A 144,179-nucleotide genomic window follows, 5' to 3' on the forward strand; every position below is an offset into this window, starting at 1 on the left:
TTCTCTGAAAACATCTGCTTAATGTTCAGTGACAGAAAAACTAATGGAATGTTAGGAACCATTAGGAAAAGGATGGCTAATAAGACAGTAAATATCATAATGCTGCTATATAAGTTCATGGTATGCCCAAACCTTGAATACTGCGTGCACTTCTGATTGTCCTATCTGAAAATAGAAAAATTAGAAAAGGGAAAAGGTACAGAGAAGGGCAACAAAAATGATTAAGGGTATGGAACAGCTTTCATATGTGGAGAGATTAGAAAAACTGGGACTATTCATTTTATAAAAGAGACAGTGGGGGGATATGTTAGAAGCCTATAAAATCATGAATGAGATGGAGAAAGCGAATAAGGAATTATTCACTCTTTCACATAACTCAAGAACCAGGGGTCCACCCATGATTAATAGGCAGCAGGTTTAAAATAAAAGGAAATACTTCTTCACACAATGCAGTCAACCTGTAGAGCTTGTTAGCCAGTGATGATGTGAAGGCAGAAACATAACTGGATTAAGAAAGAATTAGATAAGTTCCTGGAGGATAGGTCCATCAGTTACTATTAGCCAAGATGGTCATGGGTGCAATCCCATGCTCTGGGTGTCCCTATGTCTCTGACTGCCAGATGTTGGGACTGGATGATGGGATGGATCATTGGATCATTGCCCTGTTCTGTTCATCCCCTGTGAAGCATCTGGGGTTGGCCACTGTCAGAATACAGGATACTGGACTAAAAGGACCATTGGTCTGACCCAGTGTGGCCATTCTTATGTTCTCAACAAGCCAGACAATGGCCCCACTGCTTAACGTGGGGCGAGGTCATTAGATTTTTCTTTACCAATCATTAGGAACAGTGATGGTTCTATTTTTTTTTTCCTTAAGGCCTCACAGAACTGAGCTGTATCATGAAGTTCCACCAACATGCTGGCCTATTGTATATTCTCCAGACTACAACATCACATTTATGGGATTGGAGAAGCTACATCCGTTTGATGCAGGGAAATGGGGGAAAGTAATCAATTTCTTGAAAGGTAACATAATGACAAGGTTACACTTATTATTCAACTTTTGTTTAAGTGGTGTTAAACTGACACTTGTGCAAAGAAAATGGAACAGAAGTAATTGCATGCAAGCTCTATAAACATTAACTATAGTTATTGCTAATATAGAGAATAAGTGCTCTACATTACTGTCTGTCTTGCTTTCTGGGCAAACCATGCTTTTTTTCTTTTTAAATGTATCACCTTTGTAATACTTGAGTGTCTGTGAAACCACAACTTAAATCTCAGCAAGTTTAACTTGCCCTTAACATTTCTTATGTAAATTGAGGTCCATGCACTTTACACTGTTGACGCTCTTGCAAGTGAGAATTTAAAAACTGAGATTCTATCTGAGCTTCTTGGACATTAAACAAACTGCAGCAGTTTTCTTTAAAGCATGGTTTGCTCCACTGTCCTTGGCACTTTCTTCCCCACCAATATTTTGCCAAGAACTTTCCACCCCAGTTGTGGCTGCATTTCTGTGGTGCTGTGTGTATGTAGAGTGACACTCACATAATGATTGTCAATTTCACTCTGCCATTGGGTTTGAAAAACAGCAGGAAAAATAACTAGTTGGTTAATTTCATTCTGACCCACTGCTGGGCAAAACTATGAGCAACAGCAAAAGTATAGGAGCTGCCTATATAAAGACTCATGAAGGAAGCAATGCATTAGTAGGTTATTTTCAAATCATAAAAGCTAGAAACATCTTTAATGGTAGCTTAGCATGCAAAATTCCAATCACTGCAGAAAGTTCCCTACTTTTCAATAACAGAGGATCAAGTGAATTTTTCAGACTGTTCCAGAGTACTTCACAAACTGTATATGGTGGAGAAGATCCCAAATTCATGCCAATAAAACATTTATAACAAACCATATAAACTATTCTGCTTGTGCTACATATTTTAAAGAGAAATTAACATAAAATTGTTTGAGACTCTTAAACGTGTTTGCCTGTTTTCACATTGCATCACCTGTGAAGTTAGTACTATGAATTGAACTGTTGGACTCTAACTAGGGACTCTTGTGCTTGTGCTGATTCAGGTATAGAAGGCAAAGGCCCTGTGTTTTTAGAGTGCAAAGCATCCTGTTGGTACTCAGTAAATTATTTATCCTCAGAACAGGTGCAATACAGGATGAAAAAGTGCAAGTATACCAGAGCTGCTGCATCCACATCTGTTAGAGTTCAGTCTCAATACTCATTTAATGTTTAGTCTCTCTGAGACTATCATAAAGAAGGCCAAATTAATGCCAGTTGACATAGGTATACTGAGAGACTGCCTTTTGACATATACTATCAAATGCTTGTCAGACACAGATGACCCCATCCACAAAATTCCACTTTATCAACTGACTCTGTTCGGTTTTTCAAACCACAATGATGTAATGAACATTTTGACATTTAATGTACTTAGTGTTCATTGTGGTTACAAACTGAATACTAAATGTTTTCTATCAGTACTAGATTACAAGGTGATGAGAGGGAAGATAAATTAATAAAAGATTGTCTTTATAGACTGGAAGCAGATGCGGTTTAGCGGTTCCAGTCACTATTTATTTTAAAGCTAATCCTGAAACTAAAACTGCACAATGGCTCCAGTTCTACTGAAATGAATGAAAAAAATCTTTCTTTTGCATTGTGATCCTTGTAAACATGTGAAATACTTGACTTCCAAGGGGAAGCACCGAGTATGACTGAATGTAACTGGAGCATTTTGGTTGCTTCAGTCTCTCTTTGTAACCGTATCGCAGAAGAGAGAACATTCCACCCTGACTCTTACCACTAAAAAGTTTTAATGACTAGCTTGCTGCATTAAATTATATATGGTGCGAATCTGACTTACTCTTGAGATTGCTGATGAAACCTAATATATTTCAAATTAAGTAGCAAATCACGTTTCAGGAAGAAGGAGACTAACTGTGGCTTGCATATATCCATCCCTTACTATTTCATAATGTTGTGATAATTAATGTTTGTAAAGTGCTTTGAGATCATCTGATAGAGGCATAAAGATTAGTGTGCTGAGAGGCACTAATATTGCTGTTTACACAAATTAAAAGTTCTGTGCAGAAATACTGTTGGGAATTTCAAATATAAGAATTAAGGTCAGAGCTTGTAAAACTTGAACACCTTTTCACCTGAGGACTGAGATTACTTGGCCGGGTCAAAAACACCTGTCAGACACCCCATGCCCAAGCCAGTGGCCCACCCACAGCCATGCCTATTGCATTGACATTGCCATATATTCATTCTTCCATCAATAAAGCAACTCTGCCTCTGCACATGAATTAAATTCTTCCCCTCAGGAATGCATTAAATGCATTCTGATATTCTCCCCAGTTAATGAATTCTGGGACCTTTCCCAGTCCCCTTCTTCAATCAATGAATCTTGACTTCCATCCCTTCCATCCCCCAATTAATGAACACTGGGGCCTTCTGCCTTTGTTGAGCTCCTCTGAGGTTGCTGCCCTTCTGGACACACTGGTGTTTCTCCCAATTCCTCTTCTTCATGTGGACACTTCTGCTTTTCACTCTCCAGTTCCTCACGGAAAAACTGATGACACTAGACTCTTCCCCCCCCCCACCCATTCCCATTTTGTAGAGGAGAAGGGGCACTCTGTTCCCTGCATCCCCTGACTGGAAAACTACTAGAGGCATTTTGGCTACTCTGTTCTGATACTTACTTCTCCCTTCAGGGAAGAAGTTATCTCCTTGGCCCTGCTCATCTAGAAAAAATTTCTATGTGAGCTGGGTGAATTGGCAAGGTGGGTTTTTCAAGCCTTGGTCAGTAGGAACACAGAAGTTCTACCAGTGCAGATTTTATTGCAGATATTCTTTTATACCATGCCAGTGGAAACAAAATCCATCAGGTTACATTCTTTATGCAGCTGCATTAAGAAAGCTTTTCACAAAGTGTAGTTGCTCATCAGACACATACTCTCGTACTATATAATATAAACAATTATAGAGACAAGGTAGGTGAGGTAATATCTTTTATTGGGCCAACTTCTGTTGGTGAGAGAGACAAGCTTTCGAGCTTACACAGAACTCTTCTTCAAGTCTGGAAAAAGCTCTGTGTAAGCTGGAAAGCTTGTCTCTCTCACCAACGAAAGTTGGTCCAATAAAAAAAATTACTTTGCCTACCATGTCTCCTTAATATCCTGGGACCAACGTGGCTACAACAACTCTGCATAAACAATCATGTAATGATCACTGGTGTTATACTTTTAACAGCTGATCACCATAGATAAAGCATGCATAACTGTTCTCCACCATGGGCATTGCTTAGCCATCCCTGATGCACTGAAATGAAGTTTGGTGTACCATCCAGCAAATGTATCCACATGTCCCTGCTTGCATTAAAAATATCTCACTCACACACACACACCCATGTACAGACATCTTGGGGTGATATTTAGGAAAGCAGTAGTTTGTACTGGTAAAACTTAATTTTATGGAAGCCTATGGGCCACCAAATATGGAGAGCAAGTAATTGCTTCCTGGCTTCTGCAAATTAAATATCAGTAGGGGTTTGACAATGTTAAATGTAACAATTAAGCCTAGATGTTCATGTCTTATCAGAACTCCCTAAGTAATTATTATTCTTTGAATTTTGGTATTTCCTGCTCTGATGATTCAGTGAATTAAATGTCAGTGCTTGACTGTGGAATTTGCAGTAAAATATACACCTCTACCTCTATATAACGCTGTCCTCGGGAGCCAAAAAATCTTACCGCGTTATAGGTGAAACCATATTATATCGAACTTGATTTGATCTGCTGGAGCGTGCAGCCCTGCTCCCTCTACACCTCCCCCCCCCCCCGAGTGCTGCTTTAGCATGTTGTATCCGAATTCTTGTTATATTGGGTGGCATTATATCTAGGTAGAGGTGTATTAAAGAATCAAGGTGAATAATTGCTGATACCAGGACCAGAGTTTTCAAATTGTATCCATGTTTAAGCTATGAGTGCCCTTTGGATATTTATTCTGGTGTTTAGCCTCATCTGTCTTCTATTCTAAACCTTCACTGCCTACCTTCCTTTCCAGTTTAAACAAAGAAATTAGCACTTTGAAATTATGAAGTGGCCTATGAGCATTATTAAATTCTTATTATTATTTTAGTTTTATCCATAAACAATTTTGTTATATTATTTATGTGATTAATAACTTGTGTAGAGTGTGTGTTTGAAGCATTTATTAGCACTTTGAATCAAAAGTCCATTTAATGGAAAGTACTGTAGGAGCTCCAACACCTACAAGCCAGATTCTAAAATTGTAGGGAGAAAAATTGGAAAGTTCAGCAATGCTGAATAACAGTTTTTTTCTTCCTCCTTTTTTTTCCCCTGCTGTTTCAGAAGAAAAACTAATTGCAGATGACTTGATTGTACAAGCACGAGAAGCTACTGAAGAAGATCTGTTGGTTGTCCACACAAGACGCTATCTGAATAAGTTAAAGGTGCTGTACCCACTGGTTATCTTTGAAATAAACTTTTTGGAATTTATTTCTGCGGTAGATGTCCTGCCACTGGCATAATGTTGCTTCCTTCTTCCTGGTCAGTGCCTGTTAACGAACCAGCAAATTCCAGTTCAGCAGTTTACCAGAGGTATATTCTGGATTTTCCCTCTAACTTTTTAACTCTTATTCAGAATTATTGTTTCAAAGTCAAACCTCTGTTTGTCATAGTGCACAACATTTAAAAGTTTGGTGGTAATTGTTGAAATTGGTACTGGAAGTCGAGTCTCTACATTAGCAGAATTGACAAGCTGTCAGTAATCTTGAGATTACGTTGGATACAGACTAGGGCCTATATCTTGAGGTGAAGGTGCAACTGAGCAATAGTGCCACTAAGACTATTATTAACTGTATCCTAAAATATTTTCCTTCCTTTCCTAGCACTAAGTGGCAGCATAAATGAGATCTAAACATAATCTAGACTAGAATATTTCTGTTCTGTATTTGGGGGAAAAAACAGATGATACCATATAGTGATGATAACGCTATTGCCATTCCACTTTTAACTCTGGAGGCTGTTAAACAGAAGCTGTTAAAGCTAGACATTTTTAAATCAACAGGTCCAGATAATTTGCATCCAAGAGTTTTTTAAAGGGCTGGCCTAGGAGTTCACTGGACCATTACTGTTGACCTTCAATAAGTCTTGGAACAATGAGGAAGTTTCAGAAGACTGAGAAAAAGCCTATTTTGTTCTAATTTTTAAAAAGGGTCATTTTAGGCCTATCAGCCTGACATCACTCGCTGTCAAAATAATGGAGCAGCTGATACAGGACTTGATCAATAAAGGATGAAAGGAGGGCACCATGATTAGTGCAAATCAATATTAATTAGCTCCTGTCAAGCTAAGTTGATGTCTTTTCTGATGAGATTATACATTTGGTTGATAAAGGGAATAGTGTTGATATAATATACTTAGACTTCTCTAAGGTATTTGACTTGGTACTGCACAACATTTTGATTAAAAATCTAGAACAATATAAAATTAACATGGCATACATTAAATGGCTTAAAAAATGGCTAACTGAGAAGTCTCAAAATATAATTGCAAACAGGGAATCATCGTGAAGCAACTCTGTTTCCACTGGGGTCCCACAGAGATTGCATTTTTTATCATTGACCTAAAGAAAACATAAAATTATCACTGATAAAGTTTGCAGATGATACAAAAATTGGGGGACTGGTAAATAATGAAGAGGACAAGTCACTGATTCAGAGTGATCGGGGTCACTTGGTAAACAGGGCGTAAGCAAACACTATGCATTTTGATACGCATAAATGTAAATGTATATATCTGGGAACAAAGAATGTACGCCATATTTACAGCATGGGGGATTCTATCCTGAGAAGCATGGAGTCTCAAAAAAGATTTGGGGGTCATAGTGGATAATCAGCTGAACGGGAGCTCCCCATGTAATGGTATGGACAGAAGAGCTAATGCAATCCTGGAGAGAGAGAAAAAATCAACTGAACCAGGTTATTTGAAATTTTTAAATAATTAAGCAATATAATCATGTTAAGATATATACAAGTATTTATACTAATACTACAAATACAGATCAGCAGAATGAGTGCTATACATTTTTATATCAGGAGGTAGCCATGTTAGTGGCACCTTAAAGACTAACAGTTTATTTGGGCATAAGCTTTTGTGGGTAAAAAAAACACCTCACTTCTTCAAATGCATGGAGAAGAATCTGAAGAAGTGAGGTTTTTTACCCATGAAAGCTTATGCCCAAATAAATCCGTTAGTCTTTAAGGTGCTACGGGCTCCTTATTGTCTTTATACATTTTTATAGTTGTTTCCAGGTTCCTTTCAATATCTTTCTCAGCTGTAGTCAGTCTAAAATTGAAATATACAGAAGACAGCTATATGCTGTAATATATATATGCAGAATGACTACTAACAAAGCAAAACTTAATGAAGTTGTCCTATAATTTCTCTGGTAGGTTTATCTGAAATGTAGATAAAAGTCTTATAAATACCTCTGAGACAGAAGCATAAGCCAACATAAATCTTTCCATTTAGCTTTTCTGTCTAACTTTGATTCTGAAGTTATATTCTCTTCCCTCATCTCCTTTGAAAATCTGCTTTTGCTGCCTCTACAATGTTGCCCATGTATTCCATTGCCTTAGCTTCATGGCTAAAGTCCTCCTCAGTGCCTTCCTCCCCTCTTGCCATGACCATAGCCTTTCCCTTTGGCTTCCCATGAGCTCTTCAGATTCCAGCATGTCCACTAAGTCGCTTCCTCCTTTCTCACTTGAGCTATCATTGTTTATTATACAACCCGGTGATATAATTTACCAGCGACAGGGTCCCTCCCTTCCAAAATGTTTAGAGCAACACAATTGATAACAGACATATAGTCCTGCAACTGTTGGTACAAGATGTTTCTTATTCATAGCTCCTGGCATTTGGGACAGCTTTTCTTTGGCTCTAAACTTAGATTTTCTTTTTCTTAAAAAAAATTCCTGTTGAAAATGCCTTTTAAATCCCCTTATCCCTTTACTAGAATTTTTTGTTTTAACTTTGTAACTATATTTTCTCTGTAAAGCATTTTGGAATAAACTTTTGTGGAAGACAGTGGACAAAATAGAGTTATATTTTAAGTATATCAGAAAAAAATTAAAAGCCTAAAAACAATTGGTAATCAGGCTGCTACCAGCCTCATTATAAAATAATCTTGTGTAGAATGTAGATTACCCCTCAGCATGGTAAACAAATGTACTGTTGTCACAGAAAGTGTGGGAAGAGGATTAAAGGCTCTGGGGGAAGACTGAAAATATAGAAGGGAAGATGAGAGAGACTACGGTGCTACATAGACTATGGGTGCTGGTTTTGCTTTACAGACGTGTCACCCTAAAATGTTCATAATCAAAAGCAATACTTTCATGTTAGGTTTTCCAGTCACTTAAACAAAGTGAGTTTTGCCCATGTAGTTTGATAACATCCAAACCCCCAAAAGAACTACATCTTTATTGCATATCTTTGAACATACCATAATAATAATAAAAAAGAAGACATTACATAATGGCAAGTGAAATGTGCAGGAGTGAAGACGTTCGGTGGGATGCTCTCAAAGGAGAGTGCTCAAATGTAGACTTTACCATGAATACTTCTATCACTTGAAATGGACTTAATGTAACTGGTTGGTTGTGTCTTGTTCTCTTCTGCAACATAGTTAACATGTTGAAGTCATCCTGCTAATTGTACTCATTTTTGTTTTTTCTTGTGCTCCAGGCAAAATGACTTTTTGGCAAATTTAAGTGAGCATAAGGAAATTAGTAACATTTGAAACAATTAATTTCCTCCATAGCTCTAGGGTTCTAGTCTTTACAAGGGTAAGTTCTGTTTTATTTTAGAATGAAGTGCTGTAGTAGTTAGAGTAAATGTTGAATAGAGCATTAAAAACAGAATATACTATACTAGTTGTTCTTCTACAAAAAATAGTTGCTTAATGGGTTCAGGTTTTATGTAATTTTAGGAAGGCATTTGTTTAGGGATTTCTTTGTGCCAGTCTGTTGAAAAAAGAGGCTTCATGCTTGAAGAGATGTATGTAGCACTAGAATACAAAAGAACAGAAAGACAAAAGTGTGCTCAAGGGTGAGAGAGACCTTAATTACAATCTGCGTGCCATCTGTATTGGAAGGCTTAGAATGCCAGTTGATATCTCTACGTATTAACACTGAATAGAGAGTGTTCACTGACTATTCTAATTGTAAAAAGATTATTTTTGTTGAAATATCTTTCTTTGAAAATGTACTAGAAAAGATGCTGTGGATAGAATGAGATAGATGAGTACAGATGACATAGAATCTGAATTTAGAAACTCTCCAACTATATTTATAAGTGGAAAATAATGATCTTATATGCTGTAATTAAGAAGGAGCTGCTCTGAGTTTGCCGTCATTGCTTTTGGACAATGAAAGCAGACTTGAAATCTCAGTTTTTGAGCATTGTATTCATCTGCCTAGTGGCTCCCTTCCTCATGTGATGTTGGTCACTTGTGTTGCTTCCTACTGATCTTTAAACCTCTTGACTCACCTATTATAATCTCACTTGAGGCTTCATGCCTTATTGATTCTGTTCTTACCAGAGCTTCTCTCAATATTGAGCCTTGGTTCCACAGAACCACCCAGCATACATTTATTAAATAATTTCTTGAGGCAAGAAAGGAGGCACTATGTGCATAGCATAGTTCTAAGTGCCATACAGGTGTTTCTAATACTTATGAGGAGGACAGCTCTGCAGTCATTGACCTCAGTGGACTCTGAGCCCTCAGTGGTCATAAGTAAGGCTATGTTTTAGTCACGGGTATTTTTAGTAAAAGTCATGGGTCACGGGCAGTAAAACAAAAACCTGTCCATGACTTTTGCTATATACCCCTAACTAAAACTTGGGCCTGGAAGTTGCAGGTGCTGGGGGTGGTGGTGGCCCAGGACCTTCACTGGTGCTGGGGGGACATGGGTGGCGGCGTGCAGCTTGGGACCCGGGCTGGGGAGGGGAGGTGGGCAGCGACCCAGGACCCTTGCTGGTGCTGGGGCATGGCGCAGGTGGCGGCGCATGACCGAGGACCCCTGCTGGTGCTGGGAGTGTGGAGGATTGGCAGGGCTGGCAATCCCTACCCGGCTCAGACCGGAATGTCCCTGCACTCCTAGATGGAGGGGCGGCCAGGAGGACTCCACGCAATGCTCCTGCCGCAGACACCGGCTCTGCAGCTCCCATTGGCTGGGAACTGCAGCCAATGGGAGCTGTGGGGCAGCGCATGCGGGCGTGGGCAGCGTGCGAATCCCCTGGCCCCTCTGCGTAGTTGCTGCAGGGACATGCAGGTGGGAACTGGGGAGCTCCCCACCCCAGGTAAGTGCCACCCTGCACAACTCCCTGCCCCAGCCCTGAGCCACCTACCACACACCCAAACTGATGCTGCTGGCCACTGCAGAAGTCATAGAGATGACAGAAAGGCTGTGAGAGACATGCAGCCTTAGTCATAAGCTACAGATTATCACTGTATACATGATTGGCAATTGACCTCCTTACTTCTCTGGCATGGTGGCAGTCCAGGAGAAATTGCAATTATGAATGGACTTCCAAACTATAGTGACCAGGGTCACTCCTGTTTTGGGTCTGAAAACCTACTTGGGAGACTACACACTTAGAGTACTTTGTCTAGGAACCATAGCTACATATAAATGTTCTGGGAGGAAGTGCAGTCCTAAATATACTAAGGACATTCAGAAGCCTAGTATTCCAGAGGGTAATCATGATGGATAAACAAGCCACCTTATTTACAAAAAAACAGAGGGTATCAGAACATTCTTTCTGTGCTAAGAAGCCCTACTGGTGTTGGGAGTGAATGCTCCTTGTCCTCTAACTATTAGTTACAGATTGGCTGAACTGTTTGGTAGTGGAGTCAGATGAATTGTCTCTGAGCTAGAAGGCTGTGGCCCGTATCTTTCTCAAGATACTAGATATCTGTACACAATGCCCCTGAACAAAAGGTAGTGGTGTTCCACAAAGCTGTGGAAAGAGGTAACATTGTTACGGAGACACATTCTCTATCTGTTTGTGAGGGAAGGTTGCATATGAATTCCTATTAATACTTCTGATAGCGATGGCCCTGACCAGGCTCAGGAGAAACAAAGATTCACTTATCTTCATAGCCCCCTACTGCCTAAAACAAATATGGTTTTCAAACTTGTCTTGGACAAAGAAGGCTAGTTCCATTAGGCTAATAGTCTTGTCACATCTGAATGCACAGGATAATGGCATCTCTCTACATACCATCTCTTCCTGTCTGTATGGCTCCTGCAACTATAGAAATCAAGAGGCATGACTTGTGAACTGTCCTGTGTACTCTTGGTTGCTTGGAAGGAGTTTTCTAGAAGGACTTACAGTTTGAAAGTGTTCAAGTTTTAAGGTCTGGTGTGAAAAGGCCCACACAAAGTCTGCTTGACTGCCTTTTAACTCAGACAAGTGAAGGACAGATCTACAAACAGCAAATCTAAGCCCATGCTCTGATGAGCAATGAGAGCTGTTCATATTAGCAGGAATGCATAGTGGAGTGTCAGTCATGAGAATGCTGTAGCAAAACTGAAGGTGAGGTAGAGAGCCCCTGGAAAATTCCCAACTTCTGTGGGGAGACAGGTGAACTGAACGTTCACTGTGTTAGTAGCAGCCGAAGAGGCTGACCTAAGATTTTTGATGGGGAGAAGACAGGCTGAAGGGCAGTTGGAGGGGAGGTAAGATAGGACTGAGGGGACAGATCAGGAAGAACTCTTGTAAATTGAATTTTTAAGTGGAATAATTATGCTTTTTAATATCTGTATATCTTTAACTGAAAAGTTGTCCACAGATGGACACTTTTCCTTCACATCCTTTAGTAAAAGTAAAGTTCTAGTTGCAGAATGTGACCCTGGAGATTTTCAGATGCTTCCTGGAAAGCTTTAAGTCCCTAAGGCAATAAATTAATTATGAAGAATTTGGCTTTAATATTTGTATCCATCTTGCTCCAGCATTTGTGTTTTATAAAGAAATACTTTATCCATTTACTTCAAATCAGCACTCTGAAATTTCAAAAGGAAATAAGCACCAATAACCCTAAGAAATATATGGCACCCTATAAATCTTACACTTCTGGGATGCACAAAATAGAAACAATTTACTGTTTTACAATAACGTGTGAGTGAACACTGTAATAGAAATTACTTGTGCAAACTGGATCACTCTTTTGCTTGTGTGTCAGTCGAGTGCAAGGTATTGTTCTTCTGGGAATGTTATGACACATAGTCTGTTCCACACCTTAGGTTGTAAGAGCAATTGATCAATTTATATAATTACGAATTAAGTTAAGTTTATGAAAAAACTTATTAACTTTTTGTATGTGGAAACCCAAATTGGTCATTCTTGGCACACAAAAAACAAGTCCCAGAAGCTCTGATTTTTAGTTTGATGTATAAAAGAAACACGTTATTTACAATAGGAAGTGGAGAGCAATCGATTATACAATTCAGTATAAAAAATTCCATTGTCTGTATTTGTTGTACAAACATACATTATTTTATTGCTATAAAATGATGACAATCTTTCAGAAACTTTACTGTGGATAATTAGCATGCATATATATATATATATATATATATATATATATATATATATATATATATATAAAAATACAAGGTAAAACAATAAACATCTTCAGATATCCTTAGACTTCTTTTAGCCAGTTCCATAGACAGCAGTAGTTATTTCTCCATGGCTCCAAATTCCTACAGATTTTTGTATGAAAATCCCTCAAGTCATGACGCTCACACTGTCTCTGTTTTTAAAAAGCATTGTTGATATATCTTTTTTTTTTCTCACCTTGACTTTTTTTACATTGTTTTTTGATGTAACTGACAAAGTTTTTGTAATGGTCATTGGTTATTTACTTTTCTTAACTTTTATAAAAAGTTCTTGAAATCAGTTAATTGATTTTGACTGTCACTTAGACTCTTGGGCAAATAGTTATTAAATTAAGATCGCTAGGATTTCCTGCAGAAATGTTATTTGTAGGGTAATGTAGTGTGACTATATACATGGAAATTCAATTATAGATAAGTAAAACTTGTACGCTGAAAGGTGGTGGAAGTATTCTCTCACATTTGGTATTGGCTGGGGTTGTCATTAGTTCAGTCTAGCGTGCTTTACTACTCAGGCTTTTGCTTTGTAACTTTGGGCATCCGGCATTAGTCACGTGGATACATGCCTTACTGATCAGTACATAAAATGCCTTTGTCAGGTAGCTTTGGCATCTGGCTCCGTAAGAATCACTGAGAAAAACTGTCCTATATCTTAAGAATATTAATAAAATCACAAGAATTGTGTATACATTTTCTCTTTATTAAGCTTATATTTGAGATGCACAGAATAACCACTTTAAAAGGTTGAAAAAATCATATGTAAATCCCAGGAAATTTACAATATTTACCACCCAAAAAATTGAAGACTAATGGTTGAAAGATTCAAAAATGGTATATTATGATGGAATGAAAATAGTAATGTAATGTGAATACTTAGGCAACCTTAACTAAAACTATTGTTACCATCATACCTATGCAGAACTCTCCTGCAGCCTAACCTGCAAAATGAGAGGTGCAACTGTGAAACGACAAGATTTGGTGGTAGGTCTGCAGCCCTTATGGAGCAAGTAGTTCTGCAGAAGTTTTTAACTGAAGCACTTTTTCCCCCCGGAAAAAGGTATTATATTACTTCAGTGCTTGATTTTCAGAGGAGCTGAATGCTCACAGGTCTTGTTGATTTCAGTGGGAATTAAAGGTTCTCAGCACTGATGAAAATAAATTGGGCCTTAGCTGTGTCTTCACTAGGACAGAAACTTGTGTCTTAAATAACGTGAGTTAGCTAACACAAAGTAAAACCCTAATGAAGACAAGGCAGTTTGTAGTTGTCACACAAGATAGTATGCAAGGTAAAGCCTGTGGAAGCATACGGTTAACTTCAACCTAACTCATGTGAAAATGGCAAACTGCCTTGTCGTCATTAGGATTTTATGTTGTATTAGTTAACTTGAGTTAAGACACAACTTTTTTCCCCTAGTGAAGACAAGGCCTTAGTGTCTGGTTCCTAATAAGATTCTAAATGTGAAAGACTCAATAGTTGATTGGCTTCAGACCTTTTTGTGCTGTTTCCTTGAACTTGATACTTCCTTCAGAAATCCACTCCAGATATGAATACCATTTTATTTGTAACATCTAAGATATTATTTTAATTGTCTTATTTTCATTAATGAGCTGTTAAAAATACTGGTTTACTTGGATGCATAACATGAAAGATGGTATACCAAAGTTTGCTTTTGATCACTCTCATGCTGTCTACTTTAATGTGACATCTCCCCATTGAAGCTGTTTTTCTGTTTCTTTTGTTTAGATTTAACTTTGATCTCCAAAATCGTAGATACTGCTTGCTATAAATAGCAATTTTGGAAATATTTTAACCTTTTCCATTATAATAAATTGGTGTTTTATATAAGTTAAGGAACTGTTCCTGCTAAAGATGGACGCCTCTATGAATGTGCTTAACTTTATCCACATGAACAGTCTCAGTGAATGAGTAAATGAGATTATTTATAATGTTTAAAGTTAAGCACATGAATAAGTCAAGTTTTTGCAGGATCTGGGCCTAAGTGAAGAGCTTTTAAAAGCTAACATCCTGAAATGGTGGTGCATACTATTTTGTGAGTTAAACTTAATAATACTGTCAAGTAGTTTCATTTGGGTGTTCGCAACAAAAGAAAAACTCAGATGGTTAGTGGTTTACTTGGTCTGTCTAATACATGCTTTTATTTTACCTCTCTTAAACAGTGAGGGAGTAAAATATTTAGAAATAAAACATCAATTGGATTATTACCCTCAGAAAAGTACTTACTCCCACTTCTGAGCAGAATACGGTGAAATTTTAAAAAATTCCTATAGCATTATCAGCGCAAATAAAAATGGGTTAGGTACACTTTGTAACCACACAAGAACATATAAGAGAAAAATGAAGACACATCATTGAGTGCAGTGTTTGCTGTGTGTGGGAAACTTGCTGTTTGTTACTCTTATGAACACAGGACCCATTTTGACTGGAGGCAAGTTCCTGAGTTACATGCAACAAGTACAGTGTATAAAGGGATGGAAGTAGGATTAAAAAATTGATGATGACTGAATGAGAACAAATGTCTACTAAAGAAATAGTTATATGTATTGATTTATAATACTGTATGTTATCTAGATAAGCTTAATGCAGAAAGTACAGTGACTTCTAAGATTACTATATAATCTCTGTCCTTTTGTTCCGCATCAGAAGAAACTAATAAAGAGCAATGTCATGAAGACAGATATTTCTGACCGATTGACAGTTTGGAAAATTAAATTACCATCTATTCCAAATGTTTGAATATATTTCTCTTTAATTTTTTTGTACGCATACAGAACCATATCTTGGAGGGCTTTCAAGAGGTATCCAGTAAATCATTTTGCGCTTCTGCTATGCACATAAAATACTATGAATATAAAATATTCATTATTTAGTCATTGAATTGTGATGTCTTGCTAGAGTGACCAGTGATACATTGGCTACATGTTGTATGCAAATCATTATCGTTATCTGTTATTACTCTGTACTTTTCCTTTGTAATTACATTTTGATTTTTTCTGTACACTCAGTGCTTTTGTTTGTAATGTTGATGTGGTACTAAGTTATTTTTATAATAGGAAGTCTCTTCATGATAGAATTGTGGCTTCAAAGTAGCATTAGACAGCTTGCCCCATAAGTACATGGAAACAATTCATCTAAATTAGGCTTAATTTATTGGTATTGAAAGTTTACTGTGCTTACTCCAGTGTTGATTACTGAGTTAGACCTTCAAATTGTGGCATGCTTTTCCACTTGTAAAAAGTAGAAATTATGCTTGCAAGTACATGCGCAGTATGTAATGAGTATGACACTTTTAAGCCATTGTGTGTAAATCTGCCACACTCAGAAATTGGTGCAGAGTGGGTGAAACTACAAATATTGCCATACAAATACAGTAACATTGTGTGATTAGCATTCATTCTGGCTGGGCCACTTTGAAATGGTGTCAAGTATCAGAGGGGTAGCCATGTTAATCTGGATCTGTAACAGCAGCAAAGAATCCTGTGGCACCTTATAGACTAACAGACGTTTTGGAGCATGAGCTTTCGTGGGTGAATACCCACTTTGTCGGATGCACGGACATGCATCCGACGAAGTGGGTATTCACCCATGAAAGCTCATGCTCCAAAACGTCTGTTAGTCTATAAGGTGCCACAGGATTCTTTGCTGCTTTTGAAATGATGAACCTTGAGCTGAAAAACCTTATGAATTGAAAATTGTGGCTAGGTAAAGTTGTATTTCATAAAGGTGTAACTTTCACTAAGAAGTCCTCTAATCTTAATATTATTTTTCAGTTTATATGGGACACATGAACAGTAAATACAAGCATTTTGATAGTGTCAATTAATAAAAATATGCACCCCTCAATAAAAGATTGAGGCCCTGAGTAAAAAGAAGTCTCTGTCAAGTAGAACCGCCAAAACATGGAATTTCCAATTTGCAGGAAATTTTGCATTTTTGAAATATGATTTAGTTCCAAATCAGAATGAATGTAATTTAAAAAAAAAATTCTGTGAACCAGCAGTCCTTCCTCTCTCTGCCTAAAACCCACACATTTTGGAAACAGTGGCACAGTGTTTATAAAATGAAATCTGCTCCCTAACCGGAACAGCTGCTGAGTGAAATTGACATTCTGATCAGTTTCACGGCTGCTAATAGCAGCTGCTGGAGCTCCCATGTGTAGCTGGGTGACATTTTTTTGGATGAAGTAGTTTATTCACTGAAAAATGTAGTTTGTCAACTCAAAACTATTGCACGTTTGACCCAGTAGTTTTGGCTGGGGAAATTTTTTTCAGGATCAGTGAACTGCAAGCATGTCTTTCTGTTCTCTTCATAAACTTTAGCTTGCTGGTTAGGGCATTTGCCTAGGATGTGGGAGAACCAGGTTTGAGTGCCCACTCTGGAGCAGGGACTTGAACGCTTATCTCCCCCTTTTCTAGGTGAGGGCCCTAACCGCCAAGATATTTTCTCTTGTAGGGTGAATGTGTCTCAATCTCTCCTTTTGAAACTGTTCTGCTGTGCACAAATACTTAAAAATTAACTGGGCCATAGAGAATGGGAGAATAAAGCATTGACCTGGAAGGTAGGAGATGTGGATTCAAGTCCATCCTCTGAATCAGGCAGAGGGGACATTTGAATCCACATCTTCATCCTCACATGTGAGTGCTTTAATCACCAGGCTCTAGAGCACTTTCCAATTTGCTGACAAATTCCCAACATTTTTTGGAACCAAACTGAATATTGCCTCTGATTTTTTTGGTTTGCTGGCTGAACGGAAAAATCAGTTCTTTCCCCAGCTCTGCTCCCAAAATTTGTAGTTCCGTGCTGGGGACTCCAGGGCTTTCAGGCTTCTGGGCCAGCTAGCATCATAGTGAGCTGACTGGCCTGGGAATCTCAATGCCCTCACATTCCTCCCCTGGGGCAGCCCCTTGCAGACTGCCCTCGAGCCACAGCCCTGGGAGCCTGTTCCAGGACTTCCAGGCTCCCAGCTCTACAGCAGAGAGCTTGGAAGTTCTGATGGCAGGGCTGGCCTGAAGCTGCAGACAATGATCAACTATCTCAGAATATTCTGTATCTTGTGTCTCAACATCTTTTGTGGTGTTTTAGCCAGCCCCTCCATTGCAGTGTAATCCATAATCAGTTATTTATTTTATGAAATTAATATATTTATAAAAAGATCTATCTATTTTGCCAAATATGACCAGAGCCAGTGCTTACATTCAGGACATTATACATTTGATATTTTCATATTTAAAAAATATAATGTATGTATATATGGAAAATTTCAGATTACCCAGTGATATATATTCAGTCAGCGCTATAACAGCAGCATTTACACTCAAGTTATATTGGCAACCAGAGGTGCTAGAAAAATGAGAATAATTATTTTAAAACACACAAAAATCCTTAGACTATAGAAAAGGTGATCCCCAGACCATGGCTTCATAACCCACTTCGAGATTGCAAATCCAAGCTTGAGCAATATTGTCTTAAAGGTTTGTGAGAAAAGTCTACAAAAATCAGAGGGTAAAAATCTCTCTGTTAAATTGATTCAAAGAATGATCGTTACTGCTCCTTTTCAGACCTTATGGAAGATCAAGGTCCAGTTAAATATTTGACAGAACCATTTGGATAGGATAAATTGAAAAATAAGATTCATAGCTCTGCTTTACCCTTAAAACAAACATACAGATGCTGATGTTAGCCATTTGCTTTTATAAGCAGGCTTATTAAACATAGTTATCTGGAGCTACTGTAACAATGGCTATTTGCCATGAAGCAAATTCTTTTGTTAGATTTGTGCATAGGAGCCACAAACAAGTCTGACAAGGGGTATGCCATTCTACTGCTCAACTCCTATAGAAAGCACATAGGAAAGCAGAATTTAGCTCCTTTTCATTCCTATGTGTAGTTACAGTGGGAAGCCTTGCATGAGGGATAAACATGATAAAATATTGCCCATTCTCCAGTGTGTGGCGTACATTGAATCAATACACAGTGCTTCAAACGCTTCATCAACACCAACTAGAGAACTAAATTTACTTAGTAGGCATGAAAGACTTAGGGAACAGCTACATCAGCAGAGGTACTGGAACTGTGTGCAGACTCAGGAAGCTGACATTGCTTTGGCATGCATCCATAAAATCAGCTTTTTAATTATGTATTGGTCTAGAAACCCTGTTTCCCCCTTTTTTTAATGCAAGCTTCAATTCTGCCAGAGTTGCTGGAACAGGTATCCTCATTCACCAAGGCAAGTGTTTCACATGCCCAAGATTAGTGTGTGTGTGTGGGGGGGGGGGGGGAGTTTAGCTCAGCCCGTACAGATATCTTCGCCTCATAATGATAAATCCTGTCAACATACGTGACAACCATTTAACCCTAAACAAATGAAAATATGTTTTGTAAAAACGCCATTTTTGGCTTTATGAATAGGATTCTGTGGATAAGACATCCAAAACAAACTTATTTAGAAGCTCTTTGTTATCAGACACGTTCCTGTGAACATTTAAAGCATATCGAGTATTATAAACCTTTACATTCCCATTCATCAGCGTATGCACAATGTACCCAGCTATTTGATAACATTGTCATCAGACAGGTGAAGAGTCTGCCGTGAAAGTAAATCAGAGGGTGGTTGTAAGGCTGTGTGACATAGTCTGAAGTTGATTGCATCTACATCACGGGTCATTAGAAAAACCCCATTTCAAAAGATTGACCACACAGTTAACCTATCTTATTTGCAACTGGTTCAGGGATAACTCACAGGTGCCTTGGCAGGTCAAAACCTGGTGGGCAGATGGTTGGGTCAGTGACATTCCCGTTTATAGGTGTTTTATTGTTTCATATTTAGGGTTATTAACCTGATAGTCATTCAGTATGATGAACATGTAGTATAAAATGCAATTATTAAGTGGTATATTATTTTCTTCAGTTTCTAACGCACACAGCTAATTATGAGAAGGAGGGGTGGGGGAAGGGTAGGATAATCAATTTTGGAAGTAACAAGAAAAACATCTGGGCAGAACTGTGTCAGAATATGACCAAGGACGCTAATTTCCTGACTGTTATAATCTTTCAATAAAATGTATATTTTCCACTGTTTTAGCTGTATCTTTCAGGACTGAAGACTTTTCTCATGATTTATGTTTATCTTACACTAAATATCTAGTCAAGTATTCTGTTAATTAGAATAAAAGGAACATATATAATATATACCAACATTGAGAGTTCTTGGGCTTTAATTTTCTGAAAACATTCTTTAACTGCCCTTAACCATGAGTGCAATACTTTGAGTCATCTGTGTAGTCATAAGAATACCAAGATGGAATGATTGCATCATGATTCCAAATGTTTTGTTATATAAAAGATGGATTTGACTCTTTTTAGTGCCCCATTTCTTCTTTTTCTGACCCTATTTTCCCTTTTCTTTTTTAAATGTTCATGTAAATAGATGTTTGCCGTGTTGTAGCTGTGGTCTGTTTCATGCTTTTCTCCTTAGCTGGCACTGTGCAAATGAAAGGGGCGGTATAGTAAGGCTATACTTTACTTTGGCCAAATTACATTGTGGAGGAGATTACAAATTGTATTATTACACATTGGTTACAGTGTGTTTATAGAACTGGCAGAAAACGTCAACATAATTTTTTTGTGAAACGTTCTTACATTTTCCAGCCGTCTGTAGTGCTTGATACCAGATTTTTATATTAGGCCAAATTCAGCACTGGAGTGCAATTTTAAGATGCACTAGGGGTGAAACTGGCTCTTTATAGTACCAACCAAAAGATACAAGAGCTTTTAAATAGATTTTAGAAAGTCTTGCCACATTAAAAGACGATAGTGAAGGTAATTGTATTAAGGATGGACAGCTGGTATTGTGAAACTTTAACAGTTTCCAATATGGTATAAGCCATATGTTGTCTTTGAAATCTCTTTCAATATAAAAATATAACAAACTCTTAAGTGAACTGCTGTCAAAGTAAGCAATGCTGAATGTATATAGTTCTTATGTTTTAAACACCTTAGTGCCTAGCTGCTCCAATAAATGATACTTACAGTCTTCCTTTAAACTGCTTTGGCCATAGGTAGTCATAATGTGAATACCTAAGGAGACTAAATAAGAATATAGGTGTTATTCTTTTGTTAAAATTCACCCACCAGTTGCAATCGCACAACTGGTGAAATAAGAGAATCACAGAGGTGCACAGAATCTCTTTAAATTTCATTATGCTACAGGGACTGGGATCCACTCAAAATCCTTGTGCAAAGGTTTCCAATGTATTGACCTGAATATCTTTATGAAATATTGAGTAATAACTTGAAATGCAGATGTTATATAATCTTAGCTGTGATTTAGGTTTTGAAATATATTTAGACATGTTATAGCTCCTAACACTGTTAGTATGGATCCTTAGAAGTAATATCTGCAAGTTCTTCACTAGAATAGATCACGTATTTTAGAAGTAATTCTTCAAATCATTCTCTTGATTACTTGCTTATTTAATGCAACATTTGCCTCGAAACATTCCAGGAGTGTGTAATATGCAAAATAAATTTTACCTAATCTTGCATTAAAATAATCAAATTATTATTCATTGTTTAAGCTAAGATATACATAAAATGTTCATTAATAAGTGTTAAAATTCTTAGTTCAAATCTATTTGATGTATTCTTTTGATCCTTATGGTTCAGCAATGTAGTAAGCACAGCTAACTATTAATACCATTAAAGAATTTTCACTGTTGTTTTTCTAACATTATTAGCCTATTTAAAATTTGTACATCACTGGAAAATTAATAATTTTGTCAGACTTTGACATCAGAATCGAAAATCTGACTTCTGAAACATAATGTTTCTCATAAATTGCAGTTTGAGACCTGCTGGTCTCTAAAAGAAAGGAAGCTGTTTAGAGGCCAATATTAATGATTGCTGTTATAGACATCGGGTTTTTCTGTAGGGAGAAAATGCTGTATGTTAAAGCCACATGCTTTTGTTTAGTAGATAGTAACTGTGTGACAGAATATTAAAGTAGTAGTTTGGAGATAAGGTAAATTATTCAGAAACTAATTCGTAATTATTCTTTATTTTTTTCTGTAGTGGTCATTTGTAGTGGCTACAATTACCGAAATTCCACCAGTTCTCTTTCTTCCCAATTTCCTTGTTCAGAGAAAGGTTCTGAAGCCTCTAAGAACCCAAACAGGAGGAACAATAATGGTAAGCTATTGATGCTTTTTTCTACTGTCTGTCATCAATTTGAATTAATGAACTACATTTTTTAAATGTAACCACTTCCCTTTTGTCATAGGTTTTATAATGTAGAGCTGTCTGTGCTTGTGTACCAATGGATCTGTGATTAGGTGGGTTTACTAATCCTACACTGGACCAGGGCAGGACAGGGGTTAATGATCTGTCCTAGAGACAGTGGCTAAATTCAGCATGACATTGCAATACCTAGCAGCTGTATCAAGATGAGAGGGCATGAAAAGAGAAACAACCGCTAAGAAGGGGGAGATTTTTGACCCTACTCAGGATGTCATCTATTCTTACAATTCTTTTTTTTCTGGTACCATAGGAAAAAAGGATGTGCTGCTTAAAATGAGTTTCTAGTCTGAAATATAACTAGTGAGGAAACGACAGCTTCTTACTGTTCATTTTGTGTATTCAGAAGTTCAGATCTGCTCATTTTAGTGATTAAAATACGGTTTTACTGCTTTTTGCTGCTGTTCGCACTATAGCGAGAGCACAGCTAAAATGGAGTGAGCTGTATTCTGTTTAATCATAACAGAATTGTTTTCCAAGTCCCAATTATTTACAGCTGTTCTTCCTCACTGCAGGCAGTGGAGTTGCACAGGTGTCACTGAGGGCTTAATTTGTCCTACAGAACCTTTATTAGAGACGGTGATATGCCAGATGGAAAGAACTTGAGACTCTGAGCTAAGGCTGAGTTTGCAGGGCTAGTAGTTGGGAAAAAACATCTTTTTCATTCAAAACTGAACGCATTTTGACTCTGAAATCAGAGAGGCAACAGCCACTGAACCCATCTATGATTTTTGTCAGAATAGAAGCACATTTCAGAAAGCAAACCGCAGTGCTTCAAGACTGTAGTGGTATTCCATATCTCTTTTCACAGGAACAGACCTGTAGCAGCGAGTTTATAAGTTGAAAATAAATGATCTTATCTAAATTCACAGTTGATGTGATGGCAAATAGATTTTCACTGCAACTACTGCATTTTCACTCTTCCCTGCCCTTCCCAAACTAGCAGTTACAATGAAGACCTGTGGAACGGTACAGAATCCCACATTGCTGTTCCTGAATTTTGTTAAGGTTAGCTATTGAAGTGCATTGTCTTGAGGTTCAGCAGTGTACTACTTCTTTTTCTTTCAGCACTAGAAATCAGAATAAAAGATCTATTGCAACTTACTACCTGATATGAAAGGTGGAGGAGGCGGCGAAGCTATAGGGGAACTGTAAAGTAGCAGGAGTATTTTAACAAAACTGAGAGGTTATCTATGTTAATTGTCTATCCGTGGGATAATAGGCACTTTGCAGCAATCAGACTGTTCATTAAAAGCAAGATGCATTTTTTTTTTAATTCTTCCTTTGGTGAATAACATCAAAGATTCATTGAAGATGCAAATAACATATAAATACTTTAGGAGGAGTGGAGTAACAGAGGCCACAAGGCTGGGTGGGGGAACCTCAGTCTGCCTAGATCCCAAGGTCCTCCTTCCCCCTCAACTCCAACACCCCATCCCCCCATGAGCGCATGGTCCGAGTGTGCAATCCTGGGTCTTGTTTACCACTAGAAGCCAGCCCTTTCTGATCCATAAAAACAGTCAATCATCTGACCCGTAGCATCATAAGCAGCACAACTCCTGATTTACAACTAAGGGGACAGAGAGTGGGACAACTAACCATTGAGTAGAAGCTTTTGAAAATCCTAGTGTAGTTTAAATGGGGGGGGGAGGAGGCACCCAGCAGTCAATCAGCCTCCATTCCCTTTTGCCAAGCCAACAGCTAAGCAGAGAACTGCTGTCCGGGGAGTGGCAGAGCTTTTCTTCCTGCTGGGCATACATTTTGGGCTTTTCTCATTCCCTGCTGTCCAGTCAAGGTTCTCCCCTGCTACAGATGGTAAGAGGGTATTATTTAAAGCACCCAAAATAGGACATTAATTTCACACTTTGTTCAAAAAGTAAATAAAATTAAAAACTTAAAATTAATTAAAATATACTGTTAAAAACATCTATTTTAGATGTTGTGTACATCATTGCTAGCTTTGGAAAATGCTGTGTACCCAAAAGAAGGGTTGATAGTACCATAAGAAAGGAGACTGCACTATAAAAATGGTGTGTCCAGTATAATTTAAAATTCATGCAGTAAAATATCTTGTCCCATGTGTTTTCATTTATGTGGCAGTATTATCTGTCTGTGCTTACAACAATCAGTGGGCTTACAGTAAATTATATTAAGTATTTGTTGTTCAGATTTATGCCTATTTTAAGAATAGCAACATATTATTGTATGGCAAGAAGCATTCCTGGTGCGAAGGCACATAACTGCTAGCGCTGTGGAAAGGACTTGCCTGGTTTTCTACAGTGTAGTGTCTTTAGACTGGACTTTTTGAAGTAATATGGCACACAATGCCAAATTCTCCCTTTACGCTGGGGTGAGCAAACTATGGCTCGGGGGCCACATCTGGTCCTCAAGACGTTTTAATCTGGCCTTTGAGCTCCCACCGGGAAGCAGGGTCTGGGGCTTGCCCTGCTCCAGAGTGCCAGTCGGGGAGCGGGGTCAAGGTCTTGCCCCACTCTGCATGGCTCCTGGAAGGAGCATCATGTCCGTCCTCTGGTTTCTACACGAAGAGGCAACCAGGGGGCTCTGCACGCTGTCCCCGCCCCAAGTGCTGCCTCCGCAGCTCCTGTTGAACCACCTGGCCACACCTCTGTGTAGGAGCAGGTGCGGGGACATGCTACTGTTTCTGCTCCCAACCCCCTCCCGCACTCAACCCTCTGCCCCAGCCTACAGCACCCTCCTGCACCCCCAACCCCTCATCCCTAGCCCCACCCCAGAGCTCGCACCCCCAGCCGGAGCCCTCCTGCACCCCAACCCCCACTTTCGTAAGCATTCGTGGCCCACCATACAATTTGTATACCCAGATGTGGCCTTCAGGCCAAAAAGTTTGCCCACCCCTGCCTTCCATCCTTGAAATGCATGTACATAGTGCCAGTGAAAGTGAGAGGGACCTAGGCACGTGTAACCTAGGGCAAAATTTGCCCCATAGCTCTGAAGAAATGTTGTGTGAGTCATTAATAGATACTCAAGAAGAAATTATCACAGCTGTCATGGGGAAAACTCTTTTTGATGTTAATGAACCTGGTTAGGTTCACAGAGGAGTTTGTCATTAATATTTATTTGTGAATGTATTATTAATTAATTACTGTTGAAAAAATACTTCAAATTAGCATTTGCCAGTGGGAAGATATGTAGTGTTCTTAGAATTCGATAACAACTTAGTGTTCAGGCTGCACAGGGCACCATATATTTTTAGTCTGCATTGCAAATGGAGTAACTGTAACTCAAAGAACTTCAGAAAATGATAGAATTACGTATTCTAATGATAAACAGTCTCAAGATAGGTACTTAACTTTTTTTGGTTTCTAACCTGGGCTAGATTTGACCCAGTGGCCTAGAGATGGAGAACCACTATATCTACATTACCTATCTTTTGATCCTCTCAGCCTCATCCAGTGGTTCTCACATTGAAGTCAGAATGCTTTCCCTGTTGAGTCAAGGTAAACTTTAAACTCCCTTACACTGAACCTTCTTTTTCAGTCAATTAAAAAAAAAATGTAAGCAGTATTATCGAGGGCACTGCACTGGGAGTCAGAACTGTGCTTTCTTCAGTGCTCTGCTTCTCACCCCTGTTTGGGCAAGTCGTCTTACCGCTCCGTGTCTCTGTTTCTGCTCACATCCTTTCTTTGTCTTTCCAATTTACTCCCAATCCTGCCAATACGTACACACATGCTTTAACTTTATGCACGTTGAGTTCAACAGGACTGCTGACAGTACTTAAAGTTAGGCATGTGCATAAATTATTGCGGGATTGGGGCCACGGATTTGTAAAGTCTTCAGGGCAGAGACAGTATCTCGTTATGTTTGTAAGAGTGCCATGCACAACGGGCCTCTGGTCTTGGTTGTGGCCCCTAGATGCAACTGCAATACAAAGAATATTATAATCAGTTTAGGGCAGATTGCCAGTATCCTTTTTGTAAAAATTCCATCACAGTAAGGCAGAACTAGTGACATTATAACTACCCTATTATTTAGATGAATTATAGATGGTTGTGGGGAAACAGCTATAATTTTCTACACATGCTTATTTAATAAGATAAATCTAAATAGTGTTTGAATTCTTACTTTCAGTATTGTTTAGCATTTATTCACAAAATTTTCATATGTTTTTTTTCTCAGGTTAACGCTCAAAATTTTATGTCCAGTGTAGGGACTATTTATAATATTATTTGGCATTTATATAATGCTATATTTCCAGGCTCTCTGTAAACATGTACAAAATAAATTGCCTTCCCTTGTTAAAATTTCTGCTCACTGGTGCTGTAAACTGTACAAATTGTTTTCCCTAATTCTACAAATGAAATGTCATCTTTGTTTGTCAAGAATCTCCAGTTTTCTGCAAGTTGGTGGAATCAGTCATCAATAGGTATTCTGGAAAGAAGTAGAATTGATAGCTGGTGGGTGGGCTCAGACAACAATCTAACATGTATGATTGTCTGCTATGAGCATTCAGAAATCACTTTTGACAATATGACTTAATTAATTTTAAGCACATAATGGCATCTTAATTAATTCTCTTTGTGAAAGATTCATTTGCTTACTGGTCATTGGTATTAAACATCTAAAGCATTTTGTAAAGTTTGAATCTGTTCTCTACATAATCATGCTCAAATGGTGTTGCAAAAACTGTTTGATGATTTTCAAGACTTCTAGTTTAACAGCATAATTACTTATCCGTTTTGATGTGACTTACATCTTCAGAATGACACCAAATTCTCTGACCAGTTTAAAATAGGTATCTATATATGTACACATACATTTGGCAGAAGCATTGCTAACGTGTTGGTGAAGATGAGAATTAAATAACATAGCAGATCATGAAATCAAGTAGCAAACTGGGAAATATAGTAAAGGGGAAAGATTTTACATAAATTACTAACAAAGGTGGAAAAGTGGCAGAAGAGGTCATGGCTCTCCTGTGGAGATTACATCCATCTTGAAGATAAAGGTCCCATTTCCCTCTTCTTTCTGCCATGGGTTGTGGAATAGGATGGACAGCTTCTACTACCAAGTCACCTAGGCAGTGCTGGGGCCAGTGGTACTCTCCATATTTGTGTACTGCTACAAGTTGTTGGGTTTTGATTAGGGCTGTCAAGCAATTAAAAAAATTAATTGTGATTAATCATGCAATTAATTGTGCTGCTAAACAATAATAGAATACCATTTATTTAAATATTTTGGATGTTTTCTCATTTTCAAATATATTGATTTCAATTGCAGCACAGAATACACAGTGTACAGTGCTCACTTTATATTTATTTGCACTGTAAAAAACAAAAAAAAGTATTTTTCAATTCACCTAATACAAGTACTGTAGTGCAGTCTCTTTATCATGAAAGTTAAACTTACAAATATAGAATTATGTACAAAAAAAATAAAACCATATAAAATTTTAGAGCCCAACTTCAGCCAGTCGCTCAGGCAAACACGTTTAGTTACAGTTTGCAGGAGATAAAGCTGCCGCTTCTTGTTTATAATGTCACCTGAAAGTGAGAACAAGCGTTCGCATGGCACTGTTTTAGCCAGTATCGCAAGATATTTATGTGCCAGATGCGCTAAAGATTCATATGTCCCTACATGCTTCAGCCACCATTCCAGAGGACGTGTCCATGCTGATGATGGGTTCTGCTCAATAATGATCAGATTTTGGAAGGCACTTCAGATTCTTAAACCTTGGGTCAAGTGCTGTAGCTATTTGTGGAAATCTCACATTGGTACCTTCTTTGTGTTTTTTGTCAAATCCGCTGTGAATGTGTTCTTACAATTAACATGTACTAGATCATCATCCAAGACTGCTATAACATGAAATATATGTCAGAATGTGGGTAAAACAGAAAAGGAGACATACAATTCTCCCTCAAGGAGTTCAATCACAAATTTAATTAATGCATTATTTTTTTAACAAGCATCATAAGCATGGAAGCAGGTCCTCTGGAATGGTGGCTGAAGCATGAATGGGCATACAAATGTTTAGCATATCTGACACGTAAATACCTTGCAACTCCAGCTACAGAAGTGCCATGTGAATGCCTGTTCACACTTTCAGGTGACATTGTAAATAAGAAGCAGGCAGCATTATTTCCAGTGAAAGTAAATAACTTGATTGTCTTAGTGACTGGCTGAACAAGAAGTAGGACTGAGTGCCTTGTAGGCACTAAGGTTTTACAGTTTTGTTTTTGAGTGCAGTTATGTAACAAAAAAAAATCTACATTTGTAAGTTACACTTCCATGATAAAGAGATTGCACAACAGTACTTGTATGAGGTGAATTGAAAAATAGTTTCTTTTGTTTATCATGTTTACAGTGCTAATATCTGTAATAAAAATAATATAAAGTGAGCACTATACAGTTTGTATTCAGTATTGTAATAGAAATAAATATATTTGAAAATGTAGAAAAACATCCAATAATATTTAATAAATTTCAATTGGTATTCTATTGTTTAACAGTGAGATTAATTGTGATTAATTTTTTTGATTTAATCATGTGAATTAACTGCAATTAGTCAACAGCCCTAGTTTTGATATCTTTGGGCATGGAGTCTGCCTTTCTTTTTAACATCAAAAAGTATCTTTCTCTTTTTTGACTGTGTTCCCCCAGTAACTTTCCTTTTCCTCTTTGGTCTTCAAGTTCTATTTCCTTTTTCCCATTACACTTTAATTATATCCTTACTTTCACTGTGTTTTCTTAAAGATCAAAGAAGTTAGGGACAAAGGGATGGTGGAAATGAAGGCGCTTGAATGTATTGGTAACAGTTTCTAATGCTGTTGGATGGCCCAAAGCTGCCTTGAAAAGTGGAAAAAGTAGGCATACTATCTGGAATATTATCCTTACTTACCTTATTCATAAAAGATTGCTTAACAAAGAGTGCAGAGGGAAAGTGATAAAGTCATTGTCCAAATTTTGAGACTCTTATGAGATGTGTCCTTTTATTAATATGGATAAAAGTAGCTGAGATAAAAACAAGTGTAACTTCTTCAGTGTTTATTGCCAGTGCCCAAAGTGGAAAAGGCAAATGTAGACCAATGTGTGAGAGGTGAAGACTTAACTGTATGTGGACTTTAGTTTCCTCCGTATTAGATCCCGTTAAAATCTAAAACAATCAACTTGAATATACTTACTTGCAAATTGGACAGTGACAATTAGGGTGAAATTATGCCTCAGGTACATCCATACAACCTTGTAGATTTCAATGGGAAGGCATAGGGATAGTTGAGGATAGCATTTGGCCTGTAGTTTTTAAGCATTTGTGTTACAAGGAAAGAAAAATAATTCCCTTCGCCTATGAGTGTGAGAGGGCCCTGGCCATGCTGCTTTAAACTCTTTTTATTTTCCTACTAGTGGGTTTCCTCTGAGTGCTATAGTGGCTCTCTGTCATCACCTCTGGCTAGTTCTGCCACACTGCCTGGGAGCCTTGCACTGATCTCTGCTGTATGATGTGAATCGCTATAGACAGTTCTACGTGATGAGACCAGTGCTGATGCCGTTTCAAAAACGGTCTATTCGGTATTCATAAATATGGCTATCTAGAAGAGCTTTGCTCACTTTGTAAGCTCTTGGGGCTGGGACTGTTGTGTTTGTATAATGCCTAGTGCAATGAGGCTCTTATTGGTACTGTAATACAAATAATAAATAACACTAATGGCCATTTTTTGGTCATTATTTCCATTACACTATGTTCTGAGCCTTCTCTGGCTCTCATCATAGAAATATCGTTCCACTTCTAAAAAGCATAGTGTCTGCCTGCATAAGCTTATTTCATCAAGCAATAAATAAAGGCCTAAACTGTCCATGTGCTCTTAAGAATTCAGAAATAGAAAATATGTGCCTTCTGGTTCTGCCAGTGCTGTTGCTAGTGTTATACTGCTTCATTAGTCCCTCTTGCAGTCTGTGATGGTTTTTGACTTTCTAGGGACTTTTTTTTTTCTCATGAGAAATACCTGGGAAGTACACTGAATGAGGAGGTAGTGGAGAAGCACTGTGACCTGTGGGTCCTGCCTTTCAATAATTCCTCCTCAAGATCTAATCTGGATAAATTGGCAGTGTTTGGGTAGTAAAATATCCCCTGTCCCCCTACTGGTTTCTTCAATATTAAGTAATCTTCTGGAGGTATCCAAAGACCAGTCTTACTGATGGAAGAACTCCTTGTCTCTCATTTTGAAGCTTTCCAGTTCCCCTTGCAAATGCAATTTTCATCCCATCATTTTTGGGAAATAATTTTATTTTATTAGAAATTGTAATATGCCCTTTAAAAATATTTGACAGTTGAAGTACCTATAATTTATCACTCATCAGGGTAGTGAAAGAAAATAATGTCTGCCTTCAAAAGCAGAAATGCTCCTTTAAGGCTGTCTGCTCTTTGCCAATAATAATTCTCATTTTTCTTTTCAAAGTTCAAGTTTTCCTAATTCCAGCATAGTGTGCCTTTTCTTTGTTGATTCTTCCCCTTCTTTGAATGTCATTTGGGTACGCAAAAGAGCAATGGTCACCATTTCCAAGTATCTGAGGAAAAGGATTGATGATGCTCATCATTATAAATGTTACTTTGTATAAAAATCCCACGATGCTTTGCATATTGCACTGGAAACCTTAAGTGTATCGATATGTTTGCAGTTATTTAGAGCTTCTAAATGGGTTGTTGGGAGGATTGTTATATAAACTGGAATGATATGTGTGGAAGTTTTACCCATTTGAACATTTTTTTCATTTTTTCTGCACTTTTCGGTTTGGTTACTAGGGGTCTGTGTTCAGTTAATTTTAGATGCACAATCTCAAGAGAATGAAATATAGGCATCATGTTAAAGGGTCTCTTCCAGCATGCCTTGCTCTGGTAAAACTTGGTAAAGCTTCCATTGACTTTAATGAACATCTGTAGTGACTATGTGGGAACCATAGAAATGACTAAGCGGGGATGGGGGAGTACAGAATAAAAAACTTAATGCCATAGTTTATACATTCCTGAAATTCTTAATTTTTTCTTAAAGGCAGGAAAGCTTGCCATTGACAGAGGCTGGGCAATCAATGTGGGTAAGTAAAAATGTAATTAACCAAATGAAGTTTTACCAACTACTTTAAAAATAATTTATTTCCTCTCAACGTGACCTGTAACTTGTTTTATAACAGCCATACTTACCTCAAATGTAAATGTCCAGAGTTTAATTTTAGAGAGGTTATGTTAATTTTAGAATTTTAGAGAAGAGAAAAATAACTTTTAGAGATGAATTTGAGAAGAAAATTAATTTTACAGAAGAGAATTTTAGTTTCCTAGTCTACTATAATCCATGTTGCTGTTTTGTGACAAAACAAAACAATCAGATTCTTCTAAGAAAAGAGAACAGACAACGGAATGCTAATTTGTGGGGATAAATCCTAATTGTTTTGTTATTAACTAAATAAAGGTAGACAATATCAGTATGGTATTTACATGATAAAACCTAATTTTTCAACTCTATGATTCCATGACTAAAACAACAGGAGCTCTTGGAATGAGACATGTTGGAAATTATAGAAGACAAAGTGGGATTTTGAGGAAAAATTACATGATTTATTGCAACAGGTTTTTAAATGTTCATTAAATGATATTTTAAAAAATCAAACACGTAACATCAAATACCGCCTCAATGTCAATATACAATGAAATATACTATGTTTTATTTATATGTGGTTATCAACTGAAATCATAACAAAATTCAAAACCGAAAGAGTATCCACATTTATTACCAGAATAATTTTTCAAATGCCACCTAATAATCAAATCTCTAATTCCGGGGTTGGCAACATTTCAGAAGTGGTGTGCCGAGTTTTCATTTATTCACTCTAATTTAAGGTTCTGTGTGCCAGTAATACATTTTAACATTTTTAGAAGGTCTCTTTCTACATCTGCCACGCCATCAGGGGTTCGTTCACCTGCACATCTACCAACGTGATATATGCCATCATGTGCCAGCAATGCCCCTCTGCCATGCACTTTGGCCAAACCGGACAGTCTCTTCGCAAAAGAACGAATGGACACAAATCTGACATCAGGAATCATAACATTCAAAAACCAGTGGGAGAACACTTCAACCTCTCTAACCACTCAATGACAGACTTGAAGGTGGCAGTTTTGCAACAAAAAAACTTCAAAAACAGACTCCAAAGAGAGTGTGCTGAACTCAAATTAATATGCAAATTAGACACAATTAACTCAGGCCTTAATAGAGACTGGGAATGGCTGGGTCATTACACTAATTGAATCTATTTCCCTATGTTAAGTTCTCCTCACACCTTCTATGGGTCATCTTAATTATCACTTCAAAAGTTTTTTTCCCCCTGCTGACGATAGCTCATCTCAATTGATTAGACTCTTCCTATTGGTATGCATACTTTCATCTTTTCATGTTCTCTGTATGTATAAATATCTCCTGTCTGTGTGTTCCATTCTGTGCATCTGAAGAAGTGAGCTGTAGCTCACGAAAGCTCATGCTGAAATAAATTTGTTAGTCTCTAAGGTGCCACAAGTACTCTTGTTCTTTTTGCGGATACAGACTAACACGGCTGCTACTCTGAAAACTAAACTATTGTTGTATGTAGAGTAATTACCTTGAATTTGGTTTTTTATCATTCACTGTCATCATTATCCTGTGTTAAGTGCACCATGGAAGCTTTACAGTTGCTTATTAAATAAACACCTAATGTGAAATTCACTCCATGGTCAGCACATGGCCTGTGCACCTCTTAAGTCACTATTCTGGAGAGGAAGGATGGTCCAGTGGTATTAGTACTGACGGGTCATAGAAGACCTTGGTCCACTGATGACATTGTGAGAAACCTTGGGCACTTAATTTCTCTGTGCTTCAGTTTCCCCTCTGTAAATGGAGATAATAATATTTTCCTACCTCACATGGGTTTTGTGAGGAGATAACCTTATTGAAGACTGTAAGACGTTCAGATACTACAGTAATGGGGGACATATAAGTACCTAAGATAAATAGATAGGGACTTAAGTCATGCATAGGCAATCTAGGCAAAAAGTGTGCTCGCCCTCTACACATAGGTAAATTTCATCCCTAGTTTGCAGACAAGTATGACTATGATTTTAAAAAGATATGTCAGGTAATACAATTTTAATAGAAGTTTTACAAATCATTTGTTGTTCATTACTTAAATTATATATTCATTTTCCCTAAGAAAGTAAGGTTTAAAAGATACAGTACTTTTTGTGAGATTATAAAATTGTCTGAAACTTACTCAGATGAAATATTTGATGGGAAAGTAGAGGATCTTAATTATGGGCACAAACACTATGAATAAGAAAATATTATTTTCTTCCAGTGTTCTGTTCCTTATCTTATATTGAAAGATAATCATTGTGGACACAGTTTGTATCCATACTTGCCAAATTAGTAACAACAATCAATATGGCACTTCTGAAAAACCACGTTAGCAATTTCACTGTACCCTTCTTGGAAAACTAATATACAGTATCTGCTAAATTTTAGAGGAACATAGAGACCACTGACAGAGTCTAGTTTGGCATCCTGCCTACAGCCGTAGCCAGTACAGAAGGCTTCAGAAGAGGGCAAAAATAAAATGGAAAAACATTTAAACTTAAATCTCTCTAGGAATAAATTCAGAGTTTTCACTTTACATTAATATTTCTTTCCATCTGATTTGGAGAACACAGGTTTTTTGGAGGAATCTTACTGGGCTGTAGGAAAATTCCTTTTACTCACATTTAGAGATTTCTATATAGAGATTCGGTGTTCCAACATATAAATTACTGACATTTAATACACACTAAATGATGCTAGATTAGAATTGTTGAGCGATTCATTCTGACTGTACCATGATTCAAAGTTCTTTTATTTCCATAACTTGCCGCAATGCGGTTTCCCTTCAGCATCCCAAATAAATAGAGACCATATTTCATTTAACTCAACTACAGGACTTCATTGTTCTGTTTTGTCAATGTCCATTTCTGTTTCACTACAAAACTGAAATATTTAATGCATTTGATGAATCTACAGTGTGAAAAAATAAAAGTTAATGATTTGAGAAATGCAACATGTTTTTTTATGGGCCCATACATTACATTGCTAACCATCAATCATCATCACATTTGCATGCAAATCCTATCATGAGGTAAATAAATAGCAATGGCACGTAACTACATTATTTTGCTAAATACTTATGCAATAAGTCTGCCACAGAAGAAAAAAGAGCACTCCAGAAAGAGAGATACTACACTGAAGTCAGAAATATCCATTTCTTTAATCAAAGAATCTTTGGTCTCTCCCAGCCACAGAAATCTTTGAAATGTGTTGTAGTGAGAGCTTAGTTACAATAGGTTTGAATTTTTTGTATTTTTAACCATTTGTTTGATGTTTTTCAGTAGGCCAATAGGAATGACTGAGATCACTTCATTTAAAGAGACTTAATTGTAATAATAATAAATTATAAAGGGTACAGTGGAAATAAATTTGGTCTTCTTTCTATCCTTTCCCATAGTACGGCAAAAGGAAGAAGGTCAATGACTGTAGAAGGAATAGTCAGAGTTATAATTAGCTTTTGGATTTCACAGAGGTCACAGATGTTCGATTTTCCCCACCTTTTTCATATGTTTGTGTGATAATTCTAAAGATGGTAACTCCAACATAGTGAGCATCTGGGCCGCCATCATGTCTTAAAAAGAAGAATTTGACCAAGTTTGTACTTCCAGAAAGAGAGAGAAAAAAAAACAAATTTATGTGTAAATATAAAATATTACCTCTTTCATTCTTCCTGACGCATCTTTCTATTGTTTCTTAGTATAATCCTCTAGAGAGTAAACATCCAGTATGGAAAAAAACAAACAAAGGCAGACATGCTCTGTGGAAAGTCAAATGAAATTATATTTGTCAGTTATATGGGTCAGATATATGTAGCTGGCTTATCAGTAAAGTATTATAGATTTTTATATAGAAATGTGTGATTAAAAATAATTAATGGTCTATACATTTTTAAAGAGCAACTCTTAAAATCCATTCTTGATCTTAATGTTGACTCAAACCAATATTTTGTATCTATCCTGCAGTTTAATGGCCCATGGGTGTAGGAAGGCCTTGGGTACATTGGCTGTACTGACTGACAGTCAGTGATGGTTCTTGTTTTGGGCTGTTGCTGATCCCTGACTTTCAGTTTGAGAAGAACTTGCCCATCCCATCCCATCCCATCCACCCCACAAGTTCTTGGGTACATTGTGTGAGTTTTCATTTCCTCCCTAGATAATTCATTAAGTTATTACTGTGGTAGAGGAAGGTAATATTCTACCATGCCTGTTACACAGTTACTTTGCACTTTGATGAGTTGAATTGGCCACCTGCTTTACTCTAAACTAGAGCACATGGCACTTGGTGGGTAGGCCATGGATGCAAAGTGCCTTACTACAAAGGCATGGGTTCTAATATAATGTATAATTGTAGGGAACACCTCTCCTTTGAGCCTAGGGGCTTGTCTACATCAGAAAGTTGCAGCGCTGGTGAGGGAGTTACAGCGCTGCAACTTAGAAGGTGTACACATCTGCAGGGCACCACCAGCGCTGCAACTCCCTGTTTGCAGCGCTGGCCATACTCCCGTTTTGTCTCAGGTGTAGAGGATCCAGCGCTGGTGATCTAGCGCTGGTAATCAAGTATAGACACTTACCAGCGCTTTTCTTGACCTCCGTGGAATAAGCAGGTATCCCAGCATACCTTAGGAAGCCTCTGGTAATCAAGCTGGTCTCCTTCCCCGGCTTGCTCTCGCGTTCCCCGAACCCCGAGCAAGCAGGTCTCCTTCCCTGAGGTTTGCTGGGTGGTTCCGGGAACGCGAGAGCAAACCGCGGCGAAGCTGGTCTCCTTCCCCGGCTTGCTCTCGCGTTCCCCGAACCCCGAGCAAGCAGGTCTCCTTCCCTGAGGTTTGCTGGGTGGTTCCGGGAACGCGAGAGCAAACCGCGGCGAAGCTGGTCTCCTTTCCCGGTTTGCTCTCGCGTTCCCCGAACAAGCAGGTCTCCTTCCCTGCGGTTTGCAGAGTGGTTCGGGGAACGCGAGAGCAAATCGCGGCGAAGCTGGTCTCCTTCCCTGGTTTGCTCTCTCGTTCCCCGAACCCCCGAGCAAGCAGGTCTCCTTCCCTGCAGTTTGCAGGGTGGTTCGGGGAACGCGAGAGCAAACCGCGGCGAAGCTGGTCTCCTTTCCCGGTTTGCTCTCGCGTTCCCTGAACCCCCCTTGAAGCCGCCCAACAGCGCTGCAGTGTGGCCACATCTAACACCACTTGCAGCGCTGGTTGCTGTAAGTGTGGCCACTCTGCAGCGCTGGCCCTATACAGCTGTACTAATACAGCTGTAACAACCAGCGCTGCAAAATTTTAGATGTAGACATGGCCTAGTTCTTCATATGGTTGCAAGATTTCCAGGTTCTGGGCCAAATCACTTTAGATTGGAACACATACTGCTTCTTTATCTTGGGACCTGATAGGCCAAATATATAAAACATGACATTGAATGTGGTATGCTGCCAGGACAATGAGTTAGATGTTATAGATGCTCTGTTCAATTTAAAAAAAATTGATGGCCATTTCTTTAGTAAACAGCAAACAAATATTTGCAGTGACAGTGTTTTCCATAGTATCTAGCTTTTTAGCCTAGTATTTCTTTAAAGTTACATTTTTACATTTAGGTGGTGGCTTCCATCACTGTTCAAGTGATAAAGGTGGAGGATTTTGTGCATATGCTGATATCACACTGGCTATTAAGGTAGGACATTTAAAAATAATTTTCTCTACTGTTTGTATAAATGAAAAAAATTATCAACATAAATTTCTTAAATCAGTAGTCTAACTTGCATCTTAATAAACAGGAGTAAACAAAACAGTCTGTAGACAGGGATCAGTATTAAAGTAGTCTAGGGACTGATGCTGAAGCATTTATTCATGCATAACTGTCACTGATGAGGGCAATAATTTTGTGGAGACGGGCTGCAGAATCAGATTCCTGCAGGTAAACATGACTCAATACCGTTTGTTACAATTCTTTCTTTAAAATAAAAATACTGTTTAAAATACCATAGGTTAATTGTCTTAAAATCTTCAGTGGGAACTGTCCTGATTCTGCAGTTGGCAAACCTGGCACCCACATGGGGCTCCACTGATTTCTACTTAAATTTGCGTGGACACAGGTATCCACCCTCAGGATTTTACACTTAATGCATTTTATCTTCCTAGATAAAAATGAGAAGTCTTTGAAAATAATCTTACGAGGGTGGGGAGAGAGTTTGAAATACTTGATTATATTTAATATCATATGTTCTATAATCAAACAGCCATTTGTAGAGGCTGAAATAAGACCTCCTGTAACTAAGACTTAATTACTCTTACAAAGTATATCACAGAATATTTGCTAGCATGCTATAAAATACTACCAAAGATAATTAAAATGTTAAGATATAAACAAATGCTGTACACTATATGGTGCAGTGCCCTAACTTCTTTTGGATGTCTAGTTTACTAAATTGAAAAATCTCTTAATCTGCCCTGAGGCTCCCAACTATTCCAATGCACATTGGAGACTATAACTCTTCCACAGTTTGTACATGTACTAAAGACATTTTTTACCATCCATTAGTTAACAATAGTTACTGTTATGACTCAAAGAATTTTTGAAAAATGTTAATGTGTTTTCTCAGTCATATGGAATAGCAATAAATGAATTCTACTACTAGTTTATAAAGTGACTTTGTAAAATAAAGTTTGATCCCTACTACAATATTCAACTTTTTTTTGAGAGAGAGAGGGATACTCTTTATGCACAGTCAGTCTGTGTCATTTATCACAAACCAGGTAATAAATTTATCCTACACAATCCTTTAGAAATGTAAGCCACTGACGATGTGATAACCTGCATCACCTCTTGTAGTTCTAAACACAAGAAGTGGGAACTTTTGTTTTTTTCAATTATAAGGTTTGAATCTGAAAGCTAGCCTATAAATGTAGTTCATGTATATAATGTGATGCAAATGCATGGATTCTCTTTGTGTATTGGGTCCATAAGCATCTCAAGATAATTGTTTTCAAACCCTAAAAAACCCTCTCTCTGTTTTATGTAATTATTCCTTCACATATTGTTAAGTTTCCATAATAAAGTGTTTCAAAAATATCTAGCCCTTAATTTTTGGCAAATAAGAAATATATACAGTGCATACAATTTAAAAAATGAGATTTACCATGCAAGTATCAAGCTTCCATTCTAATCTCTCATCTACTTTTCCTAACTGTAGTTTTATTTTTTTTCTTTTTCCTCTGTACCTACCTATGATTCCAGTTTCTATTTGAAAGAGTAGAAGGAGTGTCTAAGGCCACTATTATAGATCTGGATGCTCATCAGGTGAGTGATTCACATGTTTGGTGCTGTTTAAAAAAAAACCAAAAAAACCCCACAAAGTTTAACCAAAAAGCAGAAATCTTCAAAAATACCATTTTTCTAACCCTATTATGGTAAAAATGTAAGTTACAGAATGCAAACCTCAATTGGAAAGGATTTAGGAAATAAATGTGTATCATAGTAGGCACAAAGCACTCCACCATAACTCAGTTAATTACCTGACCTGATATTTCTTATGTTGATATTATTGTATAATTAAAGAAATAGTTTCTTAGTTCACTGACACATAAATACAGTCCCAATTTTTTAATAAATTATTGGAGAGCCTGCCCTTATCTATTCATTTGTCTGCTAATCAATAGGGTGCTGGTTTCTGACAAAGTGCCATTGGGATTTGGTTGATGATTCCTTCAGTGCTGATTACTGTGCATCTTCTCTAGATTATATTTAGTAATCAAATCAATCAGGTTTTTTGATTGTTTTATAGTTTTTTCTTCATGCATAAACTATTTTTAATCCTTATCTATCTAATTCTAAAAATTTGTTTACCTAAGTTTGCTCCTCTATGATTAGCTTCTAAGGTTTTTTTAGTTTTCCTCCTTACTCCTCGAACTTCATGTATCATTTAGCTTTCTTGTATCACAGTGAATTAAATCAAAACTGTAATAAGAAATCCTTTTGAGCCACTGAGTTCAGATCCATGGTAAGGGGTACTTTTTGTTGCTGCCTAAGCTAAGTGTCCTGCTGCAGGCACCAACAGATCAGCTTCCTTCAGACTACAAGTATTGATAAACTCAGGATTTGACTTTGGAGGATGAGTTTAGCAGTACATGCTAAACCTTGGGACTGGGAAACTGGAGAGTTGATTTGTACAGTGAGTAGGATTCAGAAAATTATACCCGTGTTGCCAATGCCAGGAGATTGAAAAGCATGAGTCAGGCTTGAAAATAACATTAGAAGGCTTTAAGAAAAACACCAAATATCACAAGACTTTCAATAAAATCACGAGAGTTGGCAATACTGAAAATATAACTGTCACTTCCCCTGCATGTGGTAACTTAAATGGAACTTTCACTGTAAATCAGTTGCATTTTAAATAATTTTTCTAGAATTATTATTTCAGGTAAACTAGGGAGTGGATCCATGCTCATTGAGGCCCAATTCAGCAGTCCAACCCTAGTCATTAATGCTTAAGGCCCTTAATGTGCTTAAGGCCCTTAACTGCAATGGCGCTTAAAACTAGGGCTGTCAAGCGATTAAAAAAATTAATCGCGATTAAAAAAGTAATCATGATTAATCACATGATTAATTGCACTGTTAAACAGTAATAGAATACCATTTAAATATTTTTTGATGTTTGCTACATTTTCAAATATATTGATTTCAATTATAACAATACAAAGTGTACAGTGCTCACTTTATATTTATTTTTTATTACAAATATTTGCACAGTAAAAAAAAAAGTATTTTTCAGTTCTCTTAATACAAGTACTGTAGTGCAATCTCTTTATCATGAAAGTTGAACTTACAAATGTAGAATTATGTACAAAAAATAACTGCATTAAAAAATAAAACAATGTAAAACTTTAGCACCTACAAGTCCACTCAGTCCTATTTCCAGAGGACATGGGTCCATGTTGATTACGGGTTCTGCTCGATAACAGTTCAGAGCAGTGCAGGCCGATGTATGTTCATTTTCGTCATGTGAGTCAGATGCCACCAGCAGAAGGCTTTGGTGGTTTGGGTTCTGCAGTTTCTGCATCAGAATGTTGCTCTTTTAAGACTTCTGAAAGCATTCTCCACACCTCATCCCACTCAGAGTCTGGAAGACGCTTCAGATTTTTAAACCTTGGGTCGAGTGCTGTAGCCATCTTTAGAAATCTCACATTGGTACCTTCTTTGTGTTTTGTCAAATCTGCAGCGAAAGTGCTCTTAAAATGAACAACGTGTTGAGTCATCATCTGAGACTATTATAACATGAAATATAAAGAGCTGGAGACATACCATTCTTCCCCAAGGAATTCAGTCACAAATTTAATTAACGCATTTTTTTTAACGACTGTCATCAGCATGGAAGCAGGTCCTCTGGATTGGTGGCCGAAGCATGAAGGGGCATATGAATGTTTAGCATATCTGGCATGTAAATACCTTCCAATGCCAGCTACAAAAGTCCCATGCAAATACCTGTTCTCATTTTCTGGCGACATTGTACATAAAAAGCAGGCAGTATTATGTCCCGTAAATGTAAACAAACTTGTTTGTCTTAGTGATTGCCTGAACGAGAACTAGGACTGAGTGGACATGTAGGCTCTAAAATTTTGCAGTGTTTTGTTTTTAATGCCGTTATGTAACAAAAAAAAAATCTACATTTGTAAACTGCACTTTCATGACAAAGAGACTGCACTACAGTACCTGTGTGAGGTGAATTGAAAAATAGTTTCTTTTGTTTATCATTTTTACAGTGCAAATATTTGTAATAAAAAATAATAATATAAAGTGAGCAGTGCACACAAATCAATATATTTGAAAATGTAGAAAAACATCCAAAAATATTTAATAAATTTCAGTTGGTATTCTGTTGTTTAACAATTGGATTAAAACTGCAATTAATTGCAATTAATTTTTTGAGTTAATCGCGTGAGTTAACTGTGATTAATCGACAGCCCTACTTAAAACCATACTCAAATGCTTTACTGAATTAGGGTCTAATGTCTTGCATGGGAGGATGATTAACTTTAAACTTTTGTAAGTTTAAGCAGCAGTTGAAATAGCATGCTTTAACTTTTTGCCTCTTGAGACTCTAGGTCACCCTTTCGCTCCTCTGAAGAGGACAAAAATATTTTACCGTAACTTTTTCAAGAAGAATCAACAAGGAGCATCCCCAGTTATGTGGAGAAATTTTGTTAGATCTGTGTATGTTTTCCTGCTTATTGCAGATGACATGGGGAAGAAGAAAAAGGCATCTTGTTTTGCTTTTTGTGGACGTGCTTACAGCATTTTTTTGAATACCTAGTTCCAGGTAATGATTTGGGTCTAGTAGCAGAGTCTTTAATGAAAGCCCCTAAAATTAAAGAATCCAGATGCATGCATCTGAGGAAGTGGGTTTTCACCCACGAAAGCTCATGCTCCAAAACGTCTGTTAGTCTATAAGGTGCCACAGGATTCTTTGCTGCTTTTACAGATCCAGACTAACACGGCTACCCTCTGATACTTAAAATTAAAGAGGCTTTCATGAAGTACATGGTTACACATACAGTGTGTGTTGTGATGTTGTAAGTCTCAAAAGAGTTACTTTGAGCAAGAATTTGCAAGAATCTTTACATAGTTGAAAACTTCACAAAAGAACATAGACCTTTTTGATGCATGCTCACTTCCCTGCCTGAAGACATATTTGAACACTACACACATTGTTTTGATACCAGGATGTTGTTCCTCAATGATATCCCCTGGTAAGATCTTTGGCAAGCATATAAATTGTGTCAGGACATATGCTGTCCAGTAGCATATGGGAATATTCTGTCTTGTTTGTAACCATTTTTAATAAAACTTTATTCAAATCAGTACCTAGATAACTATAGTGATGGGTACATTAGGAATACCTAAGAGAAATCTCACCTGATATTAGTCAGGATATCAGGATTTCAATAATCCATTTAAGGTTTTCAGGAAATCTTTACACGTTATCACTTTAGACACTTAGTTTTTTTTCTTTTGTGGTTGGAGTGCCAAAAGGAATGAACTCTTCTCTTGCTACTTTTTGCAGCTTCTGACCCAGCTTTCTATAATGATCTCTGTAATGTCTTTTATTCTTTGGCAAGGGGAACTTTCCAGTGTACTTCTGATCCCTGACAGTGAGCTCCTGAATGAAGCTATTCTTAATTCCCTTCAAAGCACATGCTCTGGAGATTCATTTTCACTAGTAGACATTTCTTATTTGGTAAGCTAAAGAAAAGCTGGCCAGGTTAAAGTATGCACAGGATGGATTAACTCTTTCTTCTGTTGTTTCAGACTTAAAAACAAAAAGCTCATGGCTCCTGCTTTATTCTTAACTGAGTGTAACATAGCTAAGTACTGTAATTTAGTATTATATCTGAACCCACTTATTTACGTATTTGGAAGTACATTTTAGGTACGTATCCACAGTGAGCCTTCCAGCCCAGGTTAACACACTCACATTTGTGGGGCTCCAAAAATAGCAGAGTAGGCAGCAATTTGAAGGTACAGCTCAGGCTAGAGCTCAGGCTTTGAAGCCCTTCTCGCTCCCCAGGCTATATTACAAGTGTCTTAATACAAACAATTATTACTAAGTGGCGCTATCAAGAGGAACATATGATATCTAATCTTATACATTTGCGGTGGCTATCAGTGCATTTCCAGTGCATTTCTGTATACATTTGATCAATTTATTGTTAGCAGCATTGTTGTAGTCCTATTGGTCCCAGTATATGAGAGAGACAAGATGTGTGAAGTAATATCTTTTATTGGACCAACTTCCAATAAAAGATATTACCTCACCCACCTTGTCTCTTACATTAGATCAATACAGTGTGGCTGTAGATGCCTAGGAGACCACCCATCTCGACACCTCTAGTTAACTGATGTCTTGTCTAATAGTCCTTACTTTTGAGTGTTTGGAGATTCAGTATAGAGTTACTTCACCCATTGGTCCAACAGGAGTCATCTGACCTTTAGGGAACAAAGTAGGGTTAATCTTAAAAACTTTTCCCAGGTGGTTGTTGGTGATAAATGTCTAGTTTATCTTAAATGAGGCTATTTTTGATATACATTGATCAACATATTGTGAAGTTTGTTTTTGTAAATATGTAATTACGCCTAGAGAATGTTTTGGTGCATTCTGTAACTCCAAAGCCAGCAGGCTTTAGGTCCTCGTTTTAGCAATAGGCCATCTCTTTAAACAATGCTTGTGCTAAAGATTTGTACTTGCCATTGGCAGTATGTATCAGAAACTTGCTGCTGCAGGACACTTTGGATTGTTTGTATTGGGTGTTCAGCAAACTAAAAGAATTGTATCAGCAAACTGTAAATTGATCTGTGCAGTGGAGAAGGGATATAAATGTACGTGTGTACCTGAGGAAGTTTTGCCGACCGACTTTCAACAGTAAGATAGTTTTTGCCATGTTCCGTAATTGAAAACAACTAACAAAATTTGGATTAATTCAGTCTTCCCTTTGTTTACAGGCAAACTTGGGGCCAGATTCTGAGAACTCATGTACACCCAAACCGTCTCATTTCATTTAATGAGAGTTGTGGGTTCTCAGCAACTCTTTGGATCAGGCCTTTGAGCAATTATAGTACTGAGATTCAACTCTGGGATCTGTACTCTTTTGTTTCTAGCCATGATCTATGCAATGTTATTGTCATCTCTCCCCTTCCCCCTTTTCCGGTCCCCAAATACTCAGTAAACTTTCATAATTTTCTCACTTGCTTCACCCATTTGGATAAAGATAAGTTTTCATTTCATGGGGAAAAATAAAGCCTCACTTTTTAAAGCAGAATCTCGGCTCTGGAATTCAGTGTAACCTAAAAATAGTATACTGTGAACTCAGAATGAAGCTGACAACACAAACCTGGCCAAAAAACCAAAAAATCCAACAAGCCAAAGAAAAAAGAATGAATGGAGAAAACCACGCACATTGGCTACTCTATCAGTCAGCAGTCAGGGTAACCCTTCCAAGGTAATGAACTTACTCTTTAGAAAGATAACTTGGTAAAGCAGTGCCATGTACTACTACTGATTTACCTCCCCACAGATTAAATGTGCCTTGTGTGGTTGTGATGCAGTTCCCCCCAGCGCTCCAAAAAAACTACCTCAACGAGGGGCATAGCTCCCAGCGCTGTGGCAGTGTTTACACTGGCGCTTCACAGCGCTGCAACTTGCTGTGCTCAGGGGGATTTTTTTCACACCCCTGAGTGAGAAAGTTGCAGTGCTGTTAATTGCCAGTGTAGACAAGCCCTTTTAGTCAGTAAAACTTAAAACAGCTGTGGTCTGAATAACTGGTTATAGAAAATCATGGGATCATCACTTACTATGTTTGATTATTAATTACTCAGCACAACGTTGGTGCTTGATTATATTTTATGCTCCTTAACTGTGGCAATAAAGCTACCTTAATAAAATGTACACTGTTGCAAATTTAAGCTGAGTTGTAGCTCCATCATGTGGCTAGAATGTAGAAATATTTTCTGGTCTACGTACAGTGATGCAACCTAACCATCGTTGAGAATTGCTCAGCATTGCATAAGAAACAAGGGACTCTTAAAGAGAATTATAATTAGTTCAGCATGCATAATCACTGCAGCAACTTCTACAGGAGATGAGTTTGACCTTCAGTGCTTGTAACGGGAGGACTGACTTCAGGCTAACGGAGAACAGTATATATACATACGCACATACACCCCTTCTAAAGAAGGAATGATTTATTGTGTGTACTGAGAGCAACTCTCATCTCTGGTAGTAGGATTTTCAGCAAAATCCTAATAAGGGCTAAAAAGTTTTTTGTGTGGATTTGTTTTGTAAACCTGATCAGTCCATACTGTAGACTGATTACCTTTACTGTTCAGCAATAAAAAGTTATTTATTTTAGAAAAGCTGGTAATGTACTAAAACTGCTTTTAATCAGAAATGTATACAGTATTTTAATGTGGTGTTAATCCACTTTTGAGGCAGTTTCATTGCTATGATGAAACATAATGATCTAGAAGGATATGTTACCTTCCAGCACATCTCTTATCTACATGCTAAAATTGGCCATGAAACAAAACCATAGATTATGTAATGTTGTTACTTTGTATTTCTGAAGGGATCTTTCAAAGTGTGTCAAGGCTCCCCGTTAAAATGCTTCTCAAGAAATCTCTGACCTTATAGCTGTTGTGCCAGTGATCTGTAGATTATAGGCTATATCATTCCCTCCTACAGTGTTTCCCTTTCATTATGGGAAGGAGTATGTGAGGTAGCAGACTAGACAAGAGCAGATCTGCCACTGCCAGTGTCATGAGGAAGTTCCATTACTCTCAGGGCACCGAGTTCATCAGCCTTGAGAACTTGGCTCACTCCAGAGCTTTACTGTCATTAGTTACCACCCTCTTCTTTGGGACCTGGGAGTAGCGAAGTAGTACAGTAAGAGTTCATGCTCAACCATCTTTAACAGGCCTTATCAGTGGCACAAAAACATGCAGTGGAGCATTCATGTACTCTCCACCACCCTTTCACATGTACTAGCCAGTTTTAGTATTGTAATGGCTCTTTTTCTCTTGGGTGTCTCCAGGACTGGGAACCACAGCAGAGATACAACTTTGCAACTGTTCAGAGAGTTTTATCAAGTTAATGTTAAATTACACAACAAAAATACTGAAAATATTATTTCCATGGATTTACTCCTATACTTTGAAATCAAATCATTCTGATTATCATCTTGCTTTCATTCCTTACGTCAACTCTGACATTTAACATATTATGTCTTGTGAACCACTAATTAGAGATTGTTTTATAATGTCTGATAGGAGTGCAGATGACAGTCACTGAAATCATATTAGAATTCAAGAGTGTGGAAAAAGGAGATGATTATCAGAATCTGATTTTCCCTTTACCATTCCTTTCCCTACCCCAAAGTCCAATATTTCAATAGAGATTCCTGGCTTTACAGTGGTAGAATGTAATATGTTTCTCATTAAATTTTATTGATATTTGACTTTTGCAGTCTTCCCTGAAGGTTAATTAACGTTTTCAACATTTCATTGATTTTACATATTCTCAGTAGCTGACAAGCTTCTGGAATATAGTGCGGTTAAAGCCTAAGACTTGGTCTGATTTCTGTTCCTGGCTTGGGTACAGACTTTCATTGTGACACTGAGCAAATTGGCTGCTCAGTTCCTTAGTTTTCCTATCTTCGCAGTGGAGATGAAAATACTTCTGTATCTGCAAGGAAGTATTGTAATGCTAATTTCAGTAATATTTGTAAAGCACCTGAGGAGCCTCAGATAGATGTACTGTTGTTCGCAACATCAGAATAACCTCTAAGGATATAAACAAGAAAAAGTACCTAGAACATTAAACACTGTATCATTGTATTCTTAATTTCCTTTATGCTCACAGATTCTTTAATACTGTGTTTGTTTGCTAAGATTAACCTATTGAAATTTTCTTATAGGGGAATGGCCATGAGAGAGACTTCATGGATGATCATAAGGTGTATATTATGGATGTGTACAATAGATATATTTATCCAGGGGATGGATTTGCTAAACGTAAGTACTTTTCAAACTGATATGATCTTAAAGTATTAAAAATGTATTTACCACAGAACAGTTGCTTCATTTACCACTGAAATGCTGCTCACTCTGAGGTAAAATACAGCAACACAAAAATATTGATGAACTTAATATAAAAAAATTCCCTATGAGAATGTTTGCAAAAAGTTGCAGCAAATATTTGAACTTCAGTGTCTGTCGTAGTTCTGCTTAGCCACGTAGTATTACTTCTGGTTCATTGGCTGGCTGAGATTGGACCCCAAGTGGTCAAGAGAGAGGGTTAAGAGAAGTCATTTAGTTTGTTTTATATTTCTTTAAAGGAGAAATCGTAGTTACACTTCTTTCTTTAGCCTAGTCTACAGGAAAATAATTTATGGGTCTAGCCATACCCAAGACCACCCAGAGGGGGGGCAGGGGGGGCAATTTGCCCCGGGCCCCGCAGGAGCCCCCCACAAGAGTTTTTTGGGGCCCCTAGAGCAGGGTCCTTCACTTGCTCTGGGGGTCCCGGAAAACTCTTGCGGGGCTTGGGCCCCCAGAGCTTCATCTGCTCCAGGTCTTCGGCGGCAATTCAGCTGCAGGGGATCCTTCCGCTCCGGGACCCGCAGCCGAAGTGCCCCGAAGACCCACGGCGGGAGGTCCTTCCACCCCGGGACCCGCCACTGAAGTGCTGGGTCTTCGGCGGCAATTCGGCGGTGGGGGCCCCCCACCACCAAGAACCCCAAACCCCCGAATCCTCTGGGCAGCCCTGGCTGTACCAGCAAATCCTACTAGTGTAGATGCAGTTTATATTTGTAAAAAAGTGTCTTTTCTGGTATAGTTTTTACCAGTTCCATGAGCATAATAATCTATACCAGCAAAAGCACTCATATCAGAATAACAATGTCTGCACTAGTGCTTTTGCTGGTAAAATCACACCCCTAAGCAACATTACTATACTGGCAAAAAGTTTCTATTGTAGACTTGGCTGTTGAGGTAAACTTTATTTTTTCAAAATGTGTCTACCTTTTGGAGTTAAAATAGTAACAGGAATAGTTTGAATTTGTTCCATGTGTTTTTCCCATCAAATATATATAGTATGTTATTTGCATATGTTCATTCCTGCATTATCACTGCTGGCCTTCTGGACTTTCCTGTGTGGTGCTTATCTCAAAGTAATATGTTTAGGTCAGTGTGCCTGTCTTAGATGCCTATATCTGCAAACTTTATTTTTCATCCTATTTACCAAGTATACTATCTACCGATGTGTCCTTTTCTTAAGGACATCTGCCCTAACTTCTGTCTGAAAGGAAGTATGTTGTATTGCCCATGATTTGAGATTTCTTCTGTCTGGGTCATTATTCAGTGTCCTAAGGGCATCTGCTTTTTGACATATGTTCCATTGGATTGAGGCATGTGCATACAATGAAGAGAAACAACAATAATCATTACCCATTGGCAAAACATAGTGATATCTCAGTCATGCTTGTTGTAAAGTGGCAGCAACTAGATGTGAAGAGACAGGTTTACCATTTGTATCATGGGTGTGTTACCACAGAAAGATGCTTCAGAGGCATTTAATTAAAATATATAATTTAAGCAAAACATGTAGGCACGAGGCCCACATCTTTAGAGGCCAGAGATGAGGCACCTGTCCACATAGGCTTAGGCTGCTACTGATATGCTGTAGAATCTAGGGATGAAACATTATTTCATGGTTGTTCTAACATAGATGATGCCACCCTGGCATTCGTGTATGAAATCTCACAAGGGCAAACATTTTGCAAATGAGCAGTTTCATGCCATTTTGAGGGCACAAAAATGCACAAAACCAATTGGGAGCAATAAGTTAAATTATTCATGATACTTTTTGTTAACTCTACTTAGTAGGTCTATATGATATAGGTTTGGACCTATCAAAGGGCAGATATACCCTGTCAGCCCCTAAGAGTGGTGTGGCCCCAGGACCTGAGTCACTAAGACAGGCCTGGGCTTCAGGACCATAAGGCCCAGTGGCCAAAGTCGAAGTAGCTGCCCTTCTTCCCAGGGCAGTATGGTCCAATGGCCAGAGTCAGTAGGGCTGTCCATTGGTTCAGGATAGTAAGATCTAGTAGCCTCCAGTGGCCTGATTCACCTCCCCATATGTTGGCAGTGTCCGTGGCGGCTCAGATGGGGTAGGGGCCCAGGCCCACTCTTCTCAACCAGGTCTTGATCCAAGGCCCCAGGGAACTGACATCTCGCTGCTCAGTCTTGGTCACCCGTCACTACTGTACCATTCCCAGGATCACTTCCTACCCCTTCTTCCAACACAGGGGGTCCCTCGGCAATTGCTGCCTTGTCTCCATTGGGCTCAGCAGTTGGCTGGGGTTTGGTAGAGGCACAATCCTGGCTGGCACTGGCATCTGGTGGCTCCAGCACTCTCCTAGCCAGGAGCTTTCAGCACACATCTGCTCTCATCGGAGGTCAGTCCAGACTGACCTGAACTGCTCCCTCTTATACTGTGGTTCGAGTCAGAGTATGCCCAGGAGGTGTGAGGGGCCGTGGCTTCCTCAGCCCATAGCATGGGGTTAACTCCCTCCAGCCCAGTGCAGGGTAGGCATATCCCATAACAGGGCCATTCAGATGAGGCAGTTGAAGCACTAGTTGAAACCTCTATGAAGAATAGCATATCATGACCTATGAGAAGTGATGTTTCTTCCAAATGTTATTAGAGGAATTCAACTATGTACAGCTTGCTGTGCAAAGCAGTGGTTCTGTTTTGGTTTTATTTGGGAATTTCACTACATTTATAATTGACCGACATACTGATTTTTAAAATAACAAGTTCACCAAAAAGCAATAGAATCCTTCCTGTAATGGTACTTGAAAATTCATTAAGTGTTCATTAATCATCACGAAAAAATCTTTAGACCTATTTTAGGTCTTCTCAGTAGTAGATGAACTTCTGAAATGTAAGGTGACAGCATTAGCTGGTCTTGTTAGTAACCCATTCAAGAGACCATGCAAAATATCCAAATTGGCTGCACTTGCTATTGATTTAAGGACAACCGTCACTACTTAGAATTTTTTATATGTTTTCATTAGACTAAACATTTTTTAACAAATGGTTCATTCAGGATTAGCTAACTCTGCATAACTAGGGATCATGTTCCCTGCAGAATTGTTATTTATATAACAAACCTTTAGAAAATGGGTAACCTCTGAATACCCTGTAAGCATTTTGAAAAGAAGTAGAATACTCTCACGCCAGCTGTTAGACACAGGGTATTTGGTGTTTCACCATGAAGTTTCACTTAATTATGGTAGCCTCTCATAATTAATTAACTGGCTATTTAAATTAAAAGGGAAAAAGCCTAAAGTTGGGTTGATCTTCTGATTCAGTTTGATAAGATGCAAATGTCTGTGGCAGGCTTGATTTGTTTACAGTGTCAGAGTGCAATGTGTACTTTTTTTCTTTCTGCTTTAATTTTTTTTAATGTAACTGTCACTCTGATAAATAGCATACTTGCTTAATTTGGATGATTGACAAGGAACACATGAATGCACTACATCTTTATTTTTCGAATACTTAACTCCAGTGTTTACATGATAGCATACACATTTCAAAGTATTACATCAAAAATGTTTGTCCAGGGTACATCATGTCTACCAAGAGAAAAATTACTAACAGATGAAGTTAAACCAAATTGGTCAGTGCATTCCTATACTTATTTATCAAATAGCAATGTTTTCTAATATATGGAGTGTGTAATTCATTTATAACTTTTCCACAAAAATGGAGCATGCTTGTTGATTTTAAATGGCAACCCTTCTGTAGTTTTAATAGCTGTATTTAGAAAAAATTGTGTGAATTGTTGTTTGCTACTCTACATTTCCTGCTGTGTGGTCCTTTGTTCAATTCATGCTGCCTTTTTGTTTTATTAACTAAGAATATCAAACTTGCATTAGTATCCTGTTAACATTTTGCATATTGCTTAATTGTAAGACTTTTATGAAATAGGTGTGTGTACAGTACCTAAAAGGTGACAGTCATCCTAGTATAGATGGTCCATTTAAGTTCAGTTATTTTTAGGCCATGAATATATGCCTTAAACCATATGGAAGGCACAGGCTCTCTCTGCAGTGAGATGAGTTTCACCCCAAAGCCTCTGAAAATAAAGACAGTTGCTACATTTGTCACACTTCTGTTTCTACCTGGCTTGGTATTTTCTTCCTGAGATGGAAAATACAAAGACTCGTAGTCATACCAGCCATACATGTCCAATCAGATGCTTTCCCCCTGCGGGTAGTGCTCTCAGTTCTGCCAATTGAAATGTGACTCATAATCCAGATGGGCAAAGTTTCCCCTTCAGCTCCTCTTCCTCACAACTAGAAGCTACTCCTGCGTATTCTGAGCAGTCAGCTAAGTTTTCTTCCTCTATCTATCATTACTCCTGAGGGAATTCTGTGCCAAAAAATTTTGCACACAATATTCTAAAATTCTGTAAAATTCTGCACATTTTATTTGTCAATAAATAACTGTGGCTCCAGCATGGCAGTGGGGAGCACAGGTCACTGGGGGCACTGAGGTAGGAGATCATCCTGAAGCCCCCACATCCCCTGCTATAGAGACTTGGCAGTGAGGCTGCACCTGACCCTGACACAGTGCAAGAGCTGGGCCTGCCCCAGAAACACCCAGGGTCATGCCCCTCTGCAACAGGCGCATCAGGTGTGGGTGGGCAGGCTCAGTCCAGCAGGTTCCAAGTGTGGAGGGGCTTAGTGTAGAGGGATCCAGGTGTGGGGTGAGAGGTTTCTGTGTGGGGCAATCTGGATGCGGGAGACTCAGTGGGAGATCTGGATGCACAGAGGCTCGTTGTGGCGGTTCTTGGTGCAGGGGCAATGGGAGCCTGCAGTGGATCCAGGTAAAGGTGGTTGGGGTTTAGGGGGCAGGTCTGGGTGTGGGGCATGGGCCTTGGTGGGGGGGGTCTGGGTGCTGGGAGAGTGGGGCTTGATGGGGTGAGGGTCAAGGTGCAGCTGGTTGGGGCTCAGTGGGGTGGGGGTCTGGGTGTGGGGGGCTCATCGGAAGGGTCCACGCGTAGGGGAGTAGGGCTTGTCAGAATGAGGGTTTGATGGGCCTGCTTAATGGGTGAGCCCCAGCTGCTGCCAAGGGGATGCCGCATGGCGGGGTTCTGCTCCCCCCGCCAATTCCCCTATCCCATTTTCTTATCCATCCCCCACCCCTCACTCCCACATTCCTCTCTCTCTCTGCCCTATTCCACCCCCAGCCCTTTACCCAGCCCCACTATGGGCACTCAGTGTTGCACAGAAAACAGGAAGGCTCCCAGCACACAGAAAGGGAGCACGACTAGCACTAGGACCTAGGAGGAGGCGTTCAGCTGTAGAGTCAGCAGAGCTGAGACACAGGCCATGTCTACATCTAAAATTTTGCAGCGCTGGTTGTTACAGCTGTATTAGTACAGCTGTATAGGGCCAGCGCTGCAGAGTGGCCACACTTACAGCAACCAGTGCTGCAAGTGGTGTTAGATGTGGCCACACTGCAACGCTGTTGGGCGGCTTCAAGGGGGGTTCGGGGAACGCGAGAGCAAACCGGGAAAGGAGACCAGCTTCGCCGCGGTTTGCTCTCGCGTTCCCCGAACCACCCTGCAAACCGCAGGGAAGGAGACCTGCTTGCACGGAGGTTCGGGGAACGAGAGAGCAAACCGGGAAAGGAGACCAGCTTCGCTGCGGTTTGCTCTCGCGTTCCCCGAACCCCCCTGCAAACCGCAGGGAAGGAGACCCGCTTGCACTGGGGTTCGGGGAACGCGAGAGCAAACCGGGAAAGGAGACCAGCTTCGCCGCGGTTAGCTCTCGCGTTCCCCGAACCACCCTGCAAACTGCAGGGAAGGAGACCTGCTTGTTCGGGGAACGAGAGAGCAAACCGGGAAAGGAGACCAGCTTCGCCGCGGTTTGCCCTCGCGTTCCCCGAACCACCCTGCAAACCGCAGGGAAGGAGACCTGCTTGTTCGGGGAACGAGAGAGCAAACTGGGAAAGGAGACCAGCTTTGCCGCGGTTTGCTCTCGCGTTCTCCGAACCACCCTGCAAACCGCAGGGAAGGAGACCTGCTTGCACGGAGGTTCGGGGAACGCGAGAGCAAACCGGGAAAGGAGACCAGCTTCGCTGCGGTTTGCTCTCGCGTTCCCCGAAGCCCCCTGCAAACCGCAGGGAAGGAGACCTGCTTGCACTGGGGTTCGGGGAACGCGAGAGCAAACCGGGAAAGGAGACCAGCTTCGCCGCGGTTTGCTCTCGCGTTCCCGGAACCACCCAGCAAACCTCAGGGAAGGAGACCTGCTTGCTCGGGGTTCGGGGAACGCGAGAGCAAGCCGGGGAAGGAGACCAGCTTGATTACCAGAGGCTTCCTCAGGTATGCTGCGATACCTGCTTATTCCACGGAGGTCAAGAAAAGCGCTGGTAAGTGTCTATACTTGATTACCAGCGCTGGATCACCAGCGCTGGATCCTCTACACCCGAGACAAAACGGGAGTACGGCCAGCGCTGCAAACAGGGAGTTGCAGCGCTGGTGGTGCCCTGCAGATGTGTACACCTCCTAAGTTGCAGCGCTGTAACTCCCTCACCAGCGCTGCAACTTTCTGATGTAGACAAGCCCACAGCCTCCTTCAGCTGAGCAGCTCTGCTCCTGGGGGCAGTGGCACATAACCCCATGTGCCTCCCATGCCTCGCCTCTGTTTGGAGAGGGGGAATCCCTACCAAAAAACTTCACTCATGGTTGCCCCCCCACCCACGTGCAGCTTCCCTTTGCTTGCCTGCCATTTTCTGCAGGGAAACGCAGGAAATCTGTGGGCTGGGGGAGCATTCTATGCAGGCGCACAGGGGTGTAGAATCCCCCCAGGAGTATATCATACTTGTATGGTCCCTGTTACTGTAGTATCTGAGTGCCTTGCAGTCTTGTTTGTATTTATCTTTACAACAACCTGGTGAAGTTAGAAAGAGCTATTGCCCCAGTTGTACAGTTGGGGAACCAAGTCACCAAGATGCTAACTGATTTGCCCAAAGTCACACAAGAAGTCTGTGGAGGAACAGGGACGTGAACCTGGCTCTTCCTAGACTCATGCCTTGAGCATCCTTAGTTGTCCTGGTGACTCTTCCCTCTTTTATTCACTGATCTCTTTGCAGGCTCCCTCACCCCACTGTGATTCTGGTGTGATGCAGTGGGGAGGACTAGGAGGCCGGCACTGCTACTACTTAGCTCTAAGCAGCAACACATCCCAAGGGAGCAGCCATGATATGAGGGAGACAGGATCAATGAAATTACTAAGAAATTTGGGAGAGAAAGTGTTGACGAAAAGGAGTAGGGAGGGATTGGACTGTTGTGAGAAGAGGGTCTGTGTGAAAGATTGGGGGAGAAAAGTCAGAGAGGGACAGTGAGGAAGTGGGCAGGGGAGAGAGAAAGCAGGTGTGAGAGAGAAAAGAAGGAAAGCAAACACTTCAGGGACAGATAAGGAAAAGATAGTCTTGTGGCTGATGTAGAAGACTCCAGGTCAGGACCACTGTGTTAATTGGTGCTGGAACTAAGGGTGCTGGGGAGTGCTGATGCTCTCCCTGGCTCGATGTGGTTTCTATCACGTACAAGGTTTACAGATGGGTTCAATGGCTCTCCACACTCCCACTATATAAATTGTTCCAGCACCCCTGACCGGGTTCCATTTTCAGTTCTGGTATTAAGTCAATGTGTGACTTTAAAACAGTCATGCCACCTATTTTTGCCTCCATTTCCCTTTTGTAAAATGGGACTATTGATAGCAGCCTTCCTTAAGATCCATAGAAGTATTAGCATTAATTTCTTATTAGAGAGAGAGAGTTTGAACCAGAGAAACCTAGCATGTTAACACCCCCCAAAATGTCACTTGAGCTACTTTGAACTTGGCAACTATACACAGTAAGCAATTAAACATTGTAATCTTAGGTTGTGTTTGCTGAAGATGAGGACATGGTACCTGAGAGCTGTGGGACATGGGTCCATGATTGTCAGAACTGACATTTAATGGTTTAATCAAAACCACACTTATCTTTCTTTCCCTACTAATTGTTTCCCTCCTCTTTTTAAACTCCATCCAGCTATTGTATTGTTTCCCCTGAACATGAGCTAAGTATTGTCCATAGTTGTATGCAGGAGTACAGCTGTGCATAATTTTATGAATATTTATGTAACAAGAAGAGCAGAAATCATGAAGAATAATATCAAAGGAAGCAGAAGTATGAAAGGAGTAAAAGAAAGATGGAAAGACAGAACAACTGCAAAGCTGGATGAGGACTGGAATGCAACAATGAGCCTCATGAAGATTATTAGGACAAATTATTATTTATCATTATATTTTTTGTTTATATTCAGTGGATCTAGAAGCCCCAGTGTGTTTTTTACAGCACCTACAGCATAATGAGCCACCATCCGGCATTTCTTCCAATGCTTTGCTCCACCCATTTGTAGTTATTTGACTTCAATTAAGCCCCACTCTCACAATCAGATCTGCGGGGGCAGACCCATACAAAACCCTGCTGACATCAAAATAAGCAATTAGCATGAATTAGTGTTTGCCAACACACCTGATTACAAGATAAGGATATTTGATGGTAAGCAGTTTTGGGCATCCATACAGCACTTTGCACAGAGGGACTCTGATTCTGATTGTAGCCTCTGGGTGCTGCTGTCATACAAATAAATATTAATAATTTATCTTAATGATCTTTGTCTTACGAGCTTTTCATGCCAGCACTTGTCCTACACTGCAATTAAATTTTCTTTGCATCTTTCTTTTACTACTTTCAGGCTTTAGTGTCTTTTGTCAGTTTGATGATATTTTTACTGATTTCCTTCCCAGTTGTTGAATATTTACGGGATAAATATAAATGGAGATTACTTTTATTCAATAATAGTCCCTCTGTATGATGTTTTCTTTTATTCATTATGCCTGATATTTTTTTGTCTTTTAAATGTAAAAATGTTCCCAGGTTGTAGTGTTTAATTTAGCTGCAGCTTTTTTTTTTTTTTTTTTTTGCTGGAGGTGGAAAGAAAGATTGCTAAAATGTTTTTAAGTTAAAATCTTATGAAATTATGTATATTTTTAAAATGTTCATAAATTGTAATCTTTATGCTTTTCATCTTGCTTCTGTCTGAATCTTGCTTTTTCCTTCACAGCATGGTCATTTGTTTCTTTGATTCAGTATCATTAAACCAATTTTTTTTTTTAGGAGCCATAAAGCGGAAGATTGAATTGGACTGGGGTACAGAGGACACAGAATATCTTCAGAAGGTACAAACACATGTGGAAGGGGCGTTAAATGAATCGAGGCCAGACATCATCATTTATAACGCTGGAACTGATATCTTGGATGGTGATCCACTGGGAGGTCTTGCTATTTCACCTCAGGTTTGTATAACAATACAATATCTACAGACTTGACTGGGATGTTTTTCCCCCAGTGAATACCAATATCAATGGCAGGATTCACCACAACTTTGCCCCCTTACCTCTGAGACTTTGGAACCTCCCCAGATGCTAATCACATCCTCCCAGCTGATGGTTCTTTTCTGCTGAAACCTAACATCACCATATTCCCTGATCTTGAGCTTCCCCTCCCTCTTGTCTTTCCTCTCTAAGTTCCCAGGAAAGGACAGACATAGCAACTGTAGTTTTTTATGTTATCTTTCTGGCACTTAACTCATTAGCTGTCCTTGTTCTTGGCCCATAGCTGGCAAAACCTTACGTGCAGGCAATAAGGAAGGAAAAAAAGAATAAACTGATATGTGTATCGGTCCTTCCTGCTGAATGTTTTCAGATTTCATAGAAATTTAGGGCTGGATGGGACCTCAAGAAGTCATCAAGTCCAGCCTCCTGCTCTGAGTCAGCACTAAGGAAACCTAGGCCATCCCTGACAGGTGTTTGTACAACCTGTTCATAAAAACCTCCAATGATGGGCAATCCTCAGCCTCCTTGGAAGCCTATTTCAGAGCTTTCAGTACCCTTAGAATTGGAAAGTTTTTCCTAATATCTGACCTAAACCGCTCTTGCTGCAGATTAAGCCATTTACTACTTGTCCTGTCCTCAGTGGACATGGAGAACAGTTGATCACAGACCCCTTTGTAACAGTCCGTAGCAGTCTCCATCCCTCTCTGCCAGTGCTGCCACAGTCAGCAAGTAAAGAGCCTGCAGAAGCTGGTGGGAGAGGATGGGGCCAGGCAATCAACTAAGTGCTGCCAGCAATGCTGTGGCTTAGCTTCTGGCACAGTTCCCCTTTGGAGCCACGCTTTGTCCTGTGTAGGCTGAGGCAGTTCTAAATGTCTGTAGATCTGCCCTCAATACATCCTTGCTGATAAAATGCAGCAAATATTGTTTTATATACATGTTTGTCTTAGGAAATTTTCTAATGAATCTGACCCTGAGCTCTGAGAAATCAGCTAAAATACTCCGGGATACAGACATTTCAGAAGAAGCTTGAGTAATGACACAGCATGCGATGGAGTTGGTGTTTAGTTGCCTAGTGATGATGCTCATTTTCCATTGTCATCGATGATAGAAGAGAAGCTCAGTATTAATGCTGAATTTATAAATTGCAAAGTGTTAAGCAAGCAAGCAGTCATCAGAATAGTTTTTATTATTAACTATTCTCTGATGTAAATATATATATTTCATTTAAAACTATTCTTCTTGAAATGGGAACCAAGATTAGCAAAGGAGATTTTAGCTCGAAGTGTTTGGACTCTGGTAAGAATATTTTCTACTTGAAATGTTTGAATTAAACACCCAGTTGTAAGCAAAATACAGATGATAATATGCTTAAAGCACATAAATGAGTATCTGGAGATCTAGGTTCTATTTTTGGCTCTCTGACTTCTTGTGTGATATTGAACAAGCTATTTAATTGTCTTTCTGTGCCTCAGTTTCCCCATATTTAAAATATGGATTATTCTTTTGTGTGAGGATATAAGAACGGCCACGCTGGGTCAGACCAAAGGTCCATCTAGCCCAGTATCTAGGGTGGCCAGACAGCAAATGTGAAAAATCGAGATGGGGTGGGGGGTAATAGGAGCCTATATAAGAAAAAGACCCCAAAATCGGGACTGTCCCTATAAAATCGGGACATCTGGTCACCCTACCAGTATCCAGTCTTCCGACAGTGGCCAAAGTGATCCATCCCCTGTTGCCCATTCCAAGCTTCTGGCAAACAGAAGCTAGGGACACCATCCCTGCCCTTCCTGGCTAATAGCCATTGTTGGACCTATCCTCCATGAATTTATCTAGTTCTCTTTGGAACGCTGTTATAGTCTTGGTCTTCACAACATCCTCTGACAAGGAGTTCCATGGGCTGACTGCATTGTGTGAAGAAATACTTCCTTTTGTTTGTTTTAAACCTGCTGCCTATTAATTTCATTTGGTGGCCCCTAGTTCTTGTGTTCTGAGAAGGAGTAAATAACATTCCCTTACTTACTTTCTCCACACCTGTCATGATTTTATAGACCTCTATCATATCCCCCCTTAATTGTGTCTTTTCCCAGCTGAAAAATCCAGTTTTATTAATCTCTTCTCATACGGCAGCTGTTCCATACTCCTAATCATTTACAAAAATGATTAGGTTTAATTCACTTGTGTTAGTAAAGCACTTTGACATCCTTGGATGGAAATGGTTCTAACCATGCAAAGATTGTTGTTCCTTTTTAGATTTCTGTGAATCACAGAATCATAGCTATTAGATTGTCTAGCCCGTCCTTCTGCAAGTTCAGAATTTTTCCTTATAGTATATTTTTCTGCATCTGAGTCCAGTCTGTTTTAAAATGTACTATTTGCTGAAGCATCTACTAATTCACTTAAGAATCTGCTATACAGGAGTTGTTGCTGATGTTCATCCAAAATTTTTAATTTTAATTTCATCTCATTATTCCTAGTTAAACCTTTTGTTCTTGTACAGTACCATTTAAACAAACAAACCAAACAAAAAATCTTTAGACAGATTTTAAAAAATAGTTTAAATAGCCACATTTAAATATTCATTTTCATCCTTTTTTCATTTTTCTAATTTTTTTCCGATATTTTTCCCTGATGCGTTTGTAAGTGATCTTCTTATTTTTCTTAACGCCTTTGTCTTGCACAGACTCATTTTATATCTGTTTGGCTGCTTCTTTCCCCACGATTGTGATTTTCAATATTCTTGTTTAGTTCCTTTCCCCTTCTCTATTTATAGTAATTTTTTAACCTTTTAATTTCTGAACAGTCCATTGTGAAGCTACATTTCTTACTGTCTTGGAGAGGAGTTGTAATGGGTTGGTTGCACCTTTTATTATTTGTCTTTTAGGATTATCCTTACTTTGTCCATACTTGTGGATTTTAATATGTTTTCTCATTAAGTAATTCTGTATTCCCCTTTTCCCCAAAGGTGGTTTCTGGAACCTAATAAACTTTACTTCTCTGTTGCATGTTGCTGAGTTCAGTGACAGTATAGAAGCTCTTGATCACTAGTCTGTCCTATTATTCTCATGTTTTAGAACGTTCCCCTCTGTTAGTAAGAAATAGATCTGGAGTGGTGCTCTTGTTGGATTCTCTACTGTCAGGATCATGAAGTACCCCATTCAGCTGCACAGTACGTAGATAGGTTCTTACAGTAGTAACATTGTACCCTTTTTAAAGGACGAGGAAAGCTGATCTTGTGGTTAAGACACAGGACTTGGACTCGAGATCTGGGTTGAGTTCCTGGTTCTACTAGGAATGTCTTATGTGATCATGGGCAAGTCGCCTGATCCTAAGCATGCGAGTAGTCCTCCTGAAGTTAAGTATGTGCTTGCATGCCTTTCTGAATCAGGGCTATTATGTCTTATAGTCTCAGTTTTCTATCTGTAAAATGGGGATAATGCTTCATTTTTCCACCCCTTTTCTCTGATGTCTAGGTTTTCTGTGCAAAAACTATCTTACTATGAGTCTGTACACTACCTAGCACAGTGGGGCTCCAATCTGTTGTGACCTCTACTCACCACTGTAATACAAATAATAAATAGTGTTTGAAAAGTTTGTGTATAGAAAGCCAAAGTATACTGTTTGATACACTACTAGAGGGATATTTAAATCATTTAAATAATTATTTTACAGATTTTCATTGTATTCCTATTAGAAAATCAAACACATAGATCACATAATGGTAATTTCTCATGTATATAAGGCCGTAAAAGCATAAGCTACAGGCTACAAATCCATACCAGTAAAAGTAAAACTAAGTGACATTCATATCATTTCACTTTGTTTTTCATTTTTGTAAATATGCAGGGAATTGTTAAAAGAGATGAAGTGGTATTCAGGGCTGCAAGAAACCACAGAATTCCTATCTTGATGGTAACATCTGGAGGCTATCAGAAGAGGACAGCACGGATAATTGCTGATTCTATTCTTAATTTGCACAACCTGAGGCTTATTGACAAGGAGCTAGCAACCAGTGAAGCTAAAAACCCCAAGGTAGAACTGATGATTAGAGAATCTATTTTAGATTTAACTAACCTGTCATTGCAGTGAGACAGTACTATGTTTTAGAAAGAAAATTTACTAATTGTATAATGTTTATATATAGGAACAAAAATTCCCCTCAGCTCTGTCAGGGTTAATATAATATAACATGAGAGAGAGATTTATTTGCCTATAAAACATTAACAAAGTAGAGATACTAGCTAGTCCCAGAATGATTGCAAGTGTCTAACTTGCTTCTGAAGCACTCTTGAGTAGCTGTGGTATGGAAGGCAGCAGATCTTTGAGAATTAATTTAGAGATCTACTCAAGGGAAGTGTATTTTTGTTTATAACATATAGTATAACTAGCTTTAATTGTTTCTCTTATTTTTATGGAAAGTCTACTGTGTTATTTAAAGGGTTGTTCGGGTAGGCTCTGAAGACTGTCCCAGGCCACTTAGTAACGGTGCAGTTGTTTCAGCAGATGGGAGGAGGGACATTTTAAGCCCAGAGCAGAACATTTTGAATGAGAGGGCTTCTCAATGATTGCAAGGACAATAAAAATGCAAATTGAATTGTTTTTGTGCTGTACCTACATTTTCTGGATTTTGATCGTACATTTTGGAAATGTACATAAGTAGATGAGATAAAGACTAGCAGAGAAAGGAGCAGTATTGAGACAGAGAGGAACAGATAAGAGAGGTGTGAAGAGTAATGTGACAGTTGTGACAATGTGCATGTAGTTTGGACAGAATTTTCCACAATATCCTAGTAATGCTAACTGCACTTTGGCACATTTTATTGTAGCATTAGAGAACCATGTTGATCCAAACAATTGTTAAAAATACTTCCCCCATTCAATAATTAATAATACTTCTCTGTATATTTATTGTTCCTGTAATAATAATCAGGATCGTGCAACACTATTTGGTAAATGTTCTGCTCTAAGTTCAGCACCTCTGGTTAATCTGACATCAGCACATAATTCAAAATGTTAAAGTATCACAATCTCTCACATTTACATGCACCGGAAATCTTTCCAAAAAATAAGTGAATTTAGAATTCAGTACACTAGTGATCAAGAATTTATTATCCAAAAATAAAAATTACCGAGTGATCATTTGAAAATCAGGGGTGATAATTTGAATTAATTATAAACTATTGAGTTTCCCCTCTTACTCTATATATTACTATCAAATCATTTTCATTAATAAATTGTTTAGCTTCATTATTTGCAGTAACTATGGACACTGCTGTCAACCTTTCTGTCAAGAAAAGATAAAAATATTTCTTTATTATTTTTAATTATTTTCTAGTCCATGTTTAAGTTTGGTACTTGGAAATGGTTAACAAAAATATATCTATTTGTATGTCCATTAAACCATTCCTAATGCATTTGTAAAAAGAGAGATGGAAAATAGTTTGAACATTACCGGATGTTGCAAATTATTGGAATTAAAGGAATGATATTTTACTTTTTAAAATGAAGGGATAGAGAGATAGTTGTACAATTGATCTCTAGTTATTGATTCAGTGCTAATGTTTGTATAAAAGTTCTTATGTGTAATACTGAGAAAAATGGTCAATTGTTTGACTTCCTAAACCATACCGTCTTATAAAGTAAATGAATTAGTTTATATTTTACTCCCTTTTCTCATACTAACTAAAATCTTTTTCTCTAAACAAACTAAAAATTTGAATAAGAAATGTTCAGGTCCTATAATATGCAAATGAGGGCCAAGGGATCGATTCTTAAACTCAGTTTCCTGTCTCTTTGAAAATAAGGGCTTTAACAAAAGAGTGGTGAATATTCAACATTTTTGCATCCTCAGACCATCAGTAAAGAACTTTAATTTAAAAAAATGTTGTAATTTGGACAGGTTACCTCTGAGGCACCTCTAAGAGTTACACCATGGTTTTCAGAAGTACAGTGGCCCTCTTACCATTATTATTGTATAGTGTCACAGTAGGCAGTGGGTTTTTGTTCTTTTACAGTGTTGCACTTTTAACTTGCTCAAAGATTTGGCAGTAGACATAGCAGTAAGATACTGTCACTGATAGTAAACAAAATCACATACTAATTCAGAGGTAAATATACTGTGAAATATCCAAATAAGGCTTACTTAATTACTGAGATATATTAACTATAAAATCTTGAAATTGGGCTTTCTTGGAATTCCATGAATTATCAACAAATAATTTATTCAGTGGAGAATTAGGTGCAGCTATTAAATGTAAAGAATTTGATCTTTGTATTACATACAGTCTATGGCATAGGATCGTAGTTTTCTAAGTAGTATAAATATTTTGGAGAAGCCATTTTTCTTTGCCTTCTAAATGTTCATTTATATAGTGCTGGTTTCATGACATGAGTAGGGCTTCTGTCTTCACATGAAGGATGTCAACTTCTTTCTCTTAGTGATAGAATCAGCATGTAAAGTACTTAAGTAATGTTTAGCTGTAATTGAAATACTTACCTCGGTTAACACTAGATTTCAGACTCTTGAGTCTGCTAGTTATAGAAAAATTCACTATGAATATTTGCTTTAAAATCTATTTGGCACACTGCACTAATGTTGAGTTACAACAATGTTATTAAAAAGCACTTTTAAAATTCTTACTGTAAGAATATTCAAAGTACTATTAATGTTGAGATTTATTTTTACTGATGTACTACTTAAAAATGTTCTTATACTTTCTTATAATTTTTATAAAATTACAAATTATATTTGTATCAAGCTAAAACACTGTAATAGTGCCATATGGTCTTTTCAAAAATGTGTTCTGTTGGTGTTTAATATATTTATATTACTCTTGGTGGAAATTAAAATGAGGTTGAATAATGTTGACTGACTTTTCCTCCTGTACTCTTTTTTCTTTTCCCTTTCCCTTTCCACATTGAGTATATAATGGAAATCTCAGCAAAATAAACTCAGTATCGGCCTTAAGGAAGTTTGGAAGTTAATATCGTCACGTTGCTTTAGAGATGAAAAGGAAATAGTTTAGGGTGAGATTTTCAAAAGAGGAAAGGGTGAGCCTGCAGGGAAGCCATACTCAGAATGATATAGGATCACAAGTCCCATTCAGTGCACCTAAATCACTTAGATCTTAGACACATAGCACACACTTAGTCTATCCAAATCTTTGGGTACTTACCTTTCATATAAACAGCACACAAACAACTTTTTCTCCATAAGCAGTCCCTTTGACTACAGTGGAACTACTGACAAGAGTAACCTTCTCAACTGCATAGATATTGACTTCTGAAATAGAGTAGTCTAGTCTGAGAATCATATACCTAATCCTGCAAACACTAATGCATGTGCTTAACTTTACATGGATGACACATCCCATTATACTATGCCCAAGTGTTTGCAGGATTCGTCCCATAGTTAGCCCACAGCAAACACTGTACATGCCCTCATTGGCATTTTGGCATTTTTACTACTAGCTTTCAAAAATGGAAGCAGTATGTTTTCTCTCTCATATCTTAGAAAAACCCCAATGGAATGTATTTGGTAGAACCACCGAACTGCTGTGAGAGATGTCAAGATTTAAAGTCATTTTTTTATTAATGTGGAAGAAAAGGATGTTAAATGGTCTTGTGGCTGAGCCACAGAATGAAATTTAGTTGGTTCTGGGGCAGAGTCCACCACTGACTTTCTGTGTGATCCAAACAAGTCACTTAATTGTTATGGCCCAAAGGTATTTAGGCACATAAGTCCCATTGATTTCAGTGGTAGTTAGGAGCATAAATATCTTTGAGGATCTGAGCCTATGTATTTAAGTTTTCCTGTCCACCAAGTGGAGATTTTATTTACATCACAGGTGTGTTGGGAGGATAAAAGAACTGTCTCATAACTCTTCTATATCTGTGCTGGAAGGAAACAATCCATGCTTGGGTCTCCCTCAGCTTGTGCCAAAGGGGGAACTGAAGTTAGCTCCCTGGGTCCAACAGCCGCACAGAAGGAGCGGGCAAAAATGGGGGAAGTTGGAGGAGTGTCACACAACTATTCCTCTATTTGATACTTTGGAGTTGAGTCATTAAAGCTGATACAGCCCAAGGTTCTGTTATCCTTTCTGGTGTGCCCCTTCCCCCAGAGGTCTACCACATCCTGGGGGAGTCTGGTTCTGCAGTTCAAACAGAGTCATCATGCTGTCAGGGACCAGAAGGGTGGGTCTCTGAGGGCAGAGCCACTGCAGAGATACAGAGCCTCAGTAAAGTTGGTGCTGGCTTTTGGGGGATCTGCTGGATTTGTGATGGGCCGTGCAACATACACCATGGAGATCAGGGGAACCCCTGTCCCCCCCCATGCCTCTCCCAGTGGAATAATAGGGAGAAAAACTCCACGGGCGGGTTATCATGGAGATTCCCTCCCCTATTGGTTTTACTGCAGGAGGTGGCAATCTGGACTATAAACATACATAAAGGACTTAGAGATTCCCTCCTGGAAGGTCACTGTAGAAGTGCTCTCTTAGATTGATTATTAATCTTAGAGAAGTAGATAAATTCTGAATTTAAATTATAAGTCTTGAATTCTCAGCTGCGTGTATCATTATTGCAGCAATCTCCAGATAATACAGATTACTTATAAAATAAATTAGGTGTAAAAGATGAGCTGATTGGTTGATGTAATCATTGCCAAAAGAAAACATTCAGCAGGACAGTAGCCTCCTGAATTACCTAGTCACTGGTGTGTTTTAGAAAGATTTATATGAAATGAAATTCTGTGATTAATTATATTAAAATATAATTAGTCATTAACCTTTAAACCATTTAAAATGTATTAACTGGACTTCTGTTGCAAGTTCAAATTAATTGAGGTATCACCTCAGCCTCTTAAAGTAAGTTTGCAACCTGGGTTTTCTAATTATCATACTTTGCAAATATAAAGAAACTTGATTCTCTGTGTAAATTTGGCCCAACATTACAGGAAATATTAGTTTAAAACATTAGGGAACAAACCTTTTAGCATTATAAACCACATTCTCATCTCCAAATCCTGCTTAAATCTGTATTTTATGGAGATCATAATTTTCTTCTAATTTCTAAATTATATTCTTAGCTCATACCATAACTCCTGTGTTAAACTCTGATAGCAGTATAGGTATTTAATTGAAAACCAATCATAGACTATCAGAGTTGGAAGGGACCTCAGGAGGTCATCTAGTGCAACCCCCTGCTCAAAGCAGGATCTCAATTACAGCTTTTCTGTTAGAATTATCCTTCCAAACTGATAACTAAACACTTGCCAAAATGATTCTCCAAATGTTTCCAAGACTATCTGTCGTGTAGAATTTATATGAGCACATATATCACCCTGGAAAGTTGCCCCTTTAAACAGTCTGTCATAACATATATTTCCTCTTAATTATTTTCAGTTTCATTATTTACAGTTTTCTACACATTTTATTATCTTTGGTTTTCCCAGTTAAGTTATTATAGAAAATTGACCAGTTCTGTGACGTGTTACATAGGTACAGATAATAAGCAATATTTTTTTTTAAATTTTATTCAGATTTTCTGGTGCCAGTCTAGATTAGTTAGTAATGTCTTCATTTTTTATGTCTTCTTTATTAATTGTAACATTAATTTTATATGAACACCCCCACACCCCTGAATATCCTCCCTACTTGTTTCAGTACTTAAAATTCAGTTCTTAAGTGTTTTACAACTCATATTCCCTGTAGGTTGTACCACTATTGTCTTTAGGGAATGAGTTACTGGGCAACCTTCTTATAAAACTTCCAGTGATTCTCTGAAATTTATTAGTCAAAGATTAGTCTACTTAATTTCGGCCATAACTTTATAATATTTAGTTATAACTTCCCCACCATAAAAACTTAAAATGTTTCCCACAAATCAGAATATTGATCACCAAGAATCTGTAGATTATTACTATAAGGGGGACTGGTAATGTTATATAAAAACATTTCACCGCTAGGATGATTCAAATCCAGTCTGGAGGCCCAATCCTGCAATAATTCTGTGCACCATGTTCCAAATCTGAGCGCTTACAGGATCAGCCCCTTGATAGTAACTGGAAGAAACATTTAATGGCTGTTCATTCAGCCTGTGTGAAATGTATAGGTCTCAGGTCAATTCCTAGGAGAGCTTCCACATCACACAAAACCACCACCATAATTGTAGAACTGCAAATAACCGACTTTTTGGTTCAACTGGCAGTTTTGAAAAATCAGAATAAAAAGTTGCCTGGGGTAGATCTGAAATGAATTTTTTTTTCAATATTTTAGGCACAAAAAGGTTTTTTAAAAAATCACTTAGGATTGAGCGAAACATTTTGTTCAAACGAAAATGTTTTGTTTAGCGTGTCAGAAATGTTAATGGTTTTTAATTTTTAATAACATTGAAGGAAATTTTGCAATTAAAAGTTTTTTGAATCAAAAAATCCAAAAATTTTGTTCTGAAAATGTCAAAATAAAACTTTTTTTCACATTTTTTGTTTTTTTCCTTACATTAACACTGAGATGAAACTGACATGAATTCTCAAAACATTTCATCATCACAAAATCTGCACTTTTTGATGAAAAAAGTTTTGGCTGAAAAATTTCACTTAGTTTTACATAATTTGCTGCCACTGGCACCCTCATTAGCATTCAAGAGAAGTCAGAGAGGCCAAGGTTTGAATGGATGTGAAAAATGAGCTATTCTTTTTGCTCCTAAATGTATTTTATCCAAATCAAGGTTGAAGCTCAGTGGCAGGGCTGCATCAGGGGAGTTCAAATTGTTTGTATGCTGTACCTGATTTGCAGAGAGAGGACTTCACTGTTCAGAGATTCAGAGATTCCAGGGCCAGAAGGGACCATAGTGGTAATCTGTTCTGACCTGTTTGATCCAAGCCACAGAACTTCCCCAAAATAATTCCTAGATTGGATCTTTTAGAACAATATCCAGTCTTGATTTTAAAATTGCCAGTGATGGAGAATTCGTCACGACCCTTAGTACATTGTTCCAATGGTTAATTACTCTCACTGTCAAAAATGTATACCATATATCCAGTCTGAAGTTGTCTAGCTTCAACGTCCAGCCATTGAATCATGTTATACCTTTCTCTGCTAGCTTGAACAACCCATCATCAAATAGTCACAGTGTAGATACTTATAGACTGTAATGAAGGTACCCCTTAACCTTCTGTTTGTTAGATTCAAGCTCAATCTGTTTTGTTTATCACTATAAGGAGGCCTGATTTCTAATCATTTAATCATTCTCCTGCTTCTTCTCTAAAGCCTCTCCAAATTATTAATATCCTTCTAAACTTGTGGACACCAGAACGGGACACACTATTCTAGCAGCTGTCGCACCAGTGCCAAATATATAGGTAAAATAACTTCTCTATGCCTACTCAAGATTCCTCTGTCTATGTATCCAAGGATCACATTCGCTCTTTTGGCCACAGCATCGCACTGGGAGTTCATGTTTAGTTTATGTCCATCCGCACCTGCAAATCTTTTTCAGAGTCACCGCTTCCCAGGATAGAGTCCCCTGTCTGGTAATTATGGCCTACATACAAGATGTCAAGCTGGCACTTTTCATAAGCACTAGAGAATCAAACTTCATGTATTTATTGGAATTTAGTCCTCACTTTGTCCCTACAGATGTACTGGGAGATGATGTGAATCTCAATAGTGTATATAGCCACAAGTTCTATCCTGATTAATATCTAAAGTATTCATTAAAATAGACCCACTTCTTGTGGTACTAACTACTGACAACCAGGTATGAAAGGAAGATTTTAGGCCACTTTCCTACTTGTCTAAACCATTAGAGGTTTAATTTACCCAGTCATAGCCCAATGCTACCCAATAACTGTAGTCTGCAGCCAGGACTAAGATTCTTCTTGGTGTGTATCTCTGTCAATTGTCCAAAATTATTGGTTAGCATTCATATAAGGACATCATACAATAACCTTTCAGATCCAAGAAGTGGCCATGTCTAGAACAAAAAGAACAGGAGTACTTGTGGCACCTTAGAGACTAACAAATTTATTTCAGCATGAGCTTTCATGAGCTACAGCTCACTTCTTTGTCAAGAACAGTTAACATATATAGAACATATAGGACATGTTCTCTTATCCATTCCTATGAAACTAGCTGGTCTTTTGTGTCCGCTGTGCAGCTGGAAGCTGCTGTTTGGTATGTAGATGTCAATTTTGCATTCTGCGTTGAACTTTGTATGTTTCATTCCATGCTGCAACAGTTCAAGCTTAACTGATGATAGCAGTGGCAGGAAGTATGTAGAAAACTTCCCTAGTGCAGAATAACAGTGTGCAGTCATAAAGGCAGCTGTCCTCTGAAGTACCTCATGCTGTGTGAAAGGACTTTTTTATGCAACAGTATGTATCCATCTAAGCACTCAGGGACAAATTTAGATTTGACGTTGGTCCCAGAAAGTCAAACAAGCAATTAATATTGCCATTTCTGTCCGTTTTTTGTTGGTTGGTTGGTTTCTTCCCATACAATCAGTACCAATGTTCTTTCACTAAAAAGAAAAAAGTTTAAAGTTTTGAAATTTAACAGTGATTCGCACAGAGGCATCACCCACAAAGTGAGAAAAATGGTTGATTACCAGACAAAAATCAATTTTTCATTTAAAAAGACGAATTAAGGTTTATTGATCTTTCTGAAGTACCCTAAAGTGGCTCCATGTTTGGGGAGCAGTTTATGTTGTACATTCATGCTGCTCCCTTAAATTTATGCTTGCCTTACAGTGCTGCTAGTGTCATTACTAAACAAAAAAGCCAAAATACCTTTTCTAATGAAGAATGTATTACAAGGAAATGAAATTAATGTGCTGGGACAAAAATATTGTTTGGCGTAGATACATCTCAATATTCTTGTACTCACCTAATTTTTCCAGTGATGGCAGCCAATGACCACTTGCCTATCTGGCCCTAATTATTTTTAAACTTTGCCTTGGTAGTTCCCATAATTCTACATTCTGGACCATTGAAGTTAAGGTGCCAGGGGATCACCTCCCATTCCCACACCCTCTCTGAGGCAATTATAGTGTCTGATTACATGAAAAAGTAAAAGTAAGAGAATAATTCAGGAAAGATGAGAAGATCGTATTTTCTTTAAGGTGGTAATTGTTATCGCTTCTTTACATCCCCCGTGTTTTATCTGTGCTGTTTATTTTCTCTTCCTGAAGGTTGGAATTTACAGATTTATTTGTAGCAATTCCCTCCCACTTCCAGTCCCCGTGTGCAGTCCCTGCTGCTCTAATTTTTTTGTAGTTCAGTTCTCTCCCCCTGCGCGTTTGCTATTCCTCCAATTTGGATGGTGTCCTAATTTTGATCAGTGTTAAATTTATGTAATAGAAACAACCACACTGGATCAGACCAGTGGTCCAGCTAGCCCAGATACCTGTTTCCCTAGCATGAAGCACTTCAGAGGAAGGAGCAGGAAACCTGCTGCGTAGATCCCAAAGCATCTTTTTCCCAATTCTCAGGGCTTTTAGGCCAGGTCTAAAGTTAGGTTGACCCAGCTATGTCATGCAGAGGTTTGAAAAATCCACACCCCCTGAGCGAGGTAGTTAAGGTGACCTAACCCACAGTCTCCACAGCCTAGGTTGACGGAAGAATTCTTCCATCCACCTAGCTACCACCTCTTGGGGAGGTGGATTAAGTACAGCAACCAGAGAACCCCTCTCATTCTTGTAGTATCTGCACCGAAGCACTGCAGCAACTCTGCTGCAGCGTTTCTAATGATGACATAAAGCCTTAATCTTTACTATTGTCTCTGGATATTCTTGTTCTCTATACAAATATTAAAAGAATGTTATAAAGCAAGTATGTAGGAGCCAAAAAGGTTCTGTCTGTTTGATTAAAAAAACCAACCCTCTGGAAATCCTGAACCACCTGAACCAGCCTGTAATTCGCAGGAAGTGTTAGTTGAAGACTGACAGATGTTTCACTGTTCTTACTACAGAAGCAGCCCTACGGGCTACCTAGAAGTTCTCCTTTTTGTGCCAACAAAGACAATAAAACATTAATCCTGTCCTACCTTCCTCAATTCCCATCATTTCCCTAGGGTTGATTTCACTGTAGTTCCGTTCCTTTTGGATTGAACATTCAACATTCACCATAATGTTGAAATATGGACTTGTTTACACATGAAAGGTAGGGTGTGAATTTAAAATAGATTAACTACTCCTGATTAACTCCATGTGTGGATACTCTTATTCTGGAATAAGAGCATCCAACCATGAAGTAAATCAGGAATAGCTATTTGGGAATAACTCTACAAATAGACAAGCCTGTAGAAAACAACATCTGCTCAAAATGTTTCAGACTTTTTAATCTAAATTAATATTTGAGCCAGTCTAATTTAAAAACAACAACTCCCCCTACCCCGCCAAATAAAGCCTAACCACCTGTATCAAAATGGTGGCTACCTAAAGTTTTCCTAAACTTCTGCTGATTTTCAGCATCCTTCACATGTAAAGAAATCCTTTGATCCATCAGGCCAGGTATCTCTGATGGTTTCATGTGTTCATCTAATCTCAGTAAGAGACATGTAAGTTGATGATTTGTTCTCTGTTATTGCCGATAAGTATTAATTAAACCTCTGCTAAACTTGCTGGTTTAAATTAGCATGGGTTTCACTGAACTTTTTTTGTTACTTTATTTTTGCACTGTTATGTACCCCTTGAGTTTAGCTTTGGTTTTGGCAGGGGCAGCTCTAGGGATTTTGCCGCTCCAAGCATGGCAGGCAGGCTGCCTCCAGTGGTTTGCCTGCGGAGGGTCCGCTGGTCCCGCGGCTTCGGCGGACCTCCTGCAGGCGTGCCTGCAGCAGGCCTGCCAAAGCCGCGGGACCAGCAGACCCTCTGCAGGCAAGCCTGCGGGAGGTCCACCGAAGCCGCGGGACCAGCGGACCCTCCCCGGGCAAGCTGCCAGAGGCAGCCTGCCTGCCACCCTCCTGGCACCAGCAGAGCGCCCCCCGCGGCTTGCTGCGCCAAGCACGCGCTTGGCGTGCTGGGGCCTGGAGCCGCCCCTGGGTTTTGGCTCATTTGAATGGCAAAGGTGAAATTCAAAACATAATTGATAAATTGAGTTTAAACTCTCGACATTCTAGGGCTCATAATTTGTGAAGTTTCACTGATCCAGAAGGCCAAGCATCAAAAAGTTTTGCTTTTACAAAAGGTTTGTGGGACTCATAGGGTATGTCTACACTGCAATGTAAGCCTAGGATTAGTAGAACTCAAGTTACCCAGTCCCTGGGTTTGTTAACCTAGGGCTTGAGCATCTACACTCACTTGTAGCCCCAGGTTAGGAATTGTTGAATACTGGGGCTCCAGTATCTATGCAACGTTATGCAGGCCAGAGTCCAACCATCCATATCTCAGACTTCCTAGTGCCCTCCCAAAATGTGGCCACTGTAGCCCTTTGTTTGTGGTATAGTATGGGAAAATTTGACTGTCCACCAAACTTGACTGTCCAGAGGACAAAGAAAGTCGGCCCATAGGATTGTGGGATACTTTTGGTGGACTCCCCGATCACAAGTTTAGTGGGGCTTTGTCTGCACTGCAAAGCAATAGGGCTTGAACTCTGGGTCCCAGCTTGACACAGGCTCGGACCCTGCACCCCCATGGGACCCTGGGCCCAAGGCCTGGGTTAGTGCAATTTTACACTGCAGTTTAGACATAGCCATAAAGAGCTACATCAGTCTGAATTCCGATCCATATTAGAAGACAGAGCTAGCAGGATGCTACCTGGTTACAGATTTTGTTGTGAAAGGCTTGCATTGCACTAGTAACAGGAGTTCCTTATCTCATTATGCATATCATTGTAGGATTGGGCCCATAAGGTATAACAGAGGAAAAGATCAATACAAAATATTTAATCAAACTTTTATTTTAGAATAAAGGATGTTTGATTTAGAGGCAGAGTGTATTCTATTGAAAACATTTTTCATAGGGTATAAGAATGTGAATACTTAAGTGGCTTTTTTAGCTACAACACTAATGTTAGTTTGTTGCTAGCAATCTACACACAGAATGTTTCAAATTATGTCTATAGGAGCTTTCATACTTTGATATGTTATGGATTGTATAACAGTTGTAACCCGTTAGGTTTGTTCCATTTCTAGTCTATAGCTGGTAATGCATTCAGCTAAGAATTATCTAAAGCCTGTGGTTCATGAAAATAGCCTCAGACTGGCCAAATTTCACTGTTTTCAAGTTCTTACACAATCTGCTTTTGAACTTCAGGGTTTAACTCGTAAAAGATATCCACAAAGCAGAGTCCCAGGTTTGTAGCAGAACTGATTATAAGAAACACCCCACAAAGGAATTTGAAAATTGCTATAGCTGGATTTTTGCCATTTGAAAATTGATTAAAATCTGGAGCTTAAGCAAAGGAATTGATAGCAATATGAATATGCATGGGGAAGACAGGCCATGACTGTGACTGTATAGTCAGTATCCAAACGGTCTCATATGAGAATGGCAGCTGATTGCAAGATCCATCCAAACACAGTTCTGGAAACTATTTTATAGCATCATTGGTGGGTATGGACCTTTACAGGCACATGCAAAACGAAGAACCAATTTTTGATCTGTTACACTATTATAAATCGGATTAAAGTAACATCCTTGAAGTTGCAGTGGAGTTGCATTCACGGTGACATAAATGAGAGCAGACTGACCCGAAGACCCTCCTCTGAAGAACTTATGATTCAGGGACCTGATTGTGGAAATACTAATGGACATAATGCTTACTACCCCGTATAGCACTATATCTGGTAATGATTGCAGGCTCAGGTTCTGGGACTCTTTATGGTCTTCACTGAGGCTAGTTTAATGAGTAAAGATGTGTGGTTAGGGATAATGTACAGACAGAAGGTAGCAAGGCAGGAGATGCAACAAGCTCATGTGATTTGGATTGCTTATGTTTGACATGCATTTTATAGTTACAAGAGAGTGGGAAGGAATTAGTTTGGTTGTGTTGTAATTTTTATTATGTTTTATATTGTAGGCAAGATAGTCTGGTTAAAGGTGGAAAGTTAACTGAACAAAGTGAATAGTCAGGAGGAACTTGCAAGGAAGAGCATATGTACATCTTTGTAGAAAGGAAAAATGTAGTACATGAAGATACAATATTGTGCAGGGGCTTGAGATACTGATATTAGCCAGATATTGATCTTAGTTATGCTAGAGTAACGTCCGATCAGAATTTGTGTCACCATACAAAAGATGTAAGAGAGAATCCAGATACTAGATAAAAGGAGCAAAAGATACTAGATAGAAATATTGTGAAAATAATATGACCCATCTCTGGTACACTTTATTGCTTTGGATTATAGGAAAATATATTGTAAGGCAGATTGTTGATTTACTGCAAATTACCACAGACAACCAGGACATAGTTCAACAATCCTTCCTGTACATTTTTGAAAGTGTTTGTTTGCAGAAAGACACTAGAAATCTACTGTATTTTACATTTTTGCCTTGTATTTGCAAAGAAAAGGATTCATTTGACCAAAATGTTTTTCAACATGAAGTTTCCCACAGTAAACTTCCACCATAATACCAGTTGTGCCATTAGTTCACCAAATTGTCATGACATTTTAGTTGTGTTAATGTTCCAAAGAGTCCAATGAAAGGAATTCTAGCAAAGTGGAACAGCAATAAATTTGACTGTTGGCAAGTTAAGGCGCTGGCTAGATGCCAGTTGTGGGACCTGCCCCAATACAAACTTCTTCGTAGAAAAGTTACTAAGTTAATTAAGCTACTAAAATCATAATTACTCAAACTTCTATTTTAGCACAGAAGCAAATAATTGCGTTAACTAATAAATTGGCACATTCCGCAGAACAAAGTGTACTGTCCACTATCTGCCTTGGTATTCCTCATTTGCCAAACCTATCAGTCCACATTATTTTTTCCCACTTGGGTATGGATGTTTTAGTTCTAAGACCCTGTCTGTTCTTAATTTAGAAATCATGTTAACTTAAGCATGGCTTGTGGTAGAAAAGAGCTAATGTGCTTTGTCTGCCCAGTGTCTCATCACATTACGAGCGTCTTGACTTAGACATCTGTATCGACTAAGAATGAAAGTGGCAAACAGGTCAAATTTTCACTTTTTGAGGAGCTTTTTGTCAGACTTAGTTTTGTTCCATTGCTGCTTTCACAATATTATCGGTTCCCTTCTTGCCCCCACCGATCCCCCTTCACATTGTTTAGTTTGCTGATGGTGCAGGAGGGGGAATACCAGCATATGCCAGTTATCTCTTCTATCTCCGCCTCTTTTCCCTAACCTCATTCTCCCCTTTGTTGCCAAATGTAATTGCAACACTTGTTTGCCTGAGATGTGTCAGATATTGCTTAGCAAAGAGAGGCTATAAATAGAGAAGTGGTGCTGGCCATGTCTTCTTCCTTCCTTTGGGAGATGGAATCCAGACTGAAGCCTGTACATTGTACTTCATTTTCAGACTCTTCTTTTTACTACTCCCCCCACAGGTTCATGGGTCTGGAAATTCTAAAGTCACTTTTGAATCTCGTTGCCATGGCCAGCTATTTTCTTCCTTCCTTTCTTTCTTTCTCTCACACACACACAGCCAGTGATTTACTCTCTCTCTCTCTCTCTCTCTCTCTCTCTCTCTCTCTCACACACACACACACACCCCTCTATCTTGTCTTAATCACTAGCGCCACACATTGTAGCTTCAGCCATCTTCTCCTAGTCTGTGAAATGACCCTAGTACAAAGTGCCAAGTGAGAGAAATTTACTCCAGTTGCCCTCTCTTGAAGCAGCTACTTTGGGGAGAGCTTTCCTCTTCTAGCTGTGATCCAGACACTAATAAAATAATAAGCCCAGTCTGGTACTGCTGCCAGGAACTGATGGCATTTGCTGAGTTCAGATAGATCTAAGATTTAGGAGCTTGCTGCTGATGTGCTATGCCAGTTGTTGTATAATTGCAAACATATTCTTTTTTCCTTTGTTATTTTTTCCCTAAGTACGATAATTTTCTTTAATATCAACTAGATATATGCACCCTCAGCAAGTTCGCAGATGACACAGCTGAGGGGAGAGGTAGATACGCTGGAGGGTAGGGATAGGGTCCAGAGTGACCTAGACAAATTGGAGGATTGGACCAAAAGAAATCTGATGAGGTTCAACAAGGACAAGTGCAGAGCCCTGCACTTAGGAAGGAAGAATCCCATGCACTGCTACAGGCTGGGGACTGACTAGCTAAGCAGCAGTTCTGCAGAAAAGGAGCTGGGGATTAGAGTGTGCCCTTGTTGCCAAGAAGACCAACGGCATATTGGGCTGCATTAATAGGAGCATTGCCATGGAAGTGATTATTCCCCTGTATTTGGCACTGGTGAGGCCACATCTGGAGTATTGTGTCCAGTTTTGGTCTCCTCAGTACAGAAGGGATGTGAAATTGGAAAGAGTCCAGCGAAGGGCAACAAAAATGATTAGGGGGCTGGGGCAAATGACTTACGAGGAGAGGCTGAGGGAAGTGGGCTTATTTAGTCTACAGAAGAGAAGAGTGAGAGGGGATTTGATAGCAGCCTTCAACTACCTGAACGGGGGTTCCAAAGACGATGGTGCTCGGCTGTTCTCGGTGATGGAAGTTGACCAAACAAGCAGCAGTGGTCTCAAATTGCACTGGGGGAGGTCTAGTTTGGATATTAGGAAACACTATTTCACTGGGAGGGTGGCAAAGCACTGGAATGGGTTATCTAGGGTGGTGGTGGAATCCCCATTGGTTTTTAAGGCCCAGCTTGAGAAGGCCTTGGCTGGGATAATTAGTTAGTGCTTTGAGCAGGGGGTTGGACTAGATGACCTCCTGAGGTCTCTTCAAACCCTGATATTCTATGATTCTAGATGGCTGTACAGTGCCCAGCAGATCAGAAGCAGTAACAAAGGGGCTGATCCTGAGAGGAGCTGAACACTTGTAACTTGCATTGAATTCAGTGGGAGTTTCAGGTGCTCAGCAACTCTCAGGATCAGGCCCAGAGTTTGCAAACTGTGTCGTCCCAAACTAATACCCTCCAGAATGTCCAGTGACATAGTTCAACTCATAGTGCTAGTACTGTGGAGCTTTGAGGGGGCAGGTTGCTTTTTTGAAGGCCAATTGGATTTCCTCTTCCACACCCCTACTTCTCTTCTTCTCCCCTGCCACTTTCTTTTGTCAGACCATACCAGTGTAACCAATCTCTCTACTCACAGATATGGAGGAGGCTCCATCCAGAGCCTGCTAATGGTCTTGGAGAGCTACATGAAATACTAGCAGCAAAGAGTCCTGTGGCACCTTATAGACTAACAGACGTATTGGAGCATGAACTTTCATGGGTGGATACCCACTTCGTTGGATGCATGGGTATTCACCCATGAAAGCTCATGCTCCAATACGTCTGTTAGTCTATAAGGTGCCACAGGAATCTTTGCTACTTTTACAGATCCAGACTAACGTGGCTACCCCCTGATATATGAAATACTAGTTTCTATTGGAAACTGAGCATATTGAGCCTGGTTCTCATTAAGGCCTCTTTACACCAGAGCAAGGGCAAAACTGGAAATCAGGTGGTGGGCTGAGTGACAATCTGATTCCGTCCTGCTCCCGCATCAGTGCAGCGATGCTGCTGCCCTTTGCATGGGGCTTGTAGCAAAGCCACTAAATTAGCCCTTTTTTTTAATACAGCACTTTGAACATATACAATCTTAGTGTGCTGAGTATAATACTATAATTATTTTCTGAAACTCAATTCAAAATATTGTGGGAAAAGGCAAAGCTGCTTTCATGGGAAAAATTGGATAGGCATAGGAAATAAATGTGGTGGGGCTGTGGTTCTGAATGGGCATGACGGGTCCCAGTTCTGATTCTTATTACATTGGTTTTACCCGAGACCAACACTTTGCCTGGAGTTGAATTAAGTTACAGCAGTTGCGGAAAGACAGCCAGTTGTAGGAGATATTGAACATGTTACAAATACAACACTTATGTTTTGTCAACTCAGTGGTATGTGGAACCACAACAGTCTTCATCTGTTACTTTTTCCTTCCACACTGAATCCTAGTGTTACAGATAATGCGTTAAATTGCATATTCTCAGATATAAGGGTAGTTAATTTTTTTCACCAATAAAAGCCAATCTTTGGATCGATTCTGTATATCTTTCCAATTGTGATGTAATTTTTTTTATGGAAACCTCAAGAGAATTAACTGTTTTAGGCGGATAATGAGTACACAGTCATTTTTTCAAGTTTACAAGTTTTTCTGTGACATAAACCAAATACTGCATTTCTAAAACATATGGTGGAAATTTCTGCCTTCTTTTTAATGTCTTATAATTAAGCCTTAAATATATCAAATCATGTGTAGATATAGTACATTGTAAGTGCTGAGGAATCTGTCCATTTTCTTTCAGTTTTGAGGTCTAAAGAAGTTTGCAGCAAAACCTATAACCAAAAGATAAAACCTGCAGTGATAAAAATGTCTGTTGTTCCATGACTTTGCCCTGATTTGCATCGCAGGATGAGAGAGAGCAATTTGAATTGAAGAAAACGTAATTGCTGAATCATCAAAATAGAGGGCGATGAAAAGCTCATTACAAATAAAAGGCTGCGGCTTGCCCTTTACTGCCATATTGCACAGGAATGAATGCAGATGGTGCGGGAAGCCTTTCTTTGCCCCCATGCAAGGAATAAGGCAGGATCTCTCCATAGCATTCACACTATGCTCACTCCGCCTGCTCCCAAGACATTAGTCCACAGCCTAGTTATTTCATGTGATGACTATTCTTCCCTAGCCTCCCTCTTTCCCACCTTTCACCACCACAGTCCATCAGAGGATATTGCCACCAAAATAATTTTCCTTTTCTATGCTTGTGACCTTGACTTCTTCCCTCCTCTAACTTCCTGTCTCCTTCTGCATACAGCTAATGGGTAAGGTTTTTAAGAATGGGAGTTTAAAGCCAGGATCTTCAATCCATACTTAGGTGCTTAGAAAAACTCGCCTGGTTTTACCCGAGAGCACCCAGCAGCTCCTGTTGGCTCTTCCTTGTGTTTGTACAAGGCCCAGCACCATGGGTTCTCAATCTGCATGAGACCTTTGGGCGCTGCCTTAATACAATGTTTAGCAATAATAACTGTGTTTTTAAACTGCTTAGATTTTAAGTTGGTGTTCCTTTCAAATAAAAACCAACTCCAACAAATTATCTGAAGCAGACAGAGCTATTTTTGTGGGTGTTTCGGAAAGTAGTGTATTTGACAGTTCTTGGCTTGAAAACGTTATACTTGTCTCAGACTGTTACCATAAATTATGTCAAAGTCACTTTACAAGTCTCTTTGCCGAGACCATATCCTGTGGTAAACCTGGAAGTGCAGATGTCATAAACAGATAGCTAAGGGTTAATGTCTCTTTCACCTGGAAAGGGGTAACAAAAAACACCTGACCAGAGGACCAATCAGGAAACAAGACTTTTTCAAATCTGGGTGGAGGGAAGTTTTGGGTGTGAGTTCTTTGTTCTTTGTCTTGTGTCTGTGCCCTCTCGGCTCTGAGAGTGATTTTTCTATCTCCAGGCTTTCTAATCTTCTGTTTCCAAGTTGTAAGTACAAGGATAGTAAGACAATAGGTTTATTTTTTTTTTTGTATTTACATGTGTGTAGTTGCTGGAATGTTTTAAATTGTATTCTTTTTGGATAAGGCTGTTTATTCATTTTTTTCCTTTAAGCAATTGACCCTGTATATTGTCACCTTAATACAGAGACTATATTTTATGTCCTTTTTCATTCTTTTTATATAAAGCTTTCTTTTTAAGACCTGTTGGAGTTTTTCTTTAGTGGGGACTCCAGGGAATTGAGTCTGCAGCTCACCAGGGAATTGGTGGGAGGAAGAAGTCAGGGGGGAAATCTCTGTGTTAGATTTACTAAGCCTGACTTTGCATACCCTCTGGGTAAGGGGGAAGAGAGATTAGCTCTCTTGGTACTTGTGTTTCCAGGACTTGAAACAGGGAGGGTAGAATCCCTTTGTTTAGATTCACGGAGCTTGCTTTTGTATATCTCTCCAGGAACCCAGGGAGGGAACACCTGGAGGGGAGGAGGGGGAAGGGAAATGGTTTATTCCCCTTTGTTGTGAGACTCAAGGAATCTGAGTCTTGGGGTCCCCCAGGGAAGGTTTTGGGGAGACCACAGTGAGCTAGGCACTGTATAATTCCTGGCTGGTGGCAGCAATTACCAGGTCCAAGCTGGTAACTAAGCTTGGAGGTTTTCATACTAACACCCATATTTTGGACGCTAAGGTCCAGATCTGGGAAGAAATGTTATGACAGCAGACTAATGAAAAACAGGTTTAAAGAAGTGTTACTACAGGTGATGTGACTACCATAGTTCTTATGGTGTAAAAAGATGCAGAGCTGCTCACTTCTACATGGGCATAAGTGAAAGTGAAAGGTTAAGAAGCAAAGACTATAATAGGTTCTAAAACACTGGATAGTATCAGTTAGAATTGTTTTCTTTTTTCAAAGCAGACACAGTTAGTTAATTATTTGAACATCATGAGATTTGAGCAATAATTTATTTCAAATATTAGTTGCTGATTCCAGCAATTTCTGGTATAAAGTTCACAAGATAGTGCTTAAACTGACTATCAGCTACAGTCTTAACTCAGGCCCCAAAGCAGCAGAACACTTAAACATAAGCTTAAGTTGAAGCATGAGAGTAGTCCTATTGAATGTATCCTGACTTTAGCAGGGCCGCCCAGAGGATTCAGGGGGCCTGGTGCATAAAAAAAAGTTGCAATACTATAGAATACTATATTCTCATGGGGGCCCCCGTGGGGCCTGAGGCAAATTGCCCCACTTGCTGTCCCCCTTCCCCTGGGCAGCCCTAGGAAAAATAAACATTTAAAAACCTTCTGCATCTCGGCACAAACCCAGTTTTGAGAAAACTTCTTTTCAAGTCACCTTTACAAGGTATCACTGGTTCTCGGCATCAGCTAGTGCTAAAAGGCACTAAAACTCATTAAAAGGGTTGGACAAATATTTTACATCAAAACTTTTTTTGGATTGAAAACTAGGGTTTTTTAAAATGCAGAAAAAAAATCACAGATGATGTCTGCTTTCCTTCAAAATTTGTTGTGTTTTTTTTAATTGAAAAGCTGAAATTAGTCTGCCAAACCTGAACATGGTTTGGGGTTTCATAAGTGTGTGGGCAAATATTTGCTGCTTGCTGTGTTTGTTTAAAGAAACAATAAAAAAAATTCTGCCTAAAAAAAATCCAAAACTTTTGAACCACCTCACCAATTGTGACCAAACGCCTGAGCCTACCCAGTAAGAGATTTTTCCAGGTTTCTGATACTCTGCTGGTTTCCTTGACTCATATCTGTCTCCATAACTTTGAGTTCATTTATCTTAGAACATAAGAACGGCCATACTGGGTCAGACCAAAGGTCCATCCAGCCCAGTAGCCTGTCTACTGACAGTGGCCCATGCCAAGTGCCCCAGAGGGAGTGAACCTAACAGGTAATGATCAAGTGATCTCTCTCCTGCTATCCATCTACACCCTCTGACAAACAGAGGCTAGGGACACCATTCCTTACCCATCCTGGCTAATAGCCATTAATGGACCTAACCTCCATGATGTATCTGTTTCCTAGAGACTGGCTCCATGGGGTCCCTCACAAACTGGAGATGATTACTGTGGGTTTGTCTTTAGTATAGCCTATGTACATACTCCATGAACTGAGCATTTGAGCTTATTCCAGAATCTGGGATGAGCCTATGTTGTGAAAACTGAAATGCTCAAAATAGCACATGCATGTGAATGGACACAGGGTGCTATAATTAAATGAACCCAGGGTTCTCAAACTGGGGGTCAGGACTCCTCAGGGGGTCACAAGGTTATTACTGGAGGTTGCGAGCTGTCAGCCTCCAGCTCAAACCCCACTTTGCCTCCAGCATTTATAATAGTGTTAAATACGTTTAAAAAGTGTTTTTAATTTATAAGGGGGAGTCACACTCAGAGGTTTGCTATGTGAAAGGAGTCACCAGTACAAAAGTTTGAGAACTACTGAATTAACCCCTTTGGAGCCTTGAGGAGTGCAGGGGATGGGGGTCTCCCTTGGTAGGGTTGGGAAGGAGGTAGGTAGTGTAGGATATTGCTCTTCTCATGCGATCCCTCCCCCATGGAAAAGATAACAGCTTGACTCTTTGAGGCTTGCAGACAGCTATTTAGCACAAACTGCTGAATGAGCTTTAGGGTAGGGAAGGCATTGCCTCCCCAAACAGCCTGGCCCTGCCCCCTATCCGACCCCCATCCACTTCCTGCCCCCGACTGTCCCACTCAGAATCCCCGACCCATCCTGCTCCTTGTTCCCTCACTGCCCCCCTGAGACCTCCTCCCCAACCACCCCACTGGTATCCCCCCATTTCTTGAGTCCCTCTTTCATTAGATAGATTTGTTGTCTTAAACTGTTGATTGTTGCTTTAGCAATACTAAATATAGTTTAGAGATTACAGAGAAATGCTTTGAGAAAGGAGAGAGAATTTATATTGTAGATAACCTGGTGGGAGCAGAGGATGAAGTCCCGCAAATAAATGTGCATGATGGTACTCTCAGCTGTAAGAATGATATCAGTGCCATGAAATTTCATGCTGAAGTACATAAAACTAGAAACAAAATTCATGTCCAATTATTTTTTTTAAATTAAGATTGGATGTTTTTCTAAAAGATCTTCTCTAGGAATTATTTTGGGGAGTTGCCTGTGCTATATTGAAGGTCAGCCTAGATGATCCAGTGGTCCCTTCTGATTTAGAATCTGCAAATGTGAATCTGTTGAATGGCATTGACCACTATAAATACTGAAAGTCAAAGGAATATTTTAAAATGGTAGAAAAGTAAACGAAGCAATACGTTTTAGCTGTTCTTGTATTAAAAAGAGAAAAGCCAAATTTTTGGCATTCATTCTACTTCCTTTACCCCATCCCATGCTTGCTCTCTGTACCTTGTAAATAAATATATTGCATTATGATAATCTTAAATCCTTTATTTTTTATTTTTTTCTAGATTTAAACATTAAGTTGGAGGCTTACCGTTTTCAAGTTATGGCACCATAGGGAGAACACAGCCTTGTTCTTATTATTGGAGAGGTAGCTATACATCCCACAAGTTTGGTTCATGACTGATTCCTTACCACACAACCTTTGCATAAAACTACTTATTTATTGATGTATATGTGCATCAAGTAGATTATTAGCTAATAAAAACATTTCTTCCTATGTGTTGCAAAGGTGACAGACACACAAAATATAAATAAAGCAATGCATTTTCTCCACTGGACTTTTATTATGAGTAATTTTAAATTTCTTTGCTATTGATATACTGTTTAATTCTTTACTTAGAAAGTTACTGATGCTGCAAGAATTATAAGAGTTCTTAATATTAAAACTTGCTTGTTAAGGACACTTTATTGACAAGTTGGAAAACAGCAGAAATAAGGTTGCCAATTATGGTTGGCTGTATTCCTGGAGTTTTCATCACATGATACAATCTTTAATTAAAAATTAATCTTTAATTCCCAGCGACTCCAGGACAATCCTGGAGAGCTGGCAACCCTAAGCAGAAATTAACTTAGTCTAGTTTATTTGTCTGCAGAACTGATATATAATCTACTCAAACCAATCTTAATTAACAGCCAGAGCAGGTATTAATAGTACTTAGTAACAAACCCTATGATAAAAAAAGAATATACTAAAATATGCAATGGATATGATAAGATAAGAATTTTCTTTATATTTTTTCTGGCCTATATTTACTTAGTCTTTAGGGAGTAGAATATTAAAACAGGAATTGATTAATGACAACATTATGAGAAGACATTACACAGTTTCCTCAGTCATCGAGAAGATTTCACATAACTTATTATAATTATCGATTTGTGATCTTGTATCTAGATACTGGAATTAGGGTTTTTCAGATTAACATATCATAACTGTGACCATGACCACAAAATACCATTTAATTGACCAGATTTATATGCTGTTGTGTAATGCTTTGCATTTATCTCTATATACATCCATGAAGCAACTGTTTTCTACATAGATTTCCCATGTTGCTTTGCTCATTTCTCACTTGATTTATTTAAAAGAAATGAAACTGTGACCATCACTGGCCAAGTACAAACAAGATAAGCGGTTATCACAGAAAGGTCTCCTGGTTTTCTGAATTTATCATTCATTAAATGGCAAGGTTGAAATAACTAGTAAAGTGTGATTTAATGCCATCTGAGGGTTTTATTTTTATTTAATGGTGTTCTGACATATGTACTTTGGTTTGTAAGTGTTGGAAATAAGTACAATTACATGCAGAGATTTGCTGTTTGTAGAAGTTCATAGTAACTGAATTAGTGTTATGAAAGATGCCTTTTATTATAGCTTTCCAAGGCAAAATGGAAGACCCAGTTCTTCTCAGTAATACTGTGAAGCTACTGATGTAGCTCCATTGACTTACATGAAGATGGTCTAAATTATTAGGCACAAATTCAACAAGATAATTTACCTCATAGCTAACTTTAGGAATGCGAATAATCCCATTGATCAGCCTGTGCTCTTTGAACTCACTCCTGAAAGTGTCTAACATAAGTCAATAATAAGTCATGGGTAAAATTTTCAAAGCACCTAAGTGATATAGGTGCCTAAGCCCTATTAAAAGTCAGTGGGATTTAGTGTCCTAAACCACATAGACACTTTTGACCATTTTACCCTGCAACTATTTAGGCCATATTAACATCAATATTTGTTATTCTCTGCTTGGACTGTGATTTAAAGTAGCAGAAGAAAGCTAATTCAAAAGGAAGGCTGAGTTTCTGCCCTCAGTTTATCCTGTTCTGCCTTGGAATTGCATATGTCACACTATGCATGGTACTGGACTGCTTGTAATATCTTTTTTAATACAGTAGTTAAAGTTGGAGTGTCAGCCTTAATTATGAATCTCCTTGCTTGTACTGGCTTCACACAACTATGTAATTACTTACAGTAAATGTGGGGGTTTTCCTATTAATTTAATTTAATTCTCATGGGGTTTGTAGACAGATAAAAATTCCTCATGCAACAGTGTGAGAGCTGCGACTATCATTTTGAGATGTTGTGGTTCCTTGTCTCTTGGTGCTATTGAACAGACTCAATAAAGGGTGCAATCTCATTGTACCTGAAAGTTTCAAAGGGAATACAGATCGGTCTCGGTCTTAAAAATCGTCATGAAATATTTTTGGGGAAAGGTGCTGCACAGGCACACTACTATAACTGTGCTTTTAGAAATGAAGTTACCTGCTCAGGTTTTTCATTAAAAGGTTTTACTGGATTTTCAAATAGAAAATATACACGTCCAATTTTTCTGAAATTATTGCTTTACAGGGTGTCATGGTATAATTCCCCACTCTGAACCTTAGCGTCCAAAAGATGTGGTACCAGTATGAATTCCTCTAAGCTCAATTACCAGCTTAGAACCTGTAGCGCTGCCACCAACCAGGAATTCCAGTGCCTGGTACACTCTGGTCCCCCCAAAACCTTGCCCAGGGACCCCCAAGACCCAGACCCTCTGGATCTTAACACAAGGAAAATAAACCCTTTCCCTCACCGTTGCCTGTCCCAGGCTTCCCCTCCCTGGGTTACCCTGGAAGATCACTGTGTGATTCAAACTCCTTGAATCACAAAACAGAGAGGACAATTCACCTTCCTCCCTCCTTCTCTTTCCCCCTCCCAGACTCTTCCTGAGAGAAAGTAATCCTGGCACAGAGAGAAATCAACCTCTCTCTCCCTCTTCCCTCCTTTCTCCCCACCAATTCCTTGGTGAATCCAGACCCCGTCCCCTGGGGTCTCACCAGTATAAAAAAAAAATCAGGTTCTTAAACAAGAACAGCTTTTAATTAAAGAAGGGAAAACAGTAAAAATTATCTTTGTAAACTTAAAATGGAATAAGTACAGGGTCTTTCAGCTATAGACACTGGGAATACTCTCCCAGCCTAAGTATACAAGTACAAATTAAAATCTTTTCAGCAAAAGGTTGCCAAATTCTTATTTGGGTGCATATTACTTTATACATGCACATTTTAGTTTTCTCTGTTTGCTCACGCAAATGTTGTTTGTACGAGCAAAGGGTATGCACAAAATAAGCATGTGCAAAGGTAAGGGTTGCATTTTAAACACAACCTACTGGGCCAACAGGCTCTGAATACAGGGATTAGTATTGCATGGCTACACTGATGATGGTGGATTATAGAAATATTTGCAGGCAGATGTGATTGTAAATTATTTAAAAAACCAACAATTCACCATCATAGTCTGACTCCAGTAAACTATGTAAGTGTCTAAATCAGGTATGAGGCCAAAATAGATGTCAGCCCTTCACAATATTAGTTCTAGCTTACTTTTAAATACTCGAGGCCCTTGACTAATAGTCTGAACAAATTATTAGCTTGGAAAACAAAGCTGAGTCACTGAATAAAGAGTGCAGAAAAAAGCACCTGAAATAATTACCACCTCCATTTCTTATACTCTTATTAATTAAAAATTGAGAAGCTGTGTTTTGTAATGTAAGAAAAGTCAAGGTTTTTTAGGCTTCAATGAAGCAATTTGCAGGTTGTTCACAAATAGAGAGCTATGCATACAGTTATCCTTTCCAGGCTTAATTTCCTCATACTCTTTATTGAAATTAAACACTTTCAGATTACAGGTAAAATCAAGATGCCAACTCTTCGGCCTTCCCCAAGGAGTACCATTCATTACTCTTCGGGCCCATTTAGTGTATGATAATACAAAGAGGAATCTTTCACATCTTGTTAGACTTGTGTTTGCAGTGCATCTTCAGTAGCCCCTATTGTCTTACGCTATTTTGATCTACCTGCACTACCTAGGAGCACATAGGCAGATATGACTACATGTGATTATGTTCTAAACTATCTGAATCATTAGCTTATTAAGTGCAGCTCAGTTAAAAAAAAGGGTTGAGATATTATAATTCATTATGACTGGGGTGCTTTGTCAGAAGGCTTAGTTTAAATGAAAGTCCTTTCTTTCTCCGATAAGGGCAGGGAAAACTTCAGCCTAGGTATGGACAATATAAATCTATGAAGTAGTGCCAAGGACAATGTCAGCAATGTTGGGCTTGATTTATTATATATTTCCCTAACAAGCATGATGTGCAGAAGGTTGGATTGGATTTCATTTTCACCACTGAGAGATTTCTAGTTAAAAAAAAAAAATGACCATACCATGGACATGACAAAACAATAGTAGATATGGGAAATTGTGAATGTTTGGGAGCCCGTCCCTTCAGAAATGTGCAGTTCCACAATGTTGTTTTAGTGCAAGTAATCAGACAGTGATGCTTTAAATCAACAAATGAGGGAAGATGGGGTCATTCCTCTCATAGCAGTTAAATTTCTAGGTTTGAAATTGGAGTAATATCCACTTAGATTTTTATTTTCGTCGCAGTTCATCTTGGAGAGATGAATGCTGTTATTATAGCATTATAGACAGACTAAATCATTCTCTGAGTCCTTGACCTGGAAACTGTAAATCAGTTCTTTCTAAGGATGGAAAGCAAATGTTTGTCTTTTACCACAGATATGACCAGGAAGCTGCAGTCTTCTGCACAAAAAAAGGGAAAATCCACTAACCTGTAGGGAATAAAGGCTAATAAAGGTTCTAGTGAGGCTTGGGAGAAACAATTCAGCTGTTTGAGTGTCCTTCTATTGGCTGATTATAACTTTAAGATTTGTTCATTATATCTTTAAGATTTGTTCTGATGACCCAGGTTAAGAGGGAGAGCCTGAAAAGATTGACAGATTGAAAGAACTGGCTCTGTTCCTCTCATTGCTTAGAAAAAATCCATTAGGCAAAAAAAAAATCAAAAACAAAATTTGCTACTTTGCATGATATCAATTGAGTACCGCTTCCTATGCTCCCACAACAGTGGTTTGATTTTCTTCAGCACTTGTCCATGGCATTGTTCAGACTGCTGTGCTGGGAGATAATCTACTTTATGTTTCTCATGATCCTGCAGAAGGTCAAATCATTTCTGCCTAGTAGCCAGATTAATAAGTGAGCATTGCATCTAAAATGGCTTGTTAAAAGCTCCCTCCTGCCATACAGTTAGCAGCATAGGGTTCTGTTTTACTCTGTTTAGGTTCCCACACTGCACCCATCATCATGGAATCTTCAGAAAAATCTCTTTTCCTTTTAAAAGATAGATTTATTAAAGAAGTAACCATGTGTAAATACAATGGAAATACTGTTAGAAGCTAAGCGTAACAACAAAAAATATGGAGCTGCAATAGCTGAGGTTTCAGAACATGAAGGCTGGAAGGATTTTCCCTTTGGTAGTAGTAACTTGTATCCCTGGAATCAGAGTATGCTGCAAGCTCTGTTTTTAAATAAATATGTACAATGATCCAACAGACCTTTTTCAAAATTATTATTAAAAAATTCCACCTGCAAACCATTTCTGAATGTCCTCTCAAGTTCCCCATCTGAGCTCATTAGGTCATCTTAAAGGAGCAGGAATCTTTTATCACAATTGTATTAATATGCTATCTTAGCCATAGGCCATAGTGCTCAAGTTTTTTTTACAGTATCCTTTCCTACTAGCCCAGCACATGCTACAGGCTTCTGGTCCAGACTTCCACAGAAATCAATGGCATTTTTGCCTTTGGCACATAGTATTTGGCATTTGAGCTGTTTTGAATGGCTACACAAGACACCTCTTATGTTTTTATTTGCTGATTGGCTGAGAATAGTTCTTTGACTCATGTTCCCTATGTGAAGGTAGAGTTCATAAATGTGCAAACTCTAAAATAACACTGGATGCCAATGGCCCCAACTAGCTGCTGTAGCAGTCAGGAAAAGTTTGGGCCGGTAAGTCCTAGCCATGCCTTTTTCTCTCTCCCATGTAAGCCCCTTTGCCAGCTGTAAGGAAGGAGGTTGGTGTGGGAGCCATTATGCTGTCTCTTTGCCATCAAAGCATTCTCCTATACTGGAATTATCCTTCTCTGGCCCGCTGCGCCAGTTTTAGGTCTGCTTTATGCTGCTGCCGTGGAACAAAGCACTTGGAATACAGAGAATATGGGCTATTACCATCTCTAGATTTCAAGAGCACTTTTAATCCCTGACCATATTGTTTCCTGCCAGTTTACAATACTTAAGGTTGAAAATGAAGAGTTAGTAACATTATGAAGCAGAGAAGTAGAATTCTACGTATGTGATATGAAGGGATCTCTAATTAAGCATGAGATGGTTGAGTTATAGGCTAATTATCTTTCCCATCTGCCATCTAATAGGATTTTGTAACTCTTGGGGTTTAAGGTTTGTCTGTTCTCACTTTTCTTCATTGTGAAACCTGGACAGCTATACCAAAGCCAGCAATGAAACTAAGCACGTTAAGATAATAAATCTCTAATTAAAAGACAGTTGTTTATTTTGGATGAACAAGTCTGCATTGTTCAACAGGGGTGTGTTTGGGATAATTGGTTATTTGGAAGGGTAATGCCCTAAGAACATGAATTCCTTCTTTATATGCTCTAGATGTGGGAAGAGTTGAGACTGAAATGTAAAAAAAACCACAGACCTTTCAAAATATTGTCTGTGAGAAAAATGTATGATTTAGTGTTTCCATTTGCACAGAGGAAATAGCAATACTTTGCGTGACCCATATAATAAATTCCCTTTAAACTTTGTCATATGATTTGCTCCTCCAGGATGCGAAGCAGTTGAGGGAAAAATCAAATGTATTAAAATAACCTGCTCAGTACAAAAATTCTATCACGTTAGGCATAGGATCAGATTTTACATTATTCCTTCTTTAGAAGCTTAACTGTTTGATAAAAAACAATTCCTTAAAAAAAAAAAAAGGGAAAGTTTATCAGATTTTGAAAACACATTTGCACTATACTATTGAATCAGCAGTTAGCATTCTGTATTCTTATGCAAAGATACACCTGCAACTTTGAGACTTACAGGAAGTTAGCAAGCAGAATGCCTTTAGTGCTTGACTAATGTCTTGTTGCCTGTTAACAATATGTTGTCCTTGAAGTGTATGCTCTCTAGCCTGTTATACAGCAGTTGCTTCCCCATCTCTGTATTGTACCAAAAATTCTGATAGTTTTATTTTAGCAAAAATGTATCTGTGATTTGTTCTGCTAGATTTAAATATGGATATGAACAAGACCTATGGATATATAACTGGGAAGCACTCAGAACCACAAGAACTAGATCTGATAATGATTTATAATATATATGTGTAAACATGTGGTAAGCAATCAGTGTTGGTTAACCTTTATAGTTCTTTGATTGGCATTCTACTAGTCATGCCTAGAAAATGGAGAATTACAAATTTTTATTACAGGTAACCTCACTTTCCTTTTTGGCTTAATAAATAGTTGTGATCAATATTTGGAAATGGAAATCTTAATATATGTAGTGAAATTTTAGGCTGTCTTTTCAAAGTGCTCTGTATCAGCCTTACTCTGCTCCCACTGATGTCAGTGGAAGATTTTCTATTGACGTAAGCCAATGCTGAGCCTTTATGAAAATGTCATCCCTAACCTTAGACCTGAGGTCTAAGAGGGATTGGGTCCAAAGACTAACTGAATTCTGGACAATAATCCTTAAAGTATGACAGCCTATTTGGTGTGTCACTTGAAAAAAAATTATGGTTTCACAATCTTTTAAAATAAATTCCAAAAAATAAAAGCACTACAAGAAATTTTAGCTCTAACCTAATCTTGGAGAGATTTTTCTCTGTAGATTCCAATGATAGATTCAGTCACTACCATGCATTCATTTATAGATACAGGCAGAAGAATTCTGAATGTTTTAAAATCAGAGACAATCAAGATGCTTTTAGGACATTTGTCTAAGCTGAAAACATTTGTAAGCTGCTTCATTGTTTCCCTGATTCTTGAGTTGTAGGATATCAGGCAGTAGCAATATCTGTTATACTGGTGTCTTATAAATGAAAGGCAGTGAGTTCTTAGTCCATCCCTAGAGTAACTCTGCTGAGGATGAATTTGGTCAATTGTAAGCTGGCTTCTCTGTTCTTACTTAAGCAAGAAATTTGGCCCTGTTTTAATTCTGAGCACTGAAGCATTCTAAGATCAGTTACTTGTATCAGCTAGGAGCCAATGTACCACTTTCAATTGCCTGGGCATATCATCCCAAGACACTTTGGATTTAAAAAATAAAAGTGTTGAAGCCGATAACTAGATGAAAATATTCTTCTTGGAAAAAAATGAGTCTCAATCCTGAAGTCAGTGGGACTACTTATGGACTTAAAGATAAGCAAGTGCTTTGTTGGATCTGGGACAGCATGCTCATCACTTCATAAGACAAAGCCCTGTGTAGATTTGTTAGTTTGTTAGTATCATTTCACAATAGATTGCTTAACCAGGCTGTGTTAGGTATCAGATAAAGTAAAGAGACTCACTATTTAATGTATATTTATACTTTTATTATATTTATAACAAGCTAAGTGCAATGCAGTTTCTAAAAAGAGCAGAGTTTAACAAGCTACAATCACCTGAAAACCTTCTTGGGATGAGCATTAGCTCCTTAACAGCATAGGCCTCATTATGGATCATAATTGCACAGCCCAGCTTGCTTCCTGCAAATCATCTCTATGGCCCCATTGCAATCTCGCTGCTATTTCTTAGCTAATCATCTCCCCACAGGAAAAGCCTGAGAAAACAGGTGACTGGGGAAAATGACCATCTTTCCCAATGAGCCAGTGATGAACCCAACCAATTTAAATGGGTTTGTATTTTTTTGTGGGGGACCTACAATGTCAGAAAGATAAAATATTGCATTGTTCCTCTTCATGATACCCCTTTCAGATGATATGTTTTCATTCTGGCACACTGTCATCCTTAAATCCTCAAGGCTGTCCTTTCTGAATTAGTCACTTGTCAGAGGAGGGCCCAATGTTTTTATATTTTAACCAAAAGAAATACATCTTGAATATGTGTTGAATTTGGAAGTCTGATTTGGCTCAATTAAAATGCGATTAGGCCTTCTGTCTCCATTGTAGGAGCTCTGGAGAAACATTTCATGTTGAAGGCTGGCCTGCTGATTTTGGCTGAAATAAAGATGGAGAGAAATGTGCTTTGGTATGAAAAATTCCAGCACTCCCACTAGGTCAAAACAATTTCTCTAGACTGTAGCATTTCATCCATTTCGCCATTAATATGTCTCAGTGCATCACAATCATTAGAGTTTGGAAGGCCACCAACTTTACAATGAGCTAGGATATTTATTATATGTGCTATTTGGTGGTCTTTTTGTGGAGATATTTGATTAGAATTATATCATCTTCTCTAGTTACAGGCTGTGAACCTCTTACAAGTTGGATGTCAGTGATTTTACTCTATGCAGTGTTGTTGTAGCCATATTGATCTCAGGATATTAAAGAGACAAGGTGGGTGAGGTGGACCAATAAAAGATATTACCTCACCCACCTTGTCCTTCTAATGTTTTTACTGTACACTAAGTGCATTGGTCCAGATGCTGAATTTGCTTAAACCAGGGTTAATCTAGTATAACACCATTAACTAGAATAGATGGTTTCAGAATTACACTGGTGGATCCAGCGATTTAAATGTGGGCCAAAAAGGGAAACTTTTCTTTGAGCTATAGAGCTGACCCAATAAAAACCAAAAAATTCATTTACAGAGGAGCATTGAAAGTAACTTCAGCTTGTCAGCTGCTCATAGTTGATACCATTGTGGGCTTTGTGATTTATGTCACCTCCAGTATATCTGACCTTTATGAGAACTCTTTCTTGCTGGTCTTTTTATGGAATGTTATTTTTCCAGATGGAAATATTTAAAAATTGACTTTTCATTTAATCAAATGCAGGATCTGGAGTGCACCTGCTAGAGATAGGTTCTCTGATCTAAAAGTGGCTGAACCTTTTCACAGGAACATGGGATAATGGAAGTGATACAGCAATGATTTAGAAACTATACCCTGGGAACTGTCTTTCTTTTAATTCTGAGACAGCACCTCCCAGTAACAGATAAGTAAATATCTGCTGATATTTATTCCTGTTCTATTCACTGTTCCCTGGAAAAACTAACAGGATTTGGATAGAGAGGTTAACTGCTGCTGTCTAATGTATTCTCCTGAAAAATATGTATCAAAATATGATCACATGATTTCCACTGGGTTGAATACTGACCTCATGATATACAATAGAAATGGGCTGGGGGGAGACACAGACACCTTATTCTAGCATAAGGCAGCTTCACATTGGCCTGCCTAATCTTTAGAGCAGGTGGTCTGACTCCTATTTTTGTTCATGTGAAGTTTCATGATCAAGATTTGTAGATGAGGATGAAGATGGAAATCTTGGGCTGACATGGGAGGAGACACAGTATTTCTCAGAGGTCCTCCCCAGCAACAACACTGTATGGTCCCACAGACCTGTGGAAGTATTAATGCTATCCCCCCTCAGGAGTGTCCCCCTGTATTCTGCCCTTCTATAAGTGATGTGCATCCACAAATCCATCTGAAGTTGATGGGGAGCTGCTGGGACTCACCACCTCTGAAAAAATATCTGGTCCTTGATGTTGCAAGTTGGGCACCCAGAATCAGAGACACTCAGAATTAATAAACACTTTAACATTTATGGCTAAGTGATTTGCCCAAGGTCAGACCGCAAGTTAGTTGCAGAGCTGGGAATAGAACTCAGGGCTCCTAACTCCCAGTCCAAAACTTTAGCTTGTAGAGAATATTGCCTCATTATTCTTTGGAAAACAAATAATAATTTTACTAGAGGTGGGTTGGTCTACCCAGCACTATTAATTTAGACCTGCCAAATCAAGTGGGCTTTTCTGTTCATTTAATTTGTTCTTAGACAAGTTGGCTTTTACTTCTCACTGTATATATCCAGCTTATACTGCCATATGTTTAGAGTCTACTAAGGGGATGAGTGTTTTATAAATGCCTAAAGAAAGATAGCTGAGCTGTGTTTTCTTAAATGAAAGTAGGTTCCAGATCTTATTGTGCAGTGCCTTAAAGAAAACAGAGCAGCACTAAAACAGCTTGCAATATTAAGTGCAGCAGTTGGGTTGGATGTCAGGCTCCTCTATGAGCAATCACTCAATAGGACTCACACACTGTTACAAGCTCTCAGGCTGCATATGCTTTTCCCTTTGCTTTTATGCACTCATAAAAATAAGCATTTGAGAAGATGGATCAGTTTTTTATTCATCCACAGCCACACAATGAGCTCTTCCTTTTATTTCTCTAAGAATGGAGGTGGAAGTTGCTGAGCAACAGGTCTATCGAATGCAGGATGTAGGGAAAAAACATAAAACTTGATGTCACAAAACCCCAAAAGGGGGCAGAAGGACTGTCAGCCAGAAATGTAGCAGGATGGGTACCCTCTTCATAGGCCCAGGGTTCCATTGTGTGAGGCAGTGGGTGGGCTGCCAGGATAGGCCAGGAGTGGTGCTGAGGAAAGATGCTTATCTTTCTGTTCCCGTGGCACCCAGCAGGGATGCCTCCACACATATAACACAGACAGAAGACAGTATTCTGGCAGAGTCTGTATACATTTCCATGCTCCCCTACCCCATGATGGGTACATAGGTAGTGCTGCTATGGAGGCACAGGGTTTCCACAGGGATGGATCTATGCTTCTGGGAAAGCCTGAAATCTGCAGGTTTGCATGCCAGACCCTCACTTTCCAGACCCTGAACCCCATAGAATAATACAGAGGAGAGTCAGGGTAACTTCATGGCCATCTGATCCCCCTTCTACTGATGACACTATACAGAGTTACAGTTTGGCCTATTGTTAATAACAGGAACATAGCTAACATGTAAATATCACATGTACATTGACATGTCAGACACACCAGAACAACTGAATGTTTTCAGCTAAATCCTAAATTCTGGGATGCATTAACAGGTGTGTTGTAAACAAGACACGAGAAGTCATTCTTCCGCTTTACTCTGCGCTGGTTAGGCCTCAACTGGAGTATTGTGTCCAGTTCTGGGTACCGCATTTCAAGAAAGATGTGGAGAAATTGGAGAGGGTCCAGAGAAGAGCAACAAGAATGATTAAAGGTCTTGAGGACATGACCTATGAAGGAAGGCTGAAGGAATTGGGTTTGTTTAGTTTGGAAAAGAGAAGACTGAGAGGGGACATGATAGCAGTTTTCAGGCATCTAAAAGGGTGTCATCAGGAGGAGGGAGAAAACTTGTTCACCTTAGCCTTCAATGATAGAACAAGAAGCAATGGGCTTAAACTTCAGCAAGGGAGATTTAGGTTGGACATTAGGAAAAAGTTCCTAACTGTCAGGGTAGTTAAACACTGGAATAGATTGCCTAGGGAAGTTGTGGAATCTCCATCTCTGGAGATATTTAAGAGTAGGTTAAATAAATGTCTATTAGGGATGGTCTAGACAGTATTTGGTCCTGCCATGAGGGCAGGGGACTGGACTCGATGACCTCTCGAGGTCCCTTCCAGTCCTAGAGTCTATGAGCCTATAAAACATATTTATATTCTGCCACAAGCTTACTCCAGAAGCATTTGGAAGCCTTTCTTCCTGAATCAGCTAAATGTATCTCCTCCAAGCTATGGAAATTTTCCTGTATACTGAGCATCAAAATACCTCGTTGATTGGAAAGAGGTAATTTGCTGGAGTGAGTTACAGAGCTGGCTTTGTTCAATTCTTATGAGTTGTTGAGAGCTGTCTAAGCTTGAATCCAATTCTGATAAAGTGATATTATAACCCTTCAGAAATATAATAGGTTAGAATATGCAATCAGTTCATACGAAGTGGTGACATTTGGATACCTAATACATTAGTGTACTTTGGTGGTTATAACACACCTTACATTGCTGATATGCAGCAGCTTCCTCTATGAATACCTATTCTTCATAAATATATGCTGTCTTAATAAAAAACATTCTATATGGAAAATCTGGTATTGTTATATTAATATAGAGCCAAATAACCACCAGGAGATAAAAAAAAAAAGGAAAAATAATAAAATAATCCTGAAGTGGAGGTATAGTGCTGAGGTATGATCTCTGTGGAATGGTTGAAGAGGAACTGTGTCTTGAAGGTAAATTGGCACATTTTTTCCATTTTATTAGAAGCATCTTCATGTATACCTCAGAAAGTTTCCATCTACGTTTCCTCTGCTTAATGCAGAAAGTAACACCATTTCAATTACAGCTACATGTTCATTTTACCAATTTCCTTTGCTGCAGTAGTAGTCAAATCTGTTCCTACATTGACTGAAGAAGATTTACTGTTGATTGCGAATCGTTTTGGTGCAAAAATCTCTTGAGGTTTTCCTTTGACTGAAAGGCATCCAGATGGGAAACATATTTTTGACAGACAGATGCCTGAGATTTGCAGCACTAAAGCATCTGAGGTCAAAACAATGGAAGAAAAACACAATCTTGTTTGGAAGAAATGAATTTCTAATATGAGAAAAACCACCAAGGTCCTGCCAAGGGACATGATCAAAGGCTTATTTTTAAAAATACTGATTCAGTGACTGATTAGTGAAGACTATGTTTTCTTAAAGTCACAGCCAATGTCTAGAGGAGTGGTGAAGATTTTAACAGAAAAGTTTTCTTCATGTTTTGTGAAGACATTTTACAGGTTTTCTGTAGTATTATTTATTAGTCTATAAACTTTTCAGTTTGATGGAGTTTAACTATCTCTTACCAATCTTTGAATTTCTTTTAAAGGAATGAGGCAACAAAAGAAAGAAGTGATACCATGATGTTAGTCCATTTAGCCAATCATTTTTCACAAATTAAAACAAACACTTATGAAATGGTCATGTTAATACAACTAGAGACTGAAACTGATTACATAAGTAGTAACGAATGTACATTGTTTGTTTTCTTTTTTTTTACAAGAACCTTTGTATGTTTAAAATTTAGTCTAACATTTTGTTAAACTCTCTTCTGTGTCCAGTCCCAACAGTAACAATTTCTGATGGATTTATATTCACTGCTGAATTAACTTAATCCCCATCCACACACAAACACTCTTCATTGTGCTTTTGACTGAAGTTGGCTGGCCGGGTGGGGGCGGGGGTGGAGGTATAGGGTACAGCTGGAGTTAGCACAACTCCTCAGTTGCTAATCCAATCATACTGTGAAGCTTGAGTGTTGTTCAGCAGCATAGCTGCTCTCAAGCTAGGTTAACTCAAAAGGATTTAACTTGAGTGTAGATAACTTGAACGTGAGTTAACACTGCCTTATGCTCAATAAACACTGCCTTATGCTCAATATGCTTCAATTCTGTGAACCTTGACAAAAAATAACTAAAAACAATCATTAATGGGCAAGTTGCCAAATCAGCAAAGAGCTGTAAGACACTGAAATGTGACCTCTCAGGTAGAAAAATCAGTACTCTCAACTACTCCCCTGGCTCAATTAAGGAAGCACAGCTAGCCATTACCTCACCAACTAGGGGAGCGGGCCTACTAGCTATAAATATGGAACGCCAGTAAGTGCACTTTGCCTGCATTTCTCCCATCCCTCAGCTGCTACTATCTCTAGAGACAATGCAGTTCTGATGAGATATGGAAGAGACTAAACTGCAGGTTTTATATTAAATGTCTTTTCCTTTGTAGCTATGTTTCGTACCTACACTGCCAAAACATTCTTGCTTGTTTGCAATAATGTATGTATAATTTACTCTGTTATGTTCATGTTCCCTCTGAATTTTTGGCATTGTAAAATGTGTGAATAAGCGTTAGATCCATAATTCTTTATGACTGCTCTGGGAGTGCTCTTCTGATTATCCAAGGAACATTACCAAAGAAATGTCTACTACAGGCAGATTGGTTGGGTCTTCATTTATGGAGGGGAGTTGGATGAACAATTCATTATAGTTTATTTAGGTAAATTAATAGCCTTTTTGCCTACAAATAACTTTCTGAATGAACTCACTGTTTAGAATTGTTTAATGAATGTTTTGTGCAAACTAAATTTCAAGCTCTGGATCATTTGTGACTAGCTCATTAAGGGTAAGTCCAGACTACTCGCCGTATTGGCGGGTAGCGATCGATTTATCAGGGATCGATATATCGCGTCTCGTCGTTGACTCCAGAACTCCACCAGAGCGAGCGGCGGTAGCAGAATCGACAGGGGAGCCGTGGCCCATCGATCCCGCGCCGTGAGGATGGGAGGTAAGTTGGAATAAGTTACGTCAACTTCAGCTATGGGAATACCTTGGCTGAAGTTGTGTATCTTACATCAACACCCTCCCTAGTGTAGACCAGGCCTAAGTGCTAGATTTTTGTGATTTTGAGCATTACTGGTCACTTTAGTCACATGGTATTGTTTCCCGTTCCCTGAATAGATGTCATGTGTAATCTATATTTGCTTCCACTTGAAATGAATTCCATGTCTTGGTTAAACAAATTTTAGCTAAGGGCAAAATATTTATCCATACTCTGGGTGAAATTCACCAAACCAATGCCTAAGCACTGCTCTTAATCCTTTGAAGAAAAAGTATCCTCATGATTTTTTTCCAAAAAGCTAATACAAATGGGTATATATACATCTGAAATTCAGATCTACTTATTAGTGTCTGAAATGTTCAGGAATAGTTTTGTCCTGCTAACTGTGTAATTCTAGCTAGGACAATGAGAGGAATGTCTCCCTAACAGCCCCAGGGCCTCACCATTCCTGTTGTATTAAATTCAAGTCAAGCCTCAGAGTTTTTCAGTGCAGTGGTGTAACCGTGACTTCCCTTAAAGGTTTGATGTTGTGTCATATGGGGGAGTGCTAAGAAGAAAAGCGGCTGAGGTATGTGGCAGAGGACTCCATGACAATGGTACTGTCAAATGCCTTCTAAAAATCTGAATATCCACTACTGACCCCCTCTGTGTGTTCATATGTTTCCCCCTGACTGAGCCAACAAAGGGCCAGATGCTGATCTCTGTTAACAGATGGAAAAATGGGATTAACGGGAGGCATTGACTCACTGAAGTTACTCTGGATTTAGAGTGATGCAATGAGATCAGAGTCTGGCCCAAAGTGTTTATATACTTTTGTTTTTTCCAGATGTTTTATTTCATCTACTATTAATATTTTAGGACGGTGCCTTGTGGACTATTGCTAAGTCCCTTTCTTAGAGATTACAGTTACATTTTCTTTGCTCTAGTTCTTCACTACCTCTCATCTCCCTCTGGACCCATTAAATTTTGTTGACAGACTATACACTGTGACATTGCTTAACTCTGACCCATTCCCTTGGAGTTCATTCTCCTGAACTGCATCAAGCATCAAAAACAAAGTGACAGCATATTGAGTATAGGAATGGGTAGAAAGCATAAGAGAGAAATGCATGTTTGTATGTGCAGTTGACTATGGGACACTGCAAGAATGGCAATGTTTCTCTGGCAAATCAAATCAAAGTGTGCCAGTGGTAAAATGCCAGTACCCTACCTTTTCCACCTCTGCCTGCTGCCCTGCCATTTGGAAAAGTGTCAGTCCTAGATGAGCCAACACCATTTTATTGACAAAACAGCCAGTACCCTGGTGCTGAAACCTCATGTGCTGAAGTATTGTGTATTAGGAAGTGATGTGTCAGTATTCCAGTGGCCAACTTGCCAATGCACTTTAGGTGTGAGGTTAAGCAGATGGAATAGGAGAAACTTTCCCTCAAACCCTTTATTAATTATATTACAATATTGCCTAGAGAACCCAGCCACATCAGGTCCCATTGTATGAGACACTGGCTGTTACACTCCCTATGCAAGCACTATGGGCTAGTGGTTAGAGCTCAGGACTGGGGCTCAAGACACATTAGTTCTATTCCCAGCTCTGCTCCTGGGGAAGTCACTTCCCCCTCTCCACCTTTGTTTCCCCATCTGTAAAATGGGGATAATGATATTAAACAGCTTTGAGGTGCACTGAGAAAATTGCCATATGAGAGTTGGGGATTATTATTAATTGCAGTCCCTGTATTCAGGACAGAGCAGTTTTTTACAACTATACCACAAGCACCCAGCTATGTTTTTAAAACAATAAATACACATAGATTTCATCAGTTATTGCTACATTTTAAATCACTTTGTAAGCACTTTTGCTATGCTCTAAGTGCTGTCAGCCTTGCTCCATTGGTTTATGACATGATGTCTGACGTGAACGAGCAGCATTGACCAGCCGTTATGCTGTGTTTGTGGTGGAGGTTGGAGTAACTTGCAAGATAGTGATCTGAATTGTAGGCATAAAGTGGATCAGAGTATGACACACTAGTCTGGTTTGTGTTGCTGCTCCACAATGGTTTGACAATTTATGAAGGGCAATAAGTGATCAGCAAATCCAGAATTGGCCACTTTATCCCAACGAGCTGCAGGGAAGGAAGAACAGCTGCCAGCACTGTTTGTGAGAGAGAAAATGTTTGAATTAAAGCTTGTGTTGAAACCAGACCTGGTAATTCTATCTAATGTGCAGGCCTGTCAAGGCTCTTACAGAGCTTGGGCCATGCAGGCGCAGAGGCAATATGCCCCAAATTCCACTGCTCCGTACTCAGCTCCTTGTTTGTACCCTTTTGAAAATGTTTGTTCTGGTTTGCTATCAGTAAAATAGTCACAAAACAGAACCTCCAGTCAAATCCTTTCAGTTTCAGAGTGGGCTGGATTAGAGGTTTCAGATTCAAGTCTCCACATTTGAACCAAAAATCTTACCGGACCAGCTGATCTTCCAGCACTCCCACCCTACAGAGGGTGCTTGGGGATTACAGGGGTGAGTACTATCCTGATATCTGGCCTTTTTGTCCAGAGCTGTCATAAGGAGAACAGCAGGAGTGTGGTGCTGTTGGCTTTGGAGCTGAACCCAAACTCTAGCCAGAGCCGGCTCTACCATTTTTGCCACCCCAAGCAAAAAAAGCAAAAAGCAACCACTCGGACTATCGCCCAAACTGCCGAAGAAAAAAAAAAGCCGCCCAAGAATGGAGGGAATGCTGTCCCTTAGCATGTACCGCCCCAGGCACGTGCTTCCTCCTCTGGTGCCTGGAGTCAGCCCTGACTCCAGCGCTGCTTTGGCCTTGATCCTGAAGCATAGTGTAAACATAATATGAATCGTCTTCTTCTGCATACCACTTCCTTGGTCCACTTTTAGTGGGATCTTGAGGCTGGTGGAGGCCAATCCACTGCCTCAACTTGAGTCTGGCTGCAGTGACCATAAGGAACTATTCATGCAGTCAGGGATACCAAAGAATATTCCAGCCATGCCTTTTACCCAGGCTACACACCCAAAATGTCCCCATGGTAGGTACTGTGAGGGGGAATGCTACAGACTGTATGGGCTCCATGCTACCCAGGGGTTCTCCTGCATTAAGGGTGTGACAGGTTCGGTCACAGAGACCCCCTTGAGACTGTCACCTGATGTGCTGAAATTTTCCATCTTTTTAACATCATCTATCTGCATAGCAGAGATCCTTAGTTTGACTTATATGCATGTATGGAGCAAAAACTTCTATGGCATTAAATACTGAGTATTCAATAGTACACTAATACAGTGAGTAAATGATAGGGATTCTCTAGTTCTAAATCACAGTAATGTTCTATCAGACACTGAAGAAAAGCAATCCCACAATTATCTTTTGGTAGTTTTAAAAACTTTTTTAGGTATGCCCCATTAATATGTCTGACATGAACTTTTGAATGATTTATCAAGGTACATGTGGATTTTTTTAACGTTTGGAATACTTTAAATACAGAAGAAGTTGGCATTTGCTATTAAGATCTTCCTAACTGTTCTTGGAATTTTTCTTTGGATGAAGGTTTTGCCACTGACAATAATTTATTTGAAATTATCCCGTATCTGGAGCTCATTCATCATGGACATTCAAGAAAAATATTCATTTAATCTTTTGGAGGTTGTGATAGATTTTTTAAATAAAATTAAAGATATAAGGAATATGCACGTTAAAAATAAAATTAAATAAAATATACAAAAATTTTATAATATCAGGTTTACATTCCTTTTTTACTGAAAAGGGTTAATTTTAATGTATTAAAAACACTGTAGCATGTACCCCTGCTTTACATTAGATTGGATTTAAATAAGACAGTCACTGAATAAAGTTAAAGTTTTTGGTTTCCTTGGCTCAGTGCTTCTCAACCAGGGGTATATGTACCCCTGGGGGTATGCAGAGGTCTTCCGGGGGGTACAGCTCATCCAGATATTTGCCTAGCTTTACAATAGCACTAGCAAAAAAGCACCAGCAAAGTCAGTGCAAACTAAAATTCCATACAGACAATTACTTGTTTATACTGCTCTATATACTATACACTGAAATGTAAGTACAATATTTATATTCATTTATTTTATAATGATATGGTAAAATGTGAAAATAAGCAATTTCTCAGTAATTGTGTTGTGACACTTTTGTATTTTTATGTCTGATTTTGTAAACATGTTGTTTTCAAGTGAGGTGAAACTTGGGGGTAGGCAAGACAAATCAGACTCCTGAAAGGGTTACAGTAGACCGGAAAGGTTGCAAGTCACTGACTTGGATTATTTTCCCCTGTCTTCAGAGATCATGAGTGGCAGCCAATGTCTTTTCAGGATCGACTAGTCAGATTTTTGTCATCTTGCATGTGATGTTTTCCCATATTGTTTGACATTTATTAGTTGTATTATAGTAGCTCCAAGGAGCCTCAGTCAGGGACCATGGCCCCACTGGATTAGGCAATGTACAAATGCCTAATAAAAAGACAATCCCTGCTCCAAAAATCTTACACTCAACTTGAAAAAGCACTAGAATATGAATAGACGCTGTAAAGAATAATCCTGCACTGGCAGGGAATAGATAAGGTGATCTACTAGATAGTTTCAATCTCTAATTTCTATGACTCCCAATCCTGCAAAGATTTAGGCACAGACCTAACTTTATGAACTGCGACTTGGCTTCTTTGGCTACAATGCAGCAATTTACAGTGTGTAAAGTAAATCAGTTGCATACATCTATGCAAGATTGGGGCCTGCGACTAACTAGATAAAAGCTTATATATTAGAGCTACTAGTTTTTCTCCAGGCTGATGCTATGGTGGATAGTTGATGTTATGGTGGATGCTAAGTAAGTGGATAGTTAGCTCACACCCTTTTATTTCAAATACACTACCTCATACTGAAAAATCCCAGCAATGTTATCATGGAGTCCTGAGTGTTTTTTGGATTTACGTATGCTTTTGCCTCAGGCCTGACCTGGAGGGAAGCTTGTCACGATAAGTGGAGGGCTTAGCCCCCTTGCCATGCGTACTAAGTCCTTGGCTTCTAATGAAAATTCCAACAACAGAGCCAGAAGCGGTGATCTATCTTTTGAGAGACTATCGTAAGTTATGTTTATTAATGACAGATCATAACAGTTGAGCCAAATCTTTATCAGCTCTCCTGCCAGACTCCAGACCAAAAGTTGACCATACTTCTGGTCTCTAGTAAAGTTTTAAGTGAAATGTGAATTTAATTTTGCAGTTAAATGCGTATTTAAAATATGTTGAGCTGTAGAAAACTGGCAGGACTCTGTTGGTAAAGCCAGTGGAGCTACACTGATTTCCATCAGCTCAGGACATGGCATTGTATTCTTAAGGGGCATTAATGGCAAGATCTTTACCCCCGACTCTGGTCCTTTTATATGACATAAAGGGGCCTAGCCTTTCTTCTGATGGGGACAGGATTCTCCCCAGCCAGGAACTATGGAAGGAAGCCAACCTTCTGAGGCTCCCTTCCCAAGCCTGCCATAGGGAGAATGCCAGGGGTGAGGCTAGAGGGACGCATAGGGGTGGAGTCACAGCACAGTGCTGCAGGAGATTCCAAGCAATGCTGCGGCCAACAGGGCTCCCCAGGAGACTGCCTGAACAGTACCTATCTCCAGAAGGGTTCAAGATAGAGTGGAAAGGTATCTTAAAGCTGCCTTTCCCCAGCACCACCCTGGGCTGCAAGTTTCACTCTTTATCTTTTTAAAGACAAGATTCACATCACAGCTTTTAATTTCCTCTCAAGAAGGCCATGCTTTATATTGTTAGGTACACTAAAAGGAATTCCCTAAGATTTTGAAGAGTCTAACCCTTACTGACATGCACACAATATGAAAGAGGTAAGTTTATACGTATGTTGTACAGGCCTTCACTCCTAGGGGCCTTGTGCTTAAATTAATCCAAAGTGCCAACACATGTAGCCTGAAATGTTTGTAACTGATACTATGGCAACTCAGACAAAGTTATGGAGTGTGGTATGTATGCTATTTTTCTATTTAAAAAAAAATCTTTTGAAATACTTTTTGCCATCTGCTCTTTGTTACACAACAATATAGCTGTCTTTTTAGCAAGGGAGACATTTTTCATTACTCATTTCAAAGTTATGTGTATTTTAAATGCCCACAGAAACTGTAGTAGATTAATTTTCAAGTAATTTGGGTCATACCAACTACAATAGAAACCTAACACCGTTCCATTTCTCCTTTTAGCTCTATCAGAACTAAAACTGGACTTTTATCAGGGTTTTTTCTTTTTGATTATATCATAATATTTATTATATTTCTCTCTTTGAGTCCAGAAACTAAACTCCAGCCTGGGTCAGAAAGCACTTCTCTATGGCAGGGGGAAAGTATGGTTTTCATCATAACAAGGCTGCAGTAACTGCTGCCGGGTCCTCGAACTCCTGTGCTTAGCAATTATCACTAAAGCACCTTCATTTTTGTGTCTGTTATGACCCTCATATTTACACCGTCTCCTTGGTTTTCTCTCACTCCTGTCTATGCTATGACTTGCATGGGAATGCAAACAAAGTACCTGGGAGTCACAGATGCAACCCAGAGAAAAGAGAATAGGTTATGGGCCTGCTTCAAAGCACAATGAAGCCAACAGGAGTTTTTCCATTGACTCCAATGAGTTTTACGTCAGGCCCTGTATCTCTAAGGGTCTGTCTACACTGCAGTTAAAAATCCACAGCAGGCCAGCAGCTGACTTTGGCTGTTTAATTGCAGTGTAGACATTTGGGCATGGGCTGGCTGTTTGGCTCTAGGATCCTGAGGTAGGAGGGTCCCAGCGCTCAGACTGCAGCTGAAGCCCGAATGTCTACATTGCAGTTAAAATGCACCTTAGCCAGAGCCCCATGAACCCAAGTCAGCTGGCACACACCAGCCATGAGTGTCTAATTACAATGAAGATTTACAATAAGAGGAGTGGCTTCTTATGGAGAACAGTCAGGTGCGGGAAGGGGAGGGAGAGGGAAAGAGAGCCTGAAAGTACTTTCCTCATATACGTCAATGGTTAACCTTGTATTTTTTAATTTTCTTTTCCTTTCTTCATGTCTCCTTTTGAAACTGAAAAAGAAAATTTCTTCAGCTTTTGGAAGTTTGGAGAAGATTTTAACTTATTTTAAGGGATGAGGCACATTTTTCAAAATATCATAAACTAAACTTTCAATGGGCCACAAAGCAGCCGCCTAAGAGACATACTCATCCAAATTTGGATTAACAGCGACTTAAACTGTGCATTCCAGATGACTGCATCCAAAAGTGTAGCAGCCAGAGCAGTGAGTAAAGGTACCTTATCCACCACAGAAGTGGTGAAACTTGAGAACAGAAAATAAGCAGTGTCTTAAAGGTTAGAGCATTTGTTCTACCAACAGACACAATAACTTACACATAGTTCAGTTCCCCCCAAATCTTTTTATTATATAGTTAAAAGCCTTTCAGGCAGGAGCATTTCAGTTAGTCTAGCCAGCCTTCAAAACACTCCCAAAGGTAGAGCTGGCTGCATCATAAAGGGTCTCAGTTTCCTCCCCTTCCCAGCATACTTTGCTAAAAGAAGATTGAGAGGCAGGCCTTCCTTACCCCCATGACCCAAGACTTACTGCTTTATAGGCAATGCCTTGAGTTTATAATTCAGGTAAGGAGAAATGTTTGGGGACCAGCTTCCTTGTTTGTTTTTGTTTTGCTGGAATTGGATTACTGTACTCTGGTAAAACTGACTCTTACTTCTCAGGTTCCAGTTGCAGGGCCCTAACAAATCCAAGTAGAATACGCACAGCTTGTTATGAAATGTAATTTTTTTTTCTATTCTTCCTCTATCACATTTATTAAAAAGACAAGTTCCTTGGCGCAAAGAGTTTTAAGTGTGAGTAGATGAGTAGGAGTAGGGAGAGGATGGGAGAAGGCAGGACTATGCTTTAGCAATAAGATTACATGGTCGTTCAAGCTGGCCTGTTCTAAATGGTTGAATTACAAGTTTGTTTGGTTATTAATTATAATTGACTCTCTGCTACAGATTTCAATATCTCTGTCAGCTCTTGGAGCAAACTGAATCTTTGTATTCATTAAAAAACAGAGCAGCCATAGTGCTTCCAAATGTGTGGGACTCAGAAGAGATCCAGCCAGTCATTCTGGGTAGATCCTCTCATTTGAACTCTGCCCCAATACACTTGAGTGGAGAGAGGGACCTCCTAATTCAGCTTGAATGTGGACTCCTGGGATTTCTGTTGCCTTGTTTCCATCTTCATAATAATATAATCTTATTCCTGCCCAAAGTCCAAACCCAATTCCATCTGTAGATGATGAGTTACCTGCAGTAATCCCTATGCTATGTTCTTCTCCTTCCCTGAAACTATCAGGTCTGCTGTGTTCTGACACTAGCATGCTCTGAATGTGGATAGAACGAATGTATATTTTTAGCACTGGAAAACATTATTAAAAATTAAATTATTTTGGCATGGCTTTAAGTTGATGTTAGAATTATTTTCTCAGGGCTTAACAGTGTATATGAATCTAAAAGATTTCTGGCAATGAGATAGACCGTGGTTCTCAAAGTGGGGATGACAAAGGGTTATGCAGGGGTCTGTCCTTTGAGCCAGGGCCAAAATGTGCCAGAATAGCATTCTGGTACTTTTTCTGCCTGGAGGATGCCATGTTGTGTGAAAGGCAGTGCTAGTGGGGGTGTTCTGGTAGTACCAGAAATGATACAAGGACAGATGCCAAAGGAGTCCTTGTGGGGGAAAAAGCTTGGGAACAACTTAGCTGCCCTATGTCACTGCATAAAGTACACTGTATTCTGTACTTATAGCCCATTAAAGATATTTTCTGAGCTTTACAAAAGGGGTCTTCTCAATATAATATTTCATTTTCTTTTCTGTATTGGTGCCTGTTTAAATTCTGCTTACAATCCAGGCCAGAATACCATGAGAGAAGTTTTTTTTAAATAGTTCCAACTATACAATAATTCATAGGTTGAGATGAGTGTAAAAAAGCTTGCAGGGTATGTTTATCAGGTAACTTATTTTAATGATTAGAGCACACAGTCAGTTGCTCTTTTCCTGAAGTAGAAGAGTATAGTTTTGTTCCTGAGGCAGGAAAATATGACAAGTATGCTTTTCTTAAGTTATGGTGAGGAAGGAGGGAATAAGAGATTTGCCATTGACTAATTTAAGGAATACGTGAATTGGCTCCAATATTTAAACAAGCTTCTTCATATATATATATATATATATAGCCATTTTTCAGTAGAAATGAAATGCAGTGAATGGTTTTCCATGCTTTATGCTGGCTGGACTGCTGTTGAAGTCAATGGCAGTTTGGCCTCTGTGAGGAACAGAACATCAGTACCTTTGCCAGGTGAAATATATCATTCAACAAAAGCTACTTAAACTCGTATTTGGTGAATCCCACAAGCTAATATAATCAAGGACACAGAACTGCGCAAAGCCTGCTGAGCTGTTTGTACAAAAGTAATGCCTTTTACAGCAGAAGCATAAATTCCACAGAAAAGAGAGTGGCTAGAACAATGTGCATGCTATACTATCCTTTAAAAAGCACTTAGAGGCCTGTCTATGTGGACATCAAAAATAAGAATTATAGGACTATGACAATCCTGAAACAAAACAGAGAGGCAGCGAGTTGAAAAAATCTCCCCTCTGAGATTTTAGAGAAGCAGCAGGATGAGTTTACATAAAAGCAAATTCCTATTCACAACCCTAGCCTTACCAAGTGAAACGTTGAGAGGGTAATCCCAGAAACAGCCCTGAAAATATCAAACATTCACGATAAAGTAGAAATTAATGATGAACTATCCTTAGAACTTGAGCATTTGACCTGAAGATGGGATTGTAATGTGCTGACTAGGGACTCTTGATATCAAGTTCTGCCACCACCAACCTGACAAGCAGGGTTGAATTCTTTCTGATGGATTTAAAACCTCTTTCTGAATATTGATAAATCACCCTGTTGGAGATGACTTATCCCTGCTTCTCAAGAGTAGTTTAAAAAAAATCCAAAAAGGGCCAAAGTAGACCAGCTTTGAATTGTAGATTGGAAGCAATCCGATCTAATGCCCCTGTTCAGGAAAGCACTTAAGCATGTGCTTGAGTCCCATCGGCATAGTTAAGTACTTTCCACAGTAAGGATTAAGAGTTGATCAAAAAGTGCCAATTAATTTTTTGGAGGGAACAGTGCCTAAAAGAGAGGAGGGCCCTCTGGCTAGTCTGGGCTGTAAACCCAAAATGAAGAGAGAATTCCTCTCGCAGTGTGACTCTTGAAATGTAAACTGGTGATCCCATCCAACTGCCTGGCTGAGCCAATCACTCACTGTGAGAATGTGGTCATGTTGCTTGTTTTCTGTGTGCCTCTGTCAATACAGATGTAAAACTGGGCATTGAGCAAGTTCTCAAAAACCCCACAATACTGCAACAAAGAGAGGCTTTGACAGGCAAGTATAGTTTTTAAATGTCAGTTTACTCAAGCTGAGCTGCATTACCTAACTCCTCCTAGTGTATGAGTAGTCTGGGGATTCCTGCAATTGTGCACCTAGTCTGTGTATTCGTTTACCCCAAACACACATACAAAGTGGAGAGGCATCACGGATAGACGTTTAGGTGGGTGAATACCTGACTTGCTCACACAACTGTGGCAACTTGCAAGTGAGGCGCAAAATTACACTGTGAGGTCTCCGGGGCAGGGACTGTTTTTGTGTGTGTATTTGTACAGTGCCTAGCACAATGGGGACCCAGTCCATGACTCAGGCTCCTAGGCACTACTGCAATACAAATAAGATTGTGTGCATTTTGAACAAGGCTCTGGACTTCCACCTTTTTGAAAATTAGCCCCCAGGTGTCAAAGTATGAATGTTTATTAATGCTTGTGAGTGGTATTCTCTTAACTAGTGGAATAAGCAGTCTGTCATTGACAGTTACTTTTGCCACAGATAAATATGCTTTAAAAGCTACTAGGTAGCTAAGATATTCCACCTCAGAGAAGCATGGCCCTGGACAGGCCATATCTCGCTTGTTTTTTTATTCCTGAGAGGAGAAAAGAAGCTCATGTTCGTGCATGATACAAAAGAAATAGCAGTTGCTTTGCAAATAGAGATTCACTGTTAAAGGGAAAGTTGGTTACTAAGCCTCCTCAGTAGCCTACTTCAAATCTCTCCTTAAACTCTCCTTGGCCATGAGGCTCACAAAAAACTTGACCAGGGCTAAGCAGCTGGTGTGCTGAGATCTTTGCCGACCATGCTGATCATTAGGGTCTCATTATTTATTTGTCCTCCCCTGTCTGTGTCTATCTGTTGTCTCTCGTCTTATACTTAGATTGTAAGCTCCCTGGGGCAGGGACCATCTGTTTTTTCTGTGCTTGTACAGCATCTAGCGCAATGGGATCCTGGTCCATGACTAGAGTTCCTAGGAGATCTGGTAACACAAAGAATAAATAATAAGTTGCTCTTGCTCTGGTATCTTTGTCCACCTCCAAATCCTAAACAGTATAATGGTAGAGAAATGTGATTCCTGTGAAAAAGCAGGTTGTAAAAAGTGGGAATTGTTAGCACAGTGCTGGCTGATTTCAGGACCAATACCTGCCTGATGCACTCCAAGCGTCTCCTAATGTAAATGGAGAGGTTCCCTTTTTCTTTCTTACTCATCCTTACTGATGTTTAGCCTACAAATTGTCTCATGATAAAAAACACCAAGTGACTTGCCAGCTAAGGAGTGCAGATTCCATACTTGTTCTAAGACTTAGTGAATGAAGAGACTGTCTCACACACTGTCACCTTTTCACTGTTTTAGCATTTTGGATGGATGCTATGGATTGCTTTTGCTGTCAGCTGTTTCTTTTTGAGTGGATATTACTTTCTGAAGGACCATTTGCCTTTCCTGCAGCCTCTCTCACCCCACTTCCCTTGCTAGTGCTGCAAAGGCCTTTATGAGAGGACCTGGTTAAGAGAGAGAACATTTGTGTCACCTACTTCCTACCCTTCTCCAATCCTGTATTGTCCTCTTTCAAATGTTTCCAGCTATTACATAGTTATTTTGCTAATGGCTCCTTAGAGCAGATGTTACCGTCAGTTTACTCCTCCTTCTCTGTACTGACGTTTTTAAACATAAACAACAGATTGCAATCCTGCTGACCTTCTAATGGAAAGAAAATATCCAGCTCCAATCCTATTTGCTTTCTTTTAATGGTACTTGGCAGCAGTGGTGCATGAGAGCTTGCAACTCTCTCCTGCTCCTGCTGGCAGATGTTTTCTCTGGCCATTATTCTGCAGTCTTTATTTCTCTATGTGCCTGCCTTGTTTGTCTTTCTTCACCATTGCTTACTAACGCAAAGATGAGAGATGCAGCCTCCCTAAGGGATGAGGTGCACATATAGCAGTCAGAAGGATACGGCAGCAACCATAATCTTTCTGCTTACTGCTGTATCTGCCTTGTGCATTCCCGTTTCCTTTCCAGTGGTGATTTTAGGGAATTGTGACCCTAGGAACCCCTGTATTCACACCCTGCACACTACTGCAACAATAGTTGTGTACAATATGTCTTGTAAAATATCATCTGAAAGTTAATAACACACTGGTTATTAATATAATTGTAAAATGTATGTTAACCTTATATGTGAAGTTATGAATTCCCTCAGTATGTTACTAGAACATGTATAAGACCAGGCAGCCTAACCTAGATACAGGTGATGAATAGGTCTGTCCTTGACAAAGGAATCTGGGTTTACTTCAATCTACATATTAGCCATAAACAAAGCTATCAGGCTAAATCAGCAGGGTTTATACTGAGCCTGAATTTGAGAGAAAGAATTAACCTGGCTCCTGTACCCCTGAGAGACATAGCAGACTGAATCCCCAGGAGGTCTTCTTGATCCTGACTTGGAAGACAAAGACATCCCTTTGGGCATATAAGGAGCATAGATGTCATATAGATATCTTAGATGTCTGTATACTAATGCAAGAAGTATGGGTAATTAGGAGGAAGAACTCGAAATGCTAGTAAATAAACACAACTATGACATGGTTGGCATCACAGAGACTTGGTGGGATAATACGCATGATTGGAATATTGGTATAGAAGGATATGGCTTGCTCAGAAAGGACAGATGGGGAAAAAAGGAAGGAGGTGTTGCCTTGTATATTAAAAATGTATACTCTTAGACTGAGGTTGATATGGCAATAGGAGACAGACTTGTTGAAAGTCTCTGGGTAAGGATAAAAGGGGTAAAATACAAGGGTGATGTCATGGTAGGGGTCTACTACAGACCACCAAACCAGGAAGAAGAGGTGGATAAGGCTATTTTTTAAACAACTAACAAAATCATCCAAAGCACAGGACTTGGTGGTGATGGGGGAGTTCAGCTAATCAGACATCTCTTGGGAAAATAACACAGAAAGGCACAGATGATCCAACAAGTTCTTGGAATGTACTGTAAACATTTTTTTTAATTTCAGAAGGTGGAGAAAGCTACTAGGGGAGAGACTGTTCTAGATTTGATTTTGACAAATAGGGAGGAACTGGTTGAGAATTTGAAAATGGAAGGCAGCTTGGGTGAAAGTGATCATGAAATGGTAGAGTTCATTATTCTAAGGAATGGTAGGAGGGATAACAGCAAAATAAAGACAATGGATTTCAAGAAGGCAGACTTTAGCAAACTCAGGGAGTTGATAGTTAAGATCCCATGGGAAGTAAGTCTAAGGGGAAAAAGAATTGAAGATAGTTGGCAGTTTTTCAAATAGTTTGCTCTTGTGCCCTTAATAATGTCTATCTCACTGCATAGGAAAGATAGGAAGTATGACAAGAGATAACCCAGACTTAACTAAGCTCTTCAATGGTCAAAAAATCAAAAAGGAGACTTACAAAAAGTGGAAACTAGGTCAAATTACAAAGGATGAATATAAACAAATAACACAAGTATGTAGGGAGAAAATTAGAAAAGCCAAGGCACAAAATGAGATCAAACTAGCTAGAGACATAAAGGGTAACAAGAAAGCATTCTACAAATACATTAGAAGCAAGAGAAGACCAAGTTCAGGGTATGCCCGTTACTCAATGAGAGAGGAAAAATAACAACAAAAAATGTGGAAATGGCAGAGTTGCTTAATGACTTCTTTGTTTCAATTTTCACCAAGAAGGTTGGTGGCGATTGGACGTCTAACATAGTGAATGTCAGTGAAAATGAGGTGGGATCAGAGGCTAAAATAGGAAAAGAATAAGCTAAAAATTACTTAGACAAGTTAGATATCTTCAAATCACCAGGGCCCGATGAAATACATCCTAGAGTTCTCAAGGAGCTGACTGAGGAGATATCTGAGCCTATAGCAATTATCTTTGAAAAGTCATGGAAGACGTGAAAGATTCCAGAAGTCTGGAAAAGGGCAAATATAGTGCCCATCTATAAAAAGGAAAATAAGGACAACCTGGGGATGTACAGGTAACTTCTGTACCCGGAAAGATAATGGAGCAAATAATTAAGCAATCACTCTGCAAACATCTAGAAGATAAGTAACAGTCAGCATGGATTTGTCAAGAACAAATCGTGTCAAACCAACCTGATAGTTTTCTTTGACAGGGTAACAAGCCTTGTGGATATGGGGAAAGCAGTAGACCTGGTATATCTTGACTTTAGTAAAGCTTTTGATACTGTCTCACATGACCTTCTCATAAGAAAACTAGAGAAATGCAGCTAGATGGAGCTACTATAAGGTGGGTGAAAACTGGTTTTCAGAGAGTAGTTATCAGTGGTTCACAGTCATAATGGAAGGGCATAATGCGTGGGGTCCTGCAAGGATCAGTTCTTGGTTTGGTTCTGTTCAATATCATCATCAATTATTTAGATAATGTCATAAAGAGTACATTTATAAAGTTTGCGGATGATACCAAGCTGGGAAGGGTTGCAAGAGTTTTGGAGAATAGGATTATAATGCAAAATGATCTGGACAAACTGGAGAAATGGTCTGAAGTAAATAGGATGAAATTCAATAAGGACAAATGCAAAGTACTCCATTTAGGAAGGAAGAATCAGTTGCATATATACAAAATGGGAAATGACTGCCTAGGAAGGAGTACTGTGGACAAGGATATGGGGGTCATAGTGGACCACAAGCTAAATACGAGTTAACAGTGTGACACTATTGCAAAAAAAGTGAACATCATCCTGGGATGTATTAGCAGGAGTAATGTAAACAAGACACGAGAAGTAATTCTTCCGCTCTACTCCACGCTAATTAGGCCTCAACTGGAGTTAGGGTGACCAGACAGCAAGTGTAAAAAATCGGGATGGGGATATAGGGCGATAGGAGCCTATATAAGAAAAAGACCCCAAAATAGGGACTGTCCTTATAAAATCGGGACAGCTGGTCACCCCAACTGGAGTATTGTGTCCAGTTCTGGGCACCACATTTGAGGGAAGATATGGACAAATTGGAGAAAGTCTAGAGAAGAGCAACAAAAATGATTAAAGATCTAGAAAACATGACCTATGAAGGAAGATTGAAAAAGTGGGGTTTGTTAGACTGGAGAAGAGAAGATGGAGAGGGGACATGAGGACATGATAACAGTTTTCAAGCACATAAAAGATTGTTACAAGGAGGAGGGAGAAGAATTATTGTTCTTAACCTCTAAGGATAGGACAAGAAGCAATGGGCTTAAACTGCAGGAAGGGAGGTTTAAGTTGCAACAAGGGAGGTTCCTAACTGTCAGGGTGGCTAAGCACTGGAATAAATTGCCTAGGGAGGTTGTGGAATCTCTATCATTGGAGATTTTAAAGAGCAGGTTAGATAAACACCTATCTGAGATGGTGTGACAGGTTGGCTCACAGAAAACCTCTTGGGAACTGACAACTGATGTGTTGAGACTACCTCTGCCCCTGCTTTCTTGCCCTGGCAGCTTGGAACTTCAGTGTCCTGCCCGATTTGAGCCAGACACACTAGCTAGCTGCAAACCCAGACTCCGGTCTGAATCACATCCCCTAACAGCTGCAGGCTTAACTGAAAGTGGCTTAAGAAGTGTTTCTGTCTTTAACACTCAGAGGCCCAACTCTCAATGGGGTCCAAACCTCAAATAAATCCATTTTACCCTGTATAAAACTTGTACAGGGTAAACTCATAAATTGTTAGCCCTTTATAACACTGATAGAGAGAAGTGCACAGCTGTTTGCCCCCCCAGGTGTTAATGCATTCTCTGGGTTAATTAATAAGTAAAAAGTGATTTTATTAAATACAGAAAGTAGGATATAAGTGGTTCCAAGTAATAGCAGACAGAACAAAGTGAATTACCCAGCAAAATAAAATAAAACACACAAGCCTATGCCCACTCCAGTAAGAAAACTGAATACAGATAGACTAACAGACGTTTTGGAGCATACATCCGACGAAGTGGGTATTCACCCACGAAAACGTCTGTTAGTCTGTAAGGTGCCTGTCATAAACAGATGGTTAAGGGTTAATGTCTCTTTTACCTGAAAAGGGTTAAGAAGCTCAGTAAACCTGGCTGACACCTGACCAGAGGACCAATAGGAGGACAAGATACTTTCAAATCTTGATGGAAGGAAATCTTTGTTTGTGCTTTTTGTTTTGTTTGTTGTTTGCTCTTGGGGCTAAGAGGGACCAGACATACACCCAGGCTTTCCCAATCTTTCTGAATCAGTCTTTCATGTCTCAAAATAGTAAGTAATAGCCAGGCAAGGTGGATTAGTCTTATGTTTGTTTCTTAACTTGTAAATGTGTCTTTTTGCTGGAAGGATTTTTACCTCTGTTTGCTGTAACTTTGAATCTCAGGCTAGAGGGGGGAGTCCCTCTGGTCTATATGAATCTGAGTACCCTGTAAAGCATTTTCCATCCTGATTTTACAGAGCTAAATTTTACCTTTTCTTTCTTTAATTAAAAGCTTTCTTTTTAAGAACCTGATTGATTTCTCCTTGTTTTAGAATCCAAGGGATTGAGTCTAAACTCACCAGGGATTGGTGGGAGGAAAAGGAGGGGGATGGTTAAATTCTCCTTATTTTAAGACCTAAGGGGTTTGGGTCTTGGGTTCCCCAGGGAAGGTTTGGGGGGAACAGAAGTGTGCCAGACACAGACTTCTGGCTGGTGGCAGCATACCAAATTTAAGTTACGAATTAAGCTTAGAAGGGTCCATGCAGGTCCCCCACATTTTTACTCGAAAGTTACTTGACAGTGCCATAGGACTCTTTGCTGCTTTTACAGATCCAGACTAACACGGCTACCCCTCTGATACTGAATACAGATAAAATCTCACCGTCAGAGATGTTTCAATAAGCTTCTGTCACAGACTGGATGCCTTCCTAGTCTGGGCACAATCCTTTCCCCTGGTACAGCCCTTGTTCCAGTTCAGGTGGTAGCTAGGGGATTTCTCAAGACTGCAGCCTCCTTTGTTCTGTTCCACCCTCTTATATAGCTTTGGCACAAGGCAGGAATTGTTTGTCTCTCTGGGTCCCCCCCCACACTCCCGCCCTTCTAAATGGAAAAGCACCAGGTTAAAGATGGATTCCAGTTCAGGTGACATGATCACGTGTCACTGTAAGACTTCATTACCCACTTGCCAGCACACACGTATACAGGAAGACTTACAAGTAAAACAGAGCCATCTACACACAATTGTCCTAGTTAATGGGAGCCATCAAGATTCCAAACCACCATTAATGGCCCATACTTTGCATAATTACAATAGGCCCTCAGAGTTATATTTCATATTTCTAGTTTCAGATACAAGAATGATACATTCATACAAATAGGATGAACACACTCAGTAGATTATAAGCTTTGTAATGATACCTTACAAGAGACCTTTTGCATGAAACATATTCCAGTTACATTATATTCACAGTCATTTAGTATATTTTCATAAAATCATATAGAGTGCAACATCACAGATGGTCTAGATAATGTAGTCCTGCCATGAGTGCAGGGGACTGGACTAGATGACCACTTAAGGTCTCTTCCAGGCCTATGATTCTAAAGAGACTCCATCTTTATCCTTTATCTCAGGAGATAAAGAAACCAAGCCATTTGATCTCTGTGATGGATACTGGCCCAGCTGGTCAGTAAAAAGCTGGAAAGGAGACTTTGGGTGAGAGACACCATCTTGAACAAAAACTTTATCTTGCCAGATTATATTTTAGACTTTTATATACGTTTTCAGTTTTATTTGCTTGTAACCATCACTACCTTTAGTTCTCTTCCTTAGTATCACTTAATCAATGCTCTTTTGTTAATATATTTATTTTACTTTTACTATGAAGTAGTTTAGTGCTGTGTTTGAAGGGAAGGGTTCAATTAATAAACTGTGATGTACTGACTCTTTAACAGAGCTACAGACTTAATTCCCACTGTGAATGCACAGTGGTAGGGGCTGTGCATTGAGGAGAAACATCTCTGAGGAGCTCAGAGGCTGGAGTTCACTGATTATTCTGTGCTAGGTGAGGTCAGGGGAGTCTTGAGGAGTTTGCTGGTGCGGAAGACAGTCTGGTATGGCAGGGAGCTGATTTACAGTCCAATCGCCAGCAAAACTCACTTTTGCTGAGGCAGAGAGATAATACAGTGGCTCACAGCACCCTGGGTATCCCCAGCAGCGTGTTACAGGAAGCAATTTTTCATTCCTCTCCTCCTTGCAGATGCCTCTCAAGATGAGAGTAGAATGTCTTGGAACATGTTAAAACAACTTGCATATCAAGGCTTCAGAAATTCATAATGGTAATGAAGAGAGAACATGAACCCTGGCAGGGATGCTCCTGCATTAGATATGTTGATTGGTGGATGTTATCTCACTCCCTGAGGCACCATGTTTAGGGGAAATGATCTGAATATTTTTGAGTCACATATGCATAGTCTAGTAGGTTAGGAATACCACAGCAAGCTCATGTCCAGGGCTGACACCCATGAAGCTGGAATTAAGATAGGAGTATTCTCCTTAAAGGGTGACTGAAACTGGGAGAGAGGTGGGCTAATCTTTTTAGCAAACACTCTTCAATTTTGTGTGATAAAAATAAATCACAGAATTCCATAACAGCCATAATGATACATAAGAGACAGAATATTGGTGCCAGTTATACCTGGTTTGCATTGGCATTTAAAAAGATGGAAGTGCCTTTATAGCAAGCTTATGCAGAGTTCTCTAGAAAGGTCAATTGATCTAATTTAGATAGATATTGAATTTATATAGTGCTTACCAATGTAGGTGCTTTTGAAAAGTTCCACCTGAAGTGGCACGGGGCACAAGTCCCATTGACTCACTGAGGGGCTTTGGAAAAATTCCACCTGTATTGTCAAAGAGGGCATGACCCTGCACCAGTTAAGTCAATGGGATTTTAAGGCTTCCATTGCTAACACAAATTCAAATCTTAGCATAAACACAGAGCTGAACATGGACACGAGAACAACAAAAAAAAGGAGCTTTGAAGAAAACAAATAGAGCCCAAGAGCAGCATCGGGACTTTTGGGGGGCCTGGAGCACGTCTTTGTGTTTGTACCAGTGCCATATAAATTTGCATCTCCAGATAAATGTATTGTAATATTAATATTTCATCTAGCTCCCAGTGCTGTTCTGTTTCTCCTACAAGAAATCAGCTGATATATATTCTTAGGGGGGAAAGCATACTTTTAAACTTGATTAATAATCCATGGAAAAATAATGTTTTCCTAAAGATTTAAAATGTTTCATGCTCCATCTAAAAGTAGCTTGAAAAGTCTATATCCCACTCTCTGTATTCATGAATAAGTTGTGGAAATTTATGGTTTACATTATATCTCATATAGCATTATTGCCAGTTTCTTTGCTATCCCATTGCTGAATCAAGAAGCCATACTCTTTTTTTTTTACAGCTAACAATGCATACAGATTAAAAAATGACTCTTTGAGACTTAATTGGATCAATAACTTTCTCAATTCCAGCTATCACAACTCTTCTTATGAATTTGCTGCCCTTTCTTCCTGCAGGCTTCACTACTACAATGCGTGTGCCTGATTCTTTATTAAAACATAAAGAGGTGAAAAATTGGCTTAGCTTTAGTGACTTCATAGTCTTTATATCTTATTGCCCTTTTCCTGAGCAGAAGCTGATTTCAGGGCTTTGCAGTGGGTTAGTTCCCTGTTGGGAGAACAACTGTTGACATAGATTCAGGATATTTTCTACTATAATTTATGAATCAAACATTTACAGTCCTTACTGCTTTGGAAAGATGTGGTCAAGCAGCAACAGAATGGCACACAGGTAGTTCTACTAGTTGAAACTCCAGCTAACATCTAACTGGGACAATATCTGTATGCAAGAATCAATTCCCTTTTTCTCTCTCTTCTTTTTGTCTGTTCCTGGGTCCTGCCTGTGCTCTTTATCCCAAAGTCACTAGCCCTTTGCTGCATAAGTTGTTTTCTCCATATTTTCTCCATGAGCATGAACTAACTGGGTGGCCTGGACATTGACCTTTCTTTTGTCCAGCTGCTCTGACAGAGAAGTATTTTGAGATATGTTTGGATAAGCCCAATGCACACTGTAACTTTTGGCCTGCTAATTTCCTTCTAGGCAAATGCCATTAGCAGGGTTTGAACTGGGGAACCCAAAAGACCAACACACAAATCTCTATCTCTTGAGTAAAAGGAGTGATTCTATTAACCAGCAACAGTCACAGGCTGTTGTCCTCTGTGGACTAGCTACTGGAGAGGGATGCAACACATTCAGTACAAACATATTTCAAGTGCTTAAACTACATATCCCCCACAATGCCTGTTTTGGTTATGGTAGGTATAGACAGTCCTTATGGGGTCTCCTGAGCAAGACAATCTGGATTCAGCCTTATAGAGTTTCATATCAAATATTATAGTTATTTCTTTTCCATAACAACATCATGACTGTGTGAATGAATGTGCTTTCTGTCTGAGTCAGCACAGTCTATCTGACAGAGGAAGAAGATGGTGTTCCTTCTTCAATGTACATTTTTTTCAATGCTCATTAAAGGGGCACCAGCCTGGGGAGCTGGCTGGCTGGGAAGAGAGTGCATGCTGCACCTTCGTTGGTAGATGCAACAATGACTGCCTTTCTCTGAATACCTGGAGCTCCAGGTGGTGCTGTGGCTTCCTGAGCTCCCAGTGCAGAACTGCCCTGCCCTAAACTCAGGCCAATATCGTAGACCAGGGGGTTTCAACCTTTTTCTTTCTGAGGCCCCCCCAGTATGCTATAAAAACTCCATGGCCCACCTGTGCCACAATAACAGGTTTTCTGCATATAAAAGCCAGGATTGATGCTAAGGGGTAGCAAACAGGGCAGTTGCCTGGGGTCTCATGCCACAGGAGCTCTCACAACAGTACATTGCTGAGGCTTCGGCTTCAGTCCTGGGTGGCAGGGCTCAGGGCCCTGGACTTCAGCCTCATGTGGTGGGGCTTCAGCTTTCTATCCTTGGCCCCAGTGAGTCTTATGCTGGCCCTGCTTGGTGGCCCCCCTGAAACCTGCTCATGGCCTCCCCAGGGGGCCCCCAACCTCTGGTTGGGTACTACTGTCATAGGGTATGTCTACACTGCAATCCGAGAGGTGATTACATCATACATATACATGAATCATAGAAATGGCGGGCTGGAAGAGACCTTGAGAGGTCATCTAGTCCATCCCACTGTGCTAATACAGGAAGACGTATACTTAGACCATCCCTGATAAGTTTTTGTCTAACCTGTTCTTAAAAACCTTCAATTACAGGGATTCAACAGTCTCCCTTGGAAGCCTATTCCAGAGCTTCTTTACCCTTATAGTTAGAAATATTGTCCTAATATCTACTCTAAATCTCCCTTGATGCCAATTAAGCTGATTACGTCTTATCCTACCTTCGGTGAACATGAAGAACAGTTGATCACTGTCCTCTTTATAACAGCCCTTATCGTATTTAAGGCCTGCTATCAGATCCCCTTTCAGTCTTTTTTCTCAAGATTAATTGTGCCCAATTTTTTAAATCTTTCCACATAGATGAGGTTTTCGAAACCTTTTTTCATTTTTCTTAAAGTATGTTGCCCAAAGTTGGACACAGTACTCTAGCTGAAGATACCCCAGCGCTGAGTAGAGAATGACAATTACCACTCGGTTCTTACATATGATACACCTGTTAATGCACCCCAGAATACTAGCCTTTTTTGCAGCAACGTTACATTGTTGGCTTATATTCAGCCTGTGATCCACTATAACCCACAGATCCCTTTCAGCAATACTGTAGAGGCCAGTTATTCCCCATTTTGTAGTTGTGCATTTGATTTTTACTTCCTCGGTGAAGTACTTTACACTTGTCTTTATTGACCTTCATTTTGTAGATTTCAGACCAGTTCTCCAGTTTGTTAGGATCTTTTTAATTCCTATCCTTGTCCTCCATAGCGATTACAATCCCTCCCAGCTTGGTGCCATCTGCACATTTTATAAGCAACTCCATTATTCAACTCATTAATAAAAATACTGAATAATACTGGGCCCTGGACAGACCCCCTGCGGGAACCCACCAGATATATCCCCCTAACTTGACAGTGAACCATTGATAAATACATTTTGATTATGGTCTTTCAACCAGTTGTGCAGCCACCTTGTAGTAATTTCATCTAGGCCACATTTCCTTAGCTTGCTTATAAGAATGTCATTTGCAGTTGTGTCAAAAAACCTAGTAAAATCAAAATATATCACTTCCGTTGCATTCTCTCACTCCATCCCCTAGGCTAGTAACCCTGTCAAATAAAGAAATTAGGCTGGCTTAACATGATTTGTTCTTGACAAATCCATGTTGGCTATTACTTACAATGAAGGTCACGATTTTGGTGTGAAAGTCATAGTGTTCATGGTAACCTTGAATTGGAATAAAATCTGTTACCCCCACAGCGGTGGCTCCTTTCCCCTGTTGGTATTGCAGTCTGGTCCATGTGGTCACAGCACCACTCAGATATGCTGCCTCCATCATTCTGGAGATGGAGGGGCAGATGTGCCTAACCTACTTTGAGCAATGACTCCATGCACTAGGTCACAACTCCAATCACATTTGGCCCTCTGCCTCCTATCTACAGAGGGGCTTGCCAAACTTGAGTGGCATTGCAACTATGTGGGCAAAGTTGCAATTCCTAGACTTCGGAGCCCAGGCCCACAGGACAGGACCTGCCATTGTGACATGACTGCAAGGTGGGCTAGCTGTCCAAGTCCCCCCATAGGGCCCATCCCCCCACTTTCCATGACATATCTTTGTTTTCCCACACCTCTGACATGAAATTTATTGAGATTTTCCATGAAAAATTCATAGACTTACTTATCACTCTATTATCCTCTAGGTACTTATAAACTGTTTAATCATTTGTTTCAGTGTCTTTCCAGGTATCAAAGTTAGGCTGACAAGTATATAATTCCCTGGGTCCTCTTGTTCCCCTTTTTGAAGATAGGTACCATGTTTGCCTTTCTGTGGACCTCAGGGACCTCACCATGAGTTCTCAAAGATACTTGCTAATGTTTCTGAGATTGCTTCAGTTAGTTCCTTAAGTACCCTAGGGTGAATTTTGTCAGCCACTGCTGACTGGAAATATATCTAACTTATCTAAATATTCTTTAACCTGTTCTTTCCTTATTCAGGCTTGTGTTCCTTCCCCTTTGCTGTTAATATAGATAATAAATAACAAAATACTGTTCAAAATTTGTCAATGTTCCAGTGCAGAAGTTAAAATGGTGACTTCTTAGAGTCCACCTATCTGTTATTAGTGTTCTCTAAGCCACTGAAGGGTGCACGGTCTGTTTAGCTTCAGGGGTGTAGAGAGGTAATAAACAACAGAGGTGCAAAGGCAGAAGGAGAATGAGACACTTCAGAGATGAGGCAATTGTACTGAGTAATAGTGCAAGTCATAAAGTAATTGATGCCTAAGCCTCATGTCTTCTTGTTGACAGAATGATTCATTGCAAAGGGTTTTAAATCAGATTTTCACAGACTTTAACAGTGTAGTTTGGTACTTATAAGATATGGAAGATTAAATACAAAACTCAGTTGGGATTAAAAAGGTCTGTCCTTTCCATAGCATATGCATTTGAAAAAAAATTATGTGAATATTTTATAAACATCAAGGTTTCCTGCTCCACTCCAGGGCAGCCTCAACTCAACGCACCAAAATGGATCTGGTTGGGACACTGCTGATGTTCTCATGCTGCCATTCACCAGCAGACATGGGCTAACCTAATGCCTAGTGTTTGCATTTGATTTTTGTTTAGAGATAGTAGGAGAAAGCCAATTGTTAACATTTGGTTCACACAGATCTGCATATTTAAGTTGTGACAGTAGCAAAATGAATTCACATCAGCTTTCCCAGATGAAAACAGGTACTTGCATCTACAGAACTCAAATGTGGAACCCTTTTTGGAGAGATGAATCGTGTTGCGCTGAAGAACTTTTCTTTTGGACTTCTACGACTATAAAAGGGCACGCATGATGTTGATGCTGGTCACCTCATATGACTCCATAGACCAATTTGAGAAAAACATTTACTGCACTGGCCACAGAGCCATACACTTAGTTGTGTCGATTTGAGCTGTGTGTTGTTTCTGTGCGTGGTGCTGTGCTTCTAGCTGCTTTATGTGATTTTTCTCAAAGTCATGGACACCCTCCCTTGTGTATAGTGCTATGTAATGCGATCAATCAGCAGTTGGTCAAAGGTTGAGCCACACGTTTGTGTTTTCAGATTTTGTTTCAGTGTCTTTGAAGCATTTCATCTGCTCTCATGCTTACAATTGCCAGACTGAGTCCCCAGGAAGCCTTCTTGATCCTGATTTGGAAGACAAAGACATCCCTTTGGAGTTATAGGGAACAGAGAGAGATTCCATCATTAGCCTTCACTTCAGGAGGATCTCTGTGATGGGTCCTGGCCAGGCTGGCCAGTAAAAACTGGAAAGGATACTGTGGTGAGACAGTCTTTGTTCAAGATGGTTTATCTTGCTTGATTAAGTTTTAGACTTTAAGATGCATGTTTTCACTTTTATTTGCTTGTAACCATCACTACCTTTATCTGTTTTCATTGGCATCGCTTAATCCATTCTCTTTTGTAATAAATTTGTTTTACTTTTCCTATAAACCAATTGATTGGTGTGTTTGAAGGAAAGGGCATATTTACCCCAGTTAAATTAATAAACTGTGATATACCAACTCTTTAACAAAGCAGTGAACTTAATCCTCCTGTGGCTGCAGAGTGGTAGAGGCTATGCACTGTAGAGATACATCTCTCAGGAGCTTGGGGGCTGAAGTTCACTGAGTGTTATTTGCTAGGCAAGGTCAGGGCCAGAAGAGCCTTGAGGAGTTTGCTGGTGAGGACAGACTGGTGTGGCAGGGAGCTGAAACAAAATTTAACTGCCAGCAAAACTTGCTCTCTCTGAGACAGAGAGGTAAAATGCTGGCTCACAGCTCTGGGTCTTCCTGGCAGCATATTATACAAGATGTGCAGTGTAGCTTTGGATCTGGTAGTCACCCCTGTTTACATTTTCTCCCTTTAAGCAAAGTGCTCACCTGGCTACATATACCAACACTAATAATTGGGCACAGTTGACTTTCCTTCTAGGGATTGAGGGTATGGGCATTTTTAACCTTTCTCACTGCTGTGCAGGGTGCACCAGACAGGACAGTTGGATCCAAGATAAAGCAAATCAGGGATGTTGAGCATTTTTTAAATTATTATTAAGAAATGAGATATCATCCGTGATTTGTCTATAGTTTCTAGCACAATGGGGCACTAACCTCTGACAGTGGCCTCCAGGTGCTACTACAATATAAAAGGAGTTTTCATATGTGCTGGGAAAGACTTTTTGGCCTTTCTAGCAGTGCAAATTGAATACATCCCTTTATTTTTTACATCATAACTTGAGGAGTCCTCCCACTCAGAAGGTCCCACCGGTCCCACTGCTACTGCTGGAGCACGAGGGATACACTGTTACACAGCTGATTGCTGTGATAAAACATTCATATTGACTCCTAAGCATTGAAAATGGAGAGATCTGTTTCCAAGAGCTGAACAGCTTTGCTGAAACTACAGCACTGAGCTGCCAAATTTGTGGTGTTCTACCACAGAAATGCATGATCTCCTCGCAATAAAGAATTTTCTTTACATCAGTAGTGCAACTCCAGGGGTGTGTGTGGTTATTGTGAGTTCATGTCTTTTGAGACTGTGAAATGTCAGGCAGTGCTCAGTGTCCCTGCAGATGTGAGACAATTATCTCATGATTGATAATCACACAAGTCCCTGTTGTAATGTCATTCTTAATAATTTATTCTTTAGGATAATTTTAGGTAGGGATCACGTTGTTTTAAGAGGACCCTGGAGATAGTTGAGGCTCTAAGTGAGATTATTAGTTGCCAAGATTCTAGTGCTGTATATGCCATTAGGAAGTAGTTGTGATCAGTTCCTGAACTCAGACAAAGTGTGTAACCAGAGACTCAAATAATTTCCAGTTTGATCCTTGGCTGTTAATGTGTAAACCACTAATTTCATTAAGTAGGGTCCTGAGAGATTGACTAAGAATACCCCTATTATCAACCACATCTGGTAATAAATAAACAAAAAGGAATGATATGAATATAGTTATTTGTGAATATTCCTCCCTTAAATATATGCAACTGGAGGCAGAAAAGGTTGCAGCTGCAGCAGGAGTGGAAGTGTATGGGGAAATGACTCACCTCCCATGGGCTAGCACTGGATTTTCAACCAACCAAGCCACAGGAAGGATGACATTAGTGATGGCATTGTGTTATTTTGGGGATGCATAGCACAAAAACAAAATTTCATGTCAAAGGGTTGCCGCAGGTTGGGTCTAATGTTAATAATTTTGCAGGCTGTGAAGTAGGTGTTAATAAGGGAGACACACTTACTGTGTCATTATAAAATGTCAAGCGTACTAAACATCTGAAATTGCATATCTAATAAGTAGTGCGGTTAAAATTAATATATGCTCTCTATTTGTTTCAGGTAGGTAGACAGATCTAACTGTGCAATGAAGAGTTTAGGGAAATACAAAAGAAGCTACCAGAATTGCCATTTCCATTATACTTATTAGAGTGGGCAGGACCTTGAAGTGTCTATGTTGAAACCGTGCCACAGACTACCATGGTGACACATGGTGGCTGCTAGCATGGTTGAATGGGCTAATGTGGACCAGGATCTTATTTTTCTATGCTAGCCTCTGTGTTACAACAACTTGTTTATGGTAAAGATCTGTCTAAACAGTTATTAGTATTGTTGAAACCATAATGCGGACAAAGCCCTCTCACACATAAGAATGTCAGACTGAGCCTGAAAGACATTGATCATTCTACTGAGATACTATACAAACTACAAGGTAAACAAGAAAAAAATCAGATAAAACCTCCATATTTCCTCCCTTTTCCTCAGCTCCTGCAGCTGGGAGTTAAGAAGATGGGGGCTGGGAGTAGCATGGAAGATTCCATACTGGGCATTATTCTCCAGTAGGCCTCCACCCTCATTCATGACCCTTCAATAACTCTGTGGCTTCTGCTCTACTTTCATAACAGCAGACCAAAAAATCCCAGATACCCACACATAATTCACAAAATAATGCAAAAGTTCTGACCAGTTCTCACCATTCCTGAAATCACTCCATGTGTGCACTAAATTTCAGCCCAAAGAAAATTTTTACACCTGACTTATAGGCTGCTGAAATAGGATTTTATTATGGAAGCATGACATAACTTTTATAGCAATGCAAATACACCACTAGACTACAACTGCTTTATAGCTTTTTTATGAGGTGTGTGTGTATATATGATGTGACATCAACATGCAAGTGAAGCCTAAGGTAAATCACTTGTACATTTCCAGTGAGACAGCTAGCTCACCACAAACTGTGCCTAATGGCAGAAGAATTGCATTGAGTGTGTTCTTAAATAATAGACTTGTAATGTGCTGTCCTACAAGGGAAAATGAAGTATACTGAAATAGATTAATAGCCTCAGTGATCAAATGCTGCACTTGGTGTGAATGGGCTGGGGGAGGGAGCTTCTAGGGAATTCAGTGGAATGCATGTGCATATGAGAACAGAATTTGACCAAAAAGTCAATTTTTCCCTCTTCAGCACTGAAATTTAAAAATGGCAGAACCATTCCACAGATGCCTCTGTTGCCTGGAACTCAACCTTTAAAAAAGCTCAAAAGCTACAGAACTTGTTCTAATTTCTTTTAGAAGAAAACCAGCCTACTGCATGAAATGGATGAGCCTCTTATTACTCAGACAGCTGAATTTTAAATTACACAGTTTGGCAGAGAAGGGGCATGAAAGAAAATCTGACCTGTTTGCCAGACTGGAATTTCAGCTTTGTACAAAGTCCCAAAGAAATACCAGAATTCCAACTGCCATCAGTCATTTTACAAAATGTTCCTGAGCTGGTTCATTCATTTTCAGCAAAACTATTTAAACAATCAGATATTTGTGGGATGTCTCCTGTGATCCTTGGGCTATGCTGAGAAAGTGAAAATGGTACATTTGTTGTTAATTCAGGGTCATTGCTACTAAGGAAAATCTTTGTGTCACATGATTTGTTCATACCCCGAGAGATAGCCAAAGTGAGATTGGAGGAGAAGAAGGGGTTCTTTGTAGGCTAATACTGTAGTTGCAATAAGACATATGTAATCTGGCATAGAGTTTAGTTGGCATATCAGAAAACTTAAAAATAAAGTGGCCATATTTTCAAAATGAAAAATTGGAATGCCTTGTGGCAGCATTTTTTTGTCATGAATTGTCATAAAGACTTGCTTTCTTTTTAAAAAAAGCATGTGCTATTGTCATTAGTGCCAGCTTCTGACACTATAGTGACATGAGACTTTTTTTCAGAGTGAGAGTTTTTTCTAGTTACTTGGTGTTCTTAAGGAGTTTATCCTGAAACACTTAAGTGTCATTAACAGTCACTTTGAGCAAAAATAGTTCCAATAGCATCCATGGTCATCTGACTTTTCTCTTCACTCCAAATACAGTTCAACACATTGAACACTCATTCCACTGGACTGTTTGTTCCTAGTGAACATGCAGTGAATGCTACTCAATACAACATTACGTTGACACTAAATGTGGAGGACTGGTAGATACACTGGAGGGTAGGGATAGGATACAGAGGGATCTAGATGAATTGGAGGACTGAGCCAAAAGAAACCTGATGAAGTTCAACAAGGACAAGTGCAGAGTCCTGCACTAAGGATGGAAGAATCCCATTCACTGTTACAGACTAGGGACCGAATGGCTAGGAAGCAGTTCTGCAGAAAAGGACCTAGGGGTTACAGTGGATGAGAAGCTGGATATGAGTCAACAGTGTGCCCTTGTTGCCAAGAAGGCTAATGGCATTTTGGGCTGTATAAGTAGGGGCATTGCCAGCAGATCGAGGGATGTGATCATTCCCCTCTATTTGACATTGGTGAGGCCTCATCTGGAGTACTGTGTCCAGTTTTGGGCCCCACACTACAAAAAGGATGTGGAAAAATTGGAAAGAGTCCAGCGGAGTGCAACAAAAATGATTAGGGGGCTGAAGCACATGACTTATGAGGAGAGGCTGACGGAACTGGGATTGTTTAGTCTGCAGAAGAGAAGAATGAGGGGGGATTTGATAGCTGCTTTCAGCTACCTGAAAGGGGGTTCCAAAGAGGATGGATGTAGACTGTTCTCAGTGGTACCTGATGACAGAACAAGGAATAATGGTCTCAAGTTGCAGTGCGGGAGTGAAGCACTGGAATGGGTTACCTAGGGAGGTGGTAGAATCTCCTTCCTTAGAGGTTTTTAAGGTCAGGCTTGACAAAGCCCTGACTGGGATGATTTAGTTGGGAATTGGTCCTGCTTTGAGCAGGGGGTTGAACTAGATGACCTCCTGAGGTCCCTTCCAACCCTGATATTCTATGATCTTGAATGAACATTTTCTAATTATATTAAAAAAAAAAGAATGAGACTGATTAAATGAAACAAACAAAACCTCAGGACGTTTCAGGTGTCCCAAAACAAATTCCTGAGCAGATGAGATATCTTGGGGGGGGGGGAACACTGTCCCGGGAAAACCAGAATATGTGGTCACTTTAGACAGACACATAATACAGCATGAGTGGAAAAAATAGAGAGAGGGTCCAGTTTCAAAACTTGTGTCCAACTCAGCATTTCGGTGCTATAATGAGAATTTAAGCACTTAAAATGGATACTCTATATTGTTTACAATAGCTATTCTAGTAGTCTTAGTTTATCTGATGGTAAAGACTGATAACAAAACGTATAAACTTCGTATTATAGTTACATTTTTGCTGGATGCGTATGGCACACTGTACTTTACAATGTATTGGGTTTTTTAGTATGTATTGTTAATTAGAATGGCATGGTGTAAAAATTCCTGACTAAATTCATGAATGATTTATTGCTTTCTTTTAATGTCAAAAAACTTATTTTCATGTGGAAAGGTTGCCAAGGGAATACAAGCTGTTAATTATACAAAGGTGACAGCAACAGCAAACATTCTGATTGGTCTTTTAAAAAGATACACCTGTTTTCATACGTAATAGTTCCTTTATGTATGGAACTGAATTTTGAATAGGGATCATGATGGGGGCATTTGTTAGCCAAGGATGATCAAACAAGAATGATTAATCTGATGTGCTCCTACGAGTTTTTTCTTATTCGTATTCACAATACAGTCCTGGCAAGTTGGTAGAACTTGTGCATATAGAAGGTGAGTAGAATTTTATACTGCACTGTAAAATCACTTTAGATTCACTGGTATGCTCTGGCTGCTATGTTTTGCTTTGGCAATGAAGAGTAGCTGTGAACTTGCTGAACCAGTCATTTAGTTGATAGTCAAGTCTGGCTGTCTTGTATTGCAAAAACAGCAAAAAGATTCAAGTCTGTACCAATGAATCTTGGCCATTTTCTGATATTTTCTAACAAGTTGTTTATAATATTGGAACATATTATCTAAAAGACAGAGAAAATTCGTGGCAAGTAATTTAATCTAAGAAAGGAGAATGATTTTTTTTTCTTTTGAAGATCATCCAAATAAAATAAATATAAAAATTGATTAAGGAGCAAGAAAACATTTTAGATGGATGGTGTGAAAAATCTTTTGGGAAGAATTCATGCTTATCCCACAACTCCTCAGGCTTGCAATCAGAATTCAGAGGCCAGGGATACAGTTGTGAGGGACTAAAAGTGAAAATAGCCCTCTTGTAGCGCTCTCGTATTCTATAACAGAGCCATAGAGAGGTTGGAAGGAAACACGGCTAGCACCCCCATACGTCCCTTTTAAATGCTTTACAGTCTCAACGTGACTAGAAGAACTTTGCTAACCACAGCTTTAATTCTTTAGGGGTACAGACCATTCTTTGGAAGAAGTTGTTTAAAGTGAACATATGTTTCTATACTCCATAGGGACAACAGAACTGCTAGCTGGTCATGTCTCACAAATAAAAATCTGGATGTTTGGATCTTTTGGGAGGAGTTTGTAGCTCTGCACTCAAACATATGTATCCACTGCTAAATCAAGGGCTTCTGTTTGCTTGGAAAATCCAAATTCCCAATAAGCAATCCAAAAGATACTTTTTGTAATGGATTTCTCCTGACAATGACTCCAGCTCGTATTTTCGTGCTGTATCTCCACTGTCATGAATGAAAACACAGACTCTGATTTGGGAAAAGCTCTTTGGCTAGTGAGCTTTCATTAAAACCTTTGAAGAAAATGAATATTCTTACAGCATCTGGTTGCATGACATAATTCAATTAAAGTGACTAGAGGAGATCAGCTTTCTAAAAGGTTTTAAGAAAAATCTCATGTCCCTAGTGAAATTGGCCCTTTTCAAACAAGTTTTATTTATCCTTTTAATACAAGAATTATGAAAAAACACTTAACACAGAAATGTGAAAGTGTGAAGTGAAGGCTGAATGATATTTTCAACTGAGCCAGGGTATAAAATTCAGTGAAGATCCATGGGCAATCTTACCAGATGCTGCTCTGCAATCCCTTGCCTTATAGGAAGCACTTGTGTGTTTCATGCATAGAAGTCATTTCAAATAGTCCTTTCCCCACTGCATCGAGTTCTTTTCATATGGAAATGACTAAAAAGTAAAAATCACTGAGACATCCTGGGCAAAATCTTGGTCCCATTGAAGAAGATGGGAGCTTTTCCAGTGACTCCAGTAGGGACAGGATTTCACCCAGGGTGTTAGTTTTGCTTGGCAGATGGTATCAGATGATCAGCACTTTTTTGCTGGAGCCTTTTTTTATGATGGCAATGTGCCATACTATAAAAGGTGATAGTAAACGAACATGGAGTGCAGATTCCTACATCATTAGGGCTACATCAGACCCATAGAATACATGTCTGACTCCCTTTGGCTAGCGGAAAAAGACCGATGACTGTTGTCTTGTGTTATCCCTTGGTGCTACTCCAAGTAAAACAGATTGTTGCTCCTGAGATTAGCTGATCAATAATAGACAATAATAGTTTATACTTATTTAGCGCCTTTCATTGGACGAACTACAGCACTTTTCAAAGGTGGGTAAGTTATATTATCACCATTTTATAATGGGGATGCTGAGGTAAAGAAATGAAGTATCTTGCCAAGGTCATATATACAGAGTCAGGCAGAGTGGGGAATAGCACCTAAAAGTATTCTTTACCGCACTAACCCATTGACAGACAGCTGCAGCGGCACAGGAGCCAGCAAACAGAGCTGTAAACAGGGGAGTTTCAGTGGGAGTTCTGTTGGAGGAACAGGTTTTTGTAGTTTGTAGTTTGTGGATTGTATTGTGTAGTGTGTGTGTGTGTGTGTGTGTGTGTGTGTGTGTAGGCTGCTAGGGGCAGTGTGCTGGGAGAGCAGCGGAGCCCTGATTAGGGGGTGGGGCTTACCTGATTAGGGGTCCTATATAAGTAGCCAGCCATCCAGTCAGGCAGCGGCACAGGAGCCAGCAAACAGAGCTATAAACAGGGGAGTTTCAGTAGGAGTTTCCAGGGGGAGGTTGCAGGGGAAACTAGGACAGAGAAACTGACAAGCTGGTTAAGGGATAGGGTGGTGGTCTGGTGCCTGCTGGGGGTTTGTGTTGCATTGACTAACAGGCTTTAGGTGGGAAGGCTATGACCGATACAGAGGTAGCAGTGAAAGACACAATGAGGATGACTGGATGTGGAAGCTGCGGCATGTACATGATCCTGGAGGGGGTGCCTGAAAAGAGCTTCATCTGCATGAAGTGCCACCTGATAGAGCTGATGGAAGAAAACATCCGAGGACTGGAGATGCAGGTGCAAACTTTGGTTGAGTTTAGAAGGGGGTTTGAGCAGATGATGGAGCACAGACAAGAGGGGGCTGAAGGGATAAGCTCAGATGTGCAGATGGAAGCAGGACCAAAGAATTCTGAGGAGAGTCTGCTGGGGGAGGAAAGTGGACGGTGGAAGCATGTGACTAAGAGAACCAGGCAGAGGAAAAGACGGGCCAGTGAAGGAGAAATAGAAGTCAGGAACAGGTTTGCTGAGTTGGAAAATGAAGAAGGGGCACAGCAGGTGGCCGCTGAAGGAGAGAGGGCAAGGAAAAAGAGAAGAGCTGATAGTCCTACAAGAGGAGGGGAGGAGTCAATGGAGGCAACACCAGATATGAGCCCCAGGAGGATTGCAAGGGGGAATAGGAATCGAGAGGACTTGCAGCCAGTGGGTGCGGGGGATTGACCGGAGAAGTGCACTGTCACCAGGAAAAGGCAGGTCTACGTGATTGGAGACTCCTTACTGAGAAGAATAGACAGGCCTGTAACTAGAGCTGATCGGGAGAACAGAAGGGTGTGCTGTCTGCCCGGTGCTAAGATACAGGATGTGGACCTGAGGCTGAAAAGGATACTAGTGGGAGCGGGGAAGAATCCGTTGATTGTCCTTCATGTGGGAACGAATGATACAGCTAGATACTCTTTGGAATGTATCAAGGGAGACTATGCCAGACTGGGGAAGACGCTCAAGGAAATCGAGGCTCAGGTGATCTTCAGTGGGATTCTGCCGGTTCCTAGAGAAGGGCGACAAAGGTGTGACAAGATTATGGTGGTCAACAGATGGCTCAGGCAGTGGTGCTATAAGGAGGGCTTTGGGATGTACGGCCATTGGGAAGCATTTACGGACAGAAGACTGTTCTCTCGGGATGGACTTCACCTGAGTAAGGAGGGAAATAGACTTCTAGGATGGAGGCTTGCCGACCTGATTAAGAGAGCTTTAAACTAGAAATTTGGGGGAGATGGTTGGGAGATGTTCGGGAGATCTCCACACCGGAATTTAACCTTGAGAGGGAAGTAAACAAAGTAAGAGGGGATACAGCCGTGGACAGAAGAATTGGCATAAGGAGGAAGGGTAGTGTAGATAGCAGACTAACAGGTGATGTTGGTGGTAGAATGTCTGTGCCTAACAGGGTAAAGAATGTGAGTGAAGCCAAGTGGCAAAAATTAAGATGTCTGTACACTAATGCGAGAAGCCTAGGGAACAAAATGGAGGAACTAGAGCTACTGGTGCAGGAAGTGAAACCGGATATTATAGGGATAACAGAAACATGGTGGAATAGTAGTCATGACTGGAGTACAGGTATTGAAGGCTATGTGCTGTTTAGGAAAGATAGAAATAAAGGCAAAGGTGGTGGAGTAGCATTGTACATCAATGAGGAGGTTAACTGTAAAGAAATAAGAAGTGATGGAATGGACAAGACAGAGTCTGTCTGGGCAAAAATCACACTGGGAAAGAAAGCTACTAGAGCCTCCCCTGAGGTAGTGCTTGGGGTGTGCTACAGACCGCCGGGATCTGATTTGGATATGGATAGAGACCTCTTTAATGTTTTTAATGAAGTAAACACTAATGGGAAATGTGTGATCATGGGAGACTTTAACTTCCCAGATATAGACTGGAGGACAAGTGCTAGCAAGAATAATAGGGTTCAGATTTTTCTGGATGTGATAGCTAATGGATTCCTTCACCAAGTAGTTGAAGAACCGACAAGAGGGGATGCCATTTTAGATTTGGTTTTAGTGAGTAGTGAGGACCTCATAGAAGAAATGGTTGTAGGGGACAACCTTGGTTCGAGTGATCATGAGCTAATTCAGTTCAAACTAGATGGAAGGATAAACAAAAATAGATCTGGGACTAGGGTCTTTGATTTCAAAAGGGCTAACTTTAAAGAATTAAGGAAATTAGTTAGGGAAGTGGATTGGACTGAAGAACTTGTGGATCTAAATGCGGAGGAGGCCTGGAATTACTTTAAGTCGCAGCTGCAGAAACTATCACAAGCCTGCATCCCAAGAAAGGGGAAAAAAATCATAGGCAGGAGTTGTAGACCAAGCTGGATGAGCAAGCATCTCAGAGAGGGGATTAAGAAAAAGCAGAAAGCCTACAAGGAGTGGAAGAAGGGTGAGATTAGCAAGGAAAGCTATCTTAGTGAGGTCAGAACATGTAGGGATAAAGTGAGAAAGATAAACGCCAAGTAGAGTTGAACCTTGCAAAGGGAATTAAAACCAATAGTAAAAGGTTCTATAGCTATATAAATAAGAAGAAAACAAAGAAAGAAGAAGTGGGACCGCTTAACACTGAGGATGGAAAGGAGGTTCAGGATAATCTGGGCATAGCCCAATATCTGAATAAGTACTTTGCCTCAGTCTTTAATAAGGCTAATGGGGAGCTTAGGGGTAATGGAAGGATGACAAACGGGAATGAGGATATGGAGGTGGATATTACCACATCTGAGGTAGAAGCCACACTTGAACAGCTTAATGGGACAAAATTGGAGGGCCCGGACAATCTTCATCTGAGACTACTAAAGGAACTGGTGCATGAAATTGCAAGCCCGTTAGCGAGAATTTTTAATGAATCGGTAAACTCAGGGGTTGTACCATACGACTGGAGAATTGCTAACATAGTTCCTATCTTTAAGAAAGGGAGAAAGAGTGATCCGAGTAACTATAGGCTTGTTAGTTTGACATCTGTAGCATGTAAGGTCTTGGAAAAAATTTTGAAGGAGAAAGTAGTTAAGGACATTGAGGTCAATAGTAATTGGGACAAAGTACAACATGGTTTTACTAAAGGTAGATCGTGCCAAACCAACCTGATCTCCTTCTTTGAGAAGGTGACAGACTATTTAGACAAAAGAAATGCAGCAGATCTAATTTACCTCGATTTCAGTAAGGCATTTGACACGGTTCCACATAAGGAATTATTAGTCAAATTGGAAAAGATGGGGATCAATATGAAAATTGAAAGGTGGATAAGGAACTGGTTAAAGGGGAGACTACAATGGGTCGTACTGAAGGGTGAACTGTCAGGCTGGAAGGAGGTTACTAGTGGAGTTCCTCAAGGATCGGTTCTGGGACCAATCTTATTTAACCTTTTTGTTACTGACCTTGGCACAAAAAGCGGGAATGTGCTAATAAAATTTGCGGATGACACGAAGCTGCGGGGTATTGCTAACACAGAGAAGGACCGGGATATCATACAGGAAGATCTGGATGACCTTGTAAACTGAAGTAATAGTAATAGGATGAAATTTAATAGTGAAAAGTGCAAGGTCATGCACTTAGGGATTAATAATAAGAATTTTAGATATAGATTGGAGACACATCAGTTGGAAGCAACAGAGGAGGAGAAGGACCTTGGGGTATTGGTAGATCACAGGATGACTATGAGCCGCCAATGTGATATGGCCGTTAAAAAAGCTAATGCGGTTTTAGGATGCATCAGGCGAGGTATTTCCAGCAAAGATAAGGAGGTGTTAGTACCGTTATATAAGGCGCTGGTGAGACCCCACCTGGAATACTGTGTGCAGTTCTGGTCTCCCATGTTTAAGAAGGATGAATTCAAACTGGAACAGGTTCAGAGACGGGCTACTAGGATGATCCGAGGAATGGAAAACCTGTCATATGAAAGGAGATTCAAAGAGCTTGGCTTGTTTAGTCTAGCCAAAAGAAGGCTGAGGGGGGATATGCTTGCTCTTTACAAATATATCAGAGGGATTAATATTAGGGAGAGAAAGGAATTATTTAAGCTTAGTACCAATGTAGATACAAGAATGAATGGGTATAAACTGGACACTAGGAAGTTTAGACTTGAAATTAGATGAAGGTTTCTAACCATTAGAGGAGTGAAGTTCTGGAACAGCCTTCCAAGGGGAGTAGTGGGGGCAAAAGACATATCTGGCTTTAAGATCAAGCTTGATAAGTTTATGGAAGGGATGGTATGATGGGAGAGCCTAATTTTGGCAATTGATCTTTGATTATTGGCAGATAAATATGCCCAGTGGTCGGTGATGGGATGTTGGATGGGATGGGATCTGAGTTACTACAGAGAATTCTTTTCTGAGTGCTGGCTGGTGAGTCTTGCCCACATGCTCAGGGTTTAACTGATCGCCATATTTGGGGTCGGGAAGGAATTTTCCTCCGGGGCAGATTGGCAGAGGCCCTGGAGGTTTTTCGCCTTCCCCTGCAGCGTGGGGCATGGGTCACTTGTTGGTGGATTCTCTGCAGCTTGAGGTCTTCAAACCACAATTTGAAGACTTCAATAACTCAGACATAGGTTAGGGGTTTGTTATAGAAGTGGATGGGTAGGGTTCTGTGGCCTGTTTTGTGCAAGGGGTCGGACTAGATGATCACATTGGTCCCTTCTGACCCTAGAATCTATGAATCTATGACAGCACTGCTTTCCTTTACAAGAGTCCTCACCTCTTCTGTAATATTACTATAAACTTGAATGCCTATGCACCACTGAGTTCTGAGATTTAAGCAGACTTTAAAATACTGTGTTCAGGGGATTCAAAAATTATGTGAACTGGATAAAATACCCAGGGGTTGCTTCTCTGACAAATATTCATAAATCGGGTGAGTTGTACAGCCAGGAATAATATGTAGTAGAAAGCTACTATTGAAAATTTGGAACAAATCAAATGTATGCCCTATATATGTTTTTTCACGTAGAATTGTATGGTTTTTAGTAGAGCTACAGAGATTTCTAAGATATTTTCTTTGCTATAGAAAATCTATAACTCATGTAAATTGCTATAACTTTCCTTGAACTATGTTTTCACACATGTATTGGCACAAAGCACTGTAATTAAAAGCTGTTATATTTGAAACAACCTTTGCACCTTTTACTTCAGATTTTAGGATTTTGTTTACTTAAATCTCACCATATGGGTAAAGCAAAATACTGTACATATCCTCTGGGGTATTATAAATAATTGTATTTGTGTCAGGAGTCTTACTTACTATGGTATTAAAGGCTCAAACATTATCATTCAAATGATGTTCAGATATTGCACTAACACATTTTTTTTATTAAAAAAAAAGACCAGAATGTCTGAAGAAGGTGCACTATATACATCTAGTAGCTTTAGTTCTGCTATTCTTGGATTAATTTCTGTAAGTCAAGATGAATTTGATGTGTATGGAAGCAGAGGAAAGGTAGGAGGAGAACAGAAGTGAGAATGAGCATTGTTGTGAGTTTGATAATCCATAAATACTTACAAATTGTAATATGCTTGTATAAATGTTTATATTAAAGTAATGCCATAAGTTCTCCCAAACTCACGTCAGCAGAATATTTTTTCCAGATCAGATACAAATGCAGAAGGTGGCAAGCACCATTGTGTCACTACTTTTCTTTGCAGTGTCTTTCTATGCTGCAGTCTGATAGAGTGGTCCAAGAACACCAGGCTATAATCTAAGGCATCTCTAGCCTTTAACTTCCCTGAAAATTTGAATAACATTCTCCACATACTACAGAACATTCACACCAGAGAGGGGTTGCTAACAGAGAGGTGGTTAAAGCTCCCTGACTTTCTGCCCCAGCCTGGTCCCAGAACAGACTATCTATAACCAAATCCTGTTGATTTTTCATATCTCTGTGTTCCCTCGTTTCCTCTCTGTCCCTATGGTTAAATTACCTATCTATAATTCTTCCCCTCCTTGACACATGCAGTCTCCTCCTCTCTGGTCTCTTGACATTCATTTTGCCCCTGTCTGGTCTGTCCAAAATGGCACTGAGGCCAGTTTCACCAGCCATTATGACCCATGCCACTATTTCTTTGATTCCACTCACAATTCAAACCTGGTCTTTTAAGTTCCTTCCATCCACTCCCTTCATCTCCTTCTCAAGATATGCCTACACTGCAGTCAGAGGTGTGACTGCATCATGGGTAGACACATGAGAGCTAGCTTTGATCTCGCTAGCTAGAATAACATGGCAGTGAAGCTGCAGCAGCCGAGGTAGCACCAGGGACACTGGATATGAACCTGAGTAGCTAGCCCATGTGGCCAGGACTTCACTGCTATTGTTATTCGAGCTCCCTAGATCAAAGCAAGTTAAGGGTATGTCTACACATGCTGCAGATGTACCTCTGACTGCAGAGTAGACGTACTTGAGCTCTGTACCACTTTCTATGCCACCCTGTAGATCTGAAATACTCTTCCAGATCCTCTCCACTCAGCCACCGCTCTCACTTCCTTCAAATCCAGGCTAGACTCACCTCTTCCACAAAGCTTCCCAGCAGTGAGCTATCTGCAAAATAAAACTTGAACTTTAAAATAGAGAGGGAGAAACAAAACTTCACTAAAGGCTGCACTAGAATCAGCTGGGTCTCCACGTCATCATATTAATGTATCCTCGACCTTCCTATAGCTTGTGCTCCCCCCACATGTTTTAAATGATAGACCCTCATCCTGCAGAACCTATTGCATGTGAGTAACTTTATGCATGTGATTTAGGCTCATTCAGAACTATGGTATTACTCATGTACATGCATCTTTATGGGTTTACAACTCCAGACTGTAAAGTCTTCAGAACAGGGAACTTAGCATCTATTTACCTAGCAGTTCTTTGGCAATGGCATAAAAAATAGTATAACAGAGAACGTTCTACAGATGCCAGGTTCTGACTTTGTTATTTACATTAGAGCTAAAAGTTAGATAATCAAAATATTCAGGAATTATTTTGTTTCCAAATGTATGAATAGGGAATACTTTTCTCATTAGATATGATTCATTTATAAAAATCTAGCTCAATTAATTATACTTACATAACAAATCTTTTCCCAGAAGGTTATTTAACTAGATAGCTATGCAAACCAACAATTATAACATAATTTCTTCTGTTTTTCATAATAAATTTGCCTGTGTTCTAAAGCTTAGCCTAATCATGGTTTATGCAACAACTAAACACACAAGACAGAAAAAGTGTTTAACAAAATAATGATGTGGTAACGCATCCTGGATGAAATCTTTGCCCCATTGTAGTCAGTAGAAGTTTTGCCATTGATTTCAGTGGGGCCAAGATTTCACCCCCCAAAGTGGGTTCTAATAGTTCCATTATTTGCCCTTCCCCACTCTTTTTGCCAATGGATTAATTACATTCAAAGGATCCGCCATCCGGCTTGTGTACCGTCTAGGACTCTCTTAGACTCGTAACAATAATAAATTAGTAAACAATCGTCTTAAAGTAAAAGTTAATATGAAACTAGTCTCCAGTATTTTTCTAGCCTTTCCTTTCTCCTGAACAATAATCGGTGGGTGGCCTGATTATCTAAGATGTGACCAGACAGACTTACACGGTTAGTCATTTCTTATCTAACTAACTAAATGTCAAATGATCTTTTTCTGACTTTAAGGCACGAAGAACAATACTCCAGCCTCTTAATTCATAAGCTGTAACACACTGCAACAAGGAGAATGCAGCCTCCTTGCATTAATTTGACTGTATAGAATGTAATTGTTTTACATAGGCCCTTACTCCAATTTCACACTGATAGCTGAAGCGAGCACTGTAATTGTTTCCAGTGCTGCTACCTGAGTGGACGCCAGGCTCTGTGTGTGTAGGGAAGCTGTAACAGTTCATTATAATGAGCTGAATTTTAAGGGTAAATGTATTGAAGCCTACAACCGGAATGAAGTTTTCATTAACTTTCAGGGCAATTGGCTAGTCTGTCATCTTGTTCTCTGTTTCTGTCTGCTTACTGGCTCAACATCTATAATAGCTTTAGCCCATAAAACACGGTGTGTATCCATTCCAAGTCTTATATCCAAGTTATTGGTTGGACTTGAACACCTAGGCTGTGACCAAATAAATTTGTAGTCATCCTTTAATCCATTCCTTGGTGGATTTATATTATATTTTTTTTCAGTCCTTCCCCTGTTGCATTTTATGCCCCTATAGTTAACTACTTCAAGGTAGAAGATCTATTTTCATTGTACACAGCTCAAGAAATCAATCCATGTTTCTATGTCTTAACACCAATGCTGACTTTACCCTGCATCCGTCCCTAATACGGTCACAACCTAGAGAAAGTTTGTTATGTATTTTGATAATGCTAGATCATGCTAATGTTATAGGGGTTGATCTTTTGATGTATTAGGTACTCTCACAAAAATGACTAACCAGAACTCTGTGGATTGCCCCATTAATTGATCACAGCTGAATAAAACAACAAAGCAAAAATGAGATCCCTGCTTCCAATGTTTTAATCTTGACCTTTATACAGCTAAATGACGAATTACCAACTATAAACGTCCTTCCTTTAAGTCTTTAAGTGCAAATCAGAAGTGTGAAAATAGGTCAATCTTTATTCATCTGTCCTCATACCCTATTTTTACAGGTGTTTGGAATGCAAGGGTAAATCATAAATTATTTTTATGGGAATACTGGCAACACTTGCATAGTGTTTTTTCTGTTTCATGATAAAGTCTGAGGTACTGTTTACTGTGAAAACAATCACAGCAAAGGATTTTGCTATCCCAAGGACCATAAGCCTCAGTCCTGCAAACACTCAGGCACATGTCTAACTTTCAGTCACTGAACTCAGTGTGAGCACTTGCTTGCTTTAAGTTAAGCTTGTGCTTAATTGTTGGCAGGATTAAGAACTAAAACTGTAAATTCCTCCTGGCAAGGGCCATTCCTCTCTTTGTGACTTGTACAAGAACTAAGAACTGTCCATACTTGACTAATAAAATCAATAATAAACATTATTAGTTAATTGTCAGGGTTCCCTCCCCACTCTAAACTCGGGGGTACGGATGTGGGGACCTGCATGAAAGACCCCCCTAAGTTTATTTCTACCAGCTTATGTTAAAAACTTCCCCAAGGCACAAATTCCTTCCTTGCCCTTAGTATCGCTGCCACCACCAAGTGATTTAAACAAACATTCAGAGAGGGCCACTTCCTCCCCCAAAATATCCCCCAAGCCCCTACACCCTGTTTCCTGGGGAGGCTTGAGAATAATATCCAAACCAATTGGTTACAAAGTGAGCACAGATCAACCCCCCCTGGGTCTTTAGGACACTGAAAAACAATCAGGTTCTTAAAAGAAGTTTATTTAAAAAAGATAAAAGAATCACCTCTGTAAAATCAGGATGGAAGATAACTTTACAGGGTAACAAAAAGATTCCAAACACAGAGGATTTCCCCTCTAGGCAAAACTTTAAAGTTGCAAAAACAGGGATAAACTTCCCTCTTAGCAGAGGGAAAATTCACAAGCTAAAACAACAGATAATCTAATGCATTTCCTTGCTATTACTTACTATTTCTGTAATATTAGGTGCTTAGTTCAGATATGGCTTAGGGACATGTATTTCCCTGCCCTGGCTCCTTGCTGACTGGGAGAGAACAAAGGAACATGAAAACAAAAATCTTCCCCCACAGATTTGAAATTATCTTCTCCCCTTATTGGTCCTTTTGGTCAGGTACCAACCAGGTTATCTGAGCTTCTTAACCCTTACAGGTAAAGGAGAGATTAACCCTTTACAGGGTAAAAAGGGATTTTATGCTACTCAAAGCTGTATGTTTATGACATTAATATATGAGCCAGATATAACTGAATCAAATTAATTGGGGATACAAAAACACAAACTTTTTAAAAAGGAGACCTAGCTAGAAGTGGACGTGATATACATGATCAACCTCCTTTGAGTTTTGTGTTTTACATATTTGAGAACCAAATGCCTACCAACCATCCCTTTCTAACTGCACAAGCTCAGGGATACCTAAGGGGATGGAGGTGCCTTCTCTGATGTTCAAGATGCTCATGCTCAAAACTCCGAGTGAACCTGCCTGCAGGGGTTGCTTTGCTTATAACCCTGTGAACCAAACTCTAGGATTTGCACAACACTAGATGTAACTGCCTCAACTCTGGTCATCCAAAGGGTGAATTGTAAGACTCTTCTAATATAATGAGGACAGGACACTGATGGCTCCCTTCATGTATCTGCACCAGCAGACACCACTATCAATAGGATCCAATGCTTGGTGGAAAAATAGATGGTCTACCCAAGTCTAAATAATGTTATGTTGATTTCTTTTCTCTAGAGAAAGTTTGAAGTTACATTTCTCCAAAATGTTGTGTACATCTGTTCTTAGCTTTGACAGGAGCCTGATGTGTACTGTACAGCCAGAGTGGAGCACCATCAAAATATACCTAAAAGAACCCTCATTAATGTTGCTGACAGTTCTGAGCTGGTCATTCAAGTTACTTGGTGTTTTCTGAACAGCTCTTTTGAAATTTAGTGTTAAATAATTAAGAGAGATCCTTGGAACTACCATTTTTGGTGAGGTTTCAAATGGCCTATTTTTGTGCTAAAACAGATTTTAATAATTGCTGTAAGTATGCTATTAGTCAAAATGAAGCTGAAGGAAACGCAATTATTGAAATAGACTGCTGTGATTGGAATCTATAGCTGATATATTAAAGCTCCACTGTCATGCTTAATAAGTGACTTCGCCCACAGGCAATTTTGGAAAGGAAAATGAACATTAATAATGAGTGAAACTGATCATTATTTCTTTTCTTCGTGCTGTTAGAACAATATCCTGTAGTGTACCAATTAATCACTACAGTGATTGTATTACGTTTGCTATCTGTTTTTTCCCATGCTCCTCCACCTCCCTAGCACCCTTCTTATGTAATTAAGGGCAAATGCCTTTACCAAAGTCCCCATTTGCTGGGCTGGCAGATGTGAATGTGGAAGACCCAGGGAACTGTCAAGGTATGTGACTGTTGCTTGAGATATTTGAGTTTTCATATGAACCAAAATGAAATACTCCAGGTTCAGATGATCAAGTGCCCACAGGAAAACACAGTCCTACCCTGATTTCTGATTGCTCTAATTCTCCTGGTTGCTTGACCTGATAATGGAGGAATAGAAAGAATCTGATAGAATCATAGAATATCAGGATTGGAAGGGACCTCAGGAGGTCATCTAGTCCAATCCCCTGCTCAAAACAGGAGCAATCCCCAGACAGATTTTTGCCCCAGATTCCTAAATAGCCCCCTCAAGGATTGAACTCACAACCCTGGGTTAAGCTAAAGTAACTAGCAGGTTACAAAATACTTCAGTGAGAAGACCCTCTCTTATTATAACTCCTTGCTACCAGAAATAGGCTCACATCCCTCAGTAAAGTTTGGAGTCTCATTCTCCCCGCTTTTGTAGATGGGATGGCTATTTATAGGTTTAGTTCTTCTCTCAATAGGCATCGGAGGAGCGTGTGGCTGGCCAGCTGGCTTTCCACTGCAAGAAGGCATCAGTTCATAAAGATTTCTATACAGAAGTCTCCTGAAAAAGTGCCTTGGACAGGTTAGTTGAAAACCCACGTTCTTCTCCATTTCCTATTCCTGACCCTATTTGCTTTAAGGGGAAATCTTTCTCTCCTACAGGGAGGAGAGATGGGCTTGTGGGTAAGGGTACAGGATTGGGAGCCAAGAGATCTGGATTATACTTCCAGCTTTGTTATAGACTTCCTGTGTGGTCTTGAGCAAGTCACTTAACTTGCACCTCAAGGTATGTCTACACTGCACACTCCTTGTGGCAGCATGTCGAGTACCTACGCTACACCCAGCACAGGTATAAAAGGCAGTGTAGACAGTGAGTCATTGCTTAGGCTAGTATAATAAGGACACTACTTGAACCCTGTGGGTACCCATCCCTATTCATCCAAGCAGTGCTGTCTACACTGCTGTTTTTAACATTATAGAGTTCTGCTGTCCTTTCCCTGCTGCCGGGAGCTGCTGGGGTCTTTCCCCATTGCAGGCAAGGTGTCCAGCAGCAGGGAAGACTCGGGCAGGATGGAGGCAGCAGGGAATGGCTCCAGCAGCTCCTTGCTTTTCCCTGACGTGTAGCTACATGCCACAGTGTGGACACAGCCTGCTCTTCCCTGCAGCATGTAGCTACTCTTGTGATTATCAGGCCTAAAAAATTATGTAATTTTATGATCAACTGTAAAAAGTATGTGAAAGTTCGTAAGATGTAACAATAACCTACAGCATTTTGCCTGCTTGGGAATTAACCATGGAAAACAGGTCAGGTTGTTGTTAATAATGAACAAGTGCAAGAAAATCAGAGGGACTGAATTAATCCAAAAGGCCTTCCCAAGAGGGAGGCCATCAGGTCTTGCTTATGTTGAAAGAACTTTGTTTTTTTTACCTGTGAGCCCTGAAAGTCATCATAGCATTACGACACCCATTCCTCAGCTCTTTATGGAGATGCCAGCGCTGCAGTGACATGTAAAATCCTGTTCTGTCTCCCTTCTTTTTTATGTTCCTTTCTGCCCCATTAGTTCTTGCCTCCTATCCTCTCTCTCACTCTCTCAGTTCTTCATTAAATCCTGAAATCAGTTTCACTGCATCAGCACAGCAAGCTGAGATGGCCCTAACCCTGCCCTGTCTAAGGAGAAAGGACCCAACCAGATGATATTCCAGAATGAATGTGAACAAGAGTCCAAGCATCAGGCGTAGTGCTCGACCTGCAAGCCAAAGTATTCATTCATAACCGACCAACCATCAACAAAAGCTGTATTTCCCTCACTTTTTCTATCCTCTCTCTCCTCCAGCTTCTGTCTGCCCATTTATGACAAACAGATGAAGTGAATACCCTACACACATCATTACTGAAAGTAAAATTAACCCTTTCCTTTTCATCAAAGAAAGTTTGTTAATGAAAATAAGAGAGACTGATATTTTGCCTCCAAAGGAGATACTTTAATAGGTTTTGATTGCTTTGCATAATCATTCAAGTTCCTTTTCAATATACATGCTTGTTTTAATTTCCTGTTGGTTCTTGTGTTTGATCAATAAACTTTCAACTTTAGAATAAATGCTTTTGAGTGTTTGCCCAGCAATTGAGTAAACCAGGGCCTCTTTGAGAAAACAACCCAAACCCATGTATCACTACTTTAATGTTTGGACAGTGAAAGAGTTTATAACACCTTTAAATCTTTTGACCCTTGAGATGAACACAACATGGCATATACACTGTATATCGCCACCAGTGGTGTGCAGTGTAGACCTAGCCTCTATTCCCTCATCTTATGTACATGACCCTGTCTCCCAGCACCATTATGTCTACACTGCAATCCTGGGGTGTGATTGCAGCTGAAGTAGATTCATCTGAGCTAGCTTTAATCTAGCTATCTTGGGTCCTGGAGCAGTGAAGCTGCAGCAGCCTGCACTTCAGCATGGGCTGTACGAGCCCATCCAGAACCCCGGGTAATTGCTTGTAGGGCTAGCCTATAATGAAGCATGTGCTACCACGACTTCACTGCTCTGGTATCCAAGCTAATTAGACTAAGCCTAGTTTAGGAATGCCTGCAGAAGCTGCTGTTTCACCCCATGATTGCAGTATGAATGTACCCTACATTCATTAATGTTTGTAAGGCACTGTGAGATACATAATGGAAAGCATTGTACAAGTGCAATGCATAATCTCAAACTGACTATCGCTAAAAAAAACTAGCTCAGCAGAATCCAAA

General features: G+C 39.5%; 1 protein-coding gene across 1 annotated transcript; it reads left to right on the forward strand.

The window, feature by feature from the left end:
* The first annotated feature begins 883 nt into the window (after window positions 1–883).
* Window positions 884–63,011, forward strand: LOC115655108 (histone deacetylase 11-like). The gene is made up of 9 exons (XM_030570239.1): window positions 884–1,026; window positions 5,392–5,492; window positions 21,814–21,930; window positions 31,056–31,098; window positions 36,741–36,817; window positions 38,381–38,443; window positions 46,609–46,705; window positions 55,929–56,107; window positions 59,990–63,011. Exons 1-9 carry the CDS (start codon window positions 960–962, stop codon window positions 60,230–60,232), a joined length of 987 nt encoding a protein of 328 aa, XP_030426099.1. The 5' UTR covers window positions 884–959; the 3' UTR covers window positions 60,233–63,011.
* Window positions 63,012–144,179: the final 81,168 nt, after the last annotated feature.

Source organism: Gopherus evgoodei, chromosome 7 (assembly GCF_007399415.2).
Source record: "Gopherus evgoodei ecotype Sinaloan lineage chromosome 7, rGopEvg1_v1.p, whole genome shotgun sequence".
NCBI lineage: Eukaryota > Metazoa > Chordata > Testudines > Testudinidae > Gopherus > Gopherus evgoodei.

Bases quoted from the DNA above. Each gene is read 5' to 3' on its own strand.
- LOC115655108 (XM_030570239.1), top strand. From the start codon at position 960: ATGGGATTGGAGAAGCTACATCCGTTTGATGCAGGGAAATGGGGGAAA. The intron at 1,027-5,391 runs GTAACATAATGA...CTGCTGTTTCAG, and splicing joins AGTAATCAATTTCTTGAAAG to AAGAAAAACTAATTGCAGAT. The intron at 5,493-21,813 runs GTGCTGTACCCA...TTTTTTCTGTAG, and splicing joins GCTATCTGAATAAGTTAAAG to TGGTCATTTGTAGTGGCTAC.